This window comes from Linepithema humile, chromosome 3 (assembly GCF_040581485.1).
Source record: "Linepithema humile isolate Giens D197 chromosome 3, Lhum_UNIL_v1.0, whole genome shotgun sequence".
In the NCBI taxonomy this organism is placed as follows: domain Eukaryota; kingdom Metazoa; phylum Arthropoda; class Insecta; order Hymenoptera; family Formicidae; genus Linepithema; species Linepithema humile.
In genome coordinates this window covers 19,200,501-19,317,672 of record NC_090130.1, presented here as the reverse complement: position 1 = coordinate 19,317,672, position 117,172 = coordinate 19,200,501, and the positions used below count along the sequence as shown (strand labels likewise).

Here is a 117,172-nt window from a genome sequence, read left to right as displayed (position 1 = left end):
TGAATTGCCGTATCTTTCTTACGGTTGTTGGAGCTGGCCAATTCGTAATTGCGCTCATTTTTTCTGGATCGGTGAGGATGCCTTCCTTGTCAACTATATGTCCAAGGTATCTTAGGCTTTCACGGCAGAACTGGCATTTCTCTGGATTGATCCGTAATTTAGCCTTTCGTAATCGGCGGAATACTTCGGCTAAGTGACCTAGATGCTCCTCGAAAGTTCGGCTAGCGACGATAATGTCGTCCAGGTAGACTAGCACGTGCGGTTCGAGCTCTGGTCCTATAACGGTATCGAAAAGCCTCTGGAAAGTTGCGGGTGCCGAGTGTAACCCAAAAGGCATGACCCGAAATTGCTTGAGTCCTCGGCCAGGTATGGTAAATGCGGTAACTGGTCGGCTTTTTTTAGATAAGGGTACCTGCCAATACCCATTTTTCAAATCCAGAGTTGAGAGATAGCGGGCTCCTCTTAATTTTTCGAGGGTAGCAGTTATATGCGGCAATGGATAGGCGTCTTTCTCTGAAGCATCATTTAATTTTTTGTAATCTATACAGAATCGGTGAGTTCCGTCTTTTTTCCTGACTATGACTACCGGAGAACTCCAGGCACTGGTTGATGCCTCAATAATGCTTTCGTTTTCCATTTTCTGGACTTCGTCGTCAATAATTTTCTGCATGGCCGGATTTCGTGGCCGGTATCTCTGCTTTATTGGAGGCCCTGGCTTTAGTCGAATCATATGTTCGATTAGATCTGTGGGGCCTTCAATCCTTTCGAATTTCGGTAATTCTTTATCCAGAAATTCTTTTAGCCTGTATGGTTCTTTTGCTTTGTCAAGAACCGGAGCGGCAGTAACGAAGCCAATAGTCGAATGTTTATATTGCGGTTGAGCCGGAGGGGGCGGTAAATTAATCTGTAATTTAGCCCAAAGGTCTGTCCCAATGAGAATGGGCGTACTTAGCGACGGTAATACCGCAAATTCATGACGAATTGTCTTTCCTGGTATTGTCAGTGACAGATGGACAGTCTGATTAATGGTTACTTCCGAACCATCTGCTAAGTGTATTGTTTCGCTTGTCGTGGTCGGCTTTCTTTTTATTAATTGAGCGGTCTCGCTATTGAGCAATGAGGCTTCAGATCCGGAGTCAAGCAGAGCCCAAACAGATTTTCCTTCGATCTTTAGAAGGACGTGCGGTCTCGGAGTGTACTTTATTTTGATTCGGGCCGGGCGTACGCCGCTTTTCCACCGACCCGCGTTTCGTTTCCCTTTGGAGGGTGACAATCTTTAGTCAGCACTCCATCTTTCCCGCATTGGGAGCAAAATTTCTTGGGCGTGTGTTTGCAATTCCAGCGGGTGTCCTCGCTGCTTACACCGCCAGCAGTATTCATCTTTGTTATACGTAGCTGTGGCGACTGGGTTTCGGTTGTTCCTCTCGGAGAACCTTGGTCATCGCTCTTTTTGGCGTTGTTAAATTTTTTCTAGATTTGCGACCTTTGCGTGCAGTTTGCTCAGCGTGTGTATATTTTCGAGTGGAATATATAATTGGAGATCCAGATTCATATTTTCATAGATCTGCTCTAATTTCTCTTACTCTGAGTACCCTCCGGCTCGTCGCATTAGCGTCTGTAATGCTATGGCAAAAGCGTCGAATGGCTCGCTTGGTTGTTGCTGCCTGCCTTGTATCTCTCGTCTGAGTTGTCGCGGGTATCCTGGTGGCAGGTAGAATGCTTTAAAGTCCAGACGAAAGTCGTTCCATGAATTCCACGAGGCCCTATGGTTTCTAAACCATAATAAGGCATTACCTTTTAACGCTTCCGGTAGGCCGAGGAGTAGCTGCTCGTTTGTGAAGCCATATTCCTGGCCGAGCTCCTCTATCCGTTCCAAGAAGGAGAATGGATCCTTGCCATCAAAATGGAGGCCCCATTTTCTCATTTGGTTTAGGAGCTTTGCCCGCTCCATTATGTTTAATGCCGGTGGGACAACCAGTTCCTCCACTGGTTCGTCGTCGGCTTTAGCCGAATAATTGCTCTTTGGCATATTGTCCAGGTTACCCGCGGAAGTTTGAAACAGATCAGGCCTTCGCGAAATAAATAACCAAAGTCGTTTTCTTAAATTATCTAACGTCCCGGTACTGTTAATGTTATAGATTCTAATATCTCGACAACTTGGTCTTTAAGTAAGTAAATAACCCATGTACTCATTTGTCTCTAAATCTGGAGTCTCGTTTTAATTTTTAAACCGGTCCCTGTTCGGGCGCCATGTAATGGTGCGTATTTTTACGCCTCACGGGCGGTGCGTAACGATGCGGAATTTCGACGGTGCGTAGGTAGTAAAGCGGATTTTTACGATGCGGAATTACGACGGTGCGTAGTTAGCAAAGCGGATTCTTACGACGCGGAATAACTCGCCGGTTCGCCAGAATTCAGTCGTGTGGTTTTTTCGGGAGACTCCAAATTAACAAAAATAAATTAATGAAACAAAATAAATATTTATTCAAGAGAGCGTGTAAAAAGAAAACATTAATAAATGAGTACATAACTAATCGGTTAAACTATCTAATATCTCAACGGTATAAACGGGTACAAATATCGGAAATAAACGGATAATGAGTAAACTGCGTAATTCGTTAAATGTGGTGCGCCTTTGGCCGAATAAGAAACAAATTAAACTATTTAATTCTAAATCGGTCGGTTCGTACGGAGTCAAAATATTAAAAAATAAGCGATACCGCGTATATCCGAGCCCTGTTGAGTCGTCGACGGTTGCCGGTGCGCTGTGTCCGAAGACAGAAAGAGTTTTCTCTCGTGCGAGGGATATAGGAAGTCGAACGCCGGGAACACCCGACCGAGGCAGAGAACGCCCTGCTCCTAGAACGACTATCGGGATGGGAGCGAGTACGACCGGATCTTCAGAGTGCGCCCTGAGGCTTGTCCGAGTCGTACTCGGGGGAATGGTCTCGGTCTGCTCCGCGAGCCGGCTTTTATACCGGTCGCACTATCCCCACTTGGGATGCTACCCTACCCGGCAGCTACCCCTTCTCAAGCTACTACCCTCGAGTTGGGGGATCGGAATGCGGCCCGTAATGGGGAGGTGCACACGTGAAGCCTGTGTGGCGCTTAGTAACAGCGCGTGCTGTTACAATTAAGAGATCTATAAAAATTTATATGAATAATATATAATATTATTGTCATCATCAACCTTTTTACGAATAAAATCAAGAACAGCAATTAACTGATATTGAGGCAAACGTTTTTAATAACGTTAATAAACGTAAACGGAGATAGACACTTCCGGTCACTATTGGAGTTATCCACTTTCAGCCGTTTCGAAGTTAAACATTGGCATAATGTGTTTGGTAGACCAATTGTTATATCCTGATAAAGGATCTGTTTTTATATTAACGTCCTCATAATCACCGTGATCTTGCCTCCATTGTCTGGATCATCCTCCAATCTTCTCTTGTTGGCCGGATCACCTGTCGATCTTGCCTTCATTGACCGAATTACCTACCGATCGTGTTTTTATTGGCTGGATCGATCACCGATCTTACCTTCGTTGGCTGGACGTTATACCATAAAAACCTCGATAACTTCGAACCAGTGATGCGCTGTCGTGGGAATAAAGTTGCGTCTGCGCACTAAGCAAACGCTTTGAACCCTCAGTAATTTACCCTCTTCTTTCACAATATCAGCTGATTTCAATTGTAATTGATTATAATGCACTATAATATGTCGTGTGTCATTAAAAACGCGGGAAAACTATCATATCCCCTATAGTACACCTAGATACATCTGTGGTAGCAGCCGACGTCTAGCTGTGACGTCAGCTTACGCATGCGCACGGAGGTTCCGTACGGGAAAAAATCCCACGACAGCGCATCACTGCTTCGAACCGCCTGACCCAAAGTGGATAAAATTAGTGTTTTGAAAAGGTGGCTAGGACTATAAGCATATGCAATAAAAAATAGGAAGTTTCATTTAAAAAAATTCAAAGTGACCTTGCTCTGATTTTGGCGACGCCATCCAAGATCAAACTGATAAGATCAGTAAGTAAATTTTTTTAAACTTTACAACTTTTATCTGAAACAGTTTTTTGCAAAACTTATATTTTTTTAGATATTCTGGAGTTCTGATCTTTTTTATACACTGTGTATAATTCAGTGAGCGATGGTCCACTGTGGAAAAGAGAGAGTTACATTAGACGGGGATGTCTGTTTTATATTTGCCTTTATTTTTAATATTTTATCATAACGAAATGTGGGACAGACGTCTCCGTCTACTATTCTGCTATTTTTTGCTTCTGCTATTCTGCTATTCTGCTATTCTGCTATTCTGCTATTCTGCTATTCTACTATTCTACTATTCTACTATTCTGCTATTCTTTGGCCACAAACACATTGGTTCTTATGGAAAAGGCTCATTCTAGTATATGCGCGCATATGCGCTTTACGGAACGCAGTCTATATATATAGTTTAGTGATGTAACTTATTGCAACAATACGCATGCGATCTGGTAAATTACTAGAAATACTGTGTGCTGTTTGATGCATTTTTAAAGTTGTGTGAAGTTAGCCAAAATGAACTTTTCTAATTCTTAACAATTGTAGCTAACTCTTAACAATTGTTGGTCGTTTGTTGATTACTGTTGGTCTAATTTTGACGTTTGTTGGTTGTTAATTTAAATGTTATTAACAAAATAAATATCAATGTGAAGTTAGCTTACCTAATAGGAATTTGTAATTTTTTTCCAATTTTTACGCATCAAATCGATAAAATATCGATTGTTGCTCCCAATTGTGCCTTAGAATGATTGTTGGTGTCTATCTATTAATTATAACAAAATAATAATTTTTATAGCGCTCATATTGCACATGCGCGACTCCTAATCGTAAAGTTAGTCGCTCTGGAAATAATGGCTGCGCTATTGAAAATGATTATTTTGTTGTAATTAATAAATAACTCACTAACCAATCATTCTAAAAGGCACAATTGAGAACAGCAATCGATTTTCTATTGATTTGAAGCGAGAAAATTGAAAAAAAATTAAATATTTCTATTAGATAAGCTAATTTCACACTGATATTTATTTTATTAATAACAATTAAATTAACAACCAACAATTCGCTACAATTGTTGAAAGTTAATAAAGTTAATTTTGGTAGACTAACTTCACAGAGCTACAATCTAATGAAAGGCATTTTAGTTATCAGGTAATGGAGAAAAAATATGATGGTTTTTTTTACCAATTACTATGGGAGGATCCTCATACTATTCTTATGTTGACTGGGGATTATATTAAAAAGATAGATATCAGGTAATCAGTAAACTCTATACATACTGGAATGAGCACTAAATAAGGATTTGCCTAATGACTCCGAACCAAGAGAGAAAACGTTTAAGGGGTGATGTTTATTCTGTCTCGCACATTTATCTAAATGGAAAAAAAATAATAATCTCCATAGCTGCGAATGCCTTCACTGTCTTTCTATCGGTTTTCTGTCTCACAAACAAGCTCGGCTGGTTTTAACGGCAGTGCTTATTCCAGTATGTATCCAGCAAACAGAGAATATTGCTGTAACATTGCGGCAATGTTGCAACATGTTCTGTGTTTGCTGAGTATAAAATTCACTAGAAGTAATAAATTTATTATTAACACTAAGGGCAGTATTCATAGTTCGTTCTTATATTTAAGATCGTCCTAAATCATCATCGTCGTTGTCTTAAGACACTAATATGGCTTTCTGTTTGGTTCGTAGCATCTTAAGATAATTTTTAAGATGATCTTACATATAAAAACAGACTATGAATACGGCTCTTAAATGGCCATTCAATTTAGTTATATTTACAACTATTATTTCAGAACATCCGAATTTGTACATATATGCAATACTTCACTCCTTCCAGAGTGGCATTATGATAAACTAACATGTTTTTCATCAGATTATCTATACACTATTATGACGGGGACAAAAGATGGTAATGTTATTTTATGGGATCAGAGACAAAGTGCTCCCATTCAAGTTTGTATTATTTTCAGATTTTATGTATCTTGTACTTTATTAATGACATATTATTAACTGTCTTAAAAATTTTTAGATGTATCAAATAAAAAATGGTTCCTATTTAAATAACAATATACGTTCTATACAATTTGATAGCATTCATCTGTATGCTGTTACATATGAAAATTTAATTGAATTTGACTTTAAGGGAAGAGACAGCCTTGACCAGTGCTGCCAGTCGGGCCGGGTTGCCCCTCCGTTGTTTAAAGTCCCGCGCGCGTAACCATGGTAACCGCAGTAACGTGTTATGGGCGCGCAGCTGTGGCGTGACCGCGTGATCCCAGTAAACAGATAGGCGGTAGACGGTAAGACGCAAGACAACGTGTGATGGTGTGATGTGACATGAAGAAGAAGAAATAGGAAAAACAAATAGGTAAGTAATTGTGATATGTATATCTGTGATAATTATTTGTAATTATCTGTGATATTAGCTGCAATAGTAGTAGTAGTAGTAGTAGTAGTGTAGTAGTAGTAGTAGTAGTGTAGTAGTAGTAGTAGTAGTGGTAATAGTAGTAGTAGTAATAGTAGTTTGCAATATTATTTGTGTAATATATATATATATATTATTTGTGCAATATTATTGTGATAAATTTTAAAAATGAGTAGTTTTAATAACGATAATAATAATATTGAGAAAGGAGCTATTAAAAAAAAAGTTAAAGTTAGAAATTTTAATCAGTCGTGGTTAGAGGAAGATATTTTTAAAGGATGGTTAGCTCCCCATCCAGAAGAAAATAAAGCTTTGTGCGTTATATGTAATAAAACTATCAGATGTTGCAAAACGGATTTAAGACAGCATTCACAGACGGTTACACATATATATAATATGAAGGGTCAAACTCAAAGTCTCGATAATCATAACAAGCATTCTTTGCAATATAATGAAAGAGTAAAACGCGCGGAAATAAAATTAGCAGCTTTTTTGCCGACCATAATGTAGCTTTTTCTACTGTAGATCATTTAATACCGTTAATAAAAGATATTTGTTTTGAACCTAAAATTGCACAAGATCTTACACTAGGCCGAACTAAATGTATTCGTATTGTTAAAAATATTATTTCAAAGCGCGAAGAAGAAAAATTAATTTCCATTTTGCAAACATGTAAATTTTCCATTTTAATTGATGAAAGTACGGATATAACAAATACAAAATTCATGTGCCTGCTTGTTAAATATGTTTCGCCAATTAATAAAAAAGTAAAAACACAATTATTAGAGTTATTAGCATTAGATGCTACAAACTGTACTACAAGTAAAATTTTTGAAGTTTTTAAAACATTTTTAGAAGAAAAAAATATTAATATTAAAAATATTATTGGAATGGCAAGTGATAACGCTGCAGTAATGACCAGGTGTAATAATTCTTTTTTCTCGCGTTTAAAAACTGAAGTACCTGGTGTAGTATTATTAAATTGTATTTGCGATTCATCCGCGATTGTGGCTAGTAAAGCTTGTGAAAAATTGCCACAAAAATGTGAAACTATCATTAGAAATGTTACAAGTTATATTTCGGGTAGTGCAAAAAGATGTGCAATTTTAGAAATGGTTCAAAACTCTTTAAATGTTGAAAAACATAAAATGTTAAAATTATCTAATACAAGGTGGCTTGCTTTACACCAATGCGTGACTAGACTTCTTGATAATTGGGAAGTTCTGCAAAATTACTTTCATTCGGCTGTTGTAGAAGAAAAATCTGGATCTGCAGAAACTATTCTTGCGCAATTAAATGATAATGCCATTAAAGCCTATTTATTATTTTTAAAATATTCGTTAAATTTTTTCAATACATTTAATGCTCTTTTTCAGTCACGCAAAATTTTAGTACATGAATTATATTCTAGTAATCAAAAAATAATATTTAATATGGCTGATAATTTTATGATTTTAGAGACTTTGGATGACATCTCTACTTTAAATGTAGATGATGAAAATAATATGAAACAACTGACCGATATATGTGTGGAACCATTATGTGAAAGCTTTTTGCAAACTCAGCCTTTAGAATTTGTGCAAGTAAAATTAAAATGTTTAGATTTTTATAAAACAGCTGTTAAAGAAATGATGAAACGTTTATAACGATCCTTTATTTCAACAATTAACTTTTTTAAATCCTAAAATTGCACTTTATCGTGAAGGTAGAGTTCAAATTAAAGATTTGTCATTTATTGCTACGCGTTTAAATATTGACAATATTGATATTAGAAAATTAGCTGTAGAGTGGAGAATTTTGCCAACTTCTTTTAATGATTTAGAAAAAAAAGAATTAGTTATTTTAGAAATCGATAAGGTGTGGAAAAAAATATTTGATCTTAAAAATTTTAATGAGGAAAAGATGTTTCCAAATTTAGAGTTATTAGTTGAGTCCGTTCTTACTTTTCCTCAAATGCCGAAGCGGAACGGATCTTTTCAATAGTAACGGACACAAAAACTAAGAAAAGAAATTGTTTAGCTGATGATACAATTTCCGCTATTTGTAAAATTAAATTTAGTTTTCAGGCTGAGAATATTACTTGTGTAAATTTTAAAGTAGATTCGCGACATATAGAATTACACAACACGCAAAACTTATATCCGAAGCAACATACATCTGATAGTGATTAATTTTTTTATTTTAATTTAAAAAAATTTTTTTTAAATTTAAATTTAAATTTTCATAGTTTTAACTTTTTTATTCGCACATGTAGCAATTTTTTTAATTAATTATAAAATATTAATGTTTTTTTTTTAATTTCAGATATTCTTGTCTAGTCTTTAAGATCTTTTTATTTTATTTTATGATAATAATATATTTTATTTCAGATAAGAATATTTTATTTTAGTCGTTCATAATAACTATAAAGTTTATTTTATGTTATGAAAAAAGATGAAAAAAGACTGATAATTTATAATATTAATATATTAATATAATATTAATATGTAATATAATTTATAATTATATAATTTATAATATAATATTTTATTTTAATGAAATGTTTATTTTTATGTTATAAAAATATTATAATTTTTGTTTTCATGAATACTGGTAAGGTTTTTGGCAGTTTTCCTTACCCTTGTAACAAATGTTGGTATTCATTATTTATTATTTCTGCCAAATAAAGCATTTCTTTGTAATTATAAAAATGTGTCTTTACACTTATTTTCCTATTATATTCTATCCTATCCTATTCCTTTCTTTTAAATAAATATTTTTATCGCTTCCTATTCTCATTCTAAAATTCTTCCTTATTATTAAAAAAAACAAAAATTTAGATTTATGTTTACTGGGATCCACACATCTTACAATACAGTACTGTGCACGGCCTGGTTTGTGGAGGGGATTGGAGGGGCAACCCGGCCCGACTGGCAGCACTGACCTTGACCACAAAAAAATAAAAAATTTTCTTTTCAATTTTTTTAAAGTATTTTAAAAAAAGGTTAATTAAAATTTTGTCTTTTATTATATTTTAAATATTCACATAAATTGTATATTTAATGTCATAAAATAAAAAATAAATAATAAATATTTGTATGTAATAATAAATATTTGTATATAATTGCTTCAAAAATTCTTATTTCTCAAAATATAGCATTAGTGTATGCAGAAACTATTATATTTGTCCGAAACAAAAAAGATTTTTAATTTTTTATACCAGGGCTTGGAATTATTTCATCTTTTCGGCCAATTCTCGTGGTATATGCCTCCTCTCCTTTCCTTACCGCGCGCGCGGCAGCCGCTAGGGCCAACGCCGCCGAGCGTTAGGAGCGGCGCTACCCGATTGATGTTAAAAAAATTTATTAAAAATATTTTTTTCCTCAGTGGCAATAGTACCTCATGGATGACGTGGAAATCTATTGAAATATTTTCACATAATAAATTTAAAAATAAAAAAAATATTTTTAATTAATTTTTAAAATTTTTAATGATCAAGAAAGAAGAACCCAACATTTATCGGATAGCGCTGCTCCTAACGCTCGGCGGCGCTAGCCCTAGCGGTTGCTGCGCGCGCGGTAAGGAGAGGAAAGGAGGCGTATATCACGAGAATCGGCCGAAAAGATGAAATAATTCCGAGCCTTGTTTTACACTAATAATTAATTCACAGACGATCATGTCTCCAACTCAACACGTCTAAAGTTTATTTCGAAAAGTTTTATAAAATTTTTATAAAATTAATTTTAAATAAGAACAACAAACTTGTTTGTTTCAAAAAAATTTTATATAAACTACGTGTTACACGCGTTATTCGTACATTTGGAACAAATAACAATCGACGTGCTATGCTCGCCATTTCTGTGTAAGAAATTAATAAAGATATTCCCAGTAAACAAAAGCTAACAATAACATAATGTTAACGTTATAATTTCCCACTTAACGATGTGACTGCAATATAACATGCCTTGTATGTAACAATTATATTGTTGAATGGGAAATTATAATATTAATGTATTTGTTACGCAAATTTTGTGTCCATGTAAACGCTGAAATCTGAATATTACGTTATGCAATACGTATTACGCTGAAAATATCAGTTTATGAGACTGAACCCTAAAACTATCCTATTTACTGTTTTCAGCGAAAGTACTTTCTGACGAGATATTCAACTGTTTACTCTTGAACACCTTGTATATATAGGTTTGTTCTTTATTGTCGAACTTTCTGCACTAGTGTACACTAGTGACACCAAAGCGTTCTCTATTGCAGTGCAACGTGCACCAATTCGTTCTTCATTGCAGTGCAACAGTTCACGGTACTCGTTGCACTGGGTCTTAAGCAAGAACAAGCAGTGCAGGGCAGTGCGGGAATCGGATTAGTTGATAATGGTGTTGCTCTTCTTAATCCAAGCGTGAAGGTTCAATCGAATTAACGATTCCAGAGGAGGTTTTATTACTAAGAGATATATTTTAATAAACGTATAGATAAAGTTGGTACAATGTTCTCTTAACCGCACGCTCAACAAAACTTGTATACTTCGTTAGAGAGAAAAAAAACTAACTACAAAATGAGTGGAAAATATAAAAGATATAAAAGAAATATAGAGTATAAACTTGCTTAGTAAGATAAAAGTAAAATTGAACGATTACATATATATTTCGTAACACTCCCACTAAGCGTTCAAGGATTTTCTTTACTTGTCTATGACTTTATTCCTTCAATAGCTAGCTGTTTAAGATTATTCAGGAAGTTTTCTTTAGATAGAGCTTTAGTAAGAAAATCAGCAAGTTGTTCTTTTGATGCTACATATATATATTAACTCTAGTATGTTGTTTGTTATGCATTCGCGTATGTAATGGTACTTTACATCTATATGTTTTGTTAACTTGTGATGTTCAGCATTTTTGGCTAATTTTATAGCGCTTTGATTATCAATAAACAGTTGGTGCTATGGGTTGTTTTAACAATTCTTTAAGTAGTCGACGCAACTACATTATTTCTTGTGCAGCCTCAGAAGCTGATATGTATTCCGCCTCGGTGGTGAAACGAGCTACACATTTTTGTTGTCGAGAGGACCATGTAATTGGACCATTTGCTAAGATGCTAATATATCCTGAGATTGATTTTCTGATGCTTTCATCATTGGTAAAATCCGCATCACAATATACTTTAAGGATTTCGTTATCGCAACTGTATACTATGCCTTGTTCTTTGGTTCCTTGTAAATAATGCAAAATACGTTTGGTCGCTTTCCAATGCTTTATATCTGGATTATTTAAGAAACGACTTACTTGATTGACCGCAAAAACTATATCTGGACGCGACACAATTGCCGCGAACATTAAACTTCCTACAAGTTCTCGATAAGGAATTTTATTTATTGTCTCTATTTCAGATTTTGTATTTGGACAATCATTACAATCTAATTTTGCATTGGATTCGGCAGGAGTTGTAACTGGCTTGCAATTTTCCATTTGAAATTTTCGTAACATTCTATTGATATAGTTCTTTTGATAAATGTATCTTTTCTTTTTAGTTTTATTTCTGTTTATTTCTAAACCCACAAAATATTCTAAGTCTCTTATTACTTTGATTTCGAATTGTGAGTTAAGTTCTTTTAGTATTTTTTTTTATGGTTTCTGTTCTTTTGCACACGATCAACCCATCGTCTACATATAGAGCTAGAAAAACTATTTCATTATCAAGTTTTGAACGAAAAACACATTTATCTGCCTCTAGTTGAGTAAAGTTAAAAGACTTAAAAAAATTTGTAAATTTAATGTTCCAACATCGTGGAGATTGCTTGAGACCATAAATACTCTTATGTAATTTACAAATTAAATTAGGATTTGTATCAAAACCTTTTGGCTGTTTCATATAAATTTCGTCTGTTAGTTCTCTATGTAAAAACGCGGTTTTTACGTCAAATTGTTGTATGTCTAGATCATGTATTGCAGCTAAAGCTAAGAGAATTCGAATAGAATCGTATCTAATCACAGGAGAAAAAGTATCACTATAGTCTATACCTTTTGCTTGCAGGAAACCTTTCGCACATAAACGAGCTTTATACTTATCGATAGTTCCATCTGATTTACGCTTCAGCTTATACACCCATTTGCAGTCTATGATCTTCTGTTTTTCCGGTTGAGGTACTAGAGACCATGTTCCGTTGGCTACTAATGAATCCATTTCCTCTTCCATAGCTTGACACCAATTTTTGGCCTCACTACTTGACATTGCTTCTTCATATGATTTTGGTTCTTCCATTATTACTGCTGCACAGGCCATATAGTAGGTTTCATTGTATCGTGCTGGTTTTTGAATTTTATTTCGATCCCTTAGTATGCGTTGTTCTGTGGCTTTAGGTCTGTCCTCTTCTTCTTCTGACTGTTCTGCATCTATTGAGCTGTCAGAAACATCTTCGACATCATCTTGTCCTGCTGTTCCGATTTCATTCTGTACATCTTCCTCTTGCTGTTTCTCAATCGAGAAAGTTGTATATGTATCCTCTTTACTTTTATTAACATCTTGTTCATTAAATACAACTCGGGTTACTGTAATTTTCAAGGTTTGTGGATCCAGTACTCTGTAGTTTGGACTGTTGTTGTCGTATCCTACTAGTATGATTTTTCTGGATTTGCTTTCAAATTTTGTTCTAAATTGCTTCGGAACGTGTATATAGACCTCTGATCCAAATTTTCTGAGATGTTTCAATGTAACTTTCCGCCCTGTCCATTGTTCATATGGTATTGTTTTGTCTGATTCTCGAGGTCGTCGATTGAGTAGATAAACGCTTGTGTTTGCTGCTTCAGCTCATAGATTTGGCTCCAACTTTGCTGTGAATAACATACTGCGAGCTGTTTCCACAATTATTTCGGTTTTCTCTCTCGATTCTTCCATTTTGCTCTGCAGTATATGGAGCGCTGAACTCATGGATTATTCCTTTTTCACGGAAATGTCGCTGGAACTGATCATTGTTAAATTCTAGACCTCTATCACTTTTTACTTTCTTTACTAAATTACCCGTTTGTCTTTCAACCAATTTTTGTATTTCGAGAAATTGTGAGAAAGCGTCACTTTTATGCTTGATAAAACGAATAATTCTGTAAGACGTACTTTCGTCTTTGAACAGTATATAATAGTATGCCCCGCTGATTGAAGGATATGACATCTTTCCACATAGATCCATGTGCAGACATTCGCCTGGTTTTAAACCTTTATCTTTTACATTCTGTTTAAAAGGTAACCGATGCAATTTACCGTATTGGCAAGCTTCGCAAAATAATCCTTCAGTTGTTTTTATTTGTGTATTTGGTAGTAGACCTTGATCAGCCATATTCTTTAGTGCTTGAAAATTGATGTGGCCTAGTCTCTCATGCCACAGTGTTGCTGAATCTTATCACTGATACATTTGCTACTGTTTTGGTCGCGGGCTTGAATAGCATTTTATAACAGTTCTTGGATTGCTTTATGCCCGTGGCCACTAGACGATTGCTGTAAATTTCCATTTTGTCCTTGCTGAAAATTACTTTCAGGTTTTTATTTGTTGCTGCTCCCACTGAAAAAAGATTCTTACTTAGTTTTGGAACATACAATACGTTTTCAAGTGTGCGTGGCTCTCACTCGCCATTGATTAGTGCTAGAAGCTTTACATCACCGTAACCTTCTACTTCGATTTGAGAATTATTACCAATTTGTACAAAATCTTTAATGTTTTTAGTATGTAAGTTGGTAAACCACTCTCTTCAATAGGACATATGCTTTGAGGCAGCACTATCACCCAGCCACCCCTCTTCGTTGTCACATGCCATAATATTTTTGTGTTCTACTGATAAGGCTTGATGTTTCCGATTTTTATCTTCCTTTTGTAACTGTTGCTTATTCAGTCTCTTACGGCATTCTGACTTATAGTGACCCTTCTTCTTGCAGAAGAAGCACTCTACATTTCTTTTATCTGTAGATTTTCCTTTCTGATCTGTATTTGTTTTTAGTGTTTTATTTACATTCAGGGATGCAAAAGCTACTGCCACTTCCTCTGCTTCAGTCAGCCGTTTTTCTTCCTTCATTAGTCGTGCAACCAGATTCTCGTAGGTTTGTTTTGTTTCATCGTATGAATCCCAAGCTGTAATAAAACCGCTGTATTTTACAGGAAGATTTCCAAGCGCCTTTGCTAGTTTATCTACTTTGGTGACCGGCTCGTCTACGTCAGCAAGTGCCTGTGCTAACGAATCTATTTTACTTAGATGTTGAGCAACTGAATCAGTCTCTGTTATTTTATAATTAAAAAATTGTTGCTTGAGTTGTAGTTTATTGACTGCAGATCTTTGCTCGTGTATGGTTTTTAGACGGTTCTACATTTCAGGTGCTGTCTGATAACTTACCACGGTTTGCAATTGTTCATATTCCATACCCGATGATATTATCAGCATTGCCTTTGCGTTTAGATTGTTCCATGTTGTACGTGCCGGTACCTTCATTTGCTGAACATTGAGTGCTTCCATTCACGAGTTTGAACATACCTGGTTCCGCTCGAAATATTATTTCCATAGGAAATTTTGTCCATTAAACTTCTGGATTTGAAAATGTTTTAGGCCTTCCATTTTGTCTCAACTTTTACCGACCGCAAGATTTTTCCAATTAATGACACGTGGCACTATAACCTCTCTTTCGTCCTTCCTCTTTTATTTTACCTCAAAACCTGGGGCCCACCAAGATCTATAGCAGTGATGCGATCTTTCCCACAGCGGTCCCGGCTCGGCTGTGCTCGGCTGCCTCACACAACCTTACAGAAGCGCTACGTCACGTATCCGTGTGCACACAGATACGTGACGTACGCTTCTGTAAGGTTGTGTGAGGCAGCCGAGCACAGCCGAGCCGGGACCGCTGTGGGAAAGATCGCATCACTGATCTATAGAGAGAAGGTTAACTTAAAAAAACCAGTTGTGGGCGAGGGACGATGAAGTAAGGGGGGAGCTAGAAACAGTTTGATGGCGAGGGGCGACGAAGGAAGGAGGGAGCTAGAAACAGCTTGATGGCAAGGGGCGATGAAGGAAAAGGAGAGCATGATGATCTCATCGACAAACAGTAGCTGTCTCTCTCTTTCAAAGTTCTTCCTTTTCTAACTGTTTCTAACCCTGTCACTTGCTCTCATTATTGACTTTCATGTGTCAGTTTAAGAGGTTATATAGTAAAAATCGAAGGTACGTATATTAATTATTTTGTCTGTTATTTCCCCTAACATATTCCCCTAACATATAAATGAACAAAACCGAAGAAATAATTTAACCCACATAACCTAAACAATATTTTTTTTATCTAAATACATACAATTTTTATATTTTATTAGCAAATATTTGAAAATTGTTAACACTTTGTAAATTTTATCATATAAATATTCACATTTGCAATGTTGAAACATATATTACAATTTCATTATTTAAGTTTGTATCATAATAAATTTGTGTATGATGCTTTTTATATTACCCTAGAATTGTACTTACATTTATGAATTTCAGTTACAATTTCTTGACAATTTTTGAGGTTTTCACAATTAAATATAAAAAATAAATTTCTTTATAATATTTCTTTTGTAAATAATGCATATAAACAATAAATATTATTTTAAAAATAATTTTTAAAATTAAAATGATATAAGGCTCATATGATTTTCAAAATCAAAATTATTAAACAGGAGCGTAAAGAGCCAAAAAGCAAGTTGATCAAAAGCAAGATTGAGTCCTCTCACGAGTTTGACTGGGAGAATGTAAAAATATTGGACGGTGAACCTTCTTATGCAAAAAGAATGATTTCAGAAATAGTTTTTATTAAGAGACAACGTGCAGGCTTGAATAATCAGAATGACACTGAAAGGTTACCTGATGCTTATCTCCCTATTATTAATCTGTTTCCTTCATTATAATTTTATTACTTCTCTCTCCTACACTAACATTTTTATCCCCTCCATTCTACATATGCCTCTTTTACTCTTTGCCTTTTCGTTCTCCCCTCCCTTCCTTTCATTCTCTTTACTTTCACCTTAATTTGGTTCACTCTTTTATGATCATTAAGATTTTGACCATCATTTAAGATGGACCTAAGTGCTTCTCTTCTATCTTACTATTGAGGGGATGTTCTTTTTGCCTACACTATGTTTTTACCACAAGTATGTAACATTATTTTAACTCTGTTTTCGACTAGCGGTTTTAATATAATAGGAATTCTTATTTGTTTTCTTTTAATCTGAATACAGTCTTAATGTCTTTTGATTTTGAACGTTATGGCTGTTCTTCTTTGGATTATTCCAAAAAACTGTATTATGTTCTCACTTCTTTGTAATTAATGCGTTGCGCCTTTTTGTTATTTTTATTATTTATATTGATAAGGGCTTGATGACAAGCCGAAACGTTTATATTCTACGATAATGTAAATTAAGTAATACACTATTGCACGATCAACTTGCTTTTTGGCTCTTTCCGCTCCTGTTTAAAAATTATAATTTTTAAATATGTACTATTTTTTCTTTTATTTTACTACTTTACAAATGATGTTTTTTGTGTACATCCCCAAATTATATTTTATTTTCATTAATATTACAGTCTAAATACAAGTACAAAGCAATTTGTATTACAAATGCATCTGTTGCAGCGATATTTAACATTATAAACGTTAAATATTTAGCGCTATAATTTGCAATATATGTAATTTATAGCGCCTTTCTAATTTACTTTTCAATTTTTATTACGCAATTTCCAGTGCTATCAATATTTTACAAAATAAAAGTATTTTTTTGATAAAAACTTAAAGCATTTCTATATTAAAGGAGCGAGAGAGAAAACACTAAAGCGTGCGAGAGAGACAGCTACTGTTTGACGATGAGATCATCATTGCCCCTCTTGCCGCTCGCCCCTCTCAGCATTTGCTCCTCATGCCGCTCGTCCCTCTTTGCGCATAAGGTAACCTTCTCTCTATAGATCTTGGGGCCCTACAACCTGTTGCCCTTCTTATTCCAAGCATGGAGGTTCAATCGAATTAACGATTTCAGAGGAGGTTTTATTACTGAGAGATATATTTTAATAAACGTATAGATAAAGTTGGTACAATGTTCTCTTAACCGCACGCTCAACAAAACCTGTATACTTCGTTAGAGAGAGAAAAAAAAATTAATTACAAAATGAGCGGGAAATATAAAAGATATAAAAGAAATATAGAGTATAAACTTGCTTAGTAAGATAAAAGTAAAATTGAACGATTACATATATATTTCGTAATAAGTGGAAAATTTAAAAAATACACATAATCTATTATAAATATTAAAGTAACCTATTTAATATTAAAGTAATTAATAATTCTCTTAAAATTAAATTATAAACACTGAAATTGTACTAATAATCTGAATTTCAGAAAATGAAGCTGTGATAGTACTAACTTTTATTAAATGTAAAAAGTTTTATCTTTTTAGAGAAGCTAAATGTATATAAAAGTTTTTTATGCTGTATTTGTGTAACATAAAATTATACTTATTGTTAATAATAATTGCAAATTTACAGAACAGCTGAAAAATATGTATATATATATATATATATATATATATATATATATACATATTTTTATTTTTATATATATATATATATATATATATATATATATATATATATACATATTTTTATTTTTATATATATATATATATATATATGAAAAATTTAATTAAATATTATCTTCAAAGCTTTGTTTTTATCTAAAAATAATATATACTTTGTAAAGAAATAAATGTTTCCAACACTCTAAATCGATCTATCAGTTCATATGCTACTATCCTCGATAATCGAAAATGCATGATAAAACCCAATTTGTCATAATTTTGAACAATATTTTCTATTTAATTATTTATTTTGACACGTTCAATCCTTTGTATCATTCCAAAAATTGGATGTAATAATTGTAACTCATCAAAATTAAAAAAAAAAAAAAAAAATAGCTACTAGGTTAGATTAAATTTCCAAAAAATTTTAATTTTATTAATATATAACAATAAATAATAATACATTGCACATCAAATACATATCTTACCACCGTTATCGTCATTTAAAAGAGGTATAAATGGTGGCACTAGATTTATATATTCTTCATCCAAAGAATCTAATAATTCATTTAATATTACGCGGTGCGTCATGTTGATCACTGCACTGAAACGTTCTTTATACTTACTTACACTAACTTGTCCCCGCTTGCACTATTTCAATTCAGTTCAGTGCAGTGTGAACTCAGTGCAGCAATAAAGGTAGTTTTCCACTAATGAGACACAAATAGACACAGTGTCAGGCACAAAACAGTTGTGTAAAGCCGCTTGTTGGAACATTATAATTCTTAGTACAGCCATAGTTGGCGTTCTATAGTGAATTTTTTCTTGAAATTTTACTCATATGTATATGTACATACATCTGCTTTAATTGCATTGTAAGTATAATTTACAAAAATAAATTTTGAACTTCACAATTTTCATAAAATAATATAGTACATAAAATATAATAGTACATAAAATAATATTTCCCTAAGTTTGTCAAATAATTGGCAGCCATGAATTGAACACAAATCATCTCGACTCAAGATCTATAGAGAGAAGGGGTGTTTACGATAATTCAAGTTCGAGTTAGTTTCACTAGGACCGAAAAATGAGATATACATAACCATCTAGAATCTTTATGATTCATGACAACACAATGCTGTCTTGTATTGCTTGAGTTAAATTCATTGAATTTGTTGAGTTTAATAAATATAATTATATACATATATATATAATTATATCTATTAAAGAGGTATACCAACATACATACCAACATTATTTGTTTCTTTCATAGACTGATTTGCAGTTGATATTTTTTTATTACAATAAAATTTGCTCTATAAACTCAACAAATTCAATTAATTTAACTCAAGCAATACAAGACAGCGTCGAGTTGTCATAAATCATAAAGGTTCTAGATGGTTATGTTTATCTCATTTTTCGGTCCTAGTGAAACTAACTCGAACTTGAATTATCGTAAACACCCATGGTTACTTCATACGCAAAGAGGGACGAGCGGCAAAAAGAGCAAATGCAGAGAGGAGCGAGCGGCAAGAGGGGCAATGATGATCTCATTGGCGAACAGAAGATATCTCAGACAGCTACTGTTGGCAAATGAGATCATCATGCTCTCCCCTTCCTTCATCGTCCCTCGCCAACAACCGGTTTTACTGAGGTAACCTTCAAGATCTATAGAGAGAAGGTTACCTCAGTAAAACCGGTTGAGGGTGAGGGACGATGAAGTAAGGGGAGAGCTAGAAACAGCTTGACGGCGAGGAGCGATGAAGGAAGAGGGGGAACTAGAAACAGCTTGATGGCGAGGGGCGATGAAGAAAGGGGAGAGCATGATGATTTCATCGACAAACAGTAGCTGTCTGAGATAGCTTCTGTTTGCCGATGAGATCATCATTGCCCCTCTTGCCGCTCGCCCCTCTCTGCATTTGCCCCTCTTGCCGCTCGCCCCTCTCTGCATTTGCCCCTCTTGCCGCTCGCCCCTCTCTGCATTTGTCCCTCTTGCCGCTCGTCCCTCTTTGCGCATGAGGTAACCTTCTCTCTATAGATCTTGGGTAACCTTCTCTCTATAGATCTTGACCTTGACTCACCTCTTTAGCTGTGTATATTTGTGTCGAGCTGTGTCGTTGTAGGAAAACATTATGTTGAACACTGTGTGATTTTGTGTCGCTTGTGTCTCTTGGTGGAAAACTACCTAGAGCACTAAAGATATAGGTATTCTCTTCTCTGCGCCATTTTTGCTCCATTCCCCCACTCCTTGCCTTCTCGCCTAATCACCATAAACTTCTTATCTCAGCGAGGGCGAGCTAAGAAGCTAAAATGGCGAGAGGGCAAGGAGTGGGGGAATGGAGCGAAAATGGCGCAGAGATGAGAATACTCACGTTTTATAGTGCCTTAACATAACTGCATTTGCATAGCATAAAACCGTCTTGACCAATGAGCATCTAGCGTCTATCAATATGACGCCTTTGTGCTAGATGCCCATTGGTCAAGACGGTCTTATGCTATGCATATGCAGTTATGTCATTTTGTGTGTGATGGCCTTAACGCGCAACGCTCTCCCTACTTTGGCCGCTATGCTTCTCCTATGCGTAGATCATGGGTCTTTTTTTCGCTGACAGTGTATAGGTTTTTATGTATATTTGGAATAAAATATAGAACAAACTAATGTAAAGGAATTTTAGTTATAAGGTAATGGATGAAAAATATGATAATTATTTTCACCACCTACTATGGGAGGATCCTCACACTATTCTCATGTGTTTTAATGATTCTATTAAAAAAATGGATATAAAGTAATAAATCCTATTGTTAATATTAATCAGCCATTCAATTTCTTTATATTTGTTACTGTGATTTTAGAACATCCAAAGTTGTACGTACATGGGATTCTTCCAAATATGGCAGATTATTGTGTTGCTCATCGGATAATCGGTACACTTTTATGACGGGGGATCATAACGCAGTTTATGGGATCAGAGACAGAGTGTTGCCATTCAAGTTTGTATTATTTTTAAATTTTTTGTATCTTGTACTTTATTATTAAATTATTATTAATTGGCTTAAAAATTTTTAGACGTATTTCGTGGATGACAAACGTAAAACTGTATTTACTTTAGAATTTGATAACTTTCACATGTATGCTGTTACAGGCGATGGTCTTTATGAATTAAACTTTACGGAAAGAGACCACTTTGACCACAAAGAAATAGAAAAGTTTTTTGGCAATTTTTATTAAATAAAAAAAATAATTGAAAACTTTTTTATTATATTTTGAATGTTTACATAAATTCAGCGAACTCTATACAAACTAAGAAGCGCTGTGCTGCTCAAGATGCGATCAAACAAAGAGATTATTTGAGTTGTTTTGTCTCTTTCTGTTGTAGATTCTCTTCACTGAACTCTATACATGTGTATACTCATGTATACTCTACACATTGGGCTTGTTCGTTTTAGCTGCACTGGGGCAGCTCTGGGTCTGCTCTAAACAAGATAATACAAGACAAACTATTTATCTGTCCTGTATTATCCTGTGTAGAGCAGACCCAGAGCAGCCTCAGTGTAGCTAAAACGAACAAGCCCATTGTATATAAAAAATGGAGGCTTTCTATAAGCCTACAAAAAAAAGAGACAAAACAATTGCACTGTCTTTCTTTGTCTGACCACTCTCTTATGCCGCTTATATGGAAAAGCATGCATCAGACAATGCAACTTGTTGCAGCAATTCACAAGCGATTTAGTAAATTACTAAAAATGCTATGTGCTGTATGGTGCATTTCTAATAGTTTACTAGATCGCTTACGAGTTGCTGCAACAAGTTGCATCGTTTGATGTAAACTAAAGGCGCTTTCTAGTTTGTATAGAGCTTAGAACATATATACTGGAAGGGGCATAGCTGACTTGCCGTTGTCCTCAACATCTATCTATTCTTGTCTGTACATTTTATTGCAATACGCATGCGTCGATTATGTTGATGTGTGTGATGACAAACTAGACAAGCTTATCTATGACAAGTCTTCTAATATAATCAAGTCTAAAGAAATAATCATAAAAAGGATACAAAACTAATACTATTTAAACATCAATAAAATTTTTAAATATTTTTTTATTATTTATTATAATAATTTTTATTGTACTAGTTACTATATATATAGAAGATATAATTAAAATAAGATAACAAACTTTAGAGGAGCGAGAATATTACATAATAATAAATATTACTTTTTTATTTTTCATTAATAATATATATTTTATATCAGTAACAGTGGGTTTGTGTGTGTGACAGACATATGTTGATGTCAAATTTTTTTTCATGTTTGGTCTTGCTCCTCAAAGTTTGTTATCTTATTTTATTTTATCCTGTACATCCTGTATATAATTATTGTTCATTACAGTATTTGTTTTTGGTTATGTGCATCATTATTTTTATTTTATTTCGCAAGACTATTGTTACATATTATTACATATTATTATATATAATTTATAATATATTGCAATTATATTATAATATAATTTAAAGAATAAATTGTTATAATCAAATTTTCAAATGCCTTCCACCTATTTTAAATTTTTCTACTTTCAACTTAAGCGGTTATTCATTCGCGCAAGCGCATTAACCGATTTTGTACAGACAAGGATAGATAGATGTAGGGGACACTTTTGTTATGTATATTTAGATAGGTTATGCCCCTTCCAGTATATATGTTCTAAGGTATAGAGTTGAGTGATTTGACCTCTGAACTAAGGTTTGTCTCGTCTCGTCTCATGTCCCAATATGCTCCTAATCACTCCAATACACTCCAATCTATAGTATACGTAACGTAACACACTACGCGTCAAAATTAAGGGATAGAAAATTTCGGGTCAATTTTTGAGTGTTTTCTGAGCGGCTGTATCTCCGCGAAAAATGGACGAAAAAAATCTTTAAAAAAAGTGCTTGAATCTTCTAGTTTCTGAATTTTTGCAGAAAACTCCCGTATCATTATTTTTAACTGAGTTATTCTCCATTGAACGGACCAATCCGGAAATAAAAAAATTTCCCCAAATTGGGCAACGTGCATGGACTAGAAAAATTTTTTTTGTCAAAAACCGATTTCACGACGTTAAAGCTCATACAATTCTCAACAATTTGCTTTTTTGTAAATGCTGTATGATTTTTTTTGACCAAGTTATTGGCTTAGTTTACACCGATTGTTTAGTACGCGTACCAAGTACTAAATCAGCTTCTTTGATTGGTGTATATTTTACACTAAACGATTTATATCTATCGGAGAAGCAGATTTTGTATTTGATACGTGTACTAAACAATCGGTGCAAACTAAGCCATTGGCGGTTAAAGCAAAATTCGTACTTTTAACTTTAAACATCCGTAGCTCCAGAACAAATTGTCGTAACAGATTCTCGTTGTCGCGAGAAAGAAGAGTAGCGATAACGATAACAGTCGTGTCGCGTAACAAACGCAGCAGCTCGCCTCGCCACGCTGCTGCAGTCGCGTTAACTAATACCGCATAACGACAAAAGGCGGGATAATTAGCAGGAACGAAGAGACCTGACATTACGTATTATTTCCTGCGGTTCTGCTTGCTGCGCGCACGAAGCTATCTTCTACGACATCCACCATGGGCTTTTTGGAAAGTTCAAAGTCTCCCTTATAAGACGCTCTTTTTAGAATTTCGATCCAATATTTTTTTTATTTCGACATATCGACTGTAAAAACGTGTTAAAAATCGCATTTTTCTTTTTTTTTATTCACCTGAGCACCATTTCGTGAAAAATGATTGAAACCCCTGAGTGTCCACGTTTTTTTTTAATTAAAGGTATGCTCAGTAATCACGCAAAATCTCGAGAGCGCTGGATTTTTCTTTCCTAGTGTTCTGAAGCTCGTAAGTTACGTTAACCTATTAAGGCCCAAACGGACGTTTTTTCGTGGCTTTTTCCTACTAAACCGGTCAGGAAAAAATTCTAAAATAATCATTTCTGACGTAAAATTTATTGAACTTTCAGAATCTGTCTTCAAAATTTTTTCAAAATGTGTCACAATCCAAACTGTCTCACAGTCAGAACATGGTGACATTCTGTTAACACCTACATAAACAAGACTATCTTGCAATCACATTTGTCACTTTACTTCCGAATAATTCTATTAATGACAAATTGAAACTACAATCCATCAAAGCTCTATGACATATCTATGGAACATCTATGATTGCTCCATATGATATCTATGAATATATCTAATGGATGTCGAATAGAGGTATGTAATGCGGAACTGTGGATGTCTAATAGACATCTATAGGAGATTACATGGACATCTAATAGAGGTTTCGAATCTCCATGATGGACATCTAGGATGGATATCCATTAGAGGTTTTTGTTCCGTGTGGGTATACTATGGGTGCGTTCGTCTTGCTTGCTTTCATGCTGTCAGTACTGATGCTGAAAGTGAGCTTACAGCGCTGTTCGTCTTGAACATAGTACGCAAACGCTAACTCCAAGACGAACGATCAGTACACGATTTGTATAGTTAAAAATGGCGACGCTTTGTGATGATCGTGAGCAATGTGCAATTTTATCCGTTGCGGTAAATGAATATTACGATATTATATTTTCATCTTCTTCTTCAGAAAGCAAAGAAGAGGATGGAGAAATTGAAATGACAAACTGCATAAAAGATGTTAAGAAACATATTCTTCGCATTAAAAATTATGTTGAGGTTATTATTCCTCAATACAGTGATAATCAATTTAAATCTCATTTTAGGTAAATATTTTTTATATTTTATATAGTTTTTTTATTGATAATATTATATATATTAATATATATATATATATATATATATATAAAAACGCGTAATAATTTTTTTTGTAAAATGTTTCCAAGAACATTTGAATTTATATTAACATTAATTAGTAAAAAATTAATAAGAGAAAAACCTGGTTGCCCTACCATATCGCCTAAGAAGCAATTGTTAATTGCCATTTGGAAAATGTCAACTTCAGATTCATATAGGTATATACATATTGCATTATATTTATAAAAATATCAAGCTTATTAAAAAATAAATATTTTATTTATCTTATATAATTTTTTTCCTTTTTCAAATCTATTTGCGAAAAATTTAACGTAGCGAGGGCAACAGCGTTAAAATCTGTAAGAAGAGTTATAAATGCTTTAATAGAATTAGCACCAGTTTTTATCAGTTGGCCAAATGAAGAAAAAGCAATAGAAATACAAAATGGTTTTTTTGCTGCAAGTGGGTTTCCTAAAGTTATAGGAGCAATTGATGGTACCCATATCAATATTCCTGCACCACATAAAGATCCAGAAACTTACGTGAATCGAAAAGGACATCATTCGATTCACTTACAGGTAGGATAGTACTTTATTATATTAATTAATATAAGTATGTGGAAATTAAATATTTATCATAGATTTTTTTTTTACATTAAATGAGGTTATTAATCATGAAAACTCATAACAGTGTTTATATTTTTTATTTCAGGCAATATGTGATCATGAATGTCATTTTATTCATTGCTATGCTGGAAATCCGGGTTCTGTCCACGATCAACGAGTTTTTAGATTATCCGAAGTCTCTAACTACCTTAATGATCCTAACAAGTTTCCCAATGAATCTCACTTAATAGGTGATGCAGCATACGCAATTCATGAGCATCTACTTGTTCCTTATCGAGACAATGGGCATTTATCTGTTAAACAAAAAAATTTCAATTTTTGTTATTCTTCTACTCGAATGGCAATTGAAAGAGCGTTTGGATTATTAAAAGGTAGATTTAGATCTCTTTTAACATTACTTGACATGGAACGACTCGATATTATTCCTAAAATGATTTTGACTTGTTGTATTTTACATAACATTTGTTTATTACGAAATGATAATTTTAATGATATTGATTTAAATAATATATCACATTGTGAATTATTAAATAATAATATGACGCGTGCAGAATTCTTACATGGTAATCAGCGTGGAATAATAAAGAGAAATTATATTTGTGAACAATTGGTAATACGAGATGTATGATTAATTTTAAGTACTATGTAAAAATATTATGTAAAACTTTTTTTATAGAAACAAAAATTGTATAAGAATAAATACTATTTAGCATAATTTTTTATATCAATTTGTTTGTATGTTAATAAATTAATACAAATTGCAAAAAAATGTAACTGGTTTTTATTGTTTTTATTGCATTATTAAATAAATCATGAATTAGTTTTTATTGCACATATAATTTATTAAGATACTAAAGACTTTATAAATATAATACACAACTTTTCAGTCTTTCATTGATATATAATATAGATATTTTTTGTTAATACTATATGAAAGACTCTGAACACAATTACTATTCATCTAAAATATTAAAAAACAAAAAATATTTCTTTAAACTTATTAAACTAAAGTATTTTTATTCATATAATATAAAAGATTCTGAACACAACCAGTATTCTTAAATATTAAAAAACAAAAAATATTTCTTTAAACTTATTAAACTAAAGTATTTTTATTCATATAATATAAAAGATTTTGAACACAACCAGTATTTTTAAATATTAAAAAACAAAAAATATTTTTTTAAACTTATTAAACTAAAGTATTTTCATTCATATAATATGAAAAATTCTGAACACAACCAGTATTCTTAAATATTAAAAAACAAAAAATATTTTTTTAAACTTATTAAACTAAAGTATTTTCATTCATATAATATAAAAAATTCTGAACACAACCAGTATTCTTAAATATTAAAAAACAAAAAATATTTCTTTAAACTTCTGAAACATAACTATAATAAAGTCTTTTCATTAAAACACATATGAAATACTCTAAATACAAACTACTATTCTAAAAATTATTTTTTTAAATTCGTTACAATTTGCTTCATAACTTCTATTGCTTCACTTCTTTGCTTCATTTTTTCTTGATGACGTCTTTCTCGATTTTTCTCAAAAGTTTCTTTTGATTCATAAATTTGTAACAAAATTTCTTTATTTGATAATTGGTTTTTACTTATTGTGTTATTCGAACGTTTTGGTGTGTTTTCACAATCATAATCTGATTCTGATCGACTGCGTTTACTTGATGTTACATGTAAACCAATTGAACTTATTGTTGCTACTGGATTAATATAAGATTTATTTCCCACTAAATCGTTCATAATATTGAAATATATCCAAGATCTAATGTTGTTTCCAGATTTTGAATTGTGATCCTTTGTTACTTTATATGTTCTTTTTAATCCTTGAAATTTAGATAAACATTGCAGTCCATTAACATTGTGACCTTCATTGATAAGTTTTTTACTGATAGCTTCCCAAATTTTTTTTTGAGATATTTTGCCAGAAGCAAAATCATCTTTTCGGATACAATACTCCTCGATAAGTAATAAGATAGCTTTGTGAGGCCATTAAATGTTTTATTTGCATCAATTAATGAACAAGTTTCATTTTTTTTCTCTTCCCGTACGAAAAAAAACTACAGGAAACTATTTAAAAAAACTATTAAAAAACTATTGAGAAAACTATTAAAAAGTATTGAAAAACCATAGGAACACTATTGAAAAACTATAGGATCACTATTAAAAATCTATTGGAAAACTATATGAAAACTGCAGTTTTCAACTCAGCAGTATTTTCGTCTCTAATAATGCTGAATATTATTAGCAAAACTATTAAGGATAATATTGAATAAACTTTTAGAAAATTCTAGTTTTAATACAAACAAAATGATATTGAGAATAACTGAAAAATAAATTATTGAATTATCAGTAGTTTTGCAGAAGATTCAATAGTTTTTTTACTTCTTTTAATTAACTATGAGTTTATAATAGATATTTAATAATAGGTAACTATATAAGTATATATATATATAAATTTCATAATAAATAATTATTTTTTGTAATAAGTTTATTTACTAAAAGAACAGATGCAATCACTCATAATTAATATAGATACAACTACATTATTATTTGTGTCAAATGTGTATGTAATACACACATAATATGATTTATAAATATTTGTTAGTTAATAAATATTATTATAAGACATGTGTATTAATGAAATATTATTTATTCTCTATAACTTTATATAATTTACATTTATATATAAAATTTGTATAATATAAAATATTATAAACTTTTATTTTTTAATAATATTTTATTATAATATTTGGCAAAACTTATATAAAATAATTTATCCGCAGAAATTAAATTGGCACATAGTTAAAAGTTAAAATATTATATATTTTATTATAAAAAAAAATGTCAAGGTGACACATCCGGAACTGATATACTTCCAGCTTTTATACTGGCAATTCCAAAAAACTAAAATAAAAATGTAGTTCAACGTTACATTAATGATTCTGATGAGTTTTTGATGCCCGAGGTACAGCATTATTGCACTTTTGCCGTATTGCAAGTTTGAACAGCTTTGTACTATCCTTCGTACACTCAAATTTTGAAAATACATGTGCTTTAACAAAATCAAGGCATGTTAGAAGCATGTCAAATCTTATTTTGATAATAATAAATAGTGAAGACTGGTTTTTACAAGAAATATTTTTATTGAATTTTATGTCAAATTGCATTTATAAAAATCTTTCTGCTGAGAAAAAGTATGCAGTATTCGAAATAAAACACAAATTAACCAGACAGCAGTAAACTTTTAAAGTAAAAGATTATATAAGATCAAATTCAGACAGTACGAAAATGTTCCAGTCTTTATATTATTTAATAAACTGTTATATTTGTATCTTTACCTTCAATTGCTTCGATGCGATTTGGATCGAGACGCAGCTTAGCTTTAGTAGCTGTACCTTTCATAGTATTTGGGATTTTTCCCGTTAAGCTACAAGATGCTAATTCTTCTTTAGTAAACATAACTGATAGCAAATCGCACGTATATTGTGATACGCTACTTTTGTTGCAATTTCTTATTAAAGAAGCATTGAGAAAATATTTGCCTTTTCCGCCGAGATCAATCTGTTTTTCGTGCAAATAAATAATACAAATTAAATAATACAAATAGTTTTTATAAACATACTTTTAATTAAAATAAATAATCATTAGATAACTCACATCATTAGATGACTTTTTACTGGGCATATTGAATCTTCTGTCGCTGCATTCATCTATAGTATTCTACAAATATATTAGAAGAAAACATTAGATTATACCAATTAGTAGCGTAAAGAAACATTAAAAATTATAGCTTGAAATATATATTATGATGTTTGGAACAAAATTTGATATTAAGAACGAACCTCATTAGTAAAATAGGGAATAGGCTCTTCATCAACTCGCGATTCAGAACTTCGTTTATCTGTAAACTATAATAATTTCATAATTAGCTTTCAAATGTATTTCATTTTCCTAAACTAAAGTTTCGTTTAAATATATTTAAGGTATTTATTAAATGTGACAATTTCAATTAATAGAGAAGCATATATTATTATTATACTTTGCATTCAGAATAACATTAAATTAAAGCGATACAGATAAATATTAAAAGTACTATTTATACATAATTAATATTTCAATATTTTTACTATTCTGTAATATTACTAAAATCATGTCATATATTCTTGAAACATTTATGAAAAATATGTTACTTTGTGAGAAGGAAAACTAACCTTATAATTAGTAGTAGGATTGAGTTTTGAAGTTGAAGGTGCAGTCTCCAGAAGATTTTTACCCAAAAACTATAATTAAATAAACGTTATTATTAACGTATATATTTAACGTATATATTTAAGTATTAACGTATATTATTAATTGATTAAACAGAAAGTTATTAAAAATTTTAATATACAATTTTATAAGTGTTACCAAATGAACATTTTCATTAATCTTCTCCAAATTGCTCAGAACAGCTTCCGTCATGTCTTTCATCTTTGGCAGATCTAAAAATCAAATATAAAAAAGTTATAAATAAAGAAAAAATGGTACAAATTTACGATATTTAAATACTTAATGACATAGGAAAATACTCTCTTAATGTACAAATAACAAAATACAAAATGTACTAAAATTTCTAAAATTAAAAAATTCAGTTTCTGATGGATTAATATAACAGTGTACGAGTTATAATATAACGAATAACAAACTTTCTAAGGAATGTAGAGTAACCCGTAGTGCAGCGTTTTCTTTTTTTAACGATTCATTTTTGAACTTCAATAAGTCATTCTTCACACTCAAATCATTTTTTGACATTTTGGAATAATTTTCTTCATCTGAAGATGTTCCATAGTCAATCTATTTACAAAAGAGGAAGAAATCGTATCATTACTTTTGAAAACTTTAGATTATTGTTTTTTCTATTTCAAAACATAAAAATAAATATTTACTTCAATTGGAGCTCTTTTAAATGATTTTAATTCTTTAAGTAATTGTAATGATTTTGATTCATTAATTTCATTTTTTGTTACACCAACTTTGTTCTATATTCAAAAAAAGTTCAAAATTATTATACAATATAAACGTATTTATATTAGTATTTAAAGTTATATGTTATTTATAAAATTAACCATTTTTTTCTTTGAACGTATTTCACTATTTTCATCATCATCATTCCATTCTTTTCTTTGTATTATTTTTCGATCTTTTTTGGTTGGTTGTAATACGCCATATTCTGTTAAATTATCTCTATACTCGCACATTTTTACCCATTCTTAAAAATTAGAATCAAAAAAATTTTAATACAATTATTCAACAAATATTATCTTAAAGATACACATACAATCAGGGCTTAATTTTGACCGGAATGGCGTTTCAATTTTTTTTTAATCTGAAATTTAATAGTTATTTAATAAATATCAGAAGAAGAAATATCTTTTTCATGCGTTCCGGTTCTTATTTTTTTAGAAATTAAGCCCTGCGTACAATTCAATTAAAATTATGGTTATAACTTTAACCAAAGTTAATTTAAAAAAAATGGTGATCATATATAATAAAATACAACTATCTATCGAAACTCTCTTTATATATCTATATGTACATATGCCAGTCTATTAATCGAAAGTATAGATATCTACAATAAATAATATTAAATTATTATACTTATTATTTACCTCCAAAAGCAAGTAACTTAACCACAACCACCTGCCATTGACACGTTTTCAATCGTTTTTTCATATTTGATGTCGGTGCAATGTCGCAATTAGGCCATTTTATTTCAACTTCAATATTGTTTTCGATTAATCTGGCAAATTCTTCTTTTTCTGTGACTTTTTGCAGAAGCCAATCTTGATAACCAATTGCTATCTTTTTATCCTCGTTAACAAATTCAAGCAGAATACAGTCGTTATCATTCATTTTTACTATTGTTTTGCAAGCAGTTGCTATTATAATATTATAATAACTACTATAATCTGCTAAGATCTGTTGACAATTATACACATTCACCGCAATATTATAAATCTGACTTAGAGAATAAGAACACAACACACGAGTGACCAGAAACAATTGCAAGGTATAATCTTACTCAGTAGCGCTCGCGATTCTTGCCGCTGCGCTGATTGGTTGCTAGCGCTCTTTGATGACATAGCGTCCGCGTATTGGCTGTGCATGGTCACATGTTCTAAATAGAATTATAATTTTCAATGAGGACACTTATTCTCATTGGCCGCTCATAACCTGCTGACAACACCGCACATTACTATCTGTTCTTTTGTCCATGTTGTTTACCGGCAATGGCGACAAATGTTGTAATTGTGAAATCTCGTGTCCACGTGCAGTGAATAAATAATAATATTGTTTGATATATTTTTTCAATTTATTATGTATATTAGTTAAGTTTTGAGATATAAAATAACATAAAAAATGACTAATACATCAAGAGGACCATATAAAAAGTATTTGGTCGACATTGTAGAAGAAATACCTGTGACAACCATTCGTTCTCGTCGAGCTCGCTTTTCAGCAGGAAGAGAAAAACAAAGAATAGTAGAAGTTGAGGTTAGATTATATATTTATATTATCTATTTAAATAAAAAAACATTGTATTGAAAATTTATTTGTATAAACTTGTATTCTCATGTTTTTGACATAAACTTAGTGATAACTTTCATTGAATGCAGTATACATTCAATGACTATTTATATGAATAATCTCTATTTAATTATTTAATTATTTTATAATAAAATAAAGCTTTATTGTTATTTTTTTCAATTATTTATTACAGGTTCCAATTTCCGATAAACTTTCTAACAATGAAAATACGAGGAATCATGATATCCAAGACAATGATGATTCTACTATTGATATTGAAGAATATAGTAATCAATTCCAAGATAATGCAATTAGAATTGACAGTGACAATGAGACAATTGTAAGCAGAAGAAGCTTAGGAGAATCAAACAGCAGTCAAGCTGATTCTGACTTCTCCAATGAAAATGAAAATAATTTAGAAGAAAATTATCTTAATTATTCTGAAGATGAAAACAGTGATAATTATAATAATGATAATGTAGATATTCACAAAAATAAAAGCGATAGTGAAAGTAATGAAGACAACGAAGAATATGAGAATCAAATACAGGTAATTTCAAGAAATTCACTATTTAGAACTATTATTTTATTGAAATAAATGTTATATTGGCATTGAAAATATAACATTAAAGAAATAGAGAATTATAAAACTAAACAGTAATAAAAAAAATTTATCACAATTAATAAATTCAAGGCAACATACAATGTAAGAAGTATATATATATATATAATTCCTATTTCAGAAAATAAATAACCTACAATTATTTAAAATAATATAAATGCTTTGCTTTTACAAACTATTTTTTTGTTTTTCTAGAATATGCATTCAGTAAGAATAACGTTCATCATAACATGGATGTATATTTAATGTATATGTATAAAATTTTTTTGCAGGATATATTACGGGTTCCCATATATGAAGGATGTAATTTGACCAAAGAAGAAAGCCAATTATTAATTATGGGAACAGCTATTCGAAACAAAATGACGGACGTAGGATTGGAAACTTTACTTAAAATTGTAGATTGCCATTTGCCACATACGCAATACAATTCGAAGTATCATTTTCTTAAAACGTTTCCAAAGGTACAAGCTAATATATATTACTTTTGTCCAAAATGTTTAATAATATTGAAGTTTGAAAACTGCAACAGAGTGGAATGCAAAAATTGCGAAAAAATTTACAATTGTCGTCGATTGCAAAGACAATTTAATTATTTTTATCATCTTCCATTGAAGGAACAATTAATAGAACTAGTAAACACAAAGTTATTTACATATTTTAGAAAAATGTCATATGAAAGCGATGTTATAAATGGAAACATATATTATCAGTTGAGAGAAAAAAATATTATTTCTGATCAAGACATTAGTATTCAATGGAATACAGACCCACATAGCAAAGATCTCCCCAGGACATCCCAATTTGATCGAAATAGTCCCAGTTTGATCCAGAACAAAACGTTATCCGTAGGATTACCTGAGGATATCCCGTGTAGCATGTCCTGTGGATATCTTATGTACGATCTCCGCAGGACATCCCATTTTGATCAAAATGATTCGAATGATACAGATCGATAATAAATAGTTATTCGTAGGATTTCCTAAAGATATTTCTAGCACAAAAAATATACGTACATTAAAATTGCTGTTTCTTCAAATTTAGCAAAAGATTTCTTACATAAATATTTTTTAGTAAGACATTTTTTTGCTTAATTTGAACAGAGAACAAATTTAATTTTGTGTGCATGCGTAAACACACATATAACATACGAATATAATTTTAATCCGTCCATTTGTTAAGAGCAAAGTACAAGTATATATAGAGAAAATATTTATTTCTATTATATGACGATACTAGAACTTGGTCATCGAGTTCTTGGTTCGAGAAGCCAGTATATACAGTGATGGAAGAAAGTTCCGTAATGGTCAAATATCTTGGAAAATAATGATTATGGAAGAAAATGTTCAATACAAAAGTTTTAGTATATCAAATGGTCTATTATATGGTTATATTGAAATGACCTTCATGTGACCTTGAAAGACACCGCGAAGGTCAACTTTGAAATCTTAAATAGAATCTCCTATTTTCTATTACATATTCTTAAAGCTGGTGTTAAGACGTTTCCGAAACAATATAATAAAATTATTTTTTATTAAGTACTTTTCGAGTTATGAGGCTTGAAAGTTACAGCATTTTGACATAAAATACAAAATATCTTGTAAAACATTCAATTTTCAGAAATCTTTCAGAAGAAAAAATATGTAATTTGCAACATGCAGCTGCATATTTTTTTTTAAAAGCAACAATGTTTTCTTTATATCAATTGATTCGTCTCATTATTTTATGCATAAAAGTATTAAGGTAAGATTCCTGAAAATTGAATGTTTTACAAGATATTTTGTATTTTATGTCAAAATGCTGTAACTTTCAAGCCTCATAACTCGAAAAGTATTTAATAAAAAATAACTTTATTATAGTGTTTCGGAAACGTCTTGACACCAGCTTTAAGAATATGTAATAGAAAATAGGAGTTTCCATTTAAGATTTCAAAGTTGACCTTTGCGGTGTCCTTCAAGATCACATGAAGGTCATTTCAATATAACCATATAATAGACCACTTAATATATTAAAACTTTTGTATTAAACATTTTCTTCCATAATCATTAATTTCCAAGATATTTGACCGTTACGGAACTTTCTCCCATTACTGTATAAGATTACCGCTTTTTGATTACCTAACCTTTCTCGAATCGACAACTCGAATCAAATTCTAGTGTCGTAGATCGGTGAACATTGAGATTAACGCAGACAGTGAAGTGTGAGTTTTGTGCTATGATTCTCCCTTAAAAAACGGAAAAAGGCGCATAAGCGATAATATAAGGCGTCAGGAACTATTAAATTGACAGATAATTATTAAAATCTAAAATTATTATATCATATGCAGGTCATCTTTCTATATATATCATAAATAAGGTTATGTTTGAGAGATGTTGGTTAGTAGAACACCGCTACTACAATTTTTATTTATATATTTTATATTAATTTTTGTGCTATATATATATTTATAGCACAATTATATATATATATATATATATATATATATGTATATAATTTTTACAAATAAGTTAGTTTTACGTATGTAATATTATGTATATGTATAGTATAGTGAAAATAGGATTCAATATTATTGTTTTAAATTATATTGCAGGAAGAGTTTGCTTATTTACAGTAAAAAAAAGACTATAGATACTAATATTTAAGTCATCATTAATTATTGCGTAAACAAGGTAACATAATATTCTTAACTTATGGCATAAACAAGATAACATAATACATGCATCTTTAAGAATAACTAGTTCTTTGAAAAATGACAAGAATTATGTATATGTAGGAAATATAAATGTTTGTTTTGTTAATAAATTTAGTGAATGTAAGTTTAGTGAATATATACTACGTATATATATATATATATATACCCACACATACAAATACATAAACAAACACTTAAACACATAGATATTTACACTAATAAATCTATACATAATGCATATACATATAATACATACATTAGATTTAGTTATTAAATTATAAAAATTAGATTAACTTTCCATCTAATTCATTAAACATCCGGTTTAAAAAAATTAAAAATATATTGAGAGGTATATGTTTATATTTATGTTATATAAATGTTTATACGTATTTGTAGGTACAGTTCAATTAAAATACCCGCAAGCTACTGAGCACGAAATTTCGGAACCAATTAAATCATGACTTCGTCATGTAATTGAAAAAATAAAAAAACTGAATGCTGCACAATAAAATATTTAATACTTTTTTTTTATATTTTGTTTATGTGTATAAATTATACATAATATTAGCAATTTTATGTATAAAATATTATGTATGTAATATTATTCATATTAAGTTATAATATTTAGTAATATCAAGTTTATTAATTTATATCTAACACTGTGACTAGTGCAATTTTGAAATGTACAAGACGTATCTTTAATTTTCGTTTTTATATATACAAATTTTATTTTTATTGTGACTATTTTTACATTATATAGTAAATAAAAAATTTAAAAAAAAATTACATATTTTATAATAAAATGTGCTTCAAATGTACTATTATTTATATTACTTATACGTACTTTACCTTTTTTGAAATGTATCTATTCTTAAAATAATGTAATATATTAGAAGCTTTTATTTTTAGAAATTTTGCTAATAATCTTTCCTTTATGCTCATAAAGATACTTACATGTCAAATGTCTATATAAAATATTTGAAAAAAATATGTATTTTAAAAAAATGTTTCAAAAATTCTTTAGTTTTAAAGGAGTAATAAAAAATAGTAATAAAACAATATCTTGATAGTGGTGTCATTAAAGCGAGATTGTCGTAAATTTTTAAAATATAAATAATAATTAATGGGCTTGTTCGTTTTAGCTACACTGGGGCTGCTCTGGGTCTGCTCTACACAGGATAATACAGGACAGATAAATAGTTTGTCCTGTATTATCTTGTTTAAAGCAGACCCAGAGCTGCCCCAGTGCAGCTAAAACGAACAAGCCCAATATGAAACTTTTCGAGAGAGAAAGAGAGTGACGTTACTTATTAAGATTACTGTTTTATTGCTTCCTTAACTTAAAACTAAACAATTTCTGTTTAAATCTTTTAAAAAAATATATTTTTTAAAGGCATTTTAAATAAACATTTAAAATAGATATTTTTCTAGGTGGTATTTATAGTCCAATTTTATATTTAGAATCGTCTTATGATTTCATTCAACTAATGAAATAATGTTGCGCAACCATTTTGTTGATTGAATGAGGTTTTAAAATGATTTCGAATATAAGATCGGATTATTAACACCATCCTATATTCAATAATTTTATTTGGATTTTATCTGGATAAAAAAAAATATCCAGGGGACATTGTTGGGATCTAATTTAATCATATGTAGGATATCCCAGGGATATCCCAGGGATTTATTTTTGGATGTCCTACGGATATCTGAAAAGCGGACATTCGGATATCCCACGGATGCCCTACGGATATCCTACGGCTTTGTACAGACATCCCAGGGATATCTGAAAATCCTTTACATTACATCCCACGGACATCCGTAGGATGAAATTTTGCTATGTGGGGATGGCGTAGAAATATTTAATTCGTCAAAATATTCTATATGGCCTATCCAAGTATCTATTAACGAATTACCTTATAGAATTAGACGTGATAATATTTTACTTTGTGGATTATGGTTCAATTCTGAGAAACCACCTATGGAACTTTTTCTTAGACCATTTATAGACGAACTTCTTGAGTTACATATTAATGGAATTGAATGTAATACATTCAACCATCAAGAACCTATATTGATTAAAGTTCATACGCTTTTCTCACCAGTTGATTCAGTTGCTCGACCTTTGATTCAAAATATTAAACAATTTAATGGAAAATATGGATGCTCTTATTGTCTTAATAAAGGAGAACACATTGCTATTGAAAGGGGGTACACACGAGTATATCCAGGTGGTAAGGGAGTAATGCGTACGATAACAAAACATAACATATATGTTGAAAGGGCAGTTGAAAAACGGAAAGCAGTAAAAGGTGTTAAGGGGCCTTCTATTACAATGCTTCTGCCTACTTTTGATGTGATTCATTCATTTCCACCAGAATACATGCATTCGTGTTTATTGGGTGTCACAAAATTGTTCAGTACGTCTTGGTTTGATTCCAAAAATAACAATAAAGATTGGTATTTAGGTTCTAAAATCACTGAATTCAACGAAAAATTACTTGCTATTCAACCTCCTTGTGAAATTACGAGAACTCCACAATTAATGAAAGATAGTAAATTTAAAGCAAATGATTGGAAATATTTTTTATTGTATTATTCGCTGATTTGTCTAAAAGATTTAATGCCACAGAAATATATTAAACATTGGTTGTTGTTTGTATACAGTATAAATATTTTTTCAAAAACAAAAATTGAAGAAGACGAGTTATTTAAAGCAAAAACGGCACTTCGCGAATTCGTTTTAAATGTGGAGTCGTTGTACGGAAAGGAGTATATGAAATACAATGTACACCTATTGCTTCACATACCAGAGTATGTAAGAAATTACGGTGCTATTTGGGCTTGGTCAGCGTTTCCTTTTGAACATTTTAATGGCATTATAGCAAGTTTATTTCATGGAACTCAATGTATACCTTTGCAAATCTGTAAATTATATTCCAGATTAAGATATATTAAACAACAATGTGAAATTTTCAATAGACCAAACTGTAGTGTTCAGGGAAAAGCTATATTCCGATATATAACGAAGAAAACTAAAATTATGAAATGTATTGAATTTGGAGATGAATTAAGAATATTTGGAAAATCGACAGAAATGCAGCTATCCTTAAGACAAAAATTATTGATTGAACAGTTTTTAAAAGAAACAATTGAAAACAATGTCCAGTCATTTCAAAGGTTTACATATAATAATACTTTATATCACAGTTTTAAATATTCTCGCCTCATCAAAAGAAATAACAGTACAGTATTATTAGAAAATCGGTCATTGATGATTATTTCAGATTTAATTTTACTTAAGACGTCAGACTTGCAAACTAAGAAGTATATAGTTCTTGGTAAAGAGTTACAAATCATTGATGAAGAAGTTTGTAAATATAAAACTATATCTTCGAAAATGTTTTCATTTATTGCCCGACACACAAATAATGATGTTTGTAATTTTCTTTCTGCTATACGTAAAAAATGCGTTTATATTCCTTACAAAGATGATAAATTATGCATTATTCCTCTGTTCAATACTTTGGAAACGGATTAAGAATAAAATACTTGTAATAATATATATGGATAGGTATACATATATGTATACACACACATTTGACATAAATAATAATGTAGTTGTATCTATATTAATTACGATTGCATCTGTTTTTTTAATTAATAAATTATCACAAAGAAATAATTATTTATTATGAAATTCATTTATATCCGTAAATCTAAAAATATCTATAATAAACTCATCGTTAATTAAATAAAAGAAGTATGTACAAAAATTATTGGATCTTCTGCAAAACTACTGATAATTCAATAATTTATTTTTCAGTTATTCTCAATATCAATTTGTTTGTATTAAAACTAGAATTTTCTAAAAGTTTATTCAATATTATCCTTAATAGTTTTGCTAATAATATTCAGCACTATTAGAGACGAAAATACTGCTGAGTTGAAAACTGTAGTTTTCATATAGTTTTCCAACAGATTTTTAATAGTGATCCTATAGTTTTTGAATAGTGTTCCTATGGTTTTTCAATACTTTTTAATAGTTTTCTCAATAGTTTTTTAATAGTTTTTTAAAATAGTTTTCTGTAGTTTTTTTTCGTACGGGTTCAGTTGCATCTTTTTTTCCGTCTTCAGTAAGTGGTGATGATAATGCATTTTTGGCTTCGTTAAGCTTTTGCAACGCAAAATCTGCATCTGAAAATAAAACAAAAATTTTATTTATATTAAATTTCTGGATATTATAAATAATTTTTTAGATAAATAATAAAAAAAACAATAAATATGATTTTTAATAATTGTAATTAGATAAGAAATACTAATAACACTTCTAAGAAAAGTTATTAAGAAAGGTTAACTAAGAAAATTGTAATATATTAAATAAAATAATTACCTTCTTCAAAACGTTTTACTTCGTCAAGTGTTAAGGCTCCTGGGTAGTCACCGCAGCCATATTAGATTCGTGACGTCAGAAGCGAGAAATGACACGCCGAGAATTCTTGCGTGCCATTTCTAAATAAAATGATAATTTAACAAAGTAACACTCTAGATCGCTTTAAGACACCTGTAAAATTGTCCGAAAACTATGCTTTTTCCTTGACAGGTTATAAACAATCGTTAAATCAACCGTGAAGCGAAGCCTAATTATGCGAGAAAACACACGGTTGACAACTGTCTGTATGAGTAGAAAATACTCCTTCTACGTTGGGCTTTCCCTGCTAATCTTAGTTTTCGGATAATTTTACAGGTTTCATGAACACGTCACATATCACAGCACTAACATTTAACGAATATTAATGAAATGGCACGCAAGAATAAATTGGGTAGTCAACATGTCATTTTTTCACGTCTAATAGTTCATCGATTCTCCACCTAAGACGCTGCATGAGAATTTCTGTCATATGGACATGTCGGTAACGGTACTATGCTATATATATTCTGTATTTATCGCGTTTATTTTTTTGTAAACAAATTTTTGAATTATAAATTAGCATTTTGTATGTTATTCAGTAATTTACTTTTATCGTATCAATTGATTAGGTCAAACTGTTACACTATTTACTTATACAATAAATCGACTAGGTAAATTCGACTAGGTTTTTATTCCTACCACAATTATGTCGCCACTGTCAACGCGGAGTTCACGGCTACGGGACCAGGGGCCCGATTCTCTAACTCACTCGTAAGAGAAACGTATGCGCAAACTCAGAATTGCGAGCACTTATATTTGAAAAGTTATTCTCGAAGCCCACATAAGTATACGCATTGAAACATATACGCAAATTTTCGTACGCAATGCTGCGAGTGGTCTTACGTAGTCGCATCCTGATTACGAGTACGTTTGCGAATGCCTAATCGGTGTGAAACAAATAATTGTAAAAATAAAATGAATATTATTAATAACATTTTGATTGCACAAGAAGCCGAAGATGCACATGTCGTTATGCGGAGAAATCGTATAAGACATGTAGTAGCTGATGCATTCGATATAAGTGACCAACAATTTATAAAATTATTTCGATTAACAAAACCATTAGTGCGTGATTTAATAAGAGATTTAACACCATATATGAAACAGAGGCAGCGAAAATCCATGTTGGATATTAAAAGAAAAGTAAGTACAAAAAAAAGAAAATTATAAATATACATAAATAATACAGAACTTATATATATATAATAAACTTATATTTATATATTGTATGTAGTAAATTTATAATATTATTAATACATATATGTATTATTGACACTGTTAATTTTGCTTTAGGTATTAACAGCATTACATTTTTTTGCACATGGTAGTTATCAAACAAGTGTAGGACATAATGTATATCTTGCTATGAGTCAACCATCGGTATCTAGATGTATTAATGAAGTTGCAAATGCATTAAATGAGGCAAATATTATGAACCAGTGGATTCAATTTCCCAAAACTTTAAATGAATTAAAACATTTAAGACAACAGTTAGTGAATAATTTAATTTCTCAATAATATAATATTTAACCTGCATTATTAAAAATTACTGTGATATATTATGATATATTTCCAGATTTTATGACGGTCATAGATTTCCTGGAGTCATTGGATGCATAGATTGCACGCACATAGCTATTTTTCCACCACAAGTCCATAATGTTCCAAATCCTGAACATTTATACGTTAATAGAAAAGGCTACCACTCGATAAATGTACAATTAGTAAGTATACTTAATAAGTGTATAATTCTATCTATTTTTACATATACATCTTTTCGGCACAATTGTTACTGTGCTCCTTTAATTTTTTTTAAATATTGAATGATTATCACATCATTGTATAGCTTACCCAGACAGCACACATGTCCAAAATACATCTAAAGGATATCTAGAGGATGTCCTGTCGTCCCAAAAACGTCTTCGGGATATCTTCTGGACATCTTTTGGATATGTTGTGCTGTCTGGGTATTAATGTTATATATAATTTTTCACTTCAGGTGTGTGATTGGCGTTTATTGATACTGAACATAAATGCCACATATCCTGGAAGCACTCACGACAGTTACATATGGAACAATTCAAACTTAAAGGTAGGAATGGAAACAATCCATAGAACATGGCCAAATATGACATTTTTCCTTCTGGGTAAGTATATGTATTAATATATATATATTGTATTAATAATAAAGATTTATTTTTTGACTAAGATATATTTTATTATACACAATGTATGTTATTAATCGCCGATGTTTTATAGGTGATTCAGGTTATCCTTTACGTCCTTGGTTATTAACTCCAGTCGCTAACGCAGAAGAAAATAGCGCAGAAGAAAGATACAATAGTAGACAAATGTCTTGTCGAGCTTTAATAGAACGCTGCAATGGCTTACTAAAGATGCGATTTCGCTGTTTATTGAAACACAGAGTTTTACACTATACGCCACAAATAGCATGTAAAATTATTAATGCCTGTGCTATTTTGCACAATATATGTATAAAAAACGATGTTCCATTTCCACAATATGACGATGATTGGCAAGATGATATATTTAATCAGAACAATGGTGACAACGAAGAAATAGAAAACAGAGTAAATCCTGAATTGGCAGCAGGTAAAAGATTGCGAAATAAATTAATTCGTAATTATTTTACTTAATATATACATTTAATATATTTGTGCAAAACAGCACAGGCATTAATATAATTTTACATGCTATTATAATACATATATATTATACATTATGCATATAATTTACCATGTATAGCTAAACTAAACTGTGTTAAACTGAAAATAAAGACAATTGCAATATAAGTGTACTAAATTTTTTATAATAAACTATATAAAAAATTAAAAGTAACATTACATAAAATCGTACAGAATTTCTTCTCTCAGTCTTTATCTCTAAATGCTAACAAAAGATTATAAATTATACATCTTATTTCAAATAAATAAACTGACATTTAGAGAAATACAAGACAAACTTTGAACTCATACTTAATACTTATAATTAGCATAATATATAACGCATTAAAAATAACATTACATAAAATCGTACAGAATTTCTTCTCTCAGTCTTTATCTCTAAATGCTAACAAAAGATTATAAATTATACATCTTATTTCAAATAAACTGACATTTTGAGAAATACAAGACGAACTTTGAACTTATATGTAATACTTCTTGTTAGCACAATATGACGCACATATGTGTATTATATTATTATGAACACGTTTGCGAATGCCTAATCAGTGTAAAAAATAATTGTAAAAATAAAATTAATATTTTATTAAATATTGTGATTGCACAAAAAATAAAAAATGCACATATCGTGATATATAGATAAAGGCGAATTCAGACCTTACAGAAAAACAGAAAAGTAGAAACCAATCAAAACTCGTATTGATAGTAAATAGTATAACTTTTTTTTCACATGGTAGTTATCAACAAGTGTAGGACATAATGTATATCTTGCTATGAGAACCATCGGTATCTAGATGTATTAATGAAGTTGTAAATACATTAAATGAGGCAAATATTATGAACCAGTGGATTCAATTTCCCAGAACTTTAAATTAAAAAAAATTTTGTTGTACTGCTTACAACCAGCGCGAGTTTTAATTGATTTCTGCCTTTCTGCTTTTCTGTCAAGGTCTGAATTTGTTCAAAGACATGTAGCAGACGTATTCAATATAAGCCAACAATTAATAAAATTATTTTATATTAACCATTAGTGCATAATTTAATAAGATTTAGCACCATATATGAAACAAAAGTAGCGAAAATCTATACTGAATACAAAAAGAAAAGTAAGTACAAATATGGAAATTATATATGTAAGTATATATGTATATATGTATTAAATATACCTACATATATAACTATTTTAGGTACATTTTTAAGTAATAATAATAAGTTGAAAAACAAGAATATAATAGTACATTACCTAACCAGTCCGGGAATCAGCGATCGGGGGGAGGGGAGGGTGGACGCACGAGCCGAAGGCGAGTGTGGACATCCCCGACCCCCGTGAGTAGGTCGATCGCCCCCCTGGACGTGTTAGGTCCAGAATTTTTCAGTACAAGTGCGTCTTTCGACGCACTTGTGCTGTAAAATAAATAACTGAAAAGAAATATAATGTTTACAAAACATATATTATGAAGTATTGCACCTTTCAGCAGCAATAATAAATCTTTCTTTAAGTTGTAACTCTTGTTTCTTTAGCACCAGCTTTTTTTCATAATAAGAATTTTGGATTTCGAATGTTTTTTGTGCTATGTTTGTCAAATTCTGTGACTGTTGTGTTGATTGAACTTCTTCAGAGTGTGACTTTCTTTTTTTCTTTCTTATTATTGTACATAAATCATCATTACCGTTATTTGAATTGCCTGCATCATTGTTAGTATATGTATTTTCTTTATCATTGTCTTCGGTTTCTGCATTTTTCATATTAACACTGGATGCATTATGTTCAGTAGTTTGTATTATATCCTCAAAATCTTGTTCAACATATTCCATTTCTATATTATGAGTATCAACATTGATCTAAAGATAAAGAATACAGACAAGTTAACGTATTCTATGTAGAATATTTCTATTATGTCATAACAAGAAATAAAGCAAATAAAAGTAAAAAAAAAGATAACGCTAAAAAAATGAAATGCCATTAGGCTTTTAAAAAACTATTATTATTTATTAAGTTTATATTAAACTTTACCTCATCAGTCTCTGTTTGTATTTGTACTTTACTTTCTTTTATTTCTGTGTGTCCATCGATACATATAGGAGAAATTAAATTCAACGTTGCTTCTTCTATTGGACTTAATTTTAGATGAGATTCACTTCCTCCACCAGTTTTCCTTTGTTCTGCATTTATTTTGCTTTGCTTCATTTTGCTCCGTGACCGTAAATCTTGCCAGCACTAAAATATTATTATCATTAGAAATTAAATTAATAAGAAATAAATTAATTACATATATTTGAGTAACAAAGTTGTCAACATATCTTAATCTAATCTAACCTTATCGTGGTGGTTATTTAAGTAGAGAAATTATTTGATTTTTCTGTATGTGCGCCGTATATACTTACTTTTCGCCAAGATTTCCAATCCTTGCTTACACCATTGCAACTATTTAAGATATTTGTAATCTTTTGCCATAAAATAGTTGCATCTTTATATGTAAAATCAGCGAAAAATTTACCAGATATTAAGCGTGGATTTTCTTCCATAAATTGTAATAATAAGGTTTTTTGTTCTTCTGTCACATTTGCACTGCGTTTTCTTGCATCCGTTTGATCCATTTTCGTTTTTTCGTCTTTTCAAAGTGACACACAGTAAATTTGAAAATAAAATACCATTTATTGAAAAATACTCAATGTTTTTGATAGAGGTAGTCAATAATCCAGTGTTGCCATATATTGTATTCGCACAAAACATACGTATACGTATCTAAATACGAACGACCGCATATTGTCTTAAAGAATAGGCATTGGTGATTGGATGATGAACGTATGCGCATTTCAATCACTCGCAAGTTGCGTATACGTAAAGTTACGAATGAGTTAGAGAATCGGGCCCCAGGAGCCTTAATTTAATCTCATAATTTTCTCCAGTATCGTGATCTGTTATTGAATACGTTTCCATTTTTCACTCACAATCAAATTCTTTTCTTTATAACCTTCTTTTCTCTATTTATTTTTTACTCGTCTTAACTGGCAGTGCTTCAGGATACGTTCGTCTTGGCTAACAGTGCTAAAGCTTTCGTTGCCTTACCTCGTTTGAAAAAGCGAATTAAGCGAGGAATGATGACGTAAACGTACACAAACTATGACGTCATTATTATACTGACAGCGCTGTAAAGTGCCAAGGTGAACGGCAAAAGCGACGCTTGTGTACGCTTTCAGCACGAAAGCGAGCAAGACGAACGCACCCTATATATAATATTAAAAAATAAATATATAAAAAAAAATAAAAATATAAAAAAATAAATAAATAAAAAAATAGATATAGTGGTAGGAGGATCTCAAGCCTAAGTAGATCGTATTTCTTGATAAATATTCTTTATTACACCAATGTTAGAACAAACGTTTCGGCTGATCATTCAGCCATCTTCAGTGTTCCTTTTAATCTAAATGTTTATACATCTTAGTAATTTTATATGTAAAATTGAGGTCAAGATATTAATTTGCTTAAAATTATTTTAATAAATAATTAATATTATGTCGCATACCGGTACTTAAAACTATGTTGATTTAATTCACCATTGAGGTCTATACTGGTGATCACTTATGTGATTGTGAGAAATTGCAGTTACGGTGTTAATCTGAAGTCACCATGTTCTCAACTGTGAGTTGATGTTACACACGAAGTAAAAGTAAGGAGACGTAACTACATAGATTGAAAGTGGTCACGAAAAATGTTCCGTGAAGGAGGAGGTTTGCCGAGTGGAATAACTTGCAACATTTCGTCGCCATCTTTAAATTGTCAATGACAGATGAGACCACAGTGAGAGAAAAGGTTATAAGGATTAGAAAAGCATGGAACGTAAGTATGAAATTGAAATAAACAAATAAATTTTTAAAAAATAAAAAAAATGTTACAAATTTTTAAAGAACATAAAGAATATAAAGAATATAAATCTTATATAATACAAACTATGTTTATCTTAAATAAGGTTAATATAATTATAAATATATTTTAGAGAAGAAAACGCCGTAGATGATAATATATATAATTTAGAATATACTTATCAGTATCAGTATTCAAGAAAATAAAGATTAAAAATAAAATATACATATACACACACATTTCTGCAGAGAAAAAAGGTAATAATATTAAAAAGTATTATAATATATAATATTGTATTTATTTATAATAGATATAGTATAGAAGTAGTATTAAAAAAGAAAAACAAAAGTCAGTTTTAAAGTAAAAATATTAATGTTGTAGAAAAATAATATTTATATTACTTTATTATTTTTTAGCATTTCAGACAAAGAAACAAGATGAAATCTAAAAATGATGGACGCAATAATTTTAAATATTTGCAAGACAACTTGGAGTTTATTACATTTCCTTCTACTGAATGGAGTTGTTCAAGAGGGAATGAAATGTTTTTTGGTTTTCAAAAAATAGAAAGTGATTATAGTGTAAGAAAAAGAATTGCTTTTTTGCAAAATGGACAGATTAATATTTATATAAATAATGAAATTCATTCTTTTTCAAAATTTATTGTAATTGAAAATATTGAGGAAGTAAATGAATTTTTAAAAATTGTTGATAAATTGTAAAAATAATACAATATTTATAAAATCAAACAATAGTTTAAACATTTGATTGCATATAATAAATATTTTGATAATTTTAATTTAAATTAGATATTAGAGAAGATTATTATATCTTGAAATTATTATCGTGAAAGCATATTAGCTTTCTATCTATATTACAAATTATGTATATATATATGAATTTTAATTTTATAAAAATAGGGATTGGAATTGTAAATATGACAATAAATTGTATTAAAAAGTAAATTATTTTTTATTTTATAAAATAAACATTTTTTTTTTATAAAATATAAAAGTAAGTATATAAAATATATATAAAGTTTAACGCTTACTTTTTACGCTATTGTTTTTTAGAAGTTATTTCAATTTTACGCCTTTTTGCATTTGTTTTCATTTGTATTACAGTTTCAACCGTATTTGTTTCATTAATTATTTGAGAATGCATATTTGTAGCATTTGGAATATTTAATTGAACTAATTTGGAAGATTTCCTTTTTTCCTTTGTTTTTTCTCTTTCAGCTTTATCATTTTTGTTCGCTTGCTTGACCAAAAAAAACATCCGTGTTATTAAATAAAAGCGAATAATATTTTTAGTAAATTCATATTTATGTTTTTCACAACCGATGAGAGTGAGTGAATTTTTTTCTTCGTCAATTAATTCCATTATTTCAAATAATGTATTAACATTAATTTCTCCACATTTTGTTGCCTCTATTATTCCTTTTTCCAAAATTGAAAGCAAATTAAATAAAGCTATTGAAGGATTTTTTAAATATCCCTTTGTTTTTATTTGAATTAATTTATGTCTTTCTGGTATTACATCATTTGGTTGTAAAATCAACGTCTTCAAACATTCTTCGCAAATAACATTTTTATTATTAATAATATTTTTAGAAAACCTATTTCCTTTTCTTGCCACATATCCAGCAATGTACGTCAGAATATAATCTGAAGTAGTACATATATGCAAATCATGATCATTAAGAATTGATGGGGCATATGCTAAAATTTCATTATTCCTTCCTCTATCCAAAATAGTATCTATCTGACTTATCCATTGTTCTTCTCTTTCTTTTGTATCTTCTATATCTTTAATATTGAGAAGAACGTTCATTATTTCTCCAGTAGATACGTTACAACCTTTAGGGGGCTTTACAAGAGAATACGTTGATATCAACCTGTATATTTGTATAAATAATTGAGAGTCAGGATGATCATTGGAACCACAATTTCGCATCATCCCAAAAAATCTCTACAAAAATAATTATAAATTATATATACATTACATATTTTATTAATATTTTTAAAAAGTTATGCATTACAAATATTTTTTATTTATATTTTAAAAACGAAATATACCTCTAAATTATCTTGATTTAATCTAGATGTCATTAAATATTGAAATTTGCATTTATTAATCAAAAAAGAACAAATCTCAAGAGTAGCTTTCAAAGAAATTTTTAAACCATAACAAGTTTGATCAGTTATAAAATTATAATGCATTTTTTTAGCTTCTTTTTCCCATTGAATTAAAAAATTTAAAAAATCTTCGACATTCTGTAAAGTACATATATATGGATAATCATTATAATAGTTAATAAAATTAAAAATTGATTACAATTTTATATAATTCAACGCTAAATGTTAATTACTATATTATAAAATCACTTGCTATGTTATATATGATTACCTTGTAAATTTTGTTATCCGGTCGCAATGAGTTCTTCGGAGTACGACTATTCATAGCAGTGATTAATGCATTCACTCTTTTGCAAAATTTAATTGAGCCGTCAGCATCATTCAAATCATGATGAATATTTGCTTCTTTCAATATTTGCATGGTAGGTGCCACATTAAAAAACTGAAAATTGCATAAAACATTTAATTTCATTGTATTCATATATATAACATATATGATTATAATAATGACTTAGTTTACACCGATTGTTTAGTACAAAATATTAAATCTGCTTTGATTGGTGTAGATTTTATCCTAAATGATTTAAATCAATCAAAGAAGCAGATTTAGTATTTAACGCTTAATAAACTGTCGGGTCGGTATAGCTTTATCTACATACTCGAAATGCCATTGCTACATTCATTTTTTGGTAATACTTAGGTTTAATATGGTTTTCATCCAAATAATAACTAGATTTTAAATTAAAACCATGAGGATTTTCAATGGCAAGTATCGCATACCAATGTTTTAAAGAAATTATACCATCTGGAGTCTGTACGTAACGGAGAATAACTATATGAAATTGTTTAATGCCAACTGCATATTAAATGTATAGTATGCTTCTATGTTAATATAAAGAAATATGAACAATATAAAATTATAAAAAATATATTATAATTTATAATTATTCAGTGTTTGATTATAATTGTTTATCATATTTTTTAATTATTAAATTAAATAATTATTTGAAAGAAATTATGTGTACTTAGATTTTTGTTTCTTATGATGCAAATTTTTAAACTCACCCAAATTCCTGCATATCGATCAAACTGAGAAAAATAATTTCGAAGACATTTTATTAAATGTGGAAAATCAGAAATAAACCACAAGCGTCTTTCTACATCTACAATATGTTGTATACTAACACATTCTTCTTTTACTCCAAATATATTCCACATAGATCGATTCCATGATGCTCCATCTGACACTACAGCGTCTACTTTTAGTCCACATTGTTCTGTTAAAATAATACACTCCATAATAATTTTATGCAAAATTGATGCACTTGCGCTGCCAACACTTAAGAAGCAAGCTAAAGATTGAACCCATGTTCCTTTAAAAGGCTGAAACATAAGAACCAATGCATGGTCCCCCTTTTTTTTCTTTTGTTCTTCTGGAGTATATTTATCTAAATTAACAAAGCCTTCAACTTTTAGATTTGTTCTATTAAAATATAAAGTTTTTGATAATTTCATTTCATCCAACAACAAAACACCTAAAAAAATTTTTTTGGCTATTAAAATATATAATATCTATCGATATACGATTTATGTTTTATGTTTGTATTACGTAAAAATTGCATTGCATATTAATAAAATTGATTTTTGTAAATCAAATATTGTATGTATACCTCGCACATCATTAGGTTCCATGTTTGCCGTTTTCTTTTTCAATATTTCAAATGTGCTCGATTGAAAACCATAACAACCTTTGACAATTTTAATATAACGATTTAGTGTTTTATTTGAAGGTAATGTTAGAATATTATGAGATCTTAAATGATTGTAGGTTTTTGCACTTTTAATCCGAAGTAAAATGCATTCATATACCCATTCATTCGAATATCTCATGCCTCTGTTATCTTTTAACTTTGCTGCTGCAAAACAAGCTTGTACTGCCAATTGTTGATTTTGTGGTAATTTGGAAATAGTTTCTTCGATTATTTTTTCATTACATTGAGTGCACTTATGTTTCAAATATTTTATTTTGTTATATAATTTTATAATCTATATACAAATATGTTAAGTTAAAAAATAAATTCCAATAAAAAATGTAATTTGTATGTTATAAAAAAATATATAAATATTTAATATACTTTGTTTCGAAGCCTCTTTTCTCGACATTTGTGATTTAAATTTGACACTTGTAATTTTTTGCTTTTATTTCTTAATTTTTGCATTGGTGTTAAATTATGCGCTTTTCTTAATAATATTTTTCAATTTCTCTTACAAGCCAAACATCTCATGTTCTCTCCTCTATATTGCTCTTTAATTACAAAACCATGACAATTTGTAACCCTGTAAAATTGGTTAGTGCATTTTATTTAAAGTGTGTTTTTCATTTTATTTTTATTTGTATAGTGCACAGTATATTATAATACAGCTTATATTACATATAATATAAGCTATATTATAATACACAATTTTATTAAATAAAAACTTTCTAAAAAATAAAAGTAAATATTTTTATTAATATAAAAGACTAAAATAATATTTTTGTTATTACTTTAGTATTATTTATGTAAAACATAAAAATATAATTTGATGCACAAACCTGTTTTCATTATTAACTTTTTGGCAAGGAAAAAAATTTTCTAATTTCTTCAAAATTTGTTCAATTTCTTGTATGTTATGAATTATTTTTGTGTCAAAAGAAATTTCTTTATCTCCAATAAATACCTATTTTATATATCAACATTTTAATAAATTATTGGTATAAATGTACATATATATTAAATAATATTGTTTTATTGAATTATATTTACTTGAACTTTCATATTTGCTTTAATAATAACACGTCTTAAAATATTATGCAAATCTCTTGTCCAGCATGTCCACATCATACAGCTATTGTTAATATTTGTAAACCAATAAACTGTTGGGACTTTAATATTTTTAGCAATATTGATATCTTCAATAGAAAATTCAATTGTTTCTTTTCTTGACATAAAAGATACATCTTCTTGCAAAGGTTTATTGATTTGCAATACTTTATTTATCACACATGATGTAGATGGAATTGATTTTTCTGTTGAAACTGTTTCCAAAGTTTCATATTCAACTGAAAACTTGTCAGAAGACATAACATCATTGTCACTTTTATGTTCTATCTTCGTCCTCGCGTAAAAATAATAAACTTGTGAAGTCCAGGCTTGTAATTTTCAATAGATATAGTGAATTTTCAATAGATATAGAAGATGCGTACACAATATTTTAGATTTATTAGGTTATATTTTGGAGAAAATTGTTGTTACAAAATGAAAAAGTTTATTAAAATGTTACGTTCAGAAATCAAATTGAGGTCAAGAATCCGATTTATTAAGGGTTGTATTAGAGAATGTATTGTTCCACCACATCTTGAATCAGCACTTCTTGATATACATTTTTGTGAGAAGACTAACTTCAGAAATGATAAACATAAAAAGACAGTCACACGGTCTAAACAAACAAAGTGACACTGAGTTGCTTCCTGAGTCTTATATTCCTATTCTCAACTTATTGCCTTCTCTATAATGTTAGAAAAATAATATTTTTCGCCTTATTGGCTGGGATTGTGGTTGCCCCTTCTCCTTAGATTCCCTCTCCTTTTTTTCCTATAGTATTACATGCCTTCGGGTCTTCAATTTTATAATGTAACACAGTGATGCGATCTTTCCCACAGCGGTCCCGGCTCGGCTGTGCTCGGCTGCCTCACACAACCTTACAGAAGCGCTACGTCACGTATCTGTGTGCACACGGATACGTGACGTAGCGCTTCTGTAAGGTTGTGTGAGGCAGCCGAGCACAGCCGAGCCGGGACCGCTGTGGGAAAGATCGCATCACTGATGTAACATTGGGCTTGTTCGTTTTAGCTACACTGGGGCTGCTCTGGTTCTGCTTTACACAGGATAATACAGGACAGATAAATAGTTTGTCCTGTATTATCTTGTTTAGAGCAGACCCAGAGCTGCCCCAGTGCAGCTAAAACGAACAAGCCCATTAACTCACAGTTGAGAACATGGTGACTTCAGATTAACACCGTAACTGCAATTTCTCACAATCACATAAGTAATCACCAGTATAGACCTCAATGGTGAATTAAATCAACATAGTTTTAAGTACAGATATGCGACATAATATTAATTATTTATTAAAATAATTTTAAGCAAATTAATATCTTGACCTCAATTTTACATATAAAATCACTAAGATGTATAAACATATAGATTAAAAGGAACACTGAAGATGGCTGAATGATCAGCCGAAACATTTGTTCTAACATTGGTGTAATAAAGAATATTTATCAAGAAATACGATCTACTTGGGCTTGAGATCCTCCTACCACTATATCTATTGAAAATTACAAGCCTGGACTTCAAGTTTATTAAATAAAAAAATATTTAAAAAATAAAAATAGTTAATCAAAAAATAAAAAAAATATAAGAAAATCTAATCAAAATAAAAAAATATTTATTAAAAAACGCAAAAAGTTTTAGTTTTAAGTTTATGTACGGGTTTAGGTTTATGATCAGTACTTAACGTAACGTAACTCATTACGGAGAAGCTTGTGCGGTGGTTCTTACATTGAAGGATAGTCGTGTTCTTTTTCTCTCTCTCTTTCTCTCTCTCTCTCTCTCTCTCTCTTTCTCTCTCGCACACCACAAAGAGTAGGGAAAAAGCGTTTGGCGGGCGATGAGAGAAAGTGACCGACTAAAAATGTAAAACTGTTTTATCTCATCTCATAAGTATAAATTGCTACGTTTTCTCACCAACTAACCTGTTAGAACGAAACACAACAACTACGCTATTGCTCTCTCTTTTTAATATCGGTGTTAGCTTCTCTCACAAAATGCGCAGTTTATTTCTATAAAACTGTGCACCTCATTGAGTAAAAAGAAACAGGAGGGAGCGTTTGGTCTTAAAAGTGCGGACGGAAGTGACTATGGGTGCGTTCCACTTAACGCCCGCAACGCTCCTAGGATCATTTTATCCTTGTTTTTCATTGAAAGTTAAACGAGGATAAAATGATTCTAGGAGCGTTGCGGGCGTTAAGTGGAACGCACCCTATATAAAGTGGTCGCTCAAGATGGCCGCTCAAGGGCGCCAATATTGAATGACTTGTTATGTTTAATTAGGAAATAATGTACAATTAAAAGAAAATAACTATAATATGCAACAATAATACCAAATTTTAATGGCGTTTTTCATTGAGATTGCACTCGTGCAGTATTTCCATAAGAGCAATGTTAAAATCTAAAATCTAAATTTATATTAAATCCTTCGTCCTTACAAACATTTATCCATGCATTTCTTTGATCCGGATTTTTCGGAAACCTGTTTGTGAGTGAAAATTATTTAGTAATTATTGTGAATCTACAATTTCACAATACTATACATATGATTATAATCTCCAAAATAAAAATCTCATTATTGTTGATAATACTAACCGATGAAACGTTATTCCATGATTTCGAGCTGCTGCTGTTATGCCACAAGCTCTAGGCATCAATCATGTAATTTTTTCCTAGAAGCGAAAACGTGAAAAATGAAAACTTTTATGTGAATTCGATAATTCTATTCGTCGAATTCACGTGAAATTTTCACTTTTCACGTTTCCGCTCCTAGGGAAAAATTACATGATCGATGCCCTACAGTATACCATTTTGATTGTTTATTTCCATACACTGTTGCATAAAAGACTATACACTGCATATTAATGCGTACGGCGTACGGTATGCCGCTTGCCGCAATGCTCGAGCATTCCCTCTCACTTTCAAAAAGTGGTCGCTCAAGATGGCTGCCATGACGTACATCCGTCCGCGGATTTACCTAGGCTGCGTACGGGGAGCGCGTTATTAGCGCTATTTGCATCTTTTATCTTTGTTTTATGTCTAATGAGCGATAAAGATAGAAGACGCAAATAGCGCTAATAGCGCGCTCCCCGAACGCAGCCCTAGTCCTGGCTAGTATATGCTCCCTCCTGTTTCTTTTTACTCAATGGTGCACCTCGACAATGAACAGCACCATCTGACGTCACTTCTATTGACAAGAACGCTTCAGTGTACACTTCTTGCACTAATACAGAAAGTGCAGTGACAAAGAACAAACCTATATTATCTCATCAGTAGTCGTGTTGTAAGCGTTTGTGATTTTCTCAGCTTTACGGTGCGCAGCGTGCGCAGTTAAATATTTGAAAGAAGAGATTAGCAAAGATGAAGAAGCTTTCTTTACAAAAGCACTAACGTATGAGATTCAGGCAGTAAAAAACAAAGTTTAAACTTGGCAACGAAAGGTATATCATATCAAGTATTACATACATGATTTTTATAACCTAAAGATGTTTCCTAAATGAATAATAATCGCATTTCTGGTCTTATGTCATTTTTCATTCACGATTTAATTTGGTCAGAATGTCAAGATTTAATTAATTATCAACAATTGTGCTTTACAAAAAGATTGAATTGTCGCAATTTGCTTCTATTTTTTTACAAGTTTGCAAATTTTTTTCATAAATATAGTAAGGTTTTATTTCCACTTTGCATTTTGTTTAATATAGTTTAAGATCCATATAACATTATATTAATCTTTCCATGAATTTAAGAAAAACAATGACAGTTTTAAATTTTTCTGTGAATAAAGGTTTTTAGACGAGTAATATGATTACTTTAAGAGGAAAATTAAAGAAGGATAGTGATATAGCAAATTCAAAAAATAGAGACCACAATAAGCGAGTTTCGATACGTGATAAATTACTCATCAAAGAGGTATATAAATTAATAAATATTCTTTATATATTATAGTAGTATTACTAAAATTTTTGCAACTCATGGTTGATATACATTGTTTTCTTCAGGTGCAAGAAATGGAACAGACGCTGCCAGTAACTTGTCAAGTCAGATTCAAAGATCCACATCGACTTCACGATTTTATATTGTTAATTATACCAGATGAAGGATATTGGGATGGTGGCCATTTCTATTTTCAGATTTACATAACTGACGAATACAATATGGCGGTAATTTTATGATATAGTATTGCAAAATGAATGATAATCAAATATAGGAAATTATATATTTATATATACTAAACTGTATTTTCAGCCACCAGTAGTAAAGTGCTTAACAAAATTATGGCATCCTAATATAAGTGAGGATGGTGATGTATGTCTTTCCATTTTAAGACAAAGTAGTATTGATGGAATGGGTTGGGCGCCAACACGGAAATTGAAAGATGTTGTATGGGGTTTAAATTCCCTTTTCACTGTATGTATATTTAATATTTTTTCAATACATCCAACTTGGATTAGTAATCTATTGAATACATTTTATATGTCCATATTTCTTTTTTTTATTCAGGATCTCCTAAACTTTGATGATCCTTTGAACAGAGATGCCGCAGATTTGTTTATAAACGATAAAGAATCTTTTCGAACTAAAGTCAAAGATTATGTAATGCAATATGCAAAAAGATGATTTACATTGTAACATTTTAATATAATTATTGATCTGTATCAAATTGGTTTTATGCCTCTTTTTAGCGAATGAGTAAAAAGTTTGCTCAAATAAGCTTCAGGCTGATATGATTTAATTAAATTGCTGATATTTTGCTAGTCTTTTTGCTGCTTAGAGAAAGATTATTATTATGAGTTTTATACAGGGTGCTTTGTAATTCGTGAATCCGGATATTATAGCATAAAAGTTCTCACAAAAAACAAAATGAAAAAATCCTTTCTATTTTTTAACTCGAGCAACAGTTTTGAAATATAAGTGTTTAAAATTGACCAATCAAGCTTTATAATATATTTAAGCAGTATCCGTAAATTACTAATGCTGTTATACGTGCAACTCGGGGAACAAATGACTGTTTAACTATACAGTTTGATTGGACAATTTTAAATTCTTATTTTTCAAAAATACAAGATTACTTGGATTGAAAAATCGTAAAAAATTTTCGTTTTTTAAAAACTTTAATGCCATAGTATCCTAATTCGCGAATTACGGGACGCCCTGTATAATTAAATTTTGGGATTGTTTAGCGGAATTGAGAACCAATAATTAATATATATTTTAATGTACGAAAAAGAATTAAAAATGCGTCACGTGTTCATGCCTTTCTTTTTTAAATCTTTATAAGATACTGTAATGCTTATGAAATATTTGTAAATAAAATAAATGTTTAATAATATATTTTGTTGTAATTTATATATTTCTTGCAAGAACATAAGAAAGTTGTCACTTTTACATATAATTATCGAATAAATAATTCAAGAAAATTAGAATATAGGAATAGAGAAATATAAGATAATGTGCAAGAAGTTTTTTCAAATATTTATTTATAACATTCGAATATAACGCGTAATCGACATTTTTTGCTAAATTTCAAAAAATTCGAGTTGTGTTTTGTTTTTGTTTTATTTAAATGTGTAGACCATGTTTATTATACTTGAGTTAACAGACGGCTTAATAATGTTACTTGATCACCGACGAAATTACGTTGATAAAACGTCGGCAATCGGACGACAACGATCTTTGTTATAATTACAAGTTGTAACAAATAAATAATAACAAAAAAGAAAACAAGAAGAGACGACTGCTCCTTATATATTTCTCGCTTTTTTTATCATACTTGTTTGCTCTCCGGAGACTGGCTAGCACGTACATTTGCATGTGTGTATGTGCGCGCGCGCGTGTGTATGTGTGTGTGTGTGTATATGTATGTAAATATATATAAAAGATCGCAACACAATTGTTAGATCGTAGTCCGCAGCTCTTCCTGTATACTAGTCGATCTAATGAGCCTTTGTTTGGAGCCTAACAAACTCTCGCTTGCTAGGATGTCGCTTTCGGAAGATAGTTTTGACTTTTCTTCATGATATTTTTCATTATACTCTTTCAGTCTGTTGCCCAGGAACAGAGCTCTCTCGCGTTTCTTGATCATATAATCGGTTGGCAATAACCACCTATGGTCGTGGCACTCCTCCGCTATTGGTCTTTTACTAAGGAAGAAAAATTAAAATAAATTTTTTTGTAATATGGGAGAGTTGTTCACATATTGTATATTTAATATTATATCTATATTATTCAATTCTAATCGACTGTTTTTAATATTTAAAAAATTTAAATTACTGATGTTAGAAAAAATATTTGACACCGAGAGAGATCTTTAATAGATCTAAATTCGATAGTACAAATAAAAAATGGCCAGTGTTAAATACCTAAACAATCAAATCTAACAGGATTTTTGCAATTTGTGCGTTACATACTATGTCAGTAGATTGCTATCAATATTCTAGTAGGATATGTTGTTTCAGCTAATGTCGATAGAAATGCAGCAAAAATCGAGCTCAACGTGCGTCGAACGGCAGAAATGTGGCAAAAATTGAGCAGAGCTCATTAACATAAATAGAGCAAATTTCAAATATTGTATGCTGACACAATGTGTCGGCAGAATGCACATCGAAATTACACATAGCTTGCAATCACGGTGTAATAGCAGTTGCCATCAATTGCAGAAATAAAATTTTTCTGCAAACACGCTATGATAGCAGAAACACAGCAGAAATGTAGTTTACTTTGTCGTCACATTATCATCGTCATCGCAATTGTTAGTGTGAAAGAAATACATTTCTTAATATATTGATTTTAAAATATAAATAGTCTAGTGTAGGGCTCGGAATTATTTCATCTTTTTGGCCGATTCTCGATAAATGTTGAGTTCTTCTTCCTTGATCATTAAAAGTTAAAAAAATTTATTGAAAATATTTTTTTTATTTTTAAATTTATTATGTGGAAATATTTCAATAGATTTCCACGTCACCTATGAGGTACTATTGCTATTGAGGAAAAAAATATTTTTAATAAATTTTTTTAACATTAATCGGATAGCACCGCTCCTAACGTTTGGCGGCGCTGGTCCTAGCGGCTGCCGCGCGCGCGGTAAGGAGAGGAAAGGAGGTGTATACCACGAGAATCGGCCGAGATGAAATAATTCTGTGCCCTGGTCTAGTGGTGAGAACATTTGCGGAAGATCCGGATTCAATTCCCTTACAATAATTCATAATGAATTGAAATGTATTGCTTTGCTGTCAATAGCTAATAAAACAGACCCTGCTTCGTTTCTGTCGCTTTTCTGCCGTCACATTTATGACAGCAAGTCGTGATTGATTTTTGTTGTCTATTTTTTGTTATCTATTTTTGCTGTCAATAGCTGAGAAAGTAAATTCTGCTTCGTTTCTGCCGTGTTTCTGCTGCCACATTGTGATATGCTCGATTTCTACCATCACATTGTATTGGCACATCGTGCTGGTAGAAACAAAACTTAATGAGGACATAGCGGAACAGAATCTACTGTAAATTCATGATTAGATCTGCTGGCATACTGCTAGCATTTTGCTGACTGGGTACATAAATGATATTTAGCGTTAGATGTAGCTAAATAGAAATCTGAAATATAAACTTTTAAGATTGTTACCAACCTTGGCGCGCGTTTGAAGACTAACATGAGGAATCTGGTGGCTTCTTGACTCAACTCTTTATAGAGATATTCGAATCTGTATCTGACGAAGGATATGTTCTGTCTGGTTTCTTCTATATCCTTGCCGCGGAAGGGAGAGACTCCGGACAGCAATACATAAATTAACACACCGACCATCCAAATATCTGTTTGTGGATATACTGGCTCGTCGTTATACAACTCAGGTGATCTATACTCAGGATGGCCCAGATCTTTAGATACTGTAGTACCCAGCTTGCTAACTCGATGGGCAGAGCCCATGTCAACCAACTTCACCTGCACCGATCTCACGGTCGACATCACCACGTTGTCTGGCTGGATGTCCAGATGACAATAACCACGCCAGTGAAGGTACTGCAGACCGTCAAGAATCTGCGTGACGGCGTTCGCTACACAATTCTCTGTGTACTCGTGTCGGCTGGAGAAGTACGTGAGAATGTCGGCGCCTTGGAGCTTTTCCATTATAAATATCGCTATCGGGCAGCCGGATGCCTTATACGCCGCCTCCAACATCGCTATCCTCTCGTGCCGCAATCTGCGCAACACTTGATATTCTTGATTCACCTGGTCCTCTGTCTCGGCGTCCAGCTCCAGAATCTTGGCGACAATCACGCAATCCGTGTTCTTGTCCACGCCCTTTACCACCGCGGAGAACTGGCCGCGCGATAGCTCCGAAATAAAGGTGTATTTGGTGGACAGCTGCGGCTCCGTCGACCATTCGATCGGACGTTCTTCTATGGAGTAATCGATGTGCGGCTTGTCCTCTTCAAGGATGATCTCCTGGCCAGCCTCGGTCAATTCCTGGAGATGCCTCATCGCTCGTGTGATCTGCACTTTCGGGCAACCCGGCGGCCGCGTCTTAATCAGCTTCGACGGGATGCCCTTTTCACTCCAGCCGATGCGATTGCGCGCTGCTAGGCGGAAATTGTAGCTCGTGTCCTGCTTTAGATCGCGTACCAGGTAGAATTCATGGTCGATGTTGAAGCCGACATCTATCCAGGCGATTGAGTCGCCTTCCTTATATTGGAGATTGTAGCATAGTACGGGCGAATTGCCGTCATACTTTGGCTGCTTCCATCGTAAGAGTACTTCGGTATCCGAAATGTCGGAAGCCTGAAAAATTGAAGATCATTTTTTATGACTTTTGTATAATATTTTTCCTCTTATATTCCTATTTGTCATTATATTTTGTGTGTATTTTAGGAGAATACAAAAGTCATTTATGTATAATAATAAATATTTCCTCTCTCCAAATTTTACACCCTCAACTACTGTTAAATCACTGTACCTCTGGAGAATCTGGACCGAAAGGAACAGTTGCCAGTAATACCCTCGTTCTGACAATCGTCTGCCCTATAGGATTTCTCGCTGCGACCTTATATATTCCGATATCGTGTTCTTTCGTGGGGTTGAAGTTTAGAATAGATCTGCCCTCTGTATCCTCCGTCACTTTAATCCTATTATTCTCCTGTATGACGATATCGTTCTTGAACCATTGTATCAGTGGTTTTGGATTTCCTACAGCTAGACAGGTAAGATGCGCCGGTTTTCCCTCTTCGATTGGACAAATTTGCGGTTTTTCGCGGAAGAACGGAGGCTGACCCTCTTTCTTTGACTCGATTATAGCTTCAGCTTCGGCATAGCTGTCCAATCGAGTGCCTAGCTCATTTTTCAACCGTCTAAGCGTGAAATTGCCATCAGATCCGTATCGATTGATACGTGCTCTTCTTTCGTCGTCAATTTCCTCGTCCATTACGTCCGTAAATCGACGACGTTCCCGTATAATGGGTGCCTAATGACAAAACGAAGTATCGAAAAAAGAATTTTATAAAAATGTAACATGCATTAATGTAAATTATGTAAAATACTCTGTAATTTAAATATATATTTCAGTATCGCGTTTCTTTACAAGTTTGCTTACTCTCCAATCAAAGCCGTTGTCTTCGGTAATAGAGCGTGAAAATCCGGGGCTGCGATTGCACGCGACCTTCATGTATTCGCGTAATCGTACAGGGAAATCTGTGTCTCGCAATTGGAGAAGATACGTGTCTGGGCCGTTTTGATAACTGTAAGATATAAATATAAAAAAATCGTAAAATTTTTATTATTTAAAAAAAAAAATTATTATAATATACTTTCTATGAATTATATAGATATTTTATAGCTAAAAAATGTTAAATTTAATGTCGTAATTTATTATACTTTTAGAATCAAATCGGATATTCGATTAATGATGTTTTTTCTTACTGGCTTTCGCTTGTAATAATTCCAATTTCCGTGTCAATCGGCTCTCTGGATGGTATTTGATTTTCCCACGTCCTGGGCGAACGTTTCTTTAATGGGCTGTGATTTCTGTCGAGGCTTGGTTCAGGCGTGAATTTATGTCCGGGTGGATATACCATTCGCGATGGATCCTCAAACGCAGTCTCCAGCTTGCGTCTGCGATACCACGTACGGCACGAAGCATTGTTATACCAATCGCTGTAAAAATATATCTGGCTTGTAATCAAACATTACTCGTTTAATTATATAATTATATTAACTTTAAAATTATAAATATCAATTTTATGAATTTTTTTCAGCGAGTTTTCTTAACATATTCTGCATATATATAAATGTTTTCTTCTTTATTAAAAATGCTATTTTGAATAACACAGTTCTACAAATAATAGCTTTTTTTCGAATTCAAGAATGCGAGATATCTCTTTTTATAGTTTTTTTATGCTGAATACATTGCCAGTTTTAAAAATGCTCCATCACATCACAATTTTAAAAAATTTTAGACATCTTTTAAATGTCTTTTAAATGTCTTTAAGACATTTGTGCTTTCTGGGCTGTTAATCGTAATGAACAAAAAATTTCTTTTGAAAATTAAAAAAGTTCTAATAATATGCTTTATATTAAAAAAAAAAAAAGAAACTTTTCTAACACGTCGCATACCATAGTTATAACATGATCAAGTACGTCAAAACAGCTCTTTTTTACAACTTTGACCTTAAGTTTCTCAAAATTGTGATGTGATGGAGTACTTTTAAAACTGGCAATGTATTCAGCATCAAAAAACCTATAAAAAGAGATATCTCGCATTCTTGAATTTTTTTTTGTTGAACTGTATAATTCATAATTTATCTACGAGATTCCAAGATCACTGTTGCAAAATTAATTTTAGCATTATAAGTCATTAAAAAATCGCATAATTTACTTACCAATAAAGTTTATAATAGTTTTTCAAATTCTCGGAAGGTATCCTGTAGGGCTCTGGCGGCGAGTTGTCAATGTAATTGAACCATGGATGAGCCAAAGCGGCCGTAATATCCATTCTTTTGTCCACATTGTACACTAATAAACTGCGAATAAAGTCTTGCGCCTCGTTCGAAATGTTTCTCCATCGATCGTCGAAGTCCCATTTACCTTCTCTAATCTTTCTCAATGTCTCTCTATCGTTCGCACCTCTGAACGGTGAAATACCAGAGAGCAAAATGTAAGTAATTATACCAACGGACCACATGTCGGCAGCGTAACTGACACCCTCGTTGTTTGTCACTTCCGGCGCGACATATTCCGGCATACCATAAGCCAAAGTCATTAATCTTGTGTGCGAAATTCGGCGGGCAAGTCCGAAATCTCCGATCTTCAGGTCATCTCCTCCAGCATGAGAAATCAGAAGATCGCCAAGCTACGAGGAAAATAAGAAAGAGAGAGAGATGTGTTGAATAAATTAAAATTCAAGACAAAATTTTGTAGAGTGAAAAATTGAAATATAACGTATTAATTGTGTCAAATGAAATAAATAAAAATAACTAAGTTTTCATATTTCATCTATTAAGTATTTCAAGTTTCAAGTTTTACATCTCTTTAGTGATATGGACGGAAATTGTACAAACCATTGCATAAATTATTGAAAGCTTTATACTTATTGTTCTAAAAGAAAAAGCATTTTTTAAACAACGTACCGTCAAGCCGAGATGTGCGTAATGGTTTCCGTGCATATATTCCAATCCCCATAATAATTGTCGTATGTAGCGAGCAATGTCTATTTCGGTGTAGTATTCTTGTCTCATAAGAGTGTCTGCTAATTCACCACCGGCCGCCCTAAATTACTATGGTCAAGGATTATCCTGCTGAATATTCGTTTAACTCCGTACTTTCTATTTTATCATATAAATCGCAACATTTCCAATGATATAAAAATGATGTTCATAATTATAAAATCACATCATTATAAAAAAAAATTTTCAAATAAAGTATAATTATAAAAAATTAAGACAATTAATGTTATCATTAGAAAATATCACGTTGTCCAATTTATTCCAACGTCACAATTATTGTGATTAATTCTATTATATATAATAAATAAGGATACAGTTCCATAACGAGTGTGACTGAATCGTTAGTCTCGAAAGCGTCGTGCAATCGCAGTAACTTGCGATGATGGAGATTGTTCATCGCTTCCATTTCATTGTACATGAATGGCTTGAGATCGCCACGTCCGTGCATTATTTTGGATGCATAATTTCTTCCAGTGCTTCGCTCAACCGTGTGATAAGTCACACCTTGAGTACCGCGACCGAGCTCGTCGCCGAGATCGTACAAGTCGCCGAACGGTTTATCATGTGGTTTTACATCCATTTTTTTCTTATACGTTCTGTATCCGTATTCGTGCTCATTCTCCTCCACGTGTAGCATCACCGAGCAGGATATCGAACCTGCCACATTGCCTGCGCTGATCGAATAGAGACCTTCGTCCTTCGTGATAGCTTCGTTGATGATGAGCGTCGTAATGTCGGGTTCGATGAATTGAATCTATCGAATTTAATTAATTTTATTTAATTCATTCAATAAAATTTATTTATTTATTTAGAAAAATACGTGTTTAATTAAAATACTTAAATAACATAGATTTATATTTGATAAATGCATTTTTTATGTTATAAAATTAATGTTTTATTGAAAAATAGTGAGATATTACTTTGCAACAGAATTAGAATATTGTACAATAAAAAAGAATAATAATAAACACAACAAACCTTAATTCTGGAGGATGAAGCTATCAATTTCCAGTCCTTGTACCATTTGATTTCCGGATAAGGCACGCCAGTTACACGAGCAGTCAGTTGACCGGTTCTTCTCACCATCACGATGGTTTCATCAGGTCTCTCAATAAATGTGGGATATTCGGCGATTTTCAAAATAACCCTCTGCCTGGCTTCACCGTGTTCGTTCGTGGCGACAGCCTCGTAGACACCTTCGTCCCTCTCGAGCATCCGGTTGATGAAGAGAGTCGCCTGGCCATTCCTCGTATAACTCTGATCGTATCGGCCGCCTGATTCGATCAGCTGATCGTTGAAGTAATACGTCATCCTTGGTTTCGGATAGCCGTAGACGAACCAGAAGAGATTGCAATTGTGATTCTTTACGCCATACTGAGTATCGTACTCCTGACGCAGGAATCTGGGCGCTTGGGCATAGCCGTCGTGCGGCGGTCGCTCGATATCAAAGTCTTTCGGGAAGTAGGGACTGGTTTCGGGACGAAAATCGATGCCAGGTGGCAGATACGGGAAGAACTTGGGCGGTTCCGGTTCTAATTTGGCGCGGTAGGTCTGCGCGAATGGCGACGGATCACTTATGCCATACTTGTTCTCTACGCGGATGCGAAACTTGTAGTCGCGAAACGGCTCGAGATTGCGTATGTCGCAGACGCAACTGCGTACGCCGCTGCGGGCGGTGAACCAGTCGCCGTCCGGCAGCTCGCACATTTCCACCAGATAGGTGACAGGCACGCGCGGCCCAATCGGAATGGACGGCTTCCACGAGAGGGTGAGGTGTCGATCCATCATTCGGCTGATGATTGGACGGTCCGCCAGTGGCAGCGGAATGCCGGACTTCCGGTACTTGTCGTAATCCGTGTACTGATCGACGAGAGGCCTTTTCGCGCGTGGCTCTAAAGCTAAAATCAAACAATATTGGAACGTAGAAACGGCATATTTTTTTAAAACCTTGTAAATGATTATAACTCTCCCTCTCACTCTCGCTTCTCAGTTACTTACATTCGTAAACCATTTCAGCGCTGCACGAGTCTTCGCCGTGAGGATTGGATATCTTCAGCATGTATTTCCCGGCGTCCAGCTCATCCACATTGGCTATTGTGAGCCGCAGCAGACTACCTTCCTGATCCATTCTGATGCGATCGGTAGGCCAGAGTCTGTCGCCGTTGCGATGCCACTCGAAATCGGGTTCCGGATAACCCGTGACGCATGCGGTAAACTTGGCCGGCATGCCTCTGTAAATCTCGCAGTCGCCAATCCTCTTCAAGAACGCTGGTGGCTCGACTTTCTGCATCTTCTCGCTGAAATCATAAAATTAACATATGTTAGGCGATCTACAAATTCTGTAGATATATTTCTCTTTGCAAAATCTTACATCTTGTCAACCACGGACAAGTTCGCCACGCACTCCACCTCGCCGTCTTTGTTAACCGCCTTGCACCGGTATCGTCCAGAATCGTCGTACGTACAGTCTTTCACATACAAGCAGCAGGCGTCGCCGTCGCGTTTGATCTTGTATTTATCGCTGTCTCTTAAAATCGGCTTATCGTTGAAGTACCAAGTCACCGCTGGCTGCGGTATGCCGATAACACGCGCCGGGAATTTGGCATCGTACGTGGGCAGCTGCTGCAGGTCTGTGAATCTTTGAGTAAAAGTCGGCGACTGATAGATCTTGCGGACGAAGGCGTTCGCGTTAGTGGTATCCTCGCCCAGTGGATTGCTCAATTGGCAGCCGTAGACGCCCGCGTCCTTGAACTCGCACGGATTGATTTGTAAGCCGACCTTTTTACCGTCGCAACTCATTGTCACGCGTTCCGATGGCTCGACTGGCACACCGTCTTTCGTCCAGCTCACATCGGGGATTGGATTGCCGACGAATGACACGTCTAGTGTCAACGGCTGGCCCTCCTCAACGGACACATCGCGCATAGGACAGATGAATGCCGGTTTTTCCTCCGGCACATCCGGTCTTACTTTGCCGGCAACGTCCAGTTTGGCCTTACAGGACGCGGTGCCCTCCGTGTTGCCGGCTATCACCTGGTATGCGCCAGCGTCTTCCGGCATCGCCTTGTCAATAATCAGCGTTTGTCTACCGTCCGGTTGTGTGATGATTTTGATATGTTTGTTATCTGGGACAATCTGAAAATATATATATCGCGTGTGTATATATTAGAATAAAATTTATTTCATAAGATAAAGAATAGAAAAATTTTGTAAAAAAACGCGTTACATTTCTGTTTTATTTTATTAAAATTCTTAATAATTCTCAATACTTGTTAATATTCATTAATATAATTATTAGTTATATTTTATTATAAATCTCTGTTGACAACAGAGATTAAAATACGTATAAATACGTATTATACTAACATCTTCGTCATTTCGTAGCCACTTGAGCTCAGCTACCGGTTTTCCAGTAGTTTTCACTTCCATCTTCACCGGAAAGCCCTCAACGACGGTCTGCGGTTGAAGACTCACGACAAACTCTGGCCTCTTCTCTCTTTCTTCCACTTCTACCTTGGCCGTACCCGTGATCTCACCGAGCGCATTAGATACAATTAGCGAATAGGTTCCCGCGTCTTCTGGACGAACATAGTCCATTCTCAGTCCGATGAGGCCGTTAGGCTCGTTCATGAAGTACATCTCCTTCGTGTGCCTCAATGGTATGCCGTCTTTGAACCATTGTATCTGCGGATTCGGGAATGCCAATACTTGAGCTTCCAGTTTCAATGGCTGTCCGACCACAGTTTTTGTGTCCTTCAGCGGCTTCGTAAACGATGGCTTCCTTCGTTCGGCTATAACCAACATAGACTTGTATTAAATTATAAATTGAGTGTGTTATAAGATAAAAATTTTTGAGCAAAAAAAAAATTTACGCGTGACAGCGACGGCGCAAAGCGACGAATTCTCGCCGCTAGAATTTGTAACCACGAGCTTGTAAGCGCCGCAATCCGTGGGTTTCACAACGTCAATCGTAAGCTTCGTGGTGCCGTCCGGCAAGGTGCTGATTTTCACGTGATCATCCGGCATGATTCTCTCGCCGTCTTTGAACCAGGCGACGTTGGGTATTGGACTGCCATCCACCTTGGCCTTCAGCTCCAAAGGCTCGCCCTCGTCGACCTCCGCCGATCTTGGTAATTGTTTACCGAATGAAGGCGCGGTTAACATCATGGATAATTTGCAACTAGTCTCCGCGCTGCCGGCGACATTGCTCGCTCTGCACGTTATCGTGCCAGCGTCGTTGGCAGAAAAGGTCTTGATAGAAAACATACTGTCTACTATGCCGTCCACGTGAGTCGTCACCTGATACCGCTCATCTTCGTTAATGATCTCGCCATTCTTCAGCCACTCTACACTGGGTCTTGGAACACCGGTCGCGCGAATCTTCAGCTCGACATCCTCGCGATCACTGCATTGCACCTTTGACAGATTCTTGAGGAAGGTTGGAGCTTCGGCTGCAAAAAACACAAATATTTTCACGCTTTAAAATCATAACTAATTCAAACTTATCTAAAAGAAATTTTGTGAAAAGAAATTAAAGATATTATATATGCAGGGTTGGGAAGTAACTCGTTACTTGTAACGAAGTTACAGTTACAGTTATTTTTTTTCGGTAACTATAACTTAACTTCGTTCCTTTTTCTTCATCTATAATTGTAACTTAACTTAGTTACATATTTATGGTAACTAGTAACTAATTTAACAGTTAATTTAATATTCTATATACGGTTGTATTAATTGTAAGAATTAGGGCCTATTTAGACAAACTTGCATAGTCGCATAAACATATGCATAAAGAAAGGAACAAAATTGTCATGGAATTTGTCATATTAAGTGTAGATTCGATATTTGTTAAATAAATAGACGGATAACCGTATAGATATTAATTATGAAATTCAACAAAAATAAACAAATTCTCATTTAAAGAATGCACTGCCACCCAGTAATAAATTATCTTTGAGGATAATTATCATATAAGCATAAAGTTGAGACTTTAAGAAGAACTGAAACTGTAGTCTACGATTTTTCGGAAAGTTACGACTGTTTGTGTAAAATTCGTGAATTTTTAAACTGAAAAATCTTAATCTTATAATTTTTATTTTAAGTATAATAATTTATTTTAAATTATTAATTAATTTAATATTTTAAATGTTTTTATTTTAAGTTTAAAACAATTGTGATTTATTATAAAATAATATAACATAAAATTAAGTACCTATGTAGTATATAATAAGTTAATAAATCTTGAAATGTAAAATTCGTATATTTAAAATAGTAGTGCACATTTATTGTAAAAAAGTAACTGAAAAGTAACGACTCGTTACTTTTTGAGTAACTATAACTATTACTTTTTAGAATCGGTAACTTGTAACTGTAACTAGTTGTTTTTTCAATGAAAAGAACTGTAACTTTAACTAGATACTTTTACAAAATAACTTTCCCAACCTTGTATGTATGTATGCCTTGATTTTCTGTGTGTTTTTTATGATTTTTTTAAAGACTGATTCACTTACTGTGAGGCGTAAGAGTAGCTTGGGCACTTGTTTCGCCCAAATAATTCTTCGCCACAACTGTATAAGTTCCCTTATCTTCTAGACTGAGTTTTTTAATGATGAGTTTGTATTTGCAGTTTCTCTTATCTTCTTCCATATCATAGTATTCATCCTTACGCAGCACCGTGTCATCATTCAGCCATGTAATCTCCGGTTTTGGATTTCCCTTAATAATAGCTTGCCACTCAACTCGTTCATCAACAGATTCACTGTGATCTCTAAAGCTCTCAATTTCTGGTTTTAATAAAAGGCTCAAAAATGCCTAAACAAATATCAATCGTCATTTATTAAGCAGCGGTCTTTTGTGGTTTATAATTTTATCAATTTTACTACTTACATTACACTCTGCATTACCCCATTTATTTTTTAATTTCAAGATGTATTCTCCAGTATCTTCTTTGGTACATTTTGGTACTTTCAATGTAATTTTACTTTCTGTCAATTTATCTGCCGCCGGGCCATTCGTAATAGTCCATTTAAGTCTCGAATCATCAGGCGGAATTTCATTACTTTTATAGTACCTGGAAAAAATGTTTTTCACATACATTTCCGATCAATAAATATTCACCTACAAAATACCATTTGTCAAGTTTTCAAAAGTAATGTATTTTCTATTTATGCATATTGTCCAAAATAAATTTGAATTAACGCAATAAAAAATAATAATTATATCTTTTGTTATTACTTTGATATGTTTTAATTCTTTCATTTAGATATCGTTTAAATTAAATATGAAAATTTTACTTCTGCCAAACATACATAAAATCTATTCTGTCTATACGTACCATGTAATGTCTGGAACCGGATCGGCTGTAAAGACGGCCTTGAACTCGCCGTCACCTTCGAGAGCGACATCGACGTCACTGAGAGATTCGGTGAATCTCGGTTGCCGGAGCTCGTCGACGGTGCCGACAGTCAAATAACCCTCCACAGTTTCTTCGCCCAATTTGTTCGTTAGGACGCACATGTAGAGACCCTCGTCTTCAAGAGTGGCCTTGCTGATATCCATCTCGTAGGTTTCTCCAGAAGTCGTAATCCTTACCCGTCCCCCGGCTCGAAGAGGCTTGCCGTCTTTAAGCCACTTTACGTCTGGTCTCGGTAAACCGGTGGCGTGCACTTCAAATTGCGTGTTCTGTGTCTCGAAGATCGTTCGATCGGTGAGATTTGTGTTTACGACATGAGGCGAAGCTGCGAGAAATAAAAACGCAAGAAACTCAATCATCTTTCGAAAAAGCATTTATTTAAACAAATCTTACGGTGTCATACTCAAGATGCATCAGCGACGATTCAAAGAACGTTGATATGTAACTCTTTTTTTTGCCGACAATATTTTGTATTATTTTATTAAAATATAAAATTAACTTTGATTTTATCGCTTGATTTATTCGCTTTATGACAATGCTTTTTTAAAGAAATTTAAAAATACACTACTACATAAAAAATAAAGAACATTTTTCAGATGTTCAAAAAATTAAGCAAATTACTGTAATTCGGCGGAAAATCATCGTAAATAAAAAATTAAAAAAGTATTTCAAAGCTTGAAGTTGTACTTTTACGTGCTTTAGATCGTTTTTGAAAATGTTTTATCTTTATATTTTCAAGACCGAAAAAAAAACATTCTAGTATTCCTTAAAATTATATATTTTTAAACTCTCTGTAGCTCATCGATAAAAAACTTTTTCTTGCAAAGTTTATAAGTGTAAAAAATTGCAACATTTGATCTATAAAATGTATTTCTTTAAATTTTGTTATATTATTTTTTTTAGTTAAATTACGTGACTTTGAAATTAAACCTACATTTTTTACGCTAATGTTATTGCCGGTAAACGTTATTTTTCTTTTCAAAAACAGTTTAAAGCAGGTAAAAATACAAACTTCGTTATGAAAGCTTCAAAATGCATTTTTAATTTTTTATCTGCGATGGTATTTTGCCGAGTTCAGTTTCAGCGATTTAAAATTGCTCAATTTTTAGCGTCTGTTCTCTATTTTTTGTCGAGTATATAAATACGTAGATATTTATATATGTAAGATCGCAAATAAATGTTATACGAAAGTGTTGTTATGGAAGAGCAACGCGGCTGAATGCCTGAGAACACCATGATTTAAACTGCGCGTAATACGTGAGCAGTGCGTGATGCACCATTAATGCGCACGAATGCATTTATTGTGCTATGCGCGCATTGAAGTCACCACGCACTTATTTGGCCGCGCGCCGTTTCTTCCACGTTTGAATATTTGATAATCAGTGAGCACTCATATGTGATCTTTCATGCGTATAAATATCGATTTATTTTATAATGGATTCTTCGACGAATCTTTTAAATAAAAAAACAATATTTTAAGTAAAAAATATTAAGAAAAAAATAACAATTTAATTTTAAATATTTAAAAATATACAAAATTTTGAGAATTAAATTTGAGAAAAACAATTGCATAATAAAAACAATACGAATAATAGTAATAATAGTAATATAAGATACAAAATGTGATATTTAGGAAATAGTTTACCTTTGTTTATTACAATGTTTTAACCAAGCTAGATAACATCCAGAAAATTTATGTATGTCACGAAATAAGCTTAAATACTAATATACTGATGCATCCAAGTTCAATCATTAATTATATTTATTATGTATTATGTTTATCAAAGAATGTATGCGTTTTTAGTATATACTTACCTAAAACTCATAGTTAAGCAGGTGCTCAGCAAGCCGCACAATTAAGATCGAGTAGCATTTTTTTAGGAGAAAAATCGTAATCTTACCTTGACGTAAGACGACGAAGAGTAATGCAATGCTGTAAGTCAGCCTCGAATGAGATAAAAGTTTAAGGATACAATCAACTACAACATCGCGCAAGGAAGAAGGGAGAATTTTATAAATTTCCATTAAGAGATTTTCTATCAATGTTTTATGTTTCCACGCGTGCATGCCAGTGTGTCACCAAAGTGTACGATAAAATTGTGAGATTAATTACATGCGAGAAAGAGAAAGGGTTAGCAAAAGAATTAACGAGATTGATCTGTCATCTATAAATACAGATGATCCATGATCTATGCGTCGACAAGTCGGCAGAGTCGTTGAGAGATTAGAGTTAAGTTGAAGCTGCTCATGGAACCTCGCTATCATACCTGACTCTTTGCCCGATTCTTTATCGAGGATTTCATCTAACACGCTACGTTGCCGTTTAACACGAGCTAAGAGATCCCTCATCTCCTCATCAATCTCCTCGTTGTCGTCATTGTCGAGCTGCGCCTTCTGAGAGTTCTGTCTCGACAGTGTTTCGCTCGACGATATCCAAGTTTTCGTCTTTTCAAGCTTCGCGGTTTCCTTCGCTAATTCCACGGCAGAATCCGATTGCTCGAAGGTTTTTTCCGCGACCTTCCTCGTCGGGTTCACGTCGCTGATCGTCGGATTTCGACTGGATACGTTCGTCTCTTTCATATCCAGACTTTCTCGCTGCACAGACACTGATGACGGCTCCTCGGAGAGGAGCTCTTCGGCGATGGTCTCCGTGATTCTATGCCTAATGTTCTCCAAAACTCTCTCCCCTTCCGACGTTCCATCCAAGTAAAGTTCATGGAGAATGCTATTTGTCGTTTTTTGATCTTCCGGTAGCTGATCGACAAATTGCACGTCCTCCGTACTGACATCCCGTGACAGTGCTTTCAAGGTTGATTCGTCATCGGAAACGGAGACGATCGTGACGCAATCGTGACCTCGATTAATATCCAGATTTCCTTTCTTTTCCTCGGTCTCCGAAAATTCCTCGATTAGCACGCCATTTTGCGGTCTGGAGTTCTCTTCTTGTACGGTATAAGCGTAAGAAGCGACTTCTTCAACACAGAGTCCTGAATCGAACTCCCGACATTCAACTTTGGTCGCCGTCATCTTGCTGATTGTGTGACTTTCGTCGGGACCTGTGAACGGTCTGACCTGATGCGTCTTTGACAACTAGCACGCGCGCAACGCGTGTCTTTGCGATTTTAGAAATAATATTCTTCAAGTTATATTAAAAAGTTACCGAGAATCAGCGGCGAGGGGCCTCTAAAATGCTTCTTGCTTTAATTACGCGATGTATATTATAATGTGTCAAAAAGAAAAAAAACGAGCTCGGTAATAATAAATAAAAGTTTTGTAGCAAAATGCAAATTGTGTTTTTCGTTCGTTTATAATTAATGCTTGTTCTTGTTAATTATCGAATGGTGTATCTAGACAACGCAAATGTCTAAAAGACTTTGTAAATAATTCGAAAAAATATTTTTTAGACTTTTGCGTTGACTGATAGAGTAGTAATGAATTTCTAGCGTGGTGTATGTAAATTACCTGTGAGTATAGCTTCGTGTGATGTTGTGGAGGCCACGGAAATCGTGATCGTTTCATTGTCCCCTTGAATTACTTGAACGTTTTGTTTCTCCAGTTTGACACGACCTAAATTTATCAGATATTGTTTCGCTACAAAACTACCGCCAAACGACTTTTATACCTTTGCTAGCTGTAAGTTATGTGCCGTGCGTGAGTGCGTGCATATTTGTGCGTATTTGTGCGTATTTGTGCGTGACAGATTTATGTGTTTTTTTTTGTGCTCAAATAAATTTAGGGGATCGATTGTACAAAGCAATAACAACAAGTGATATCTAATTATCAATTCTAAAAAATACACGATCTTCTAATAAAAACATTGAAATAAAAAAATAACAAAAATTCAGATGTTGCAAACAATAGCTTAGTTCTCACATGCATGATATTTTTTTAGTAAAAATTATCTGAAGAAAAATTTTTTTTTTTTTATTAAAGCACTTTCCAGTGTGGAATAAAATTTTATCATAGCGTGTGTCATAACAAGGATTCATGTCCTTATTGTCAAAGCGTATTGCTCGTTATGTTTCAAACGAAACATTGTTGAAAATCTGCTTCACTTTTGCGCATTCTAATTTAGCTGGACAAATTAGTGCACGTTACCTCCTGATTTCGATTCTTCGGCGCGCAAGGTCGTTTGCTGCGATAATTGTTCCTCCACCAATTTCTTCGCTTGCGTTTCCTCTCCCTTCACCGTTGCCTTTTCGGCTTTCTTTTTCGGAGACTTTTCATCAACCTTCTCATCTTCCGCTACGGAAGTACATTCTTTCGAATCTTTGTCGTAACGTGCTTCAAAACGCGATATGCCAGCATTTGTGACATTTCGAAGTTCGAGAGAGTTGAAAGATATAAAAATCGAAAAAATTTCGTAACCACACAGAAGCAGAACACAATTGTATGGTAAAAATGAACAAAAAACAAAGAAAAGAACCAAATAATCTTTTGCGTTAAAAACGCAATTGTGTGCTCATCCCTTTCGTTTAAGGAAATCAGGAGAGTTCTTTTTACATACAGATCTTTTATACAATTTTTAGAACTACGAGAAAAAAGATATTTTAATTAAACCTCGTCATTAAAGGTCGTCAAAAGATTCACATCACCAAAATGTCACATCGGGAATAACACAAGAATAAAACGGAGAAGAAATTGTACTGTTTTGTTTGTGTATTCAGTACTTACTAAACGTTGTCGAAAAACGACGATTTTTACCGCTGTAATTCTTCAAAAACTAAAATGTACGTTGTTTATTGTTGATCATCGTTCCGGCAAATGTTACGACTTCAACAATTTTCATGAGATTCTTTTAGTTCTATCAAAATTATTCTCGCTTTTAATTTTAGAACTCGACTAAAATAGAACTTGGGGATTGATTTACAGAATTTTAATTTTACAAAAAAATTAAAAGAACATTAAAAAGAGTGTTGATGTAAAAATAAAAATAAATTGATACTAAACTTGTTAACGTGGAATGCGTATTCGAATTGGTTGGACAAAGTCGAGTTCTATAATTTGATCGTGAAAAAAATGTGTGCGGGGAAAAAAGCGAATACTTACTCATCACAATAACTTTGCTTTTGCTGGTAACATAGCCAAGCTCGTTTTCAGCTCGCACCTCGTATAGGCCACCGTCGCTGCCCTTCAGCAAGGTCACCGTTAAATCGTAACTCTCGTTGCGCTGGCTGTCCCTGGTGATTTTAATCCTGGCGTCTGCGGTCACCTCCTCGCCATCCTTGTACCATTTGATTTCCGGATCCGGCGTGGCGGACACCTCGAATGTCAACTTTAGCGTGTCGCCTTCGTTCAACCGTTGGTCCGCCAATTTCTTCAGTAATTTCGGTCGCGTGTTCACCGTCAGATTAGAGCTGCTCGAGTTCTCACCGTACTCGTTCTGCACTTTGCAGGTGTAGTGGCCCTTCAACTCAGTTTTTACCTCCTTGATGATGAGCTTGTGATTATCGCCTTCTTCTATACGGGTGTACTCCGTGCGCTTTTCCGTAATTTCAACGTCGCCCAGAAACCAGTGTACGCTCGGTTTCGGGAAACCCTCAACCTCCACTGTAAACTCAATGTTTAACTCGCCCTCATTTGCGCTAATGTCGCACAGCTTTGTCTTAAACCTCGGTATGCCGCGTACCTGCGAAAATTGTATAAAGATATCGAAATCAGATATAATTGACCAAATCAAATTCTGCGTTTACTTATTTTTAGTTAATGGATTTTACCCATACAGCACACAAAGATTGCATCACATTGCATCAATCTTTCATCGCAATGTTGCAATATTGCAAATTTACTGCAAAATGTTGTTGCATCATTGCTGTGGGATTGCAACAACGTTAAAATGTCTGCCTTTAGGAAGATTGTAACAAAATATTACAGTAATATTGCAATGTAATGAATTTGCAATAATGCATTGTTATTGCAATCTTAGAATAATGTTGTATATATTTTTATTTATTCGGACATTTATCTGTCCGATTTCTGAACAATCAGTTCAATATCTGAATTCCCTGTGTTAGGGTCGTATCAGAAAAATTTAACTGATAAAAATAGTTACTAAGGTCTTTAATCTTACTAGCCACTCTTTGGAAGTTTTATATCATTATGACTAAAACTTAAATACGAGATAGATTTTGCAACGCGCGTCGCATAGCGGTAAACGAACGAACTACCCAGGGAGAAATACAGGTCGAAGAAACGTCTAATAGACATCTAATAGACGTCTATAGACGATGTCTATTAGACGTTTCTTCGACTTGTATTTCTCCCTGGGTAGCGATTACCGAATATTGCTCTTGTAATGTTTTTGCAATGTTGCTGTCACATTCTCATGAAATATTACAATTCAATGTTCCAATAATCTCTCAACAATATTTTGCAACTTGCAAGATTGTAACATTGCTGCAATGTAAATGCAATGTTTTGTGCTGTATGGGTATTTTGGCACAATTTGAAAGAATAATTTAAACTAAAATATCAAATTACATACCCTGACTCTTGTTTCATCTGAAATTGTTCCATGCTTGTTTATCACTTCAGCCTTGTAAACCGCCGCATCTTCCACCGTCGCACCGCTGACGGTGAGTATATAATTGTTTCCATTTTTCGTCATCTTCACGCGATCGCTTGCGGTTAAAAGCTGCCCGTCCTTGTACCAATTCACCGTCGGCTCGCTGTCAGAGTCTACCTCGATCAAAAGATTCAACGTGTCGTTCTCGTTGATCACTCGCGGTTCGCCCAATCCCTTTTTGATTTTTGGCGGACATTTGATGCCGACTCTCCAGATTTCGGTCGTCTGATTGATATCGTTTCGCGCGACAATCGAGTACGAGCCCTCGTCAGTCAGCTTGGCGTTCTTGATCACCAACTTATACGTTTCGCTGCCCTCCTTCGCGATTTTAATACGATCACTTTCCTGAATTAGTTGACCATCTTTATACCACGTGACTTCCGGCGCCGGAGTGGCTTCCACCTGCACGGTCATTGTACCTGTCTCGTCGATAAGAATCATCATGTCGGACTGTTTCTTTGTGATCTTCGGTGCGGACTTAACAATGAGCTCGATCTGTGTACTATCTTCGCCAAGATCATTTTTTGCCGTGATGGTATAGACACCGGCGTCCTTGGCAGTGACTTGTTTGATTACCAGCGAGAGAGACTCCTCATCTTCCCATAAGTACTTGATTCTGCCACCGGCTACGATTTCCTGTCCATCTTTGGTCCACTTGATGTCTGGCTTGGGATAACCCTTCACTTGCAGATCCAACATCGCGGAACCACCGACATTCACTTCAGACTGCTTTGATTCTGTTTGGAGTTTTGGCTTTTCCGGATCCTTCAGCAACTGATTCACAGCACCTTGCACTGTCAACTCCGCACTGCAGCTAATATTGCCTAGTGTATGTAGGTAAATTTCAGAATTTTTACAAATTAATCCATTTACTATTCTCTAATAATATTAATAATAAATAAATAATCGACAATTTTCTTCAGTTTTAATTAAAAATTTGGTGCATTGTTAAAAAACAAAACAAATAATAGTGACTATACAGATTAATTAAAAAATTAAAAATTATTAAACTCCAAATAGAATATTCCGATATTTTATAAGTTTTTTTTAAATAAAAATCCAAGGACTTGGTTAGAGAGCATATGTGTGGATGGGTGTAGCGAGTAACGTTCGAAGCACTTTTATGAGGGAATGGAGGAAGCACTTATGAAATTACTAGGAGGTACGGAAAGGAATAGCGAGATAGCAGAGAATAACAGAAAGACATAAAGCGAGGCAGAGGAAAAATATGAGTTGGAATAGGAAAATATTTGGAAAGCAGTAAAAAAATGAAAATAAAAGACGGTCGATGTGGACGGGATCCCAATGGAAGTACGGAAATATAGAGGAATAGCGATAAGAAGAGGATTAGTTAATCTATAGGTATTCTACTTATAGATTAAAAAACGAGATAATAGTTCCCTTAAAGAAAAAGAAGTGATCAAGAGAAAACGGAAAATTATAAAAGAATTTTGCTATTATGCTTGATATATACGATATAAGCTGAAACCTTGCGGAATAAATTGGAAGAAGAAGTGGACCAGAAGGAGATGTTGGACTAGAGAGTCAAGCAGGCTTCGAGAAAGGAATATCTACACTGGATGATATTTTTGTATTAAATCATATAATACAAAGAGAGAAGAAAGAACAGATGAAAAAGAAGAAAGGATGCGTTATTATTTGTGGACTTAAAAACAGCATTTGATAATATTTGATAAGAAAGAAGCATTACAGGAGATACTAAGAAAGAATGGCGTGAGCAGCTAAGAACAGATAGGAAGAGATTTAGAAGATATAAGATTAAAGAAGATATAAGAGACAGACATAACGATAAGGACGGAGAAAGGTTTAATTAGCAAGTTTAGGACCAAGAAAAGAGTCAGACAAGGCTGTATAATGAGTTCACTACTGTTTAGTTTATATATTGCAAACGTAGATAAGAAAATGGAGAAAAGAGGGATAGGAAGTACCTATATCATTAGGTAACGACGAGGATACGATCCTTGACGTATACAAACGATATGGTTTTCGTAGTGGGAAATAAGGAATCATTAGTTGATATGATGGAAACGTTGTGCCGTTTCTTAAAAAAAGAGAAAATAAGAATTATGTATTGAGAAAATAAAGATTGTAATATTGAATAATAAAAGGAATAAAGCGACCCTGGTAGAAATTGCCTTACTGGTGCCATGACATTTGTCAGCGCCATACAAGTTTGCCATGCCACAGCCTTATTCTAAAAAACTAGAAAGATCCATATCAGGGCCATGCTTGTCTGATACATAAATGAGGTAGCATTACTATAAAATTAAATAGGCGTAGGTCTGGATTTGGGCGGCCAACACTTGCGCCACATTAGGCCCACATTTGCGCCATTGAACTTTTTGTTTTCAGAAATAGATTTTTTAATAGTGATCTACGCATGCGTAGATAATTATTTCAGATATTTTTAAACAAACTGCGTCAAACTGCATCATTTTTTGACTGCGTCAAACTGTCTCTACCTCCATACGAAAATGGATGCCAAGAAAATAAAATAAAAAATTCGAGCACAAAAATATCGTCAACTTAAAAAATTTAAACGCGATTATTTATATGAACGAGGAAAACGTGATGCATGTAATAAACCAAGTTTTAGCGGTGTAACTTCAAAAGGTATTGATCATGTAATTAATAATATTAAAGCAAATATATATATAACAATAGAAAAGAAATGTTTTATTATAATAGATTATATGTTTTATTACAATAGATTATATGGATAATATAAATGTAAGAGAAGAATTGAGTGATTCCGATGTAAATCATATGGATGACATAAACGTAGAAGAAGTGTTGAGTGATTCCAGTAATTATACGGACAATATAAACGTAGGAGAAGTGATGAATGATTTTAATGGAAGTGATTCAGAAACTGTGAATGAAGAAATTGATAATAATAATGATCAGAGTGATGTTAATGAGCATATAATTGATGAAGAAGAAATCGAAGAAATATCGAAACTACGATCGTGGGCTATTGAATGTAAAATTCCGCTAGTACATCTTGATAAATTGTTAAAAATCCTTCAACAAAGACTCTTGCCTACATTACCAAAATCATCAACAACGTTTTTAAAAACTAGTACCTTATCATATGAAATAAGCAAAATGGAAGACTGCGATAACATTACAAATGGAGAATATTCGTATTTTGGTGTTGAACAAGGATTGCAATCTTGCGTCAATTCTGAAATACATTCTGGCAACCTTATCGAATTACAAATTAACATTGATGGAATGAAACTATTTAAATCGAGTATAAAATCTATGTGGCCTATTCTAATCAAAATACATTTCAAGCCAGACATTTATAAGCCCTTTGTAGCTGCTGCTTATGTGGGTAATAGTAAACCCAAATCAATCAATTTTTTTATGAAAGATTTTATTGCTGAAATTAATATCTTGCAAAACAGAGGTACAGTTATAAATAACAAACATTATGGTATAAAAATAAAATGTTTCATTTGTGACACACCTGCCAGAGCATACCTTAAATGTATTAAAGGTCACAATGCAAAATATAGTTGTGAACGATGTCTGATAGAGCGTCAAACTAAGCATAAGATAGCCACATATTTAGATGTTAATTGCCCTAAAAGAAGCGATGAAAGTTTCCGCAATTTTTCTCATATGGACCATCATGTAGCAGTATCACCTTTACTATGCATAAAGCCGCCAGTCAACATGGTCAATGATTTCCTACTCGATTCGATGCACTTGTGCTACCTAGGAGTTATGAAACGTTTAGTTGATGCTTGGATGTCATCTGATTTTAATGTGCAGCTGAGTAATAATCAAAAAAATTTATTGTCAAGTCGAATAGAAAAAATAAGATTTCAACAGCCCGAGGAATTCCACCGAAAAATTAGAGGTATTGAGCACCATGCTAAATTTAAAGCCACGGATTACCGATTTATTTTGCTATTCTGTGGCCCTGTAATATTAAAAGACATTTTAGACAGCGATAAATACAAACATTTTTTATTACTTCATGTAGCGTGTCGAATGTTATCAATGGAAAATGCATTTGAATGTACAGATTATACTGAAAAATTACTTACAAAGTTTATTGTGCTAGCAGAAAAACTTTATGGTCCAAAATTTGTAGTCATAAATGTCCATAATTTAATGCATATTTCAGATGATGTAAGAAATATGCAGTGTGGATTAAATTCAATAAGTGCGTTTCCATTTGAAACATATTTAGGACAATTAAAAACTATTATAAGATCACCTCACAATATTTTGGCGCAATTGGCTCGAAGGCTGCATGAAATTAATATATATCTTAATCATTCATGTTCACTTCCATCTATAAATATTTTAAAAGGAAATAAAACAGATATAAAAAAGCTCAAATATAAAGCAGTGATAATAACAACAAAGCCACCAAACAATATGATTTTGTTAGAAAATAACAAAATATGTGAGGTAACTAAATATGTTCATAGAAAATAATATTTTATTAGAAATTAAAATATGGAAAGTAAAAAATTCATTATATATTTACCCTTGTGATTCAACAAATTTAAATATGTATGAATTACACCTCAATCCTTTAAAAGAAAAAAAAATAATTTCTGTACATAAAATTAAACATAAATTAATAAGATTATCAATGTTCGACGAAACAAACAGGGAAAAAATATTTGTAATTTCCCTTTTACATTAAATGTATTTTAAAATTTTATTGTATACAATTATAATATAAAATCTTCAAAAAAAAGTTTATATGTATAAAATCTTTTAAAAATAATAAAATATAACTTTAAAAAAAATTGTATATATATAAATATATATATAAAAAAATATATAAATAAAATAAATGCGACTCGATAACACGTTTCAGCGCCGTCTCGATAGTGTTAAAAAGTTTAAAACAGTGTCAAGAGTGTAGCAATTTTTTATTAAATAAATAAAATTGCGAGTTTTGTGTGATAATTGTGTGAAAATAAAAATAGTTTGAACAAGAACAAATAGTGGAAGTGGCAGTGTGGCACGGTAAGTATTATATTATTGGAATTAACACACATATATATATCATCCATTTCTTCGATATGAGCTTTCTTAACCTGAGAGAGTGATCAACTTAAACGGTTAATATCTCGTTTCGCGCGGCAGAGCGACAATTTTTTGTGCTAAATTTTTTTAATTTCACGCAAAAACGCGTCGAATGAGCATAATTTAATAAAAATTTGAGGTGAAGGGCCTAAACTAAATAAATATCTTGAAATTAATGTTTAATAATTCTAAATTATTAAAATGACATTTTAAACATGATTCTGAATGTGATTCTAAGCCAAAAATTTAGACTTGTGGACTTTGTATCTAATTTGTTCAATTTTTTTTTTTATCACTAATAATGAGTGTGGCTGCCAGCTTCAGCGTCATATAAGGATATATTTATATATATTTATAGATGTCTGACAATGAGAGTAACGATGATGAAATGATTTATCGATTCAAAATTGTAAGGTTTATTAAACGTGGGAAAAAAGGTCCTACGAAAGAAATTGATATTGTTCCTTCAGCCTGGATTAACTGGGATAAAAAAAAAAAAAAATTGAAAGTTTCATTTCTTGGTCCTCCATATACAAAAAAAAAATATTAATCAACTCCACGATATGGTAAAACAAGAATATAGAAGAAATAAAACATTTGCTTAATGAAGTTCCTGCGATTACAAAAAACTCTTGCAACCAGTCAGGTATGATAGCATTTTAAAATGTCCAAGCGCTATTTCTCGTTACACCTTCCAATATCACATACATAGTAAATTTTTTTTAAATTACCATTTTTTAGACCAATCACCTACTACGGAGACCTACTGTATGGAATCACCTACTACACCTACTATGCTGCTTGATACGCAATTACCTGTCATATCTGAAAACGATTTAATGGACTATACAAACGACAAAGGTATACAATATTTTTATAAAAATGTTTAAATTTACTGTACACTTATAAAGACTAATAAACAGTAACGACATTAATTTTTGTATGTAGTAATATTTTATAAAATTTAATTTTCAGAACTGAACCCGCTTAACATCAATATAAATATAATTTGGTCAAAATTGTTAATGCTGGAAAGTGAATCAAGAAAAATTAATAAAAGTAAGATTTGTTTACATATTATTCAAATATACAAATCTCGCTGTCGAATTGTTTATGTATGTACATGCAATTTAATTTGTTATTTTTGTTTCACAGAATTAAATTTAATATCGATAAAATTTGAAAGTTTACTACATGATACTAAAATCATAAAAAGTAAAATGATAAGCCAGACCAGTTCCAAAATGGATGCAGATAATATGTTCTCAAAAAAATATGAGACAATGCTACCTGCAAAAACAAATGAAGAATTTAGGAATATCAATGTTCAATTAGACAATGATATTGAATTCCGATCCAATTTTGTGAGTTTATTTATTTTACAAAATATAATTTATTATTATTTGAAAAAGAGTGTACATCCCGTTAAAAATTTAAAAATTAATTTTATTTTAGTGTGAACATCTTTATCGTTATGTAGACTTTAATTCAACGTTAACAAAAAATATAACAATGTTATTAAAAATCTGTATAACGCGCGATGTAGCAATTACATATACTGCAACTAAAATTATGCATGGCAAGAAAATAATAAAGGATGAACCATTTTACACATGTATAGAAGGTACATATATATATATATAAAATTATATAAATAATACTTAAAATAATTCTTAAAATGTAAATGTATATTCGCGGATTTTTAGATATATTTCTTCAAAAAGAATTTAAAGAAGAAGTTGTATCAAGAAATCATCTTATAAAGGCATTGAGCGCAGCACTTTCTAATGCAAAGGACTGGGAAGGACATAGAAAAGACCGAATCAAATAAATCAAAGATAAAATGTAAAAAAAAATTATAATAAATATTTTATAAATATAAATAATATAATATAAATAAATTTTAATAAAAAAATATTTTATAAAATATTTTTTGTAAACCTTTATTTTATTATATACTTTTACTTATTACTTGGTGTGTGTATGTATGTGTGTGTCTAATTATGATTAATAAATTTAGATTTTAATGCATTTTATGCCAGTGTTTCACTTTTACGAAAAAATATTGTTGAATTGTTCGATTATTACCAAAAAACTATTACAAACTATTAAAAACTAATAGCGTTTAATAGTTTTTTCGTTAATAATCGAATAGTTTAAAAGTATTTTTTCGTAAAAGTAAAACACTGACATAAAATGCATTAAAATCTAAATTTATTAATCATAATTACACACACACACACACACGCGCGCGCGCGCGCGCGCCTTTGTCACGTTGCCAGCACCATGCTTGCATTATGATAGTATCTTATTAGAGCCATGCTAGCGCCATGCTAGCATTACGCAAAATCCATTACAAAATTGTGGCGCCAGCGGGCAAAACGTGACGATTTTATGGATGGTGCTTACTAGCATGTCATGTCAGTTCCTGAAATGGCAGTATGGCACGCTGATCAGTGCCATGCAAGAGCCTGATTAAAATTTCTACCAGGGGAAGAGCGTATGGAAATGGAAAGAATAAGAAAGAAAGATTAAAGAGACTGTGAAATGATGATTTGGTAAAAGGGAATGTATTGAAAAAATATGGATAGAGAAAGAGAAGAAAAGGAGAAAACAAAGAAATGAGCTATAAATAAAATGAGCTAAATGAGAGAGAAAAAGAGCGGTAAAGAACGCGAATTTGTCTGTGATAGTAATAGTATAAGGAAAGATTGTATAATATTGAATTAAAATTTGTGTAGTAGAATAAGCGAATATGCGCAGCTCGGTATGTAAGAGAATAGATGGATAAGTGTGGTTAAGGACAAGATTGTAAACATACATACATAAAAATGCAACTGATATTAACTGTTATATATAAAGTGTCCGGTAACTCACGGACCAACGAGCGGACAGAGCACATTAAACAGAACAGAAAAATTCTTTACCATTTTGCAATTCTCGCAATAATTATTTAATGTATTAATTAAAAAAGATTGCCGAATAGGCGCACGGCTAGACCGTAGGATGTAACTGTAGGCATGCCAGCGGCGTGCGACCCGTGAGTTACCGGACACCCTGTATATGATTTGTTTACCTGTGCTAGTCTGCGCCACGCACGTATAGAGACCAGCGTCTTCGGGTTTCACATGCTGGAACACCAGTGCCAGAGTATCCTCGCTGTCTTTAAAAAGTACTTTAAACCTCTCTTCAGGATCGAACGGTTGTCCATCGCGCGACCAAAGAAAACGCGGTTCAGTTCCCAGTTCCAGAAGACCTTCCGGAAGCCCTTGGAAAAGCGGCTTCTCGTCTGTTACCGTCACTATTCCCTCGCATGTGGCATCGCCGTAACGATTCATAGCTGTGCACGAGTATTTTCCCGCATCCTGCTTCTGAACGTCGGCGATCACTATCTCGTAAAATCCCTTCTCAGCGTTGTCTCGGATAATTTTCACGCGTTCGTGTTTCGCATCGATGAGGACGCCGTCCTTAAAGCTACGAGATAATGCATACTGACACACTAATTTTCTCTTAAAATCAATTTTTTTTATTTAATCTTAAAAGAACATGAAATGATATAAGTGCTATTATTTCTTTCTCTCGCTTAATTTTTTTTTCAACTTTTAAAATATGTATTTTAGAATATTGTTACATTGAGAGAGAGAGAGAGAGAGAGAGAGAGAGAGAGAGAGAGAGAGAGAGAGAGAGAGAGAGAGAGAGAGAGAGAGAGAGAGAGAGAGAGAGAGAGAGAGAGATAAAGGGAGTCGAAACTTACAATTTTATTTCCGGATTAGGATCTCCTTTAACTTTAATCATAAAACGAAGGTAAGTATTTTCCAGGAGTTCGGTATCTTTCAAACGCACTAAAAATATAGGACCATTTGCTTCTGCTCTTGCCTTTTTCTCTTCTGGACTCACTGCAACATTTTTTATAAAAAAAGTAAAAAAATTATTTTGCGCACTCTTTATCCTTATCACAAATGACATAAATATTTAAAAGATATGTCACAAGAAAAGCTGAATTTTAGTCTTCTTTAGACTTTTCGATTGTTCACAGTTATTATGACTTACATTGTTGAACCACTAGTTGTGCAGTGCAGGTTGCTTCGCCGTCTATATTCAGAGCGCGTGCAATATATATGCCGGAATCTGATTCATGAACGTTCTGAATTTCAAGTTTGCATGTGTTGTCTGTCATCGAAGTAATGACGCGATCAGCCAACTTGTCCTCCATCGGTTTGTTATCCTTCAGCCATTGCATCCTAGTTGTCGCATCGGTAGTTAACATCGTACATTCAAAAGTAGCGACTTCTCCAGCTGTATAAAAAGGCAACTAAAATTAGCACGAGGCAAGAGAGAGTCGTAATCCCCAAAAATAAAAATATGAGAAGTTGATATCAATTTCGATATTATCCGTTATTTTAAATACTTGAGATAAGTAATGTAATCTTATGTCGTAATTTAACGCTATTTCTTTCAGTATCGACGGGGAAAAAATAATATAATTATATTAATAATTCAGAATTTAATAATTCAGAATGTAAAGATTGATTTCACAATGGATTTAATGAAATGATTGGCACATTATATATAAAATATACATATACATTGAGCATGAATAATATACATATACATTGAATATGAATAATATACTGGGTGATTCTCGTAATCGTACTCATTGAATATCTCGGAAAGGACGCATTTTCGTGAAAAATATTTCAGATAAGATTTATTTGGCCCTGAAAGGATCATTAAAAACTACTATTTGTTTGACTTTGGGAGAAGGTCTTAAGGTTACACCAAGGTCAACTTGGTTTCCTTAAATGGAAACCTATACTTTTTATGGCATATTCTTATAGCCGATGTCAAGACGTTTTTGAAACACTGGTTACAAATCCTTTTTCAATGAGAACTTCCCGAGTTATGAGTCTTCAAAGTTTAAGTATCACCGGTATTACTCACACACAAAGTGTACCACGCAGAGGTTGCCCGATTGAGACAGCAAGGAAAAAAACATTCCTAAAAAAATAAATACTTGAAAGCAGTAATCCAACCGTTTTATGTTGTTTTTTGTTGTCGGCTTAACATTGACTCTCTTCCTTGCTTCCCGTACGCCAACGTTGAAAACAATTGTGGCAGACACCGCCCACCATAAAAACACGCCGCGCTTAATAGTCAGTACTTAAACTTTGAAGACTCATAACTCAGAAAGTTCTCATCGAAAAAGGGTTTGTAATCAATGTTTCGAAAACGCCTCGACATTCGCTACAAGAATGGCGTAGAAAGTATAGATTTCCATTTAAGGAAACCAAGGTGACCTTGGCATAACCTTAACGCCTTCTCTCAAGGTCAAACAAATAGTAGTTTTTAATGCCTCCCTTAGGGCCAAACAAATTTTATCTGAAACATTTTTCATGAAAATGCGTCCTTTCCGAGATATTCAATGAGTACGCTTACGAGAATCACCCTGTATGAATATAATAGAGTGTTTTTGACGTAATTCATGAAACAGTGATACATTTCAAATTTATGAAAAAGGGAGCAACATTTCAAATATAAAGCTCGCATCAGGGAGAATTATTTTTTCAATATAGTTAATAAAAGGATCGTTCTGATTTATTTTTATTGCCCCGCCATAAAAAACTGTGCTCAAAATAACACACATACGACTATTTTTAATAGAATGCGCCTGAATATTGTTTTATCTATAAAGAAATTGATAAAGCAATTCATAAAGCATATCTTGTTAAAGTATCTGCATGTAAATAAAAAACTGTTCAATTAATATAAACTAATCTGCAAAATAGATACGAATATTCGGATAGTAAAGAAACGAGGTAATGTGATAATATGTCCGTGTCATATGTGTAAGTGTATAAATGTAATGATATCAGTGTAGTGAAATGTAAATGTTTAGTGTAAAAGTTGTATATACATATAGCGAACATTTAGCGATGAAGCGTATTTAATTAACCGACACGTTTAGCGACGTCTAAAAGCAATTTACTCAGCTGACTGTAAGAAAAATATGAAAAGTCAAAAGAGATGTGTGAAAAAATGCGAAGAAAGCAGTGAACGTTGATAAACTGAGAAAAGTACGTGTCACTTTACCTATGGCGTGTATCAATGCCTTTTTTGATCGCATCGCTAAAACAGTAAAAATGTATCTTATGCTTTGTAGTGGTTGTAGATATATGTATTTTTTTATAATTACTTGCAGAAAGTTTTATGCGATTAAATTATAATACAATATATTACCGTCGAAAATATTTTTCTCTAAATACTTTGAATGTGCTGTCACATCAATTTTGCATACACGTATTTGAAATAGAAAAAAATATTCGCAGGTTTAGTAAATCAATGCAGATTTCAGGAAAGGTGGCTAATTTTTATTAATATTTAGTCAAAATATGGTACATCTGATATATATTGTATCTCTGAATAATATGTCATATACTATACACTTACGTTCTACGCTGCGTCCCTCTATCGTTTTGATAAACACCGGTTTGCCAGCGTCAGTGCTGAGAGTAACTTTGGCTGTTTTACTTTCGACATTCGAATCCGTTGCTGATCCACCGGCGATCGCAGCCTCGTAGGAAGTCGTGGTTTCCGATATTTGACCCATTCCTTGCGATGACGAAGACATCCTCGTCTCAACGGCAGACATTCCCGCCTCCATATACGAAGACACGCCATTACGATTGCTCGATACCGACGAATACTCTACAGTGATTAATTACAAATTATCTTACTACTTAATACACGATATATTTATAAGATTTTATTTGCATTTTTTATTTCTGAACATCATGGTGCTCGAGTGTAACAAAGCGATTAATATCAATATCTTATTTCTTCTAAAAGAGATGGCTTAAAAAAACAAAAAGAATTTTTTTAATCCTCGATGTAAATTTTTTTATTAATAAGCATTATATAAATTATAACATAATTATAAAAAAAAATGTACATTGATTTAAAAAAATTCTTATGTGTATAAATAATATGTATATCTTATATATCTTATACAAAGTGTCCCATTTGATTTTAAACAGGCAAATATCCGGAAATCACGGGATTTTAGAAAAAAATGTTTTGTACAAAAGTTTTATGCCATGAAAAATGGAGATTTCCATTTAAGAAATTGAAGGTGACCTTCACGTGAGCTTCAAACGACTATCCAAGGATAAACCAATAGCATCATCTTATGTCTCCCTCGAAGTAAAAAAATTTTTGTACAAAATATTTTTTTCCAAAATCCCGTGATTTCCAGATATTTGACTGTTTAAAATAAAATGGGACAGCCTGTATATTCGTTCAAGTATATTGTATATATAAATATTCAAGTATATATATAAATATATATATATATATTCGTAATATCGATTTTGTCAACTCATTCAAATCGATTTTGTCAAAAAATTTTGAATGAGCTTTCGCTAATGACACCGAATTTGCTGTAGAATGTTTTATGTGATTTCATTAATAAAAACTCACCTTCCACAACTTTCGAAGACGCGCTATATCGACTCGCAGAGTACCTTCGAGACATGTCTGCTTCCTCGACTTTAGTTTTCTTCACTTCCGACACGTCAGTCGCGCCTACGGAGTCCTTCCTTTTCTCCACAATCTTTGTGGAATCCTTAGTTGAATCTGCCTTTGATGAATTGGGATTCTTCTTCGCTTCTTTCGCCGCTTTCGCCGAATCACTCTGAACTGTAGTTGATTCTGGATTCACTTGCAACGATTCAATTTTAACAGGCACCGGCTTCTCGTCGCTCTTGGGCTCTTCCTTAGTTTCCGATGCTTCTTCGGTCACTTGAAGATCGTCTGCTGCGTGCTCGGCGAGAGCGACAAGATCACTGGCGTACTGACGAATTTCCTTGAGCCAACAGGCTTTTACAGAATCCTTGTGAGCTATCAAAGTGATAGGATAATTAGAAATAGTCGGATTGTGTAACTCGAAGGATCGTATATCATCGAGATGATCTTTCACTTCTATTTCCGGTAACTAGAACAAAATAATTAAGTGTGTTTATTATTTCTTCTTTTCTTTTTTTTAATAAAAAGTTATAATATAGTTTATACAATCGACACTCTCTTACTCGAATAATATCTTTTAGGACGAAAACTGATCTATCCTCTGATATCCGTCTAACTTTGCAGACAAGAATTCGCGCTTTAAACAGGAACAAATATCTCTCTTTGCTTTTTCCTTCCTTATCGATAACTGTGTACCATTCCTGAAAAAATATAGACATAGTTTTCCAGAAATTACTTTGTCAATGTTAAATTTTTCTTATTTATATTAACATATTTTAATTATCACGAGAAAAATAAGAATTGACAAATCAATTTATAGAAACGCACTTATTATTTCATAGTGCAGGTATACCTACATGAGTGAGTAATCTACCAAGTTTGTGAATGTTCCCTTTATAACCTTCGATATTACTTATAAATTTATTATCTGTTGCCCTATGAGGGATTCCTAGCATCAACTCAAGCGCCTTTTGTAGGTCGTCGCAGTTTTCGCCTAATCGGGTCGAATACTTCACTAGCTCCTGCAAACAATACATATAGCTTCTTTTTGTATTCGAAATTTATATTTATAATATAAAGAAACTTAAAATGGATTTTTTTTCCGCCGATTATTACTAAAAGATAGAAATTTTGCGCAATGGTGTGCCTCTAATTCTTGAATCAAATTAACATGGATTGTCAATATTTTGATACGCTTATGTCGTGATGCTTTATATCTGTCGCGTTTGCGTGGAATTTTTCTCTCTATAGATCAAAATCATAGCTCTCGTAGGATAATCTACTGTGTAGACGATCCGCTTTTAGCTCGCTAAATCTGTATAACGCCTACGTTTATACGCACAAACGAGAAATATTATGTAGCGTCGATTTTATATTCAAAGTGTTCGGATTTATCAAAAACAGTTTATTCTTCGATTAATTTTAACTTCTTAAAGAAAACATTAACAAGGATATTTTAATTTTTATTTAAAGTTATGTATGTGGGAAATTTTGCTTGTGCTGAATTTTTGATCGCAAATTCCGTAAAGAATTATCTGTATTACTTCTTACAACTTGATAAACTGCAACCAAGTTCAATAAAAAAACTTGTTGACGAAGTAATAGTTAAGTATGATATTATATTTCACGACAATTGTACATAATTTACAATAAAATAGATAGCTTTTGGATAGATATTAACGTTTAATATATTTATTTTAAAGCATGTACTTGTTAAAACGACAGTCTGTATATATCAAAAATCAATATATAGATTAAGAATTATTAACTGAGACACATTCTTGTTGGCACTTTAAATGTTGTCGCCTTCTTGTTGCTTTATTTTGCCGGGCAACTGGCCCAGAAGCCAATAAAATTAATCTACTTGGCGTAGACGAACATTGCGATCAAGCACTGTCTGAATATTTGAAAAATAGTGAAGCACAATCTGGTAATTTCCTCTGGAATTTTTCGATTTGCTCTAAAAATCAAATGCAAATAAAAATTAAATTTTTATTTAAGACATAAAACTATTAAACATCAAGTTCTTTTCGTACATCTCAAAAGATTTACAATGATACAGATGATTCGCGTTCTCTAACGTGATGTATATGAATGGATGGCAATTATGTCGAGAAGAAATATAATTTCAAGGCAAAGTGGAAGTGCTTTAGCGCCACGCTATTTTCGTCGAGCGCGATGAAATTCGAATGGAAATATAGGTCGCGCTGTATATCCGTATACTCGGCTGTCTGGGATTGTTTCATTAAACTGATTTCATCGGCCAAAAAAGTGTCAAATACATTACACGCTTAAATAATTACACGTTTCAATTTTGTATTGTACAATTTTAAACATAATCTCCTTGTGGCTTTTTTAAATTTAAAACGTTGAGGCATAACATAATTTTCTGCATTAAATCTTACTACTTAATATAATGTTAATAATATTATATGTTTCATTTATTTCCGAATAAACGCGTGAGATTGTGAGATTCTATATTATGACTGTAGTGAAACATTGTTTAACATACCTTTAGCAGGAGCTGGTAGTCGTTTATGCGTTGTATCGGAAGCTTCAAATGTTCCGATATGTTCTTGTCGTCACCCAGAGTTTGACTTAACTCCTGTAAGAAACGAAACAATGACACAATGAGAATCAGAATATCCACTTTTGTCAGTGTTAAAATATTTTTATTTCAATTCTATAGAAGAACTTTTATTTTGCCTACTTTATATATACGCACTGCAAGTTCATTATTTTTATAAATTTATGCAGATCTTTGAAATCTCAAGCTATGACGATTTATGTTAAAAGTATTCTTATGATAATTCAGCACAAAAATTCAAACTTGAAACTTTTTTGCACACTAACACCACTGATATTTCTATTTATGTCAAACTCGCAGTTAGAGCAATTGGAGATTAACGCTCGCAACAAAACGAGAACGTGTATCAGAAACAATAACTACCGTGCGCACTCGCGCTAACAAAACGTTTCAACAACGGTTCGTCGCAACGAACGTTTGCCGACGTAATTCGACACCGGGAGCATCATCGGGAGATCTGGCGTGAACACATGTATTTTTGGATGTGTAACTGGATTTTGCATATAACGCGGCCACCCCCGTACGCGCGCGTTGTCACCGTTGCACATTGGGATGACGCGTGATTGACGTGTCGCGAATGCACCGCGCATCGCGCGATTTTGGTAGCGGAACGACGCGCTTGAAAAACGGAGAACCGACAACGCGGACTTATCTCGAATAATAATACGCGCACCTTGGAAGAAACATCCTAAAATCGCTATCTCGATTGGAAGATTTCGCGGTCATCGATGTAGTTGTCGCAGAGGCCGTTGTGCGGCTACCCGCTGCTACGAACAGCACCCAGGAGTCCGGCTCCTGATCCAGATTCTGCGGATCGTGCGGAGATTCTTATACACACGTAATAGCGTAGCGTAGTGGTCAGTAGTTCGCGGCACTGAGGCGGGATCTTCGAGCGTTTGCAATCGTCGCGGCAACACATTCGGAAGACCAATACGGCAACGGCTATACTTAGACGTCGGATGGTTTCGTGTGGGACTGACCACTCGCGAAAACAACACGTAGATCGCGCAGATAATCGATACACACGGTTCCAAAATCCGGTTTTTTTTCCAATCACTTTGACGTCCGTCGGAGATGAAATCTTTTGCTTCACTCTTTATTTCTTCAAAGACTACAACAGATCCTCGATTTTACCCCGATTTATGGGATTTCGGAAAACCCGGACAAAATTTGAAAAGGAATATTTAAAATTTAAACGGCCCATCAGTAATTTATGAGATAACCAATAAGCGATATATCTAATTATTGCACTCCAGTAAAAATTCGTAGATGAAAGATATCTTTTCAAAAGTCTCGAATATTTTGTATACTTATTTTGTGTTAAATAGAAGAGATTTTTAAAAGAATTCAAAAAAACTTAGTATTATTATTTTGTATTATTTTATTATTTTAATTCTCTATTTGCTAGAAATGCTAGCTATATTTTTCTTTACATTTAATTAAAATCGTTTCTTAAAAAAAATTGTAGAAAATATAAAATTAATTTTCTAGTAATTTTTTCCAACGGACAATATAAAAAATTGTCTCAGATCTAAAGAAAAAATTTGTTTACGCCGGAAGACCTATAAATACGATTTTAGATGTTAAAATAGATATTTGTACTACATCGTCCATGACGTATCCTAACTTGTACAAAAACGCATTTTTTTTAATAGCACGCATCTCGATATCACCAGTCTTAGGTGACACAGACGAAAGATGTTCCGTTCGTTAAAAATAAACCCAGCTATTTTGAGGACTGGACGCACGCCCGCATATCCCCGCCTGTTATATAATTATATCATTTTCCCCAATCTATATCGCTACGGCAATTGGTATGGAATCATGGAGGTAGGTAACGTGCGTGTCGCATTAACTTCAACATTGAAGGACATTTATTTTAAAATCTAAGCTTATTTACGACATTTATTAAAGGCATTATGAACATTGTCGATAGGTAGTGAACGATGTACAAAAATTTTTTGTTAATATATACATGGTGTATTATGGAAAGTTGCTGAAATTAATTAGCTGTCATTTTTAAATGCACGTAGAGAGCAAGAAAAATAAAATATCGTCTAACAGAGGACATTTTGCAGTTTTATTTACATATAAACTAAAGACAATATTTTTATCATTAAATAAACGTTTATTAAAAAATGCAAAATATTGCTAATTTTAATGATATATATTTTCCCAAGTGCGCATCGTCAGAATTATAACAAAAATTAAGTCGATTTCAGAAACTATAACTGTAACTGTAATTTTTGTTGCTTAAAGTTTTTTATAGTTTCCAAAAGTAACTTAATTTTTTTGTTATAATTCTGATGGTACGCACTTTGAAAATATAAGCCATTAAAATTAGTAAAATTTGGCATTTTTCTCTAATCATTTATTTAATGATAAAAATATTTTCGATTGTTTTTAGTTTTTAGTATAAATAAAACTGCAAAATGTCTTCTGTTAAAAAGTATTTTTTTTTGCTCTCTATGTGTGTTTAAAAATAACAGCTAATTAGTTTCAGCAACTTCCCATAGAACACTATGTATATATTAACAAAAAATTTTTATTATTATATTCATATTTTAATACATATAGTTTTGAGCATATTATAATTTATAATAATTTATATTTCAAATTTTTATATTTATTTTACTATGTGTGACTTATGTTTTATATTTATTAATTATATTGATTTTATTTCAAATGTCAATATAAATTACCGTAAATTTGATTAATATTTAAATTAAGTATACACATGTTGCATTGTTGTTTACATGTATTCACTTACGTTAGTTGGCATGTTAGAACTATAATTTCGCATCTGGAGGCAAACAAGTATATCTTTGAATATTTTTAGAAAAATAAAATATCAATTTGCATGCTACGGAAAATCTTAATATTATTATCATTAATGCCAACTTATCATGTTTCACGATGTTCACGCCTAATTTCAATACAGATACTAATTCGCTCTGACTCTTGAAAGTGAGTCTCGCCTCTCAGTCTTACAAATTCGAACTTGTTAATTGATTAATGAGTAGAATGATAATTAATAATCAATAATAATTAATAAAAAAACAAATAGAAATTCAGTAAATATAGTAAAAGTAAAATAAAATATTTTTATACACACGCGCGCGCGCGCACATACGCACGCACGCATCTTTATTTTATTTGAATTAGATATCAATTTAATTTCTCTTTCTCTAATGGTGATGGTAACAAGACACAGCACTTACCTCGAAATATTCGCGTATTTCGTTGTTCGTTTGAAGAAATTCCTGAGCAGCAGGCTCGTCTCTGCAGTATGCCACGTGTTTGTCAAAATCTCTCTCCTGGAATAGAATAGCATCTTGTTGCAATTATTGTAATAATTTTCCTTAAACATCAACAAACTAGAAATATTACAATATTAGATTTTTTCTTTGTCAAAACATAACGTACATAAATTATTCTTATTAAATAAAATTGACTCAATTCTATTAATTATTAAAATTAAAATTATATTACTTGAATATTTCCATTATACAATAATCTTCAATTTTATTTGCAATAAATCATTCCTTTTAATTCAGCATTCTCTAGACTCTATGCAATTAAGCTTAAAAAAATTGAATTAAAAAATTAGATAAAAGAAGGATCAAGAGTCAACGCCAAAATTTTGGTTGCTTATTTATAATCTTTTTTATTCTGAATTCATCATAAACGTTTCGGTCGACCTTTCGATCATCTTTAGTACATATAAATTAATCTTATGAAATGTTGTAATGTTTTATTCCGACATTTCATAAGATTAATTTCGTCTTTACAATTGCAGAAGCAGTTGAATCATTATAGCAAAATGGCAACCTTAAATTTCAAGTTGCAAAAATAGCTACATCCTTTTTTATAAAGGACTATATTTATTTTAAAAAATTAGACTAAAAGTAAAAAAGTAAAATCTTCTTCCAAAATGTGATTAGATGTAGGGCGATGAATATCTCAACAAGCTACAGAAATTTAAAAAGTCATGTAAAAATTATTTGTCATAAAAATTATAACTAGCCTAGAATTACTAATTTTTTAAACTTTATTTATTATTATTTTTTATAAAACTTGTTTTGCCAATTTTTCCTCTATGTTTAGTATTTTATTTTTATTTGAATTTGATATAAAGAGGGAAAGCCATTGTATATTTTCAATTAATAACTAAAACTGGTGTTTTGTAATATAGTATGTAAATTTTTTTGATATTTTTAGGATAATAAAAAAGCTTCAAAATTATAAAAATTTTATTTAATTTAATAATCTACTTTAATTGTTTTTGCATCTGTACAGAAAATAAAAATGGCGAACACCAGTTTTAAAATCAGCTAAACCCTTTGTCCAGCAAAACTGGTTAAGTAAATTCTATTTTAACAAATAGAAATTGTATTTCTCATGCCATATTATACACGTTTTGTTAACTAAAATAATGAATTTTTCTTAATTTTTCAAAAAACAAGATAAATTATGCAAGTTTTTCCGCTTTAGCCAAAAAAATTTTAAGTGGATTTAACTACTTTTGCAAATGGACTACTCAATTAAAAAATAATGATCTTTATTAACATGTAAACATTAGCGTAACAAAATTTTGATAACGGAAATGAAGTCAGCGATAAATACACTTACCAGTCTCAAGAAAGTTCTGCCGAGCATACGTGGTTGATCCGCGTAGTACTTGACACCCTCGATCAACACCCTGCCGAACGATCTAAGTAAGGCCGGAATTAATTATCATGCCAAAGTCACACCACGCCTAACATGCTACGGAACGGAAGTTTGCGTCACTTATTTTAGAATGCGACACGCCTTATTTAAGTACAAGCTAATTCCACAAATGTGGCATTTGGGTTATCAGTTTTTTATTATTCACTGATATATTGATGGACAGGGGCTTGTCAAAAAGAAACGTTCTGTTTTGATCTCGAGTGAAAACAACAAGATCAACATCGACGAAACGCTAATGAATTAAAATCACTCGTTAGTAATGTAGTCAATACAAAATGGACTTTTTTTGTTAACATATATTGAGTAATAATGATTTTTTTTTAAGAACTAAAAACATTTGCGTTTAAGCTTACGATTTTATGGAAAAAAAAATTTTAACTTTCGTTATACGTAAAATTATGTATCTAGAACATTATAATCAATTTCTTAGAAAGCAATGGTTTGGATTAATTTTTTAGGGACATACTCACATGTATACAAAGAAGCACACTACCACACAAAATACATTCGACTATAAACTTACGCTTTGTACATGATATTCCTACAAGTAACAGAATCGTGTGTGGAACGAAATGTGTGCATATGCAATGTGAACGTGATCGTGTGTAATACGCAATCGTGTAATAATTTTTACCAAGTGCAATCTTAATAAATCAATTATAATGCCTAACTTTATAAATTAGATCATAAATTAATTAAATTAAAATTAAAATAAACAGTACTTGTTCGTTGTATGTATTCCTCTAATGTTTAATATTATGGTCGCGGATATTAAAAGAAGATTCATTTATTTAATCTAATCGACGTTTAGATGCATGATGTATAATATATAGGATCTCTTTTATGAAACTCATGATTGCAGTTTGTTTATGCTGAAACGTGTATGTAGTCAGCATTTTTTATTTTTACTGGTGACTTAAATAAATAAAATGGAAAGTAAAATTTAATAAATTAAATTAAAGAAAAGAGAAACGAGAATAAACATAAATATATAAGATGTCTGATCTTGTACTGTGAAATGTATTCATGAATGCCTGTCTGATATAGTATCGCGGTTTTTTTATTTTACTATCAGTGTTTGTTGCTGTAAATACATACGTGTTGTGAAAATCAGCAATTTGTTTTAGATTAGTAAAAATAATTTCTTTGTTGTCCCGCACGGCTCGTGGTACGCCAGGATTATCGAGAGGGTTCAGGTAACGTTCGACAACTAGTTGAAGGTCCTTGCCGAATTCTTCCTCTGTTTCGATTAACTCTTTTACGACAGCTCTGCAAGAAAATAAATGTCAAAATATTTCTTTTGTGTATTATAATTATTATAGTGTAAAATTTAATTGGCAATATCGTAATTATTTTAATTATTTTAAATTACAAATATAATATTAAAAAATAAAATGTAACTAAAAAAAATATTATAATTTAGATTTAATGGAAAATATTACATGGCTACATTTAAAAAATTGCGAATAAAATTACGTACTCTCGTCGATAATGAGAATCTTCTGGACGAGACATCAATGAACTCTCTTCGCTGAGTGCTGTTTGCATTAAAATGGATGTAGGCACCCATCCTTGTCTTCCATCAATTGTACGAACGTAAACTCTGTAAATTAATAAATCCTATCAGATAATTGCATTAAGAGTCAAACTTATAAAAAAAAGAAAATGTGCACATTGCACAAATTTTGTCGATACTTTTGCTAATTTTGAGTTAATTTGTCGTTAGATTTGTCTAACAGTTAATTAGATTTGATCGGGCGCGATCTAAAGAAATAATATAGATAGACGTTCGAGTGCGTGGGAGACGCGCAGTTATATTTACACAGAATGACTAAGCCTCTGTGTCATCGAAGTCATCGCCCATTCACAGAACGCAAAATCTGCTGGCAAATGTGTTCAAATTGCCACACACGGCGAGTTTTATCGTGAAACATACACATTTTCATAAACAGAGAGTGTACCATCTAAAACAAAAGTAAACCCGAACATTAAAAATAGTGACAGACACATGTGCGTCAAATTAATTTATCATTACATTTGAACATTTAATCATTTTTATAATTTCCCAAAATGTAACTTATTTTTTTCTAGCAATTCAATTGCATTTTAACAAAAAAAAAATGATGATTATAATCTCACACAGAAATAAATATTCTTGCAATTCATCCAACAATCATTAATAGCATTTGGTCGAAAATTTCTAATGCAAAATTTTCGATGCTACTATGGCGTTTCATTGACTATGTATTCGCAGATTTTTTTAACAATATTTTATACTATTGGTTCTACTGACACTCTGGCCTGTCGCCAATCACGCAGAGATACGATCGCGAGATATTATTGCCTTGGACGCTTATAAATACTTAATCTTCATTAGCGTCATCGTAATTCAACGGATGCTGAATTTACTTCAGAGCCGCGCAAGTCCAAATTTGTGCTAAATGGGTGCTAAATGCGCATAACAATGGATCGTTTTGTCTTATCTGTCGCTATTTAAATGATCGCAAAGTGTCCATAGGTCGCAAGAATTTGCTAGAATGTATACTGTTGAATGCCCCGACCAACTCGACATAGAGATGAGATTTACTATTTATAGAGCCATTTTTCATAACTATTGAGTCTAATATTTGAGTATTAAATCTCATCATAATTTACTGCAAGTACTCCATACTTTTGGCCAAGGTTGCATACAATTTGGCGTGGTCATTGAAAGTTATGCGTTAAATCTAGAAAACGTCCTCGTTATACATTACGAGCAGTTATTCGTTAGCGTTAGCCCATCAGTGCGCGCAGCACGCATAAAGAATTTGGATGACGGTTTTTGAGAACGATGAGTCAGACATTTTTCCACAAGAATCACAAGTTTTCCCATCATTTTTATCTCTTTTTAATTGCAAATTAATAAACTTTTGCATTGAAGTTTTTATGATATTTTATCAAATTATCCACATCTTAATTGCTTTTAATTTACTTCTTGAAGATGTCCAAATATTCATCCGAATTTCCATCGAATGTTCAAAATATTGGATTCATCAAAGTTTAAGTATCATCGCTCACACACGAGAACGAAGAGACCGTCAACGGCATTTTGGCAATGATGATAATTATCTGTTATTTTATCATTATAACGACAGAAAGTCGACGATGACGTGCTCTTGCTTGAGATCCATAGAATTCAATTTCGCAGCCTTGATTATTCTATTTTCAGTTGAATCAGACTTCGTTAGAAAAAGATGAAATATCGTATATCAAAGAGTCAATTCACGCTTTCAATGATAAAATTAGTGGTTGTTAAACGTTTCATCGCATTAGACGATTGCCGAGATAAAGACATCATCGTCTTGATTTTGATGACTTTACCTTTCAAGACTCGAGTCCGAATCTATGCTCGAACTGCTTCGAGCGCGCGGATCCGCATGATTTCGGCGCGGCCGAATCGAAAGCTTGTGTTTAGCGGCCGAATTATCCAGGATATCGCCGATCTCAACCTCCAGATCGGGATCCATCCTCGCCTTCCTACAACAATGCGAAGCATCTCCTGTAAAGTCTTGATCGACTTGTGCGACGAGTTTGTAGAAGAAGGATCACATTAAATTTGCATTGCATGGTATTTTCCAATTTATTTACAGCTCGTTATTTACTTGTAGTTATATGCCGCTGTTATCAAAATTAGTAGCATTAACATGCGATTTTTCACAGCATGTCAAACTCTTAAAGCTGATGCTTTGAAGCGTTGCGATGGTGCGAGAATATTATTTACATGTATTTTGTTAATTCTGCGAGAGTAGCTGGAAATCATTTTCTGTGCTAATTTTATGACGCACAATTTGAAAGCAATTTCGCTAAACTTTTATTCTCGGTTATACGAGAATTATTCCTATCGTGCGAGCAAGCGCCAATTTTCTGGCACAATCGAAATCTTGGTCACGAGATCTTTACGCTATCATAAATTTCACGCGAATTTTCCTCCTGTCAAAGTATTCACAAGTTGCGCGTGCAGCAAAACGAGACATGCCGAATGCCGATGAAACCACTGTGCGGTGTAAAAATAGCCGCGACGAGCCGCGCAAGCAGAAGCCGATGCGCGGAGATCTCGCGACCGTTTGTAATGATCATCGTTTTACAGTTTGACATCCGGATTAACTTGACTCATACAAGGTTTGGTTACTTTACGGCGCATCATCAGGCCGCGACATTTAACGGTGGCGTGAAGTGTGCACAGCCGCAGTTTATTATGCGTAAACAGTGGTCGCGTTCAGGACTTGAGCGCGTTAGTGGCGCTTGCTCTCGCACAAGTGTTAATGAGCGAGCGTGGAAATGCTGTCAGCTATAAATGCATTCGTCCGATCAATCTTTTGATTATCGCTTCCGCGTCTGCGGTCCGCGATCTCGGTGATAAATAACCTGGACAATTCTTATCACGCGGACACATCGACACGCGTCGCGTGTGCGTGCGTGAGTCGCGACTGGCTATCTTTAGCAACGTAGTGGGATTTTATCTACTAACGAACGGCTATGTCACCCACGTGTACGCAAACGCCAACGCTCGACGGTAGAAAGCGCGGTGATAATACGAGTCGAAAAGCTGTCTTCTTCTATTTTTTCTTTTAGACTGTGGACATATCCTTCGACTAAAAATTGCTTACTTTGCTGAACCGTCATGCTCGATGGCCTCGACAATGTCACCGACGTTCACGACAAATCCGTCGGCGTCCGCTACGTAGTCCTTCACAACAACATAATTTTCCGAGGATGTCTGTAACAAAAATACAATAGCGTAAAAAAGAGTTGTATTCTTTTATAAACACGTACCTTAAAATATAGCTAAATTATTCTTGTTGTATGGATAATTAAAAATTGTAGAATATAATATTAAATTGTATTATTAAGAATAAGTAGAAGAAAATGTAGAGAAAGATTCAAGAATTATTTAGTGTTGAAAGAAATTTATACTATATCACAAAAGTAAATTCAATAAATTATTTATTATCTGAGATTTTTCTATTACATAAAATCAATGTTGCTGTTGTACTTTGCGCGGTCTGCAAGAATAATAAATCATGATATTTAATATTAGTACGCATCCTCCTATCTTAAATAAGGTATGTTTCTCATTGTTTCTTTTTCGCGATGCTGATTAGTTATCTCGATGCGCATTGTGCGTTATTTCGTGCTATCAAGCGGCTGTCATCACGACGATTGCATATTTTGTTTGCTTGATGACAGCTCATTTAACAAGTCTTGATTAAGTAAACGTGTAAAAAAGTTTCTTAATAAGAAGGTTCCGACAAAAAGACTTTCGTGCAAATACACGTAAGTAAGAATTTATTATATACATAAAATAAAATGTCGATTTTGTATATCTAAATTGTCCGATACTAAAATTTTAAAATTGACATTTTTGTTTCTTCATATATTTTATATTAACAGAAAAGTGGTATTGAATGTTAAAATGTACATTTTTTTTTATTTTTATGCATTTGGTATAAGAATGTTAGAATTTTCTTTATGGTAATGCATTGAAATCTTAAAAATAAATAAAGTGAAAAAATAAAAAGTATTAAGCATAAAAGTAAATAAAGTGTACATTTTAATATTTATAACATTTAATTATATGTATATTTTATTTTAATATTTTATTCACTTTTATATCTTAGAATTTTATATCATTTTATTTAGTAAGTCCAGAACTTTACTGTAATACATTGAAATATAAAATCTTATGTTTTAAAGAAAGAAATAGTTTCTTTGTTTAAAATATAAGATTTCAATGTATCAAAGTAAACAAAATGTAAATTCTAACATTCCTGACTAAATGTTATGATATAAGATTCAAAATCAAATAAAATTAAAATAAAATTAAAATTAAAATAAAAAGTACATATTTTAACATTCTATATCACTGTTCTATTTAAAATATAAAATGTTGTGAAAAAATTGTTAGAGTGGCAGAGGTAAAAGAGAGTGGAAGAATGAGAAAGTGTGTGTGAGTGTGAAGAGCGGGGTAGGATATAAGGGAACAAAGACAGTTTGGGAAAGGAAAAAAAAGTATGAGGTTAGGCTGGAGACATAGTTTTAGTTTCTTTTAGTTTTTTTATTTGTCTTAGGACCGTGAAGGAGATGTTAAAAAGGAAAAGGGAGGAATAGAAGGGATGGGGAGGATATTCAAGAAAAGTAGAAAGACGCAGGGATCGCCGGAAAAAGAAAAAATGAGAGAGGAGAGTGAGATGGGAGAGATGAGAGAAGAAATAGAGAAGGATTTAATGGAAATGCGAGGGGTAAAAGGGTGGAGGGAAAATTTTAAACAAATGAAAGAGGAAATAAAAGAAGAGATCAGAGAGCAAAGCAAGATGTTGAGAGAGAAGATAGAAGAGACGAGGAGAGAATTTAAAGAATAGAAGGTGAAGAAGAGAGGAAAGAAATGGAAAGAAAAGAGGAAGGAGATGAGGAAATGTATTAAGATTGGAGAAGAAAGTAAAAGAATTGGAATAGAAAAGGAAAAAAGAAATAGAAGGAAGCAAGGCAAAGGGGAGAGGAAAGGAACCCTGATGGAAATATTTTTCTGAAAATATAACGAAATTTTGCTGAAATGTATTTGAAAATTTCTCTCAATTGACCCCATTAATTAATTTCATAAATAATTTCAGCAATTTTTCATTAAAAAGTAACAGTTTTCAGTTTAATTCAGTAAATTTCATAATGATAATTATTTAAAAATTCTTTTATTACTTTTCAGCAGTATATTTTAACTTTCCTTATATTTTATGGTATTACATTAAATTTTCATACGGAAAATTATGATTTATTTTGGAATATATTCAGTAATTTTTAAAAACTTTTATTTTACTTTTTATTGATTTCATAGTACTTTCAGCAAAATATTTCCATCAGGAAAAGTATGGGAATAGAAGGTAAAATAAAAAAAATTAAAAGGAAAATGGAGATAAAAGAACGGGAAAAGAGAGAAAGATTTCAGTTTCATGAAAGGGATAGAGGTAAAGGAAGGGAAAAGAAAAGAGGCGATAGAGGAGATGTTTAAGATTGTAGCAACAAAGGTAGATATAGAGAAGATAAAAAGAATAGAAGAGAATGTAAAGAAGCGAAGAGAGATGGTATTAGTGAGGCTGGGGAATGAGAAGCAATGAAGAGAAATACTGAATAAAAAAAAAAGTTGAAGGGCAGGAGAAAAATAATTATGAAAGATTGGACATAAAAAGAAAGAGAAATAAGATAGAAACTGGAAGAGCTAATGAGGAAGAAAGAGAAGAAAAGAGTCTGAATAGGATATGGAAAGATAAGAATAGATGAGTAATGGTAAAAAATAGAATAAAATAAAAAAAACATTTCCTTGGATAAGAATTAAAAAAAATTGAATTATATACTCTGAGAGAATTATTAGGATGACAGAGATTTAGAGAGAATGATAAAGAATAAGAGAGAATGAGATTGATTATGAGAGAATGATTAAGAATGAGATAGAATGAAATAAATAATATTTCCTTGAGTGAAAATAAAAGAGAATTAAATTATATATTGTGAGAGAATTATTTAAATAATAGAAATTTTGAGAGAATGAGAAAGAATAAGATTGATTGTGAAAAAATTATTAAAATGGTAAAGATTTAGACGAAATGAGACAGAATAAGATAGAATGAGATTGTTTAAAAAAGAATGGTTAAGGAGAGAGATAGAATAAAATAAAAAATATTTTCTTGGGTAAGAATAAGAGAAAAATAAATTATATATTGTGAGATAATTATTAGAATGACAGATTTAAAGAGAATAAGAGAGAATAAGATTGATTATGAGAGATTGATTAAGAATGAGATGGAATAAAATAAAAAATATTTTCTTGAGTGAAAATAAGAGAGAATTATTAGGATGACTGAGATTTAGAGAAAATGAGAGAGAATAAGACAGAATGTGATTGTTTAAAAGAGAATGATTAGGAATGAGATTAAATAAAATAAGAAATATTTCTTTGAGTGAGAATAAAAGAGAATTAAATTATATATTGTGAGAGAATTATTTAAATAATAATAAATTAAATAATAAATTATATCTTGTAAGAGAATTTTATTATAGTGACAAAGATTTACAGAGAATAAGAGAAAATAAGAGAAAATGAGGTTGAATGTGAGAGGATGATTAAGAATGAGATAGAATAAAATAAAAAATAATTTTTTCAGTGAGAATAAGAGAGAATTAAATTATATGTTATGAGAAAATTAGAATGACAGAGATTTGGAGAGAACGATAGAGAATAAGAGAGAATGAGATTGATTATGAGGGAATGATTAAAAATGAGATTGTTGAGTAAGAAATATTTTCTCGAATAAGAATAAGAGAAAATTAGATTATATATTGTGAGGGAATATAAATTGTTACTTGTTTTTTTAGTAAATTGTATTTTTTTCATATATATGAGGCTAAATAGCGCGTGATATGTTATGTTCTAGTACTTTGTTATACAATATATATGCTTACACATTACATCTGAATTTATCATTGATATAGATTATAAACTCATTAATAAAATAAAATATTCCGGAATTAATAAAGGATCTACAAATATTAATAAACGTAATCGTTATCCGATCTACGTTCTTCTCATACTTTACCCGCTCGAAGCTTTCATCTCGCCGAGCGCAGTTTAACCTCTTCAGGCTTGGCGTGTTTTCCCTGTTAGCTGAACAAAAAACAGCTGATTGTTCGGATCTCGATAGAGTTACGGCGCCGTTGTTTTCCTGTTTATTGGAACTACCATTAGCGGAGCCATCCAGGCTGCTGGCGATTGAAGTTGTGGCGGTAAAGGTGGTGGACATTAGCTCGCTATCCAAATCCATCTCTTTTGCCACAGGGCAACAATACATAGAGAATCGATGAGCAGTTGGACGATTCAGTCTGAGAGCCGAGAACACGTGCAGCGGTTCAAAGTGATGTATACCGTCCTCATCGAGAACGGTGTAGGCTACCTGGCCGGTCAACACCGACCTGGAGGCTTCTCTCGGCACGACCGCCTGCAGACCCTGCTTCAGAATCATAAAAATAGACGATGGTTTGTGATTCCTTTTCAACAGGAACTCCTCCATTGCCAGACTGTTATCGGCGTGCAGCAACATGGTCGGAACATCAGCTGAGGATAACAACGGTGTCTCTTCGGGTACTATCATTAGCGCAGCGCTTTCTCTCACAAGGGTTCGCAGTCTCGGGTCTGCTTTAGCTAGTTCCGGATCGCTGCATAATTGTCCGAGAGCGTTCATAAAGGACGGCCGCTCTTCCGCTAGTTTCCTCATGATCGCAAGTCTCTTCAGCACGTCCATAGTCACTCGATCGTTTGCCAACGCTCGAGTGGACCGCTCGTCGCTAATCACGGCCAGCAAGCTGCTCGCCGTGTCGGACATGCCCAGGGCACGCGCCAAGCCCACCGCTTGCAGCAACATGTCGCGCACGTCCGATCCCTCGACGCTCAACAATTCCTTCACGCGTATCTCGCTGGATTCTTGCACTGCTTCGACGATTGCTTTGTGCACCGTCTCCGCAGCCTCCTTCTCGGTCGCCACATCTCCTACATATCGCGACACGTTCTCCAGAACGAGCGATACCAGTTCCGGATCGTTCTTCGAAACGGTCCGGAAAGCTGGTCCGATCAAATCCGTGCCGTGCTCTTCCTCGAGGACCATCGATAATTTATCGAGTACAGCTTCCTTCTGCAAGAGCTGACCAGGATTCACAGTTGATTTGAGTATATCTATTTTGTTATTCTTTGTGTCCAATAATTCCGACAGTACGCTTTGGCAAAGAGAACTACGGTTTTGCGGAATCAGAAGAATCTTTAGAATCTCGTCTACGGATCGATTGATGTCTTGATCGCTCTGTCGCAGCAGTACATTGAAAGACTCACTGATAGAAGAGTAAACAAAATCTAGCGAATTGTTGTCTGACTTTGTCTTGTCCCGTTGGTCACACGATATTGTTAGAACAGCGGCTGTTATCGCCGCTCTTGTCGCATTTCGAAGCGATTTGACAGTGTTTTTATCATTCGTCTTGCTTTCCTCGTCGTTTTCCACGACGGAATGGATGCCGTTGGTTAATGGCATTGTTGCGTTTACAGAATCTAAATCTCGTTCTCCAGATTGCTGCTGCTGCTGTACAACTATATTTCTTGCCAATTGCACTACCGTGGACACGATTTGCGCCATCTTCACTGCAGTGTCGCCTTGCAGACTCAGCTTTGTTGTTGCCACGGCAAGAGCCTGCTCCAAGGCCACTGCCTTCGGATCCACATCCACGTCCACTGCTGGCAGATTCGTCGCGACTTTCCGTCCCACGGACAATCCCGCTTCCGAAAGCTCGCGCAACATCTTCGCATCTATGCTAGTCTGGCCGCGATGACAAAAGCGTGGATTGTAGTGCAAGTGTTGCGGACGTAGTAACCGCAATTCTTCGGGCGTAACCTCGAAGCCCTGCACGGAGAATTCGAGCTCGCCTTCAGGCGTGTCGATGAGATCGGGCGCGACGAAGCAGGGCCCATCCTCCGTTTGTACGATCTGACCGGGTACAAAAGTCACACCGGCCTCGCCGGTCTCCACCACGCGACCGGGCACGAACCTCGGTCCGTCCGGCGTGTCCACCACCTGACCTGGCACAAACCTGGATCCCTCCTCCTCGGTATATATTACCTGACCGGGAATAAATGTCGGTCCCACCTTGGTATCGACGATCTGACCTGGCACAAAACGCGGCCCATCCACCGTATCGACCGTCTGACCGGGTACGAATTTCGGCCCGACACGAGTTTCCACTATCTGACCGGGCACAAACTTGGGTCCGCCACTGGTATCGATCACTTGACCCGGCACGAACTCCTCGCCTTTCTCCGTCGTGACTATCTGACCAGGCAGAAAGCCATCCTCGGTCATGACACCCGGTACAAAGCGCGGTCCGTCCTTACCGCCGCTGACCAATTGCCCCGGCACGATTCTCCTGCTCTCCGGCAAATTCTTCACGCTGTCCGGAAAAAATTCGATGCCCTTCTCGGTTTGCACCATGTGACCGAAAATCTCGCGTTGCCGGAGAGCGAATGCATTTGCGGCCTGCGAGTCCACTGGTATGCCGACGGGTCCAGCGTCTCGGAAGATCACCTCGTCGAACTTACTCGCCGCGATGAATTCGAAGCCCTTCTCGGTGACGAGAGTTTGTCCGGGCCAGAAAATCACACCTTCCGGAGTCTTGAGCACCTGACCTTCGACAAACTTCTGGCCTTTCGGGGTATCCAGCGTCATTCCTGGCATAAATGTCGACGTATCTTCTACTTCCTTGGTGATGCCAGGCACAAAGTGTCTTTCGCCCGCTTTCGTTGTCGCGTACTGACCCGGGACAAACTGCAAACCATCAGTCGTCAGCAATGTCTGTCCGGGAACAAAGTTGACTTGGCCGTTTGGCGATTCAACGCACTGGCCCGGTATGAATTCATACTTGCTATCGATCTGCACGTTTTGTCCTGGCACGAAAACCATCTCGCCGTACTGACTCGCGACAGTTTGACCCGCCATGAAACGGATTCCATCCGGAGTGGCGACGGTTTGACCCACGACAAAAGTACCGTTTGCTGCTATTTGGCCTGCCACAAATTTCGGACCCTCCTTCGTCAAAACGGTCTGACCTTCAATGAACTTGCTTCCGTCACTCGTGTGAAATGTCTGACCCGGTACGAAATACTCGCCCCGCTCTGTTCTCAGAGTTTGTCCGGCGATAAAAACCGGCGTTTTCACGCCGTCCGGTTCGTCTATGGTGACGATATGCCCGGGAATAAGAAGAGGACCGTCGGGCGTATTAAAAGTCAGCCCAGGTACGAAAGTGGGACCTTGAGGCGTCTGCAGAGTTTGTCCGGGCACGAAGACAACGCCGGATGGCGTGTGCACCGTTTGGCCGGCGACGAATCTCTCCGCCGACTTGATATCCAGCTTGAGACCCTTGATGTTATGCTTCGTGGTTTTTTTACCAGAAGGCAAGTTTTGCACTAGTTCGGCAACCTCTTCCACCCGAGGCAGACATTCCAACGCTTGTTTTCCAGCCTGAAGAAGCTTTTCCGTCACGTTTGCGCATTCCTTGAGGTTATCTTGCGAGATATCTCGAATTGCATTCTGCAGCGTTGCGTCGGGCTTTGCAATCAACGGTGTCAGCGGTTTCGGAATCGCGATCGCCTCGAAGCCGCCCACGGATTCGGAAATCAGGCTGGCATATAAAATTGGTTCTTGATCTATAATCTGCGGCTCGATTGTTATCGGAGCCGGCATCTGTTCGATGACCGGCACACCAGGTGGTTTCTTCACATTGCACTGAAATGAGTTCCAGTCTAACACTTTGGAGACAGGCTTCCCTGTATTTTTCAGAGCATTCGAAATGTTGACAACATCGGAAGAACTCAATCTCGCCTGTTCCGCGTCCACGTGCTTCCAACTTTCCACCGTCTCTTCTTTCACTTCTTCCTTGATGGTTCTTAATTTGAGCTGCTTGGTGTACCGAAGCTCTTCTTCATCGGCCGCTCTCTCCTTTTCCTCGAAAATCTTCTTCGCGTAATTCAGTGCAGTCTGTTTCTTTCTCTTTCGCTTTCTAGCTTCAGTCTCCAATCTCTCGCGTTCTTTCAGCACCTCTTCTCGCGGTCCCAGACCGTCGTAGAGATTTTCAAAATCCTCCAGATTTTTGAAATCTACAGACACGTTTTTACCCTGTTTCAATCGTAGCAGAACGGTATCACAGTCTCGCGACAGCATAACATCCTTCACATCCCCGTCTCTGACGGCGGCCTCTAGCTTCGCCGGGAACACGAGACTGCATCTTCGCTCCTCCACCGTGTATACAAACCTGTCCTCTTTGTCGATGGGAGTTTGCTTTGTATTGAGAAGCTCTCGCAGGACGCGCTGCTGCTCGTTCTCGTCTTCCAAAATCGGGAATACATAACGATAGTCTTTCAGCACCACATGCTTCTTCTTTTCGCCGACGATCAGACCGGCGGTGTAGTGGTGCGGTCCGAGGTGCGCCGCATTTGTCGTGATTCTGCATTTTGACTTGTCGTGGGCGTGCGCACCCAACAGCACCGGAATGTAATGATGAGTCGGCAGACCGTAAGACTTGCCGGTGATGCGACAGAATCGCTTCGCGTCTGCCGGACTTATAGGCGGCAGCAGCGGAAAGTAGTTCGGTCTGGGGAGACCTCGGCTTCTACCCGTGATCCTGCAGAAGGACATTGTCTTCTATCGTAATGATCATTCGACGCCCATTCTCGATGAGATCGTCACAGTGACACTTTAATATTTAACAACGGCGATTCTTACGTCGATTTCAAGCTCGATTAGTGTGGTGAATAATTAATTATTATTGATCGCGTTGAATTTGTCAAGATTCTATGAAATTGCAGGTGCTTCTGATTTCTCAATCGCGATTTTCCCTGTCGCGATTGGTTCCTCAATGCTATTGTGTAATCGAGAAGCAATCAAGAGCGAAAGCGTGATTGAAAGCGCGTTTGATCTGTGAAACTTCTGTGATTTCAGGTAATCTAATTTGTAAACTCGCGACGAATCAGATGAATCATTGGTTGGAGAAGCGTGCTGTGAAAGTTTGCATTTTCACGATACAAAGATTAATTTACATTGCTTTCTTCTTCAGAATTAATGTTCAATTGCGTTATTTACGCCTGTGCCATCAATGAGACTGTTATGCCGGAGACACGGATAAATGAACATCAGCTCGAGACTTGGCATCTCGACGACGAGAATCGCGACTTGACGCTTTCGATCATTCGCACGCGTTGCTGTCTCGCCTTCGCCGCGCTACCGTTTCTTGAACTTTTTCTCGACGTCTTTCGTCGATTCATTTATACTACCCGTATCTCGACTCCACCTATAACTTTTTGCACACGATTCTCTTCTCTTATCCAAACTATATATTTAATTTAAAGTACGATCAAATATGTTCACATTTCTCATCTTATGTCTTTATATTAATCGAAAAATTTAATTAACACATCTCTGGCTATAAAAATCATCAGTAATGATAAATTAATTTATTTTTGATAACATTTTGTTTGGATTATGAGTGTATTCTTTACTGTTTTACGAGAATAATTAATTTTGATTTTTAAGAAATCGATCAATGTATATTCTTTGAGAATAATAATTTTAATTGCATAAATTTTTCAAAGAATTTTTCGCCAGCAATCGGTACCGGTAGTCAGTCCAATTGTAATAATATAATAAAGGTATATTTTCTTCATTGCCTCAAGAAATTCGTCTCTTACAGTTACATTTATATATTTCTAAAATTATTTATTCTCTTCTCAGAATGTTCCATTTCATCATTTGACATTTCACTTTTGGTTGCTTAATAGTTTGCACATATGTCAACTGTGGACGGATATCACATTAGTTTCACTTCTTGAATAGTTTAAACATTTACAGTCTAGAAAGAAACATTTGTCGCGCACGTCATTATATAAATTATAGTCTAGATATCTCACTGTTATTAAGTAATTTATTAATTCCGTGCGTATGCATTTATACCCCGCGCGACATCTTTAGCATTTAACGTTATTTGATTATAAATAATAAAACAACAGATAACAATTTTTGTAAAACAGAAATTAATAATTGTTTATTTTCAATATTTTCACTTTCTAGAAAAAGTAGAGAAATCTTTCTACTTCTTGATAGCAATCAATTTTGCAAAAGAAAAGTTCTTTAGATACTAAGACTTATTCTTATATTTCTTTGTTACAAAAAAAAAATTGTTTTGCTCTTTATCATTTTTCTATGCGAGCATTTTTTTTTATCGGAATCTACGTGATGTCATTCGGTTTCCGTTCGATCGGATGCACACGTTTCTTCGTTATTTCCAGTCAATCCTCATCGACACACTGTAAGTCGATCCTCGCTCGTATCAATTCACTGGTTAAATACTATCACTCATTGCCACCAGTCACATCGTTCGATTTATCTATCGTATGATGCGCATCTCCCGAAAAGTATATCGACGATACGCGGCGAAAGCGAGACTACTCTCGATGGTACCAAGTGGCTAAGAGCCGTTTGCACAGCGAGTCTCTCTCGGCTCCTACAACCAGAAATAGCCTACCCTTCTTACACTTCTCCAATACATCTTTAGAACGGAGTACACGGACTCGGATCTTGGTGAAATCGTGTGTGGCGTACACCACGGTTTTCGGCGTTCGAGAATACGATCGAGGAAATTTTTCACGCCGCTTATAATCTATAAACTGTGGGATTTCCCGTAAATCTGTAACACCAAGCCTGCGTGGCAACTAAGACGAAATACATCTGGATTACGAAAAATGGTTACTGTATTATAAGTCTCTCTGGCGATAAATAGTTTTATCTGATAGTAGTAATTTGGTGCAACGATTGAGCAAAATTTTATTCGCGATGCATCAAGTCGCATATTGATAGCAGTGGATATATTTGGCCGCGATGTGTAATTGCATTAAAATTTCAAAACGAATGCGCTGCTTTTGACCATCATGCGCGATTATTTATTCGTGTATTTTTGGTCAAAATATTTAATCGTGAAGCAACAGTCGAGCGTAAGCATGTGTGTATCAAGCCTGAGTATATTTGAACTTACAAGAAAAATATTTATTGCCGTTTAGAATATTCGTATAAAGTATTTTGTATAATAAGAGCGAATTTCACTATTTTTGTAAAAATGAATCAAAGTTGTATGACTAAACGCGTTTATTAGAGTATCAACACCTTTAAATGTTAAAATACCGCAAGCATTGATATTTTCACATTAATAAAGACATTAATAATATTGTTTACTAAATTAAATCAAATTTAAGAATAAAAAAATTTAAGAAAATCCCATGTAAATAATTATATAGTAAAAATTGTTTTAATTGTTTGACAATCATTAATAATAATAGCTTATTACATACATCGATATCAAGAGTGAAATATTTAATTTTAAACATCCCTCTTACGGCGAGCGCGAGCTATAGTAATAAATCGTAAAATTTTTGACATATTGTTGGTTTAAAAAAAGCAAAAAAAGTGATCTGCCCCGAATGGTTAAACCTCTCGTAAACAAGTGCGCGATCGACATTGTTGGCAATGTCGAGCGGGATGGATGCGATAAAGCTTCACAATGAAAAACGATGAGAACGACTGACGGCGTTTAAACTTAAACGTTTATCTGGTGCCAGTACGTTGGCAGACGAAGGAAAAGTCTACGTTCAAGCATGTAGAACGCAATTCCGTATTTTTATGTGTGCAATTTTCCACGAGTGATTTAATGGACTAAAGCGGCGTCAACGTTTTGTTCCGCGGTCATTCGCGGTGATTTACGATGACTGTTAGCTTTCTTGAAGAGAACCCTACCGACGACGACAGACAGTGCAAAGTGATATTGAAGTATAATAAACCGTTTCATTGTGATGCACAAGTATAATTTCATGCGGTGCAATCAATGTCCGGTGAAACATTGAACTTAATTTTGAAACAAGAAATGAGATTATTCATTTTACTTATATAAGATTTGAGCGAGTATTATTTGTCAATAATATCAAGATAAAAAAAATTGGAAGATATAAAAGAAGTGCAAGATTAAGCGAGAAATTCATCGAAAAAATTATATTAATCACGTTCCTGAATTAGAGTCCACATTCACACATTCTCTTCCATTCTAAATAAAAATGTGTAAGTGGGAAATTTCCACAGAAAAATTTTTTTAAATCTCGATGCGCCAGACGTCTGCATTTCGCTCGCGGAATTCGCAATCGCTCGTATAACTCACTGACGACCGATAAACGCATCTGGCCGTTGCAACGCGTTGTTGAAGCCACGCGAAAGATGGACAAAAATAGATCTGAAATAAAAATCAATCACTAACTCCAGGTAATCGCCCCCCGTAGCGTAAACTCCTCGGACTTTGTCCCCGGTTTGCATTAAAAATAGTTTATTCTTTATTGTTATAAATGTCTCGTCAAAGCGGTAATGTAAGACCAATATTGTAAAAATATTATTAGATAATAAACAAACGTATCGAAAAGACAATTCAATTACTTTATCCCGTAAATAAATATCAACAGTTGTGTGTGTGTGTGTGTGATTTCTTTTTTACATTTTATAATATCGCGCTATAAATGACAAATTGAGATCAAATTTCTTTTCGAATTACACGTGATATTTCCAGGATAGACGTTATATCGTTAATTAAGGCAGATTATTAGAATTGAAAAACGAAACGTTCAAAAGCAGTCGCGATGCAAGAAGCCTTGTTCCAAGAAACATGAAACACGTCGACAGAGCACATCCCTCGCATGCATCAGGCAAAGAAGAACGAGTTAAAAAAGAATCGCACAGATCGAGTACAAGACGATGGGGGCAAGAAAAAGAAGACGAAAAATGTGCTCGCGGGAGTGCTCGAAATGACGATGTGTGGATTTCGGCTTTTGGCAACGAACCAGGTATTCCATCTACCTCTGTCATGTACCCCATCTTCGTTCTCTCCGTGCTTATAGTGGTTTTTCAGATTATATAGATTTTTCCAATGTATCGATGCGACGTATAAAAAGAAAAGATGCTGCGCTGTTAAAGAATGTCAACCATATGCGCTAAATAAAAGGTATATTATTAAAAAAAGTCTAAATATACATAATTTTATACATTAACTTTTTGCGCTACAGATAATAATTTGTCAAACATTATCTGTAACGTTCGAAAATACTTGAATACTAATGTCTAGGGTAAAATTCTTCTTTAAAAAATGTGATAATTTTTGGAAATTATTATTATTATTAATATTTTTCTATTTTACAATTGTTATCTATTTGCCAGTTGAGTCGCATAAGTTAACATTAAGATCTATATGTTATTAGTTGTCTTTTGGGCAGTTATTCAAAAATATTTAATGTCTGTTTGTTTTACGTGATATCCGTCAAATGTAGCATCACTCACTGTGATAAATGTTCTTTGTGTTTTATTTACAAATATTCAGCATCAAACATGATAATATATCAGAGAATGCTTCCTGTTTTATAATTAAATGTATACCAACACTTTCTAACTATTTTACATTAAGTAACATTATTATTAATCTCTTTCAGCTACATTTTCTTCATTTATCTACAGTTTTTTTTTATTTTTCTGTTTTGTAAAATGTAGATTATGATTATATTATTTAAAAAGCAATAAGTATAATAAAAAGCAACTGAAGAAAAATAAATTTATATTTTTTTTTCGTTAAATTAAAACGAACACTCACCTTGCTCGTCAAACGTACTTTTTCAGATCCTTCTCGTTGAATCGTCGTTACGCCAGTAACGGTGCAAGAAAACTCTGACGAAAATTCTGTAATGATAGCAACAACAGAAAAAAATATATAAATATCAATATATAATTAAACAAACTGTGGAAATTTTTTTAGGCATCATATTTTAGAACAAAACAAATTCACTTGACTTGACTTCGTTGTATTTATCTTTTGCATTTTTTATAATACCTATACAATATTTGTTGATTTCTATTTTCAATTTATACAAATACGAGAGTTTAAAATTTTCTTGTTAGATGAATAATTATTAAAATTTAAGAACGAGAAATAAGAATTTTTTGTTAATGAGATTAACACCTAACGCAAGCAAAACAGATACTATACCTTTTTTTCTTTTGGATGTAGTGCTCATCCGCGAATTGAATGCCATGTCGCTGTGTTCAATGTTACATTATCATTCTGAAACAAATAAAAATAAAATTAATAAATTTTTACTTCATCAAAATACTAATAAAATAAAAATATTAATGTGTCATTGCGGTATTGCCATCTTTGATTTATAACGCAACACAGAAATAGCTTGAAGATAAATTTCAAGACCAGTTGAACTGGTTCTTAAAATTCTCTTTTTCGGGCAGTAGGTAACTTATCTACATGAAATAGGCGGGAAACTCGACGAATATATTCACGAAATCTCATAAAATTATCATCAATCGCATTGCCAAATGCCTGTTTAAATTTGCAGTGAAGATGAAAAGTACAATAAAATTTATGATAGTTGCCAACTAAAAGTCAACTATAAACATATTTTACGGATATAGTTTGAAAGAAAGTTTGTCTATGTTTTACAGAAAACAATATATAGCTCTGTCAATCAATTCACCTCAATTTGTGTTAATTGAAATTTAAAACTTAATGACAGGAAGAAATAAAAGATGTAAATATTCAAAACAAAATATCGCAACAAATTTCTTTTATTTTTCGGAAATTAATAGTGCTAATAATAATTAAAACGATTGACTTTATTAATTGTGACTTTGTTGGAATTATAATTGGTGATTGAAGGATGTGTAAATACTTAAAACGGAGCAAAGCGGGAGATTTCGTGAAGAATTACAGCGACAATTCTTGATTCCGTTGTTGAATGCCATAATTCATTACCTAACAATAAAGTCGTGCGTAAACGCGCATGAATAAAATAAGCGCGATCAACCTCAGTGGATCAACCTTTGAATTTAAGATTCGATGTTTATTTCCGGCACATGACTCTCGTAGTTGTTACTTCGTCGTGTTTGGCTGACTTCGACGGCTCGTCGCGGCGTTGGCCGCATTTTCTTCTGTTTCGCCGCTAATCGGGTCACTTCCGCTATTCGATTTTCCAAGTACCAAATCTCGCTTAATTGCGGAATCGACGCGCAAAATAATTCTTTAAGGAAAAACGACGTTGCGCGCTAAATCATAATTTCGATATAAGTGTTCAGTAATTTCAATTTTCAAAAAATATATTTTTTGCACTAATTATCATGCGTTCTACATTATTTCATTCGATAATGCAACGAAACAAATCGAGAACCGTACGCTCGCTTGTTCGCGATTTTCCGAGATGTTTTTACTGTAATAAAAATATACTAGTTCTGTGTTAGTGGACGATATATCTGCTTCTTCACATGGTCTAAACACATGGCTTCTATCAAGAAGCTATCATAAGAAGACAAGATTATACCTTGAATGCAGGTCGCAACCAAAGATTAGCAATTTACATCATCGCTTCTGACGGAGATTTGATTAAAAATAAAAGATATTCAATCTTTGTTATAATATAATTAAAAAAACATTCAATATCTCATAAAATTAAGTTCTTAAAGTTCTAATTAAGATCTCTAAAATTAGATTTCATAAAATTAATAATTTTTTGACCGTCTTAACGCCATTGATTTTCACAAAAAGAAGTCAAAGAATTAAAATCTTCAAACTTGTAAATCTGCTTATTTACAATATTAATTTTTTAAATTATCTTTCATCAAATAAATCAAGTTTATCCGTATAGTTCTAGGCAAAATTTTAATGCAAATTCCAAGAGCATCAACAAATATGCACAGTCCTGTTTACACGAAACTAAAAACTTGGCCTTCCTACGATTTGATTCACTGGATGCTTGACTCTGGGAAACCGTGCCAGGAAAATAGCGCAGCTATTTTACGAGAGCACCTTGAGAGCACGACGAGAGCTATGCAGAATTTCATTTAGCCAGAAATTTCATGCTATATAGACTGTCGCTGTTGGCTATCTCCTGCATCTCTCATTATTTTGCTCGAAAAAAGGATTTATAGGATACGCTTATAAGAATGCGCTTCAGTAGTTTTGACGTCCATAAATTTTTGCAAATATTTTTACTTTGAGAAAAGCCAAAAAATAAATTCACGCGCATAATAATGCATATACAATTCTCTCGCACAGTCAATTTTATTAAATAGTTTGAAAAATAAAATTGAATTAATGCGATGAACACCGTGAAGTTTATGAAATAACATAAGAACGTTACAATTCGGAGATATATATCATTTCTAATTAATAAAAACTTCGTCATGTTGCCTTTTTAGTTCAACAAAAGAAAAATTGATACACAAGCTTTAGCAAGATGAGAGTTATTTAGTTGCTTAAGCATGAAACACACGAATACGCGGATCAACACAAACAGATGTTTAGTCAGCGATACCAAAATCCGGAGATTACTAATTAGTAATATTATTAATCGGCGTATTTTGTATATCTTTATCAAAACAGCAGCTCAACCAAGGAAATTATTATCGCAAAATTCTCTACAAACCGCATGTTATGCTTCCACATGGCAGAATGTCAGCATTTTATATCTGT

At 33.2% G+C, this 117,172-nt stretch overlaps 9 protein-coding genes, 2 long non-coding RNA genes and 1 pseudogene across 24 annotated transcripts; 8 read left to right on the top strand and 4 right to left on the bottom strand.

Annotated features, from left to right (window-relative positions):
• The first annotated feature begins 5,381 nt into the window (after window positions 1-5,381).
• LOC136998532 (zinc finger BED domain-containing protein 5-like) lies at window positions 5,382-10,349 on the top strand (annotated as a pseudogene).
• Window positions 10,350-24,434: 14,085 nt separating this feature from the next.
• On the top strand, window positions 24,435-26,224 carry LOC136998655 (putative nuclease HARBI1). Of its 6 annotated transcripts, XM_067351730.1 has the most exons (5): window positions 24,435-24,585; window positions 24,658-24,793; window positions 24,914-25,042; window positions 25,234-25,402; window positions 25,536-26,224. In XM_067351730.1, the coding sequence occupies exons 1-5, from the start codon at window positions 24,564-24,566 to the stop codon at window positions 26,076-26,078; spliced, it is 999 nt and encodes a 332-aa protein (XP_067207831.1). In that variant the 5' UTR covers window positions 24,435-24,563; the 3' UTR covers window positions 26,079-26,224. The 6 variants fall into 6 exon arrangements, with proteins under 6 accessions (XP_067207831.1, XP_067207828.1, XP_067207829.1 ...); XM_067351727.1 differs by having other exon boundaries at window positions 24,448-24,793; XM_067351728.1 differs by having other exon boundaries at window positions 24,449-24,793; window positions 24,944-25,042.
• Window positions 26,225-27,510: 1,286 nt separating this feature from the next.
• On the bottom strand, window positions 27,511-31,528 carry LOC136998653 (BEN domain-containing protein 6-like). The gene is made up of 10 exons (XM_067351724.1): window positions 31,125-31,528; window positions 30,582-30,724; window positions 30,402-30,494; window positions 30,162-30,309; window positions 29,884-29,957; window positions 29,688-29,756; window positions 29,319-29,384; window positions 29,134-29,196; window positions 28,815-29,037; window positions 27,511-28,528 (listed from the first exon to the last, which is right to left on the bottom strand). Exons 1-10 carry the CDS (start codon window positions 31,366-31,368, stop codon window positions 28,410-28,412), a joined length of 1,242 nt encoding a protein of 413 aa, XP_067207825.1. The 5' UTR covers window positions 31,369-31,528; the 3' UTR covers window positions 27,511-28,409.
• Window positions 31,529-31,689: 161 nt separating this feature from the next.
• LOC136998654 (ABC transporter H family member 2-like) lies at window positions 31,690-35,020 on the top strand. Of its 2 annotated transcripts, XM_067351726.1 has the most exons (4): window positions 31,695-32,010; window positions 32,237-32,593; window positions 32,938-33,129; window positions 33,330-35,020. In XM_067351726.1, exons 1-4 carry the CDS (start codon window positions 31,876-31,878, stop codon window positions 33,342-33,344), a joined length of 699 nt encoding a protein of 232 aa, XP_067207827.1. In that variant the 5' UTR covers window positions 31,695-31,875; the 3' UTR covers window positions 33,345-35,020. The 2 variants fall into 2 exon arrangements, with proteins under 2 accessions (XP_067207826.1, XP_067207827.1); XM_067351725.1 differs by having other exon boundaries at window positions 31,690-32,010; window positions 32,938-35,020.
• A 1,865-nt stretch (window positions 35,021-36,885) lies between these two features.
• On the bottom strand, window positions 36,886-40,131 carry LOC136998658 (uncharacterized). The gene is made up of 2 exons (XR_010889246.1): window positions 39,751-40,131; window positions 36,886-39,554 (listed from the first exon to the last, which is right to left on the bottom strand). It is a non-coding gene; the product is annotated as an uncharacterized lncRNA (long non-coding RNA).
• Window positions 40,132-40,143: 12 nt separating this feature from the next.
• Window positions 40,144-42,641, top strand: LOC105667568 (putative nuclease HARBI1). Its single transcript, XM_012359417.2, has 5 exons — window positions 40,144-40,971; window positions 41,122-41,318; window positions 41,405-41,552; window positions 41,828-41,975; window positions 42,088-42,641. The coding sequence occupies exons 1-5, from the start codon at window positions 40,705-40,707 to the stop codon at window positions 42,483-42,485; spliced, it is 1,158 nt and encodes a 385-aa protein (XP_012214840.2). The 5' UTR covers window positions 40,144-40,704; the 3' UTR covers window positions 42,486-42,641.
• On the bottom strand, window positions 42,003-45,821 carry LOC105679517 (uncharacterized). Of its 2 annotated transcripts, XM_067351734.1 has the most exons (4): window positions 44,916-45,818; window positions 44,545-44,748; window positions 44,201-44,372; window positions 42,003-43,949 (listed from the first exon to the last, which is right to left on the bottom strand). In XM_067351734.1, exons 1-4 carry the CDS (start codon window positions 45,126-45,128, stop codon window positions 43,903-43,905), a joined length of 636 nt encoding a protein of 211 aa, XP_067207835.1. In that variant the 5' UTR covers window positions 45,129-45,818; the 3' UTR covers window positions 42,003-43,902. The 2 variants fall into 2 exon arrangements, with proteins under 2 accessions (XP_067207835.1, XP_067207834.1); XM_067351733.1 differs by having other exon boundaries at window positions 42,003-44,372; window positions 44,916-45,821.
• Window positions 45,822-46,128: 307 nt separating this feature from the next.
• LOC136998656 (uncharacterized) lies at window positions 46,129-47,360 on the top strand. The gene is made up of 3 exons (XR_010889244.1): window positions 46,129-46,371; window positions 46,529-46,652; window positions 46,812-47,360. It is a non-coding gene; the product is annotated as an uncharacterized lncRNA (long non-coding RNA).
• A 7,211-nt stretch (window positions 47,361-54,571) lies between these two features.
• Window positions 54,572-56,735, top strand: LOC105679466 (NEDD8-conjugating enzyme UBE2F-like). The gene is made up of 5 exons (XM_012379515.2): window positions 54,572-54,843; window positions 55,191-55,315; window positions 55,405-55,566; window positions 55,652-55,813; window positions 55,907-56,735. The coding sequence occupies exons 2-5, from the start codon at window positions 55,208-55,210 to the stop codon at window positions 56,021-56,023; spliced, it is 549 nt and encodes a 182-aa protein (XP_012234938.1). The 5' UTR covers window positions 54,572-54,843; window positions 55,191-55,207; the 3' UTR covers window positions 56,024-56,735.
• A 128-nt stretch (window positions 56,736-56,863) lies between these two features.
• Obsc (Obscurin) lies at window positions 56,864-109,406 on the bottom strand. 7 transcript variants are annotated; one of them, XM_067351706.1, is made up of 37 exons: window positions 104,632-109,406; window positions 100,657-100,766; window positions 99,371-99,526; window positions 97,491-97,613; window positions 97,109-97,279; window positions 95,912-95,993; window positions 94,501-94,596; window positions 91,205-91,297; window positions 89,550-89,714; window positions 89,256-89,393; window positions 88,648-89,161; window positions 87,619-87,876; window positions 87,262-87,297; window positions 85,222-85,467; window positions 84,926-85,067; window positions 84,248-84,645; window positions 76,009-76,913; window positions 74,574-75,153; window positions 73,623-73,769; window positions 72,987-73,091; window positions 71,792-72,580; window positions 69,447-69,849; window positions 68,999-69,182; window positions 68,623-68,923; window positions 66,985-67,563; window positions 66,479-66,903; window positions 65,484-66,247; window positions 65,111-65,409; window positions 64,091-65,010; window positions 63,427-63,866; window positions 63,017-63,155; window positions 62,270-62,739; window positions 61,311-61,544; window positions 60,985-61,129; window positions 60,352-60,855; window positions 59,026-60,176; window positions 56,864-57,546 (listed from the first exon to the last, which is right to left on the bottom strand). In XM_067351706.1, exons 1-37 carry the CDS (start codon window positions 109,258-109,260, stop codon window positions 57,300-57,302), a joined length of 17,088 nt encoding a protein of 5,695 aa, XP_067207807.1. In that variant the 5' UTR covers window positions 109,261-109,406; the 3' UTR covers window positions 56,864-57,299. The 7 variants fall into 7 exon arrangements, with proteins under 7 accessions (XP_067207807.1, XP_067207809.1, XP_067207812.1 ...); XM_067351708.1 differs by having other exon boundaries at window positions 95,912-95,981; XM_067351711.1 differs by lacking the exon at window positions 71,792-72,580.
• On the top strand, window positions 76,928-80,687 carry LOC105679471 (uncharacterized). Its single transcript, XM_012379529.2, has 2 exons — window positions 76,928-78,723; window positions 78,821-80,687. Exon 2 carries the CDS (start codon window positions 78,826-78,828, stop codon window positions 80,566-80,568), a length of 1,743 nt encoding a protein of 580 aa, XP_012234952.2. The 5' UTR covers window positions 76,928-78,723; window positions 78,821-78,825; the 3' UTR covers window positions 80,569-80,687.
• On the top strand, window positions 80,877-83,317 carry LOC105668588 (uncharacterized). The gene is made up of 5 exons (XM_067351735.1): window positions 80,877-82,032; window positions 82,147-82,230; window positions 82,327-82,535; window positions 82,627-82,795; window positions 82,878-83,317. Exons 1-5 carry the CDS (start codon window positions 81,942-81,944, stop codon window positions 83,000-83,002), a joined length of 678 nt encoding a protein of 225 aa, XP_067207836.1. The 5' UTR covers window positions 80,877-81,941; the 3' UTR covers window positions 83,003-83,317.
• Window positions 109,407-117,172: the final 7,766 nt, after the last annotated feature.

Coding starts and splice junctions, on each gene's coding strand:
- LOC136998655 (XM_067351727.1), top strand. CDS start 24,564: ATGGCGACGCTTTGTGATGATCGTGAGCAATGTGCAATTTTATCCGTT. Junction 25,043..25,233: donor TCAACTTCAGATTCATATAG/GTATATACATAT, acceptor AGTTTTTATCAG/TTGGCCAAATGAAGAAAAAG. Junction 25,403..25,535: donor ATCATTCGATTCACTTACAG/GTAGGATAGTAC, acceptor TTTTTATTTCAG/GCAATATGTGATCATGAATG.
- LOC136998653 (XM_067351724.1), bottom strand. CDS start 31,368: ATGAATGATAACGACTGTATTCTGCTTGAATTTGTTAACGAGGATAAA. Junction 30,495..30,581: donor TACGTTCAAAGAAAAAAATG/GTTAATTTTATA, acceptor TTTTGAATATAG/AACAAAGTTGGTGTAACAAA. Junction 29,958..30,161: donor TACTCTACATTCCTTAGAAA/GTTTGTTATTCG, acceptor TTTGATTTTTAG/ATCTGCCAAAGATGAAAGAC.
- LOC136998654 (XM_067351725.1), top strand. CDS start 31,876: ATGACTAATACATCAAGAGGACCATATAAAAAGTATTTGGTCGACATT. Junction 32,011..32,236: donor AAAGAATAGTAGAAGTTGAG/GTTAGATTATAT, acceptor TATTTATTACAG/GTTCCAATTTCCGATAAACT. Junction 32,594..32,937: donor AATATGAGAATCAAATACAG/GTAATTTCAAGA, acceptor ATTTTTTTGCAG/GATATATTACGGGTTCCCAT.
- LOC105667568 (XM_012359417.2), top strand. CDS start 40,705: ATGCCTAATCGGTGTGAAACAAATAATTGTAAAAATAAAATGAATATT. Junction 41,319..41,404: donor TTAAAACATTTAAGACAACA/GTTAGTGAATAA, acceptor ATATATTTCCAG/ATTTTATGACGGTCATAGAT. Junction 41,553..41,827: donor ACTCGATAAATGTACAATTA/GTAAGTATACTT, acceptor TTTTCACTTCAG/GTGTGTGATTGGCGTTTATT.
- LOC105679517 (XM_067351733.1), bottom strand. CDS start 45,128: ATGGATCAAACGGATGCAAGAAAACGCAGTGCAAATGTGACAGAAGAA. Junction 44,749..44,915: donor ATTGGAAATCTTGGCGAAAA/GTAAGTATATAC, acceptor ATAATATTTTAG/TGCTGGCAAGATTTACGGTC. Junction 44,373..44,544: donor TACAAACAGAGACTGATGAG/GTAAAGTTTAAT, acceptor CTTTATCTTTAG/ATCAATGTTGATACTCATAA.
- LOC105679466 (XM_012379515.2), top strand. CDS start 55,208: ATGATTACTTTAAGAGGAAAATTAAAGAAGGATAGTGATATAGCAAAT. Junction 55,316..55,404: donor ATAAATTACTCATCAAAGAG/GTATATAAATTA, acceptor TGTTTTCTTCAG/GTGCAAGAAATGGAACAGAC. Junction 55,814..55,906: donor GTTTAAATTCCCTTTTCACT/GTATGTATATTT, acceptor TTTTTTATTCAG/GATCTCCTAAACTTTGATGA.
- LOC105679471 (XM_012379529.2), top strand. CDS start 78,826: ATGGATAATATAAATGTAAGAGAAGAATTGAGTGATTCCGATGTAAAT.
- LOC105668588 (XM_067351735.1), top strand. CDS start 81,942: ATGGAATCACCTACTACACCTACTATGCTGCTTGATACGCAATTACCT. Junction 82,231..82,326: donor ATCAAGAAAAATTAATAAAA/GTAAGATTTGTT, acceptor TTTGTTTCACAG/AATTAAATTTAATATCGATA. Junction 82,536..82,626: donor TTGAATTCCGATCCAATTTT/GTGAGTTTATTT, acceptor ATTTTATTTTAG/TGTGAACATCTTTATCGTTA.
- Obsc (XM_067351706.1), bottom strand. CDS start 109,260: ATGTCCTTCTGCAGGATCACGGGTAGAAGCCGAGGTCTCCCCAGACCG. Junction 99,527..100,656: donor GAGCATGACGGTTCAGCAAA/GTAAGCAATTTT, acceptor GCATTGTTGTAG/GAAGGCGAGGATGGATCCCG. Junction 89,162..89,255: donor TCCTAAAAGATATTATTCGA/GTAAGAGAGTGT, acceptor ATTTTGTTCTAG/TTACCGGAAATAGAAGTGAA.